The following is a 144,179-nucleotide window of genomic DNA, read 5'->3' as shown; positions in this document are numbered from 1 at the left end:
AAGGAGACAATTGTTCTCCCTTCTAAGATTTTCTATCTGCAAAGCTTCATTTCTTCTCTAAAATATCCAGACAAGAAGAAAATTAACCCCCTTAGGTTTTTACTTGAATGATCAGGCTTGTTTAAAATAAAACCTAATTAAACAATAGTTTGTTTTTTATACATAACCTTACATTTTCATTAATGTCGTTTTCCTATGTTTTGAAGAAGTTGAAAAGAGTCACCTCTTATTTTCCCCAATTTTGTTCCAGACAACACAGTTCAACAATTCAACATTAGAGAATATTTGTTCATGGGAGCAAGCTGTCGAGAATTTAATATGAAATTCTGGAATGAAAGCTGGGGTTGCTATCTAAAAGTTCTCCGTCTCTCTTCCAAATCTTTGCAGAGCTCTTCCTTCTCTGCAATTGGTTGAGAGATTTTTCTGTTGTGTTCCTGTCAGTTATGGAGAACAGAAAGCAATTAGACTCCATTTTTTAAAAAACTTGGAACACTTTCTTAAATTGCAAATATTAAATATAACTTCATGTATTTGTGTGTGTGGTCTATGTGTGTAGAAATCCAATTTTGCGATTTCTGCTATAACAACCAGCAGTTTCTCCTGTAGGAAGTTAGCACCCACCTCTCTCCTAAAAAATGAAATATTTTAGGAAATATTAAAGGGCAGAATATTTCCCCCTAAAAGGGAGGAAGAAACTCATCCCCCCCACCTTTGGCAATGAGCCATTAAGGCCTGGGCTAGTCTATTCTACATAACAAAGGTATCTCCCCTTCAGCTCCAGGTGGTCCTGTCCACCATTAAACCATCTTTCCAAGCGGCCTCCGTGTTTCCAGTGTCTTTTCCCCCACTTGGAACTGAACTCAAAAGAATATTTCTTCCAACACTCCTTATAAGAAACAATGTGCAAACATTTATCAGGTATATTAGAAATTCTCAGTGAAACCGACAATTAAGAAAATGTTCATGGACTTGAGTTACAGCTGAATATTTATACAGCCTCATTATTCTAGGTTTTCATTGTTATTTTCCCTCTAAAATGTTCCAGAGAGTTTTTCAACCGAATTGAATCACTTAGATGTTATATAAAAGGTGGAAAAAATTCTGAAGTGATTTATCTTGGTCTGAGGGTTGTTGTTTTTTTGGGGGGGGGGATCTCAGAAACATCTCAGCATTTTAATGGGGTCTGCAGACTTTCTATGTCCTCCCTGCAGGAGATCCTTGACTTGCAACCACAATGGAGCCCAAATTTTCTATTGCTAAGCGAGACCATTGTTAAGTGAATTTTGCCCCATTATACAACCTTTTTGCCACTGTTAAGTGAATCATCGCAGTTGTTAAGTCAGTCACAGGGGATGTGAAGTGAATCTGGCTTCCGCATTGACTCTGCTTGTCAGAAGGTCCCCAAAAGAGAATCACGTCACCCTCCCAGACCCTGCGACCGTCATAAAGGGTCTCCTCTCTGCTGCAGAATCTGAGCCCTTTTGCCCTGGAAGGGATTCTCCTCTGCTACAATCCCTCTGAATGCCATGGAGTTCTCCACACCCGACAACCAGATTGTGTTGTAAGAAATGTCAAACTCTCTGAAACTCCATTGCTGGTGTTTCATGTTAATTTATACGGCAAATCATTACAAAATACTTTGCAGAAGCCATTCTGGAGGGGGTCCCTTCAATGCTTCTGAGATCTGTACAACATGATTACATTTAGAATATTTGTGTCCTATAGTTCAATATACAATTATTTACTATCATCATATATTTTATTATAATTGGTGACATGGAGTATCCTCTACTCAGATATACAAATAGCAGTAAATTCAGACAGAATTAACATGAAGGGAATTTCTTCTTAATCTAACTTATTTCAGTATGAATTGGAGAAATTAGAGGCTTCTCCTAAAACACCTGGGATATTAAATAATTCAATTCGGTTTGGATTTGATCTAGTTATCAGGCCATAAGTGACAGCCCCAAGGGAAACTTTGCTACTTGATGGGTGGAAGGACACAAAAAGGAGGAAGTCTCAGCAATTGAAGGTGCATCTTTCCAAGAAGAAATTGCCCCACACAAAGGCACCTTCAACTATGCCAAGATTTAATTCTGCTCCAATGGCTTCCTTCAGTTCTTCTTCCAGCCATTCTATTTATGTCGCAAGTCTCTGGAGAAGTCGAAATACATTACAACGGAGGAACATATTTATAGATCAGCTCACTGATATAGAAAGGAATACACAGGAATAGATTTAATATTTTATCTGGAAAATCAGAATATAGGTTTTCAGAGAAAATATCCAAAGCAGCACGTAATATTCCAAAAGTATTTGGCTTTCAATTCCTCTAATATTCCTGTAATATATTAATGATACTTTAGGAGAATTATTGAAGAGCCAGGGGAAATTATAATTTAAAGTAACATAAAAAGATAAGCAAAAAAATAATATTCCTGTCCTAAAAGAACTAAAAGAACAGTCACAGTAATGGAAAATGTGATTGGTCAACTAAAATCCAAACAATATACAGCTTATTGCTTTTCCAGCATTTCCCCCCAAACTCTGGTCAGAAGAGAGGTCAAGCAACAGCTGAGGTCTGCTCAATGTTATCTGCCTCCATCCTACAATTCCTCTGCCTTTCAGGTGGGGATTGGCAACCGGAGTTTTACAAGCGTCCACCAAGGTCTTTGCCACCTGATTTGGGTGTAAAATATGGAAAGTGCAAATGTAACCCAGACTTGGGGGGCAGCAAAGCAGAGAGCCAGTCTCTGTGAGAGGTTATTTCCATGAAGGGTTCAATGGCTACAGGAGCATTTTTAGAAAATCCAAGGTGAGTGAGGACATATCAGGGCTTTCTCTGGAAGGCAGACTTCCTGCTGCCCTCCATCCTCTCCCCCCCTCCAGAAAAAGGGCAAAGGGCCAAAGGTGGAGGAGGAGACATTCTGGGCAAGGAAGGATGGGCTGGGATCTCTGCTGATGTTGAATTTAATTTTAAATGTTAGGTGTGTGTAGATGGCCTTTGACCCCTTCAGATCTGCTTCCTCACCAAGATCTTCCTCAGCCCCTCCAAAAAGGAGGGGGCCCCCAATGTGAGGCCTTCCTTCCCTTAAAGGGCTGGGCAGAGCCCCAGAGGGAGCCCCCTTGAAGGAGCCCCAGACAAAGTCAGCCCAGGAAAAGTTTCATAGCATTTTGTATTACGTCACAATCTTTGATCCAGCTGTGGGGAGAGGCTGGGGCTGCCCCCTCAGAGACCCCTCAGCAGCAGTGGACCTTTCAATATGAGGAAGGGTCCCAAGGGAAAAGGGAGATCCGGAGAGTCCCAGGCAAAGTCTGTGGAATAAGAGAAGGCAAAAGAAGAATCTCCAAGGCTCCCAGGACAACTGAGCACACAGGAGGCTCCTCAAAGTGCTAAATGACTTGGGGAGGGGGGAAGAGAGAGGGGGGTGTTGGAAGGAGGGAAGGAGGGAGGGAGGAAAGGATCAAAAGGAGAGAGAGAAGGAAGGCAAGAAAATGGAGAAAAGCAACGGAAGGGAAGGGATGCTTCACTGCTTTCCTATCCTCAATAATACACCGGCAAACAATGGATAGGAACTCAAGGTAAACCACTCCAAACCTGACTGCAGAAAGGAGACTTCAGCCACAGAGTGGTCAATGCCTGGAATGCTCTACCTGACTCCCTTGTTACATCCTCAAACCCCCACAGGTTCAACCTCAAACTGTCCACCCTGGACCTCACCCCATTCCTAAGAGGTCCCTAAAGGGGGCGTGCATAAGCGCACCAGCATGCCTTCTGTCCCCCTCTCCAACTGTCCCCATTTATTTGTATCCATTTCTTTCGTTCATATTTATACCTGCTATCTTGTACATGTTTGTCAGACTAAATAAATCAAATAAATAAATTGTAAAGACTCCAGTAGTTTGTTGAAGGCACTAAAGATGACCTTTGAATCTCTCTCTCTCTCTCCAAGGTTAAAGGGATCAAGTGGATCACTCAGCTTCCTCTCAATCCACCATCTCTCCTCCCTCTCTTCTCTATCCTGGATCCTCTGCTTCTATTTCCATTTCTTTTCTTTTTTAGAACTAATGTCAACTCACAAAGTCTGCTGGAGTTGTCATGGGCAGAAGGTGTGTCTGTGTGGGGGGGAGTAGATCCCACATGTACCTTCTTCCAGGGGTGGATCTCAGATGACTTGTGAGGTGTGGATTTTACAGCTTGATGAAGTACCTCATGGGTCAATGTGATTTATGACACAGACTGAGGGGAGGGGGGAAACAGGGGGAAAGTTCAGCCGTAACTTACGCGCAGTAGAGCTGACCTCACCCGAGTAGATGCCAGGCATGCTGCTCAGGAGTTCATTAGGCCATCTGTCAGAACCTTGAAACTAGGTCAGCTCTCCTTTCTGGCTTCACTTCATTTCCTTTGAGATTTCCTATTTTGTGAGGTGGGAGGTTGGAGGCAGCTGGGGCAGCTGGGAAGGAGAGAGTCTGTCTGCTCCAGAATTGGAGGAAAGATCAGATTCCAAAGTCCTTTTGGTCCAGAGGCAGAAAATCTCTTTCACTGAAAGGTCCAACTGATGGGGAGAAGGAACGAAGGTGGAGAGAGGGTTAAGAGTGGGGGGGGAGCATTCCTTGAGGGATCTGTGGCACCTGCAGAGCTCCCCATTCACCCCAATAGACCCCAACACCCTCTGTGGCCCTTTGGAACTTCACTTCCCCGTCCTCCAAACCCAGATTGACCACTGAAGTAACAATTGCGCAAGACCCTCCTTAGTTCAGGGAGTTTAATGACAGATTTCAATGTTTTCTGCACACTTAGAAGGTTCCAGAAGTTTAGAGCTCCTTCTGAGCTAACCTGCTTGTCTTTCGTTTCTACTTCAAGTGGGGGAGGGAGGGAGAAGAGGGAACCCTGAGATCCTGGACAGAAGCATCAGCTCCTCTCCGTAGTTTCCTAGGCATTTGGGAGGGGGCCACCACCAGGGTCCCCAGGCAGCCAGGCTGGGCTCCCCCAGTTGAGGTGCCCTGGAAACAGGCAGGAGGTCCTGAGCCCAGACTGGGATGGAAGCCCCAAAGTTCCCTTTGACCTTCTGGGAGCCTCTGGATGGAGCTTGGCGCTGCGTCCTCTGGAAATTGGCCGTCCTTTGGGACTCTCGGTTGTCATCCTTAAGCATATCCTGGCAGTTTACGGGAGATTGGGGGTCATCTTGTGCCTTGTTTTTTAACTTTAATTTTATGGGATATTTGTTGGGGTTTTAAACTATTTACTCAGCTGTACAGTTCTTTAAACCTTTTTTATCCTCCTTCGTATCTATTTATCTATTTAATAATTTAATTGTTTAATTTTATAGTTATTTATATGATGTATTTCTGATATGGACTGTACACCGCCCCGAGTCCCTTTCGGGAGAGGGGGCGCTCAGTAAATAAAATAAATCTTGCTTGAGTTGGATGCTTTTTAGGCTGTGCCTTTATGTTTTTGTTTCATTCACTTGAACTAATAGTAAAGCTTAAAATCTCTTTATTTCCCAGTGTGGTTATTATGTGGGAATCCCAGAGGACTCATAGCCTGTACTCCTGGTCCCTGCCCTGACCCTTGGCCATCCAGCCCTGCTCAAGTTGGAGACGCTAAAGGAATTCAGAGAAACGTTTCTCTAATCTCTACTTGAAAACCTCCCTCAATGGAGCAGCCACAACTTCCAGGATGCAAACTCTTCCATTGGTTAATAGATTTTCACTGTCAGGAAAATCTCTCCTGGCGTCTATGATTGGATCTCTCTTTGCTGGGCTTCTCTCCGTTGCTTCTATTACTGCCTTCAGGGGCTTCGGAGGATGAATGGAGCCCCTCTTCTCTGGGACAGTCACCCAGGTATTGGACGATGCTCTCACATCCCCTGCAGCCCTTCTCTTCCTTAGCCCGGACATTCTCGGTCCCTTCATCGATCATCCCCCGGTTCAGCCTCCGGACCCCCCACCCTCTTCCTTGCTCTTCTCTGCCCACTGAGGGAGTCGCCTTTAGCGATGGAGGCCGAGGGGGTTGGGGGAGCTGACAGCGGAGCCCCCAAAGCTGCTCTGACTTTAAAGCCTGTTTTCCAATGCAGAGCCCCACTTTGTTCTTTGGGGGGAGGGGGAAGCAAGACTTGCCAGGTGGAGTCCTGGGAGGGACGAAGGTTCCCTCCGAAGGATCGAGACACGGGCAGTTCTGGGACTGCCGCATCCCACCCTCGGGCAACGTCTCCTCTCCGAAGTGTTGGTCAGCCCAGCGTCCTTCCTCTCCGGCGCAGCGCAACCTGGAAGGCGAGGAATCCGGGCGGCTTTCGTTGAGCCCATTTCTGGAGCCCAGAGTAGCTGAGTGAGTCTCCCCCTCCGCGTAACGGTCCCGTGTGCCCTCAAACCCCCATTAGGCAGCCCGACCGCCTGGGACGCTTCTCCCCCTGGTAGATCCGGGCGGCCACGCTCGGCCGCCCGCCCGCCGTGGGTCCCCAGGCCTCCTTCTCTACGGGCCCCCCTCAGGCTCTGCAATGGGAGCCCCGACCTGGCGCTGGAGGGAAGAGGCGCAGACCCCCCCCCCCCCCACGCACTCCGATCCTGCATCCGCCTGGGAGGAATCCACTCTTCTCTCGCCCGCTGCGCTCCTTCTGACCGGCAGCTGCTCGCTGAGAAGCGAATGGAGGGAGGGGGCGAGGGGAGCTGCGCCCAAGGCCAGGAGCCCCCTTTCCCCCTTCTCCCCCCCTCCTTTGTGGGCGGCGGCTGGGCTGAGTCCCGGGGGCTCCCGAAGCCCTCTCCCTCATGTCCGATCTCGGGGTGGGGTTATTGGGAAGTTGCAGGTGTTGGGAGGGGTGATTGGGGGAACTGGGCCCTTCTTCACTCCCAAAACTGTAGGCAGCAACATCTGGAGAAGGAGGGGCTTCCTCTGCCTTGGGGGAGGAATGAAGAGGTGCCCAAATTAAGGGAGGGGGGGTGAAGTCTGTCTTTTGCTCCAGTTAAGGCGGACTTAGTTCCTCCCTTTCAGACCTTCCGACTCTGGGGATGTGCCCCTTCACGAGATCCCTTCAGTCCCCGGAGACCCTCCCTTCCTCGGTCAAACCTCTCCGACTGGCCGTCCCTCTGGATCCCTTCCCATTCAACTGCGGCAGGGACCTCGGTCTAGCCGGGGAATCATTGGTAGCTCCTGTGTAAGAGCTGCGTAAGGGAACGTCACAAATATGCTGCGGACACCTGGTGGAAGGTGAGGAGGGAGGAAAAGTCCATGGACAAGAAAGAGAGGAGGGAGGGGGAGAGGGGAAGAGGGGGAGGGAGGGAAATCGATTCCCAGAATCCCAGAGAGCTGCAGGGGGTCCCTTCTGAAGAGGGCAGCCTTCGGATTTCTTTGATCTCGGAAGTTTGAGCAGGTCAGGCTGAGTCTTCTTCAGTTATTTGTAGTTACAAAATCATCCAAAGACAAGGGAAGTTGACGGGGTTTCTTCCCCTCCCCCTCCCCTCCCCCTCCTCTTTCAATCCCCCTTTCCCTTCCTGTTACATCAACTCACACAGACTTCATGCTAATTCCTAATTCTCCAGCATCGCCTGGATGAGGCCCTTGGACAGGAGATTAAAGGGAAACGCCACGGAGAGAAATGGACACTCAACCTAGATTCAGACAAACAGGGATGGGTGGATGGATGGATGGATAGTAAATCGCCCCCCATGCTCCCCTCTTGCCTTGCCCAAACATACAGCCGTGGCGCAGCCCTTGCCTGTCCCGCGCACCAGGGTAACGTCGGAACAAGACACAGCAGCCCAGTGGTTTGATTCAAATAATTTAACAACCGTTTCTGTGCCCTAATGATGATTTTATGTACGTATAAAAAACCCGATATTAAGTCTTATTTTGGAGGGGATGCCTTACTTTAAAGCAGGCAGTGGAGTCTGCGCATAATTCAGCACCTGGCGCCCTCGCTTATGTTTCTGTACATTTGACTCATCCCATGGACAGCACAAATCTTATTATCTGTGTTAAGGTTGCAGAGAAGAGCAGAGTTCACAGTATCAGAATGAGGATGGGATATGTTTATATGGTTTGTCCTGAGAGCATCAACCAGGCAGGGCAACAGTGTCTGTTGAAAAATGAATAAAAGTAGTAAAAACAGTAAAAGTCTGGCTCTAAGAGACACATTATCATCTGGAGCATTAAAACCACCCTGTAACTGACTTAGTAACGGCCGAATCAGAAACATTCTAGCTGGCAGAACCCAACTTTCCTTCCCAATATAAACGGACCTTTTGTGCAGCACAAGATTCAAAGAGTCTTTCAAAGGAATGTCAAACTGGCCTTGAAATAACACACTCAACGCTCTTTTTCATGGCCAGGAAACCCACATTGAAGAGGAGCTTTTGTCAAGGGGCATAGAAAGCCCCAGGGAGGCTTCCATCCACAGACACCTCTGGAAAAGCCAGATGTTGGCTCCTCTCTGCCCCTCCAGCCAAAAGGACCTTGGAAGGAATGCCTGGCGGGGGGGGGGGGGGGGAGACTGCCAAACTTTATCCCGGGATCTTCATTCGGGGCTGCTTTGGAAGGAAAAGGAGGAGCCTGACCCACAGAAAGAAAGAGGGAGATTGCAGCGTCGCCAGCTGCATTAGGGTGGGCTCAATCATGGGATGACAAATGAGTCTGACCACACGGTTTACTCGGGATGATATGAGCCCCGAATGTGTTCTGGAGCCTGCTTTTATTAAGCCAGAAGGCATTCAAAAAAGTTTCCGTTATACAGCGTGTGATTACATAATTGGTTACCTGCTTGTGGCAGGGCAGAACTAAACGGGTTAGCATACAGCCATATAATTGGTTAAAGCTTTCTATAGGATGTGGTTTTTTTCTCTCCTGTCCGGAGTTCTCTGGACAGGCTCGGTGGTTAGCATTTCTTGCATAAACAGCAGGTGTTGAAGCATAGCAAAGGATGTGGTTTTCAATGTCGTAAGGCTACCTTGTCAGGTTGACTTTAATGTGAAGCAAAGTTATTTGACCATTGCAAAAGATCCCGACATCTCCTCCTTTCTTTTTTTATTTCAATGGAAAGGCTGTGGCGGTTGGAGCCGGAGTGTGGCCCAGGCCCCTCCGGGCCCGAGATTCACTATCACTCACTGACCACTGGACACAAGGTCAAGTCCTCCGACTCAGCCTGTATCGTTGACCTTACCCTGATGTTTTTCTGAGGAGATGTTTGTATGGTTTGCAAAGTGAGCTAAAGGATTGACTCATCCTCTTCACTCACGATGAAATTATTTGACACCTCATCCTGAGGTATGGGTTGGTAGGTCCCTCTGCTTTCGAGGTCCCAGAGGGTATTCTGGGATTGCAACAGCATGGTCTGCAATGAATCTATTCTAGATGTGATAAATGTAGAAGAGCAATTAAATAAGCATGGGCCAATTGTGCACGCTAATACAAGCAAAATTAATGGTCCTATAAGAGCACTTAACAAAGTGTTGAGCCAAGGGGAAAGGTTATACCAGTTTCCAAACCATCCTTGTTGATCTTCCCTCTCCTGTTTTCATTTATTCAGGCCTTCTCTGAGTTTTGTCATAGAGTCCTGCACTATGCCAGAGTGGTCTGCATAAAAACAACATTCTTCCCTTAAGGCCACACATAACCCCCCCTTCTTTTTTTAAAAAAAATAGATCGAGTCCTCTTCTGTTTTGCAAAACCACTTCTGAGAGGGAGGTTAAAGATTGTTATGTTAGGCAAAGTATTGTTAGGAATACAGTCATGTGGATGTAACTTGGGATGGAATTGGCAAACATGGCGATCCGGAATTCACAAAGTGTAGCCTGGGAGTATAAAGTCACACATCAATGGTTGCAGACTCAGGAGACGGGGAGGCTGGCAGCGGAGATGGGTGGGGTGCCGGTGCAAAGTAAGGCCGGATACAGCGACCAGGAACCCACAAGACTTTGTCAGGCAGTTGGACTGCTGCGTAGCCTCTTCCCCAGGTGATGAGATCAGCGGGCCCTCTCCAGGCAGGATCTGGGAGTTGGCGATACCAAACCTGAGGGCGGGGGAGAGAGAGGAAGGGGGAAGAAAAATGCCTTGTGGCAGCAGAGGAGGCAGGAGTGCCAGTCAAGTTTAAAAAATTCAAGGAAAATAAGCATAAGTTCAAAATGTTTTGCACCGTTGGGAGGTTAGGGAGGTTTTTCCCTTTTTTGTCAATGTGTCTGTCTAATGCATGTTTTAAGGTTTGGTTAGCCCTTTCAACCAAGGCTTGACCTTGGCTGTTATAGGGAATGCCAAACTTATGAGTGATTCCCCATTTCGAACAAAAGTCAGCAAAGGCACTGCTGGTATAAGCAGGGCCATTGTCAGTTTTGAGTTCATTTGGACGTCCCAGCGATGCAAAGGTACGAATACAATGATTAATAACATGCTTGGTGGATTCACCTCTTTGGGGCGAAGCCATGATGAACCCAGAAAAAGTATCAATAGATATGTGAATATACTTCCATGGGGAAAAGGAAGGATATTGGGTAACATCCATTTGCCAAATTTGACAACATTCAGTTCCTCTGGGATTGACACCCATAGGAATGGAATGAGACTGTTTACTACAAGTAGGACATTGTTGTAAAATTGCTGAGGCTTCGGCAGCAGTAATGCCAAATTGTCTAATGAGAGCCTTTTTGTTTTGATGAAAGTATGAATGACTTTCCCAAGGAGTGGGAGAGGTAAGAGGAAAGACAATTGTAGACGCAGAAGCAGCAGTGGCAGCTGCATCAGCACGGTCATTGCCTTCCTGGATGATGCCAGGAAAAGGTTGATGACTTCTAATGTGAGAAACATGAAATGGATTTGACCTAGTATTGATAAAAAATTGTAAAGCTAAAAATAATGACATCAAAGAAGATTCAATAGAGGGAGATAAATAAGACATGTAGACGGAAGAAATAACTTGGAAAACATACAAACTATCTACTATAAGATTAAAGGGTTGATGTTGAAAGGCCAATAAGGAAGCAGCTAATTCAGACCGTTGAGCAGAAGTTTGTTCAGATGTGGTTTTAATTATCCATTCACCATCCTGTTGCCAAGTGCATGCACCAAACTGCTTGCTTCCATCAGCAAAGACAGTGACTGCATTAGCAAGGGGAACAGGTGAGTAGGGGGAGGACCACTGAAAAGGTACAGTTTTTGGTTTGGAGCTTCTTTGTAGATTGTTCCTGTTTGCACCGCCCCCAAGGGCGTGGCACTAAGCCTTGAAATGACCAGGTTTCCCACAATTAAAACAATTTCCAGTAGGGCGGGAAGAAGCAGATGAAGAAGAAGCAGAGGAAGAAGAAGCAGGAAACGCGCCATATTGTTGCAACGCAGCAGCAAGAGCCCCCATCTTGTGGTCAGTTGTACCCACGATGCAACAAGCCTAAAGGAAATCAGCTAAAGTAACCCTGGGACGATTTGCTATAGGTTGAAGAACCTTTTGACAATCCCTATTAGTATTTTCATAAGCCAATTTCAGAGAAAGTTCCTCATTATCAATTTGTCTTTCTAGATTTCCTTGTAAACTGAGCTGGATTCAAACAAAAATGTTATTCACTCTCTCTGACTACATATTGTAATTTCCAAGTCATCTCTGTAAGAATTCCTAATAGGGCAGTAACTAGCGCTGCCGACAGACAAACAAACAAACAATCAACAGATCTATAAACAAATAAACAAACAAACGTGCCATCTGTTAAGTATGCAAAGTGCACGCAAACATAAAAACATAAAAGAGAAAAAAAACAGCTTCAAAAATAAAACAAACAATCTAAATAAAATAATTTGAGTCAATATTAAAATTTTCCAAAAAGCAAAGTTGAATTAAAACTTCAGATGCAGACATCAGATATCACCCTTAACCCCGCCTTTCTCGGCTGGCAGGAAGAGAAAAGAAAAAAAATGGTGAAAAGAACACAGCTCCCCTCCTCCTGCCTTCTCACCAGGGGCAAAGAGGGGGGTGAGAGGAAGGGAAAAAATTTGTTTTTAAAACGACAGGCTCCCTTTTCCTAGGAATACAGGGAGAAAAAAGCTTCTCGTCATTCATCCAAAACTCCTCTTTTAGCAAAACAACTCACTCTGCTTTTTAACCATACATTTCAAGCATCCAATACTGACTACATACACACTCATTCACACCTATAGTTACATTTCTTTTGCAATAAATCAGTCATTAAATTTATTTCAATGAACTAGCTTACCCCCAAAGCAGTGAAAACCCAGGCAGTAGTTTTAATCACAAAAGTGAAATAGGGCCCTTAACGACTACTGTCTGTGTCAGACTGCTTCAAGGCGAAAGCACATCCATTTTGCTGGCCAGCAATTAATTAATTAAATCACATTAATTTTACACACTATCATTATAGATGCAAAGAACAGTAAGTCAAAGGAAATTGAATGCACAGTGGGGGAGGATTGCAAAAGCAGAAGTCAGGAAAGGGGAAGCAAAAGTTGTATTTTAAAACTGATACAATTTACAATCCGTAGACACATAAATCATTTTTGTACTAGGGTTTTGATCCCTGATGAAAGAGAGGGCGAGATGTTACAGACATGCCCCTCCTTGGATTTTTACACTCTCTTTTAAAATAACGCTTTTCTTGAGGTTTGCTGTCTTGTAATAAAGCACAAGCCATTGCAGAATCGTACGGGGGAGGTACAGCACCATCTGGCATAAAAGGTGAATTAGGATCATATTTATGATGAACAACTAAACATTCCATAATTAAGCGCCACATAGTCAAAATTTAAATAGGTGCTCTAGGAAATTGATGAAAATATTCCCCCAATTGGTCCATGTAGAAATTTTTAAAGTCCCTCTTTCAGGGTACGATGGACACTTCTGCCAGATGTAAGTTAGCAAATTCACAATTTCCTTTTTTTTTTTTTTTTAGTTGTGGTAATTCTTTTACCACTTTGAGAGGTGATTTTACAAGTAGCATCGATTAATTCCCCCAATTCCTTCAAATGACCTATCTGAGGTTGGGAAAACTTTCCACCCATAACTCACGAGATCCTGTCGTCTTTCAGATGGACAATTTGCGCGGCTTTCCCCAGCGATGAGAATGGGCAGTTCAATGTAACGGCTTCTTCACAAAGAATCACGTCGGGGTCACCAAAATGCGGCTTCGCCGGGCCGCATTAGGGTGGGCACAATCATGGGATGACAAATGAGTCTGACCACACAGTTTACTCGGGATGATTGCACCCCGAATGTGTTCTGGAGCCTGCTTTTATTAAGTCAGAAGGCATTCAAAAAGTTTCCGTTATACAGCGTGTGATTACATGATTGGTTACCTGCTTGTGGCAGGGCAGAACTAAACAGGTTAGCATACAGCCATATAATTGGTTAAAGCTTTCTATAGGATGTGGTTTTTTCTCTCCTGTCCGGAGTTCTCTGGACAGGCTCTGTGGTTAGCATTTCTTGCATAAACAGCAGGTGTTCAAGCGCAACAAAGGATGTGGTATTCAATGTCGTAAGGCTACCTTGTCAGGTTGACTTTCATTTAATGTGAAGCAAAGTTATTTGACCATTGCAAAAGATCCCAACAAAATAACTTTTAATGTTTTTAATATTTCTCATAATACTGGGCAGATATGAATAATAACCTGTCCTGGGTGGTCCATTTTTCTATGCTGTCATTAATACAGAAGAGTTGATATATAATGTGTTAAGGATACAGAGAAGAGCAGACTTCACAGTATCAGACTGAGGATGGGATATGCTTTATATGGTTTGTCCTGATAGCATCAACCAGGCAGGGCAACAGTGTGGTGTTGAAAAATGAATAAAAGTAGTAAAAACAGAAAAAGTCTGGCTCTAAGAGACTCATTATCATCTGGAGCATTAAAAAACCCTGCAACTGACTTAGTAATGGCCGAATCAGAAACATTCTAGCTGGCAGAACCCAACTTTCCTTCCCAATATAAGTGGACCTTTTGTGCAGCACAAGATTCAAAGAGTCTTTCAAAGGAATGTCAAATTGGCCTTGAATTAACACACTCAAAGCTCTTTTTCATGGCCAGAAAACTTACATTGAAGAGGAGCTTTTGTCAAGGGGCATAGAAAGCCCCAGAGAGGCTTCCATCCACAGACGGCTCTGGAAAAGCCAGGCGTTGGCTCCTCTCTGCCACTCCAGCCAGAAGGACCTGGGAAGGAATGCATGGGGGGGGAGATCAGTTTGAGAAACTAACAGGGGCTGCCAGATTCCCCCCCCCCCATTGACTGCATCAACCACAACTGGCGGTGAAAGAAGGAATGAGACTTATCAGGAGAAGAGGGAAATCGTGGATATCGTAAGGAGTCCTTTATCGCAAAGGTATCAAAGTTCTCTGAAGAAGGGAGCGGAAAGCAGCAGAAACCTTCATCTCTGAAATGAAACGTGTGAATCGGTGGTTCTGAATTGTGTGTGTGTGTGGGGGGGGAAGCGTTAATCTCGGACTTTGGAGGTGGGAGGGGCCAGAACCAGCGGCAGCACCAATGGGAATTCTCCCTGCTTGAGTGTCGTCAATCTCCGGGCAGAGTCCTATGTGGCTTCACCTGAAGGAGGAGGGACTCAGAGAGAGAAGCGGAGAAATTGGGAGAGGGGATCCATTCGGTATTGGGGAAGGGTAGAGCTCAAAGGGGGGTCATGGCAGCCCTAGACGGGACCCTCCACTTTCTTTGCTCTCTTCACGAGTATCTGCCAGGGATTCCCGCTTCCCCCCTTCTTATCCCCCTCCCCATTGTCATCCACAGCGATTCTTGAGCCCCAAACCAAGCTCTTATTTGCGGTGGGTCAGAAAACCCCACAGCACTGCGGGTACAAGTGGCCCTCCGGCAGCCCCTTTGCCAGGAAGGGATCAAAGGCAGAAGCTTCTGGGAGGGAGGGGGAGGGCAGTGGCCCCACGGGGTTGGGGGAGGGGCACTCCCAAGGATGAAGTTTGTATGTGTGTGTGCGTGCGTGTGTAGGTTCCCAAACACCCCCCAACCAGCCTGTTCAGAGACCCCCAAGTTCACTGCAGCCCCACTCCATGCCGGATTGGGAGGAGGGCAAAAGGATGTTTCCCCTCCAGGACTGGCATGAACCCCCTTGAGCAGCGGGGCCCCCAAGACTGAAAAGATTCCCCCTCCCTCCCTTCTCTCTCTGCACCTAACACTCTCCTCCATAGGGTGAAGTCAAGGGAGACTCTGCCCGGAGATCGATGACGCTACAGAAAGGAGACTTCCTATTGGTCCGATGGAGCTTCTTCTATTCCTAGGAAAACGGGATTCCCTGGTTATAGCCCTCATTTCTCTGCACATCCCGCGTTTCTCAGGCATTGCGTCCTCTGAAGCCCCGTTCTGGGCTGGGCAGCCTTTCTGTGATCCCTTCGCTTTGCGGAGAGAGGGAAGCAGCGTGGAATTGGACTGCCTGAGCCAAAGGGGTCCACAGGATCTTGAGACTTGGTTTTTGGGCTGCACCATTCCACTCCACTCTTTCCTTTCCTTTTCTGTCCTTCTTCTATGTTCCTTTCCTTTTCCTTTCCCTTTCTTTCCCTTTCCCAGTTCTTTACTAACTTTATTTCTCTTTAATGCCTGGATAATCTTAATAAAATAATAATAAATTATATTCATTCTATTAATAAATTTGCTTCAGGAGCACTTCTTGTTCCACAGCTGAAATATGCAAATTCGGGGGGGGGGGGGACTCATAATTCCACTCTCCATCTGCACTTTTACACTGGCAAAATTTCTTCCTGGCCCAACGAAAGAGGGGTGGGGGTTCCTTTTCATTTGGGGTTGAGGGACGGAGAATCGGAGGATCGGGCTGGGCTAGGAGGGATCCCTGCAGATCCTCTCTGCCTCTTCCTGATTGTTTCCCTTCAGATTGGGAGGTGGCTCGCTGGCTGAAGGGCTTCCTTTATCCCCCCCTGTCATCCAGTGCATTAACTCTTCCTTCGGCAGAAACTTCATCTGTGAAAGAAAGCACGTGCCTGTGTCTGTGTGTCCAGCCAGATGCTTCCAGCTCCAGAGGAGGAATCTGCGGCTCTGCATTGGGGGGGGGGGGAGCGTTTATCTCGGACTTTTGAGATGGGAGGGGCCAGAACTAGTGGCAGCACCAATATGAATTCTCCCTTTGAGCGTCATCGGTCTCCGGGCAGAGTCCCTTGGGGCTTCAGCTGAAGGAGGAGAGCTAGTTATATGGGGAGAGAGAGAGAGAGAGAGGCGGAGAAAGTGGGAGGGGGATCTTGGCCTGAAGAACCAACTGGGACTTCTTCTCTGCTTGGAATGCTCTCCTGCACTGGGTGAAGTCAAGGGAGACTCTACCCGGAGACTGATGACGCTGAAGAAGGAAGAATTCCCATTGGTCCTCCTCCTTTCTGGGCCCTCCCAATCCCGAAGTTCCAGGACGCCCCATTCTGGGCTCCGCAGAGTTTCTGCGATTCTTTTGCTTGGTGAAGAGAGAATTAACCTCGTGGAATTCCGCTGCCTGAGCTAAAGAGATCCATGGGATCTTGAGACAGGTCGTTTTCAGGGGGGGGCACACCCTCAGGAGGGGGTTGGAGGGCAGGCCGAAGCAATTCAGCCGGTTCTCATAACTGCTCATGCAATTAACAAGAGGTTCTAGCAAACCCGTGAGAAGTGGCTGAATCCCACACCTGCCACGTTCCATGTTGGGGCAAGTGATACGTCCCTCCCCCTCCCCACTGCTTGTGGACAGACTAGAGGCATCTGGGGGATCAGCGTCGAGTTTAGATTGATCTTGGTCTGATCCATCAAACCTACTTAAAATGGAATTTGCAAAGGGATCCGAGTGGCAACCAGAAGCCACTCTGAAACCTCAGGCTGACTCCTGATCCATCCACAATCTCTATGGTTGGAATGCGGAAGACTTTCCATGGGTGCCTCTTGCTAGAAGCTTGGATGCCCCCTCCCCCTTTCTCCCCCTCCCCTCCCTTTTTGGATCTGGCTGAATAGGCAGCATTGAACTCTCATGCCCCAATCCAGAGCATTTGGTCAAAGATGAGGCTGCCTCTACACAGGATCCCCTCAACCTCCTGCTGGAGAGAGTCTCAAGAGCTTTTTTCCCTGGGCCTCTTCTCCAGCCTTTCACACACACAAGGCCACTTGGGATAGAAGCAGGGAAAGGCTCTATGGACAAATGAAAGAGTGGGAAATTAAAGGGACACATTAGATGTTGCTATTTTCATTATCTGGATGAGGAAGGAAAAAGTGGGAATTTCTAAAGAGTAGATACGGAAATAATAACAAACCCAAGTGAAACCCCAGACAGCTATTTTGATCAAAGCTTTCTGTGAAAGGGGTTTTATCAGGAAATCAAGAAAGAAGGACATAAGGTCCGTAACCAACAAGGCCCCCCTCATTAATGAGCTGATCTCTGAGGGGGAGCTGGACCTTGCAGGGATAACGGAGACCTGGTTGGGCCACGAGGGTGGTTTACCCCTCGTGGAAATGTGCCCACCAGGTTTCCGTGCATTCCATCAGCCTCGGGCCCTGGGTAAGGGTGGTGGGGTGGCGGTAGTTATACGGGAAGGTCTAGAGCCGAGGGAGTTCACTGTTCCTCAGATATCCGGGTGTGAGTCCCTTGGTGTGAAATGGGGCCCAGGGAGGCAGTTGGGTTTGGTGATTGTATACTTGGCTCCTCGCTATACATCAGCGGCCCTGCCCGAGCTCCTCGAGCTGATCTCGGAGACGGCGGTTGAGATCCCCAGGCTTGTGGTTATGGGGGATTTCAACCTGCCGTTGACGGGAGCAGCGTCTGAGGTGGCTCGGGAGTTCATGGCTTCCATGACAGCCATGGGCCTGACCCAGTTAATTCAGGGCCCCACACACGAAGGTGGCCACACATTGGACCTTGTTTTTGTATCTGAGCAGTGGACGAGTGATCTGGGTATAGGGGACTTTGTTGTTACACCCCTGTCATGGTCGGATCACTCATGTCTCCGGCTGGACTTCCCTGGCGCTACCCCCCACCGCGAGGAGGTGGGACCAGATGGTCCAAGCTGGTACCGCCCCAAGCACCTGATGGAGCCGGATAGGTTCCAGACGGAGCTTGGGCCATTACCTGTAGCCCTGACCCGCGCTCGGTCGGAGGACCTAGCGGCCACCTGGAATAGGGCGGCGGCTGGGGCCTTGGACCGGGTTGCGCCTTTGCGACCTTTTCTGCGGCAGCAACCCACCCGGGCTCCTTGGTATACCGAGGAGCTGAGGGTGATGAAGCGCCATAGGAGACGTCTAGAGAGCAGGTGGAGGTCCTCACGCTCCGAATCTGATCGAACACAGGTAAGAGCCTATTTACGGACCTACCTTGTGGCATTAAGGGCGGCCAAACGTAGATATTGCACTGCTCTTATTGCGTCTGCGGATAACCGCCCTGCCGCCCTGTTTAGGGTGACCCGCTCCCTCTTGTCACAGAGGACGCAAGGGGCACCCTTGCAGGGCAGAGCAGAGGAGTTTGGGGAATATCTGCAGGATAAAGTCGCTCAGATCCGGAGCGGATGGGCCCCCCTCAGTGGACCGGACGGGCCGCCAACAGCGAGTCTTGTGAGACCATCCTGGGAGGAGTTTGATTCTGTTGCCCCCGAGGATTTGGATAGGTTGCGTGGACGGCTGCGACCCACCACATGTTTAATGGACCCGTGTCCCTCCTGGTTGGTACTGGCATCTTGGGAGGTGACCCGAGGCTGGCTTCTGGGCCTGGTGAATGCCTCATTGGGTGAGGGATCCTTACCAGCCGCCTTGAAGGAGGCGGTGGTGAGACCCTTACTTAAGAGGCCTGCACTCGACCCAATGGAGCTAGCTAACTATCGTCCAGTCTCCAACCTTCTGTTTTTAGCGAAGGTTGTCGAGAATGTGGTGGCGCAGCAGTTTCCACAACACCTTGACGAATCCGAGTATCTAGACTCACGCCAGTCCGGCTTCCGACCCGGGCACAGCACAGAGACAGCCTTGGTCGCGTTGGTCGATGATCTCTGGAGGGCCAGAGATAGAGGTTGTTCCTCTATCCTGGTCCTATTAGACCTCTCGGCGGCTTTTGATACCATCGACCATGGTATCCTATTGCGCCGGTTGGAGGGGATAGGAGTCGGAGGTACCGTTTTGCGGTGGTTCGGCTCCTACCTCTCCGACCGGAGGCAATGTGTGTTGACAGGGGGATAGAGGTCGACCCCGAGGCCACTCACTTGTGGAGTGCCACAGGGGTCGGTCCTCTCGCCTCTCCTGTTCAACACATATGTGAAGCCGCTGGATGAGATCATCCGTGGTTTTGGGGTTGAGTATCACTGCTACGCTGATGATACTCAGCTGTATATTTCAACCCCAAACCACCCCAACGAGGCTGTTGAAGTGATGTCCCGGTGCTTGGAAACCGTCGGGGTCTGGATGGGGGACAACAGACTTAAACTCAACCCCTCCAAGACTGAGTGGCTGTGGCTACCGGCACCTCGGTTCAGCCAGCTGATTCCATCGCTGGCCATAGGGGGCGAACAATTGCCCCCTGTGGAACGGGCGCGCAATTTGGGCGTCCTCCTTGATGCCCGGCTGTCAATGGATGACCATGTGGCAGCCGTGGCGAGGGGGGCGTTCCACTAGGTTCGCCTGGTGCGCCAATTGCGCCCCCTACTGGACCGGGATGCCCTACGCACGGTCACTCATGCGCTGGTGACGTCCCGCCTGGATTACTGCAACGCTCTCTACATGGGGCTGCCCTTGGGACGCGCCCGGAGACTGCAGTTGGTTCAGAACGCAGCCGCGCGGGCTGTGATGGGGAGTACGAGGTACTCCCACGTAACACCTCTCCTGCGCGAGCTGCACTGGCTACCTGTGGTTTTTCGGGTGCGTTTCAAGGTGCTGATTACCATCTTTAAAGCGCTCCATGGCACGGGACCTAGTTACTTGCAGGATCGCATCCTCCCACATACATCCCTGCGGCCAATTCGCTCACACAGGGAGGGACTTCTCCTGGTGCCGTCCACTAGGCAATGCCAACGGGCGACACCAAGGAGTAGGGCCTTCTCTGTGATGGGCCCAACCCTCTGGAATGACCTCCCCCCCGACATTAGAACCACTTCTGACCTCCGCTCCTTCCGGCAAAAATTGAAGACTCACCTGTTCCGATTAGCAGGCCTGGCATAATTACAACTGTCCCTCCTGGCAAATGTATTATTATCTGGTTATCTTAGGGTTTTTTAATCTGTTGTGTCTGTATTAGGGATTTAAAAAAAAATTATATTTATTTAGCTTTGTACAGTTCTTTTAATTGCATTTTAACCTCCTCCAAACTGTACATATTTAATATTTTATTGTATTTTGTGATATTCTCTATGGACTGTACACCGCCCCGAGTCCCTTCTGGGAGAGGGGGCGGTCTAGAAGCACCAAATATAAATAAATAAATAAATAAATAATAGTGATGGAGAGCAGGTCAATCCCTGCATTCCAGGTCATTCTGCCATTCCATGGCTTCTCATGGAGATTATGCAACAACCCAATTGGAGCAAGGCTCCTACAGCTCCCATCTTACCTCTTATGATCTTACTCTCTCACACACATACAAACATTTTTTAAGGGTACTTCAGAAGACATTATATATATGAGGCTTTGCTATTAAGCTGGGAGAAGATTAAAAGGCATCATTATTTAAAAATTCCAGTCTGCTTATCAACAATTGAAGCTTTTTCATATCCAATAACATATAAAAAGGAACAGTTAGATATGGTGAAATATTGAATGCAGAGGCTGAACGTAAATCTATGCAAGAACTGGAAGAACAAAGTATAAGGATGAACTGGTTTTCATATGTGCAAATACATTCTAGATATGATAAAGATTTTAAAATAGAAGGTTTTTATGACAAATATACTGATTTAGATAAAGTCCTGACAGGTACCGATGGAAAGGTGATTAAAAAACTATATGGATACTTACTAGAGGTTAGGCTAGAGGAAGAACAAGTTAAAAAAACAATGATTACTTGTGGGGAAAATTTTGGACATTCTCTTGATTTAGAGAAATGGCAAAAATTTTGGTCTCAAAATTATAAAATGACAATGTCAACATCATATAAAGAAAATTTGTATATTTTACAGGTGGCACCTACCCCTGACGAGAATAGTAAGAATGTTTGATAATAAATCTGAAAAATGTTGGAAATGTCATTAGATACCGGGCTCATATTACCACATGTGGTGGACGTGTGCAGAAGCTAAAAGATACTGGACTAAAATTCACACATGGGTGGAAAAAATGATAGAAAAACATATAGACTTTAAACCAGAGATATTCTTATTAGGGATTTTATTGGAAATATATAGTAGAGAATTGAAATATTTGATTGTAAATGTGCTAACAATGGCTAGAATTGTATTTGCAAAAAATTAGAAAAATGAGAAAAAAAACCAACGCAGAGGAAGTTATTCAGAAAATAATGGAATGTGCCAAAATGAGCAAATTGACATTTCAAAGTAAAGAACAAGAAGATAAACAATTTTATAAGATATGGGATTTATTTCATCAATGGTTAGACAAAAAATATGGAAATGAAATATGCTAGAGAATTTACAATACAAGGGTAATGGAATGATACAGAATATAATATAAAGATGTACTACTACTGGATGGATTTAGGATGATGTAATGAAATGCCATAATATAAATTAATTCAAAATTTGGAATATCTCACATAAAATAAAGTAATAATAGTTATAGTCTAAACAATTAACAATAATAATAACGTATACATATATACTAGTTTGATAATATGAGATTTTATATAAATTGTAAGTGAAGACTATGGAGAGGATGCACAAAAGTTTTATAACTAACAGACACACTGTATGTAACTGGAAGATGGTTTTATGTTTTATGTTTTGTTTGTGTTTGTCTGTTTAAACATAAAAAATTCTTTTACAAAAAGCAAACACTTTTAGTTGCTGTCAGTAGGAACAAGTGCCTCAATTATTTTTCAGAAGATGTCTGATTCATTGGTACTTGCTGAATATTACATTCCTCTGAATGACTTTCACAGAGTTCTTTTTAGCTGGATTTATTGGGATGAATAGGGAGATAAAAGAAGTACAGTCATGGAGAATATCTCCTTTCAAATAAAATAAACTTTAACAAGTATTCCAATATCATAATGGTATTATATCTCATGCTTTTACATTTATTCTGGCTGTGAGATGCTCCTTTGTGTTCAGGTCTGGCCTCAGAAGGATAATGTAGCACTTGGGGATGAAGATGCAGCCCAGCAGACCAGCACTGGAGGCCAGGATGGAGAAGACCTGAACAGCCACCATGTATTTCCCTTTGGTGCTCAGGTAGGTGGGCACAAAAGTCACCCAGACGCTGCAGAAGACCAGCATGCTGAAGGTGATCAGCTTGGCTTCATTGAAGGCCCCAGGCAGATTCCTGGCCAGGAAAGCCACCGTGAAGCAGATGGCAGCCAGGAAGCCCATGTAGCTGAGGGTGACGTAGAACATGACAACAGCCCCTTCGTTGCATTGCAGGATGATCTCTCCAGGCTGGGAGTGGAGGTCAGAGTCAGGGAATGGGGGAGAAACTCCCAGCCAGATGGAGCAGATGATAATTTGGACTGTAGAACAAAAGAGGATGATGGAGTTGGCCAAGCTCTTCCCCAACCATCTCTTCACTCGGTTTCCTGGTTTTGTGGCCAGGAAAGCCAGCACCACCGTGATGGTTTTGGCCAAGAGAGAAGAAATGGCAACTGAGAAGGTGATGCTGAAAACCATTTGTCGGAGAAGGCAGGTGGCTTTCCTTGGTTGACCAATGAAGAGAGAAGAAGATAAGAAGCAAAGCAGGAGGGAGACCAGGAGGATATAGGAGAGATCCCGGTTGTTGGCTTTGACAATGGGAGTTTCTCGGTATTTAATGAAGATAACTAAAACAAGGTCTGTGGTGAGGAACAAGATTAGGGCAAAAGAGACCAAGATGATGGTCAGATATTCTTCATAAGATAGATAGGTTACAACTTTGGGGATGCATTGGATTCGGTCCTCATTTGGATATTTATCATCTGGACACTTGGTGCATTTTTCTGTATCTGAAAAAGTCAATTTCCCTTTAATATTCTATCATTTTATCTTTAAAGAAATATCTTCTTGGAATAACTTATATCAGGACTTTTTAAATTTGTGTGATGATGTAAAAAATCTGAATGTCTCTAACCCATATGATTTGATCTTGTCTGGCTTGAACTTCATTTTGCTTTTGAAACCATGTCTATTAATACACTTTGAAAATAAATATAATAGTTATATTTACTTGTAAGTGTGATGTTGAATTATATTTCTATAACTGTGTCATATGTCATTTAATGAAGAGTTTTGGCTGAACTGATTTTAGGGTTCACCAAAGAGGTATAATGTTATGCACATTTAAAGAAATATTAAGGAAGATTAATTCCTTAAGTTATAATCAGGGAGAATATCAGGCTTTGTTTTGACAAAATCTTTATATTCTAAGAATGATCAGATGAAGCAATTTGGTCCCATGCTGTCTAGATTTAGAAATTTGTTCAAGCACTGAACTAATTCCATATAAATCAACAATGTACAGTTTCTTATTTTTACTAATTCTCCATTTTGACATCCCTTTTTTTTTAGGTCTATGGAATAATAGGAAAACAGATTTGGAAGGGATCTTGGAGGTCTTCTAGTCCAACCCTCTGCTGAAGCAGGAAACCCTATAACATTTCAAACAAATGAACCATCTCTTTTTCAAAACCTCCAGTGATGGAGCACCCACAAGTTCTGTAGGTAAGTTGTTCCACTGGTCAATTGTTCTAACTGTCCGGAAAATTCTTCTTCGTTCCAGGTTGCTTCTCTCCTTGATTAGTTTCCACTCACTGCTTCTTGTCCTGCCCTAAGGTGCTTTGGAGAATAGCTTGACTCCCTCTTCTTTGTGGCAGCCCTGAGATATTGGAACACTGCTATCATGTCTCCCCTAGTCCTTCTTTTCTTTAAATCAGACATATCCAATTCCTTAAATTCAATCTGTTTCAACTGAATCACAATTTGTTCTGTAGAGAGAACGAGGCAGACAGGAACTGAGGCAAGGCAGGTTGAAGCTAACACAACCTTTATTTACACAAAGACAACAGCTCAGTATCAGGGCAAACTCAGTAAGGCAATCAGCGGGGCAAATGACAGCTGACAGCTCTTTTATACTCGAGCCGATAAATAGCAGTCCAATCGGATGGCTGGATTCTCCCGCCGGCTGGCTGGTGCGTCTTGGCCAACCAGGAGAGGCCAAGGCAAGTCTATGGCAGGAGGTTTCGCAAGCAAGTAGCAGGCAAGAGAAAGTTAGGAATGCTTCAATCCACAGTTAACAAGCTAGTGAAAGCGAAGAACGTTTCAATACACAACACAATTGTGTATGCAGGGATATTTTTTCTTTTTCAAACACAACTGATTTTGTTTTTTGTGGGGGTGCAGTTGTACATATTTCCTATTTAACAACAACAAAGGAGATAAAAAGAAATGGAAGACACAGTACCTATGATAACAAGGAATTTGAACTGGGTTCAAATAAATATTAGTGTTTTACCTTTTAGTCCATAACATGAACAATTAAAGGACTGGAGAAAAATGAACATATTTTGTCCCCAGTATTTTTACATTTAGTTTACCATTCTCATCTCACAGCTATAGCATTCTCCTTGGTTTTATGGTAATGCATTTCTTTTCTTTAATTCCCTTTTCTCTTTTCTTTTCTTTTCTTTTCCTTCCTTCCTTCCTTCCTTCCTTCCTTCCTTCCTTCCTTCCTTCCTTCCTTCCTTCCTTCCTTCCTTCCTTCCTTCTTGTTCTATTGAGCCCAAAATCTCTCCTCAATAGAAATTGATTGCTTGTTATATCTTTTTAGGCATCAGTTTGGGGGGATGAGAAACCATACATCTGCTTGAGATGAGCAAAAAGTATGGACCTAAGAGAGCTCCTAAAATGTCAAAGAACTAGAAGAGTAAACATGGAAGGAACACATTCAAACTAACAAGCAGAAGAATGAGTTTCCCTGGCAATGATAAAGGTTGCCCAATCTGCCATACCTTCCTTTCTCTTCCTATCCCTCCTTCAAGATTTTTTTGATTATTATTCTGTCCAGATAAGAATTTGTGCACTTTGAAACTAAACAAGAATACAGTTAACCTTTAATGTCCCTTTCAACATGCACTTCCATGAAAATGCTCTGGATCAGAGGTGGTATTCAGCAGGTTCTGACCAGTTCTGGAGAACTGGTAGTGGAAGTTTTGAGTAGTTAAGAGAATCGGTAAATACCACCTCTGGCTGGCCCCGCCCCCATCTATTCTCTGCCTCCTGAGTCCCAGCTGATCTGGAGGGAATGGGGATTTTGCAGTATCCTTCCCCTGCCACGCCCACCAAGCCAAACCACGTTCACTAAAGCCATGTCTACAGAACCGGTAGTAAAAAAAAATTGAATCCCACCACTGCTCTGGATTGATCCAGTTCCACAAAACCTCCCATTTTCCTCAGTGTGACCCACCTTCCTGAGTGGAGAAGGTCCCCTCCGGACAAGGAACACAGTCATAGCAGCAAACTGGCTCTCCTTCTCGAACCCTCTTGACAAATCCAGGATGACAATTTTCCCCACATTTGGACTGAGGCAGGGACTGAACAGAAAAACAAGGAATGCCAAAGAAATGATGCTAGGACGCCCCATCCATGGAAAATGGAAGTAGACATGAATATTAACCAAATAGTCTCTAGACTTCATTTAGGTGAATATGAAATTTCTGGCTCATTCAAAAGAGATGCAGGAAATATAACTACAGGCAAATACTTTGTTTAGTTCCCTCCTTTTGCTTCTGTCATACCACATTGGAAAAAAGTAGGATGGAATAGCAAAAAGATTTAAGCATTAAGTGACAGTCAGTGGATTCCTCCTGATGCCCTTACTCTGATGAGGAAGACAGGCAGCACATAAGTTTGGAGAAGTTCAATTCTAATTCCAAAGCTTATATTCCACTGGGGACCACAGGACCTCCATCCAGTCTTGAATAAACTTCATTGCATCCAAACCTGAACTCAGGCACCGATCAACAGATTTGCCTTCTTCTTCCCTTCTATTTGAGGACAAGGAACAAGGCGAACTTGAGGCTATCAGTACCATAAACTCCAGCCCTTGATGGCCTCTCTCACCAGGTTTCTGGAGATAATAAACACTGAGGGGACACAAAAGGACCCTCGTCTATGTCCTAAACAATTGTCATCCCAGATCCCAGATTGTCTGAATCAGCTTAGAATCAATTGGTCCATCATTCTAGCATCTGAAGGACACTTTTTCCATTACTACTGAAGCCTCCCAAGCAGTCTATGAAACTATCGCTCCCCACTTTCAATTCTCACTGAAGGACATTAACCATGGTGACTAGGCTTAGCCCACTGGAAATGGCTCCTAAGACTTTGGAAAACAGAGAAAAGATGCCAATAGTTCACCCACCTTTAGCCATGAATGCGCATCTTGGTTGATAATAAGTCTCTCTCTTTCAAAAGTCCCTGGGTGCTGAAAGCTGAAATACAGGTTTGGGAGCATCACCCAGGTCCTGATCTTCAGATCTGCTGCTACATCTCCATTTTGGTCCAGATACAAAATAAAGGTGGAAAGATTGCAAAACTCATTCTTTGCCAGAAAGGGATGAAACTACAATGGAAAATCCAGAAATATTAAAAGCTATTTTGCAAAGCACCTGAAGGCCAGGCAAGGAATAATGGATGGAAACTGACCAAGGAGAGATTCAATCTAGAAATAAGGAGAATTTTTCTGACAGTGAGAACAACCAACCAAAGGAAAAGAAGTTGCCTTCAGGAGTTGTGGGAGCTTCATCATTGGAAACTTTGAAGAAGAGACTGGATTGCCAACCTGCTTGGTTGGGTGGGGTTGGATTAGATGACCTACAAGGTGCCTTCTAACTGTTATTCTGTATTCTGTTAAGTTCTGTTAAGAAATTTTGGTTTCTTATCTCATGAGGTTTGAATCTTTCCTCTACAATTATGTGACTTGCAAATATTCTTAGTTGGGAGAACAAGAGTTAACTACTCTCTTCAAAAATGAAAAACAAAGATTTAGTAAAATTTGCCAATCATACCTTGAAAAAACAAAATTGACAAAATTTCAAAATTATATAGAACGTGGTAAAACAGTCATAACACATTGTACCTGAATTCCTTGAATTCCCTCTGTGGTGCCCCTTTTTTCTGCTTGCTTCTTTTGTGTTTCCCTAGCTTTCTATAACACTCTGTGCAGGACTCTCCACAGTTCCCTTAAGGTTTTCATCCACTCAGCCAATGATACCCAGGACAGTCATCCCTGAGGAACCTCTGATCATCAGCACAAACTCCACCACACTACCTATCCTCATAAGTGTAAATCCCATGCTACTATGCATGGAGTTATTATATGCCATTTCTGCAAAAGGCAGGAGTTCAGCTCAATTGGTCTGTTGGTAATTCATAAAACCTCAGGTACTGCTCTAACACTGAATTGGTTCATTCACAGGCTCCATTGGTACTGGGATGGTAGGCAGAGCTAAAGCCTTTTGAGGAGCCAATCAGCTTAAGGAATTCCCACCAATACCATGTTTCCCGGAAAATAAGACCGGGTCTTATTTTGTTTTGACCCCAGAAAAAATGGCTAGGGCTTCTTTTAGGGAGGGTCTTATTTTTTACCCCATGTACCCTTATGAGGCAGGGGGGCAAGGCAAGCAGCCCCTTGCACCTGCTTCCTGAAGGGTCGCACAGGCCATCCCACAATCCACGAAACATTTGCTACACAGGTGCCGCTCAGGCCGCCGCCTTCAGCAAGCATGGCTGCTTTTTCAGCCAACTGTGGCTTCAAAATCAGCAGGAGGCCAAGTGAAGCACCCCACACACCCCACACCCTCCTTACCAAACAGTGACGGTCGCAGCAGGTAATTCCATCCACGGAACATCTGCCTTATAGGTGCTGCTCCAGCCACCTCTTCAAGCAAACAAAAGATTACCGTAGCTGCAGAGGTCTCCTTTTGCAACACTCTGCCGCAGCTTCAGAGCAAACCTCTGCCTTCCCTGCACAGGATTGCAAGACTGGAGCCTCTGAAGCCCTGGAGGGAGCATTTTTGGATGTGCATATGTGCGGGGATCCTCTTTGAAAGGACGATGTGCAGGAAATCTCTCCCCCGCCCCTGCAGATAATCCTTTCACAATGATGAAAAGGTGGCTCGAGGCAGTGTTTGTGTTGGGTTGGGCTTTCTTCACAAGGGACGATCTGGGGAGCAAGAGATATCATATCCCACAATTGCAATGCTGAAGGCTCTGCAGGAAAATTGGGGGGGGGGGATTTTCCTGCATGTTCTCCTTTTCTCAGTCTGTGATGAACTTGAGAAAAAGGAGGATAGGCAGGAAAATCCCCCTCCCCATTTTTCTGCAGGTTGCCAAAAAGGTTCTACCCTAAGCCTTCAGCGTATCCCAGGATTGCAACACTGAAGGCTTTCGGGGTAGGTCGTATTTTGGGCAAAACATGGTATTTTGATGTGAACTGCACCCCATAGTCAGAGATGATGCACTTCGGGGCTCTATGCAGCCATTAGATATGTTGTATGAACAGCTTTGCCAGGGATCAGGTAGGGAAAATCTTTGGGCATGCCACAAAATGCTCCTTCTTGGAGAATAGCTGATGGTCCAAATTACAGTGCTCCCTCTGGCAGGTCCACGATAAAGTCCAAGAAGATTTCCTTCCAGGGTTCATCAGGTTGGTTGCTGGCTGCAGTAACCGGGGTGGTGGTGGTGTTGTTTCATTGAAGCATACACTGACTTTGCTTGTGCTGTGCCTAGATGGGACTTTCAATAAAGCTACACTCTTGGTCATCCTAAAAAGCTGGGGATTTCTTTTGTTGAATGGGCCAAATGGGATGGTTGCCATTAAGTCAGTTCTGGGATTTTCCAGTGGAAACCCACAGGGGTAAAACCCCTTTTCTCCTCCAGGCCACCAACTGATTTCAGTTCTTTTTTTTGGGGGGGGAACTTTCTGACAGGGGAGATATGAATAACAGTTATTTTTTATTCTTCAGTTAATTCATTAATGCAGGCAGTTAGAATCAATAAATGATAAATTACTAGCTTCCAGAAAAAAATATGATTTCTCAATAGAGAGAGTTGAATAAATAAGATCCAGTAGAAAAACATCTGATGTTTAGCTATTTGGTCTTGACAAACTATGGTATTTTGTTTAAGAACAGATGGATGGGAGCCCCAATGTAGCTCTATCATTAAAGTTTCTTTTGTATGTTTTTATATTGTTATATATGTATACTGGTCACTGTAATAAATTGGTTGGAATATCTGAATTATTAGATTAATAATCATATAATTAACCTCAGAATAATTTCATTAACAATGCAGTGGAAAAAATAAAATAAATTTATATAAAATATAAAGAAGGTACTTTTATCATATCCCATCAGCAATTTTTACCTGCCATGATTGCAGACTTGCAGCCCCCAAAATCTCTTTGGCCTCCTTATTTCTCCTCCTCGATCTGGAGGAATATGCAGCATTCAAAACGTGGGCCAGAGTGTTAATGAAACTGTATAAATAGGGGTAATTTTCAATCCGGATCCTGTTCTTTTTCCATTGGGTCTCCAGTGGGGCTTTCTGGGTGCATCTTCTCCATCCTTTGACAGAAAATACATTCTTTGAAAGAGAACAGTGAAAAGGCTGATCTTCGACCTGGGGTTCCAAAAATATATTGGGTTCAAAGGGATAATAGTTTTGCCTATATTTCTCCTGAAAAGCAAAGGCCCAAACACTATGGACATATTTGAAAAGTCTGTGCCTTTTAAGCATCAACTGACCCAAGACTGACATGATCCAGACTTTCCCTTCAATGGGTCCTGGCAAATTTCCAAGTGTTAAATGGAAAGGAAGAATTCTCTCCCAAATGGAATCATATTCCATGAAGTGAACAAAGACGTTGACTTGTCTCCACTTAGAGAGGGAATCCTTGAGGGCTGCTGTATGTCTAGTTGTTGAGAATTGTTGTGATATAGCAACACAAATTCCATTCCTAACAAGCAAAGGAGTGAAAATCCTCATGAAATTGTCTCCATTATCTGTGTCTGAAGCAAAGAGGCCAATCAGGGTCCATCTGAAGTGGAGGAGCAGTTGGACAATTCCTGGGTAATGGATCCCTTGTTTGGGGAGCATCGGGTGGAAAAAGGGGAATTGGTTCTTGTCAGTCAGAATCTCTGAAACAGGCTCAGCACTGATCTGAAAAAGCAACGAAGAAGACTGTGTTAGATTTGGGGTCAGATCAAGGCCCAAATACTAGATTTTAATAACTCCATATTTAATTTATTGTTGACTGGCATTAAGACATAACAAAATGCATAATGTAGTACCCAAAATATTAACAAGTCTGTGTAGAGAAGCAGAATGCAAGAATAAATTAAGTAAGAAAGAGAAAGAATAACGAATGTGAATCATTTCTGTATCATCCCTACAATTTACTGCAATGAGACCCACGTATTCAGATCTCTACTGAACTGTTTTATTCAAATAATGGATTGTATTAGATATACTTTTTAAAATTCTGACAGCTCAGTGTACTTGTTATTTTAATATATGGATCCCAATAGATCATTTGTGTAACATTTAGTCTAAGATTATCAGTCAGATCTTTCTTTCTTTAATGTTAACAATTGATATTCCAATATTAGATCTATTCTCCAGTTGTCCAAGAGAATGTGAGAAAAGCTCTCCTAGTATAATTTGTTAGTTGTTCAATCCAAGATGTCTTTAATTGAAATTTTACTGTGCTAAAAAAGGGAATAATTATACACTGTTTTTAAGCAAAGGACAAATTGTACATTTGAACTTGATATTTCTCTGTGCTATATAAGTGTGGAAATGTGGGTATACAGGGCTTTCAAGGTGCTGCAGAGAAACCCTTTGAGAGCTGAATGCAATGAAATTTCATTTTAAGATATGCTGATTAGTGTACATTTAAAGTGACAATAAAGTTTTCTTCTATTCCATTCTAATTGCTAGAATCCTTTTTATTCCAATTTATATAAAGGGACACTACTATTGCCAACTTGAATCCAGCTGGATATTGCAGATATTATGTCTGTGTGAAAATGAACATACCTTCTAGGGATATTTTTTGCATAGTTGAACATCCATTGGAAAATCCTCTCCAGGGACTTTATTGCTTTTCAGGCCTTTTATGGTGAATTTGAACATGAACATAATAGGGTAAAACATAGTTGTCATGTTCACTAGTGTGATGAAAAGCATCTCCTGAATTATACGGAGAAGATAGGATTGTATTTATTGCTCATGAACTTTTATTTCCATTATCAGGCAGAGAAAAACAGACACAAACCTGGGGGATTTTGTAGGTGGCTAATAATGTTGACATCTGGGTGGAGATGTCCCTGGCAGCTCCATCAAAAATCACGAAAAGGTTGTCCTTCCTTCCACAGCCGTAGTTGGGGACATTGGCTTCTCCAGTACAGAGAATATCCATCAAGGCTTCTGAAGTACGTAAAATGCTCATAGAGTTGTCATGGATGTTGTAGCCAAGTGTGAGGTTGTGCAGGAGCTGGTGATTCTTGTTGATAAGTTGAATGGCAAAAATGAGGCGTAGTCTTTGTGAAAAACCAAAAGAAAGGCTACTGTAAAAAAAAAGGAAAATTTTTCATATTATAATCAGCAACAGAAACAACAAATCCTTTTTTTTAAAAAAACAGTCCTCTTTGTCTCCAAAAGCCTACTGAGCCTTAAGCCAACAATGATCCAAAACTAAAGATCAGCGAGTTTAGTAGACAAGTGATGGACCTTGGATTGTACAGGAAGAGGAAAATAATGTCAGCTACTTTTAGGGTTTATTTTTTCAGTCTCATTTTTGGATTTGAGTCTTCCACAAATCAAGAGAAAAGAGGTCAACAATGGAATTCAAAATCATTCAGGAAATTAGAAAGATCTTATAATATAGAATCAAGTGAAATAATCTTAAAAAATACAGGAGAGTGTTAGAACTGCAAATGGAGGGAATGCAACTCCATTATCGGGAATGACTTACGAATGAGATGGACTAGAAGGAGGACTGTTGAAAGGGAACGTTATAGGCGATATTTCGGTCGCAGTGTTGATCATAGTAATGAGATGATCTCCTGGCCTGTAGTAGCTCCATGGTTGTTTTTCATCCTGGTGCTCCAAACTCAGTGGGCATTTCATTCTCAGCTTCCCAGAGACTGGATGGGACACCAGCAGCATCACAAGCAGAAGCAGAAGGTCCATAATTCATGGGGCTGTTTCAATCCCCTTCCCAAGTCTTAACAAAAAGAACAAGTTGAGTTAGATGAATTCAAAGCACTATCACAAGATGGGATATCCCGTGTCTTTCCTGATTCAGACAGAGACACTCCAAGCTTCACCTGGAAAAGAAAGAACGGTACACTCAAGAGCACAGACATCGCCTGTCTGAAAATCATGCCACTAAGAATGTGACCTAAGATATTTATCTTTTTTGATACAAAATCCCTTCCATGTTGCTTCAGTCAGATGTTTATATGGAAGGAAGTCACTGGAGAAGTAGCAGAAGAGATCTCAAAGGCCAAATTAAAGACTAGTACAGGGAAAAGCAACTTTTCCACTGGGGACCCTGACCCTGGGGGTCAATGCGAGAGGAGGGTTAGCTGGAAAAAAACCCTGTTAGTTAAAAAAAAGAGCCACAGAAATACGCTTGAGGCCCTGCTCTGTACTTTTGTGGCCTTTCCTGTCAGGACATGTCTGGAAAGTGAAGCTGGGTGAAGATAGGTCAATCCCAAGGGAATTAACTTCTGCTGTCCTTCAACATGGCATCTTGTCTCCAGAGACTGCTGGGGAGGGTCACTCAGAGCTATGGAGTTTGATGCCACTCCAGGTTGATATCCCATAATAACTCTTGTGCTGTCTGTCTTCTAATGCCAAGGAAGCCATCACCACCCTTGAACCCTGCCTAATGGTAAGAGCAGGGCCTCTTGGGGATTTCCTTCTGCATAAAAACTCTGTATATGAATCCTAAATTGGAGCTGATTTTTCAATTGCTTGTGTTTGAAGTGAAATTTCATTTATCATCATTTCTCCCAATAGAGATCTTTGAATGAGTGGCAGGAAAGTGGCATCCTTTGGACTATATCATTGGGTAAATAGTGACAAAGTTGTAGAGTGGATAGAATTTTTATTTTATTTTACCACTCTATCTGTTGTCCTTCCGTGTTCGTGTAGGGCACTCGGCTCCTTTGCATTTTTTAAAAAAATAGTTTTTATTGAACATTTTAATCTTTAAAAAAAGAAAAACACAACAAGAATAAACAAAACACAAAACATACATCATAATGTAAAGCAATTATACAGCCTTCTGTATTGGCTTTCATATTTAGCCTTTCTAGTTCTCCATTTTGCATTGCCTTCCTATTGTTTTTACTTTGTCCTATAGTATAACAACAGTAGTAGTAACAGTTGTAATAATATTAATTATTTATATCACCTATATATTTACATTCTCTATTTTCGGTTTGGGTTCTGTTTTCTAGCCCCTTATAAATTCTATTCCAAATTTTATAGAAATCCAATTTTTCTCTTTCTTTTAGTTCTGTTGTCATTTTGTCCATCTCTGCACATTCGAGTACTTTTCTAATTATTGTTAGAATACTCATCTGTGAGTGCATTGATTTTTTTCCAGTTTTGGGCGAAAGCAATCCTGGCTGCAGTGAGTATGTGTATTATTATGTATTGAAGGCTCCTTTCCATTTTGAAGTTCATTAGGTGTTCTGTGAGGTCAGCAGCTGAGATCATGGAGGTGCCCTCAGTGTGGTGGATGGTGCAAAGTTATTTTTTGCCACACACACCTAGAACATTGTTTGGGAGAAGTGGTGGCCCTTCCTCTGGTTGTGTGTATATAGTTGGTGGGGTGGGAAACCTTAGACATTCTCACCTATGAAGTTGTGGTGTGAGCCCCTTCCCCCAAAGACCTCCAAGTCCTTTGAGGGTGCTGGGGAGAGTCCTGTGTTCTTGGTTTACTGCAATCAATTGTTGAGGGATTGTGTTTCTTTTTCTTATCTGGACGAGGGACATAAATATGTCCACCTGGGCCTAGAAGGCAGAACTGGAGTTACGGGAGAGCTGAGGGGTTAGGCAGGTGTATCCTTACAGTAAGAAGAGAGTTTGGTCCATATCCCAGGTCCTTTACTTGAACGTTCTCAGCTTCTGAAGGGAGAGACCAAAAACCCAACTCGTTCAAGTTTCCAGTGCTTTGTGAGTCTGGAGTCTGGGTCAATCTGGCCTTTGGTGGTTCAAAAAAGGGAGAAAAATACTCTGAACAATGGGTGGCAGAGGTGGGGTTGACTGAGACTCCAGGAGACCCCTAAGTGCTCCCAGTGCAAAGGAAAAGAGCCTCAGCTGTCGGAGGGAGAGAATTTGGTTCAGGGAGATCTTATCCCCTCCCGGCAATGGCCTCGAAATGCCCAGAGCTCCTCCTGGACCATCTGAGATGGGAGAGGTCGAAGGGGGAGCATCTCCTGTGGATGTCAGGATCGGCCTCTGCTTGATGGAGAGTCCCAGGAAGGAGGGAAGACTCTGAAAAGGGCCCGAATCCTGATCCTTGGCCTCACAGGATCCCAGAAGCCTCAGGAAGAAGACAGAGCTCGCTTCATCAAGAAGGAGGAGGATTGGGGGGGGGGGGGTTGGAGGTAGGCGGAGTTCCCTTGGAAGTCTGAAGGGGTGAGATAATAGTTTTGGGGGTTGCTGGATCTCATCAAGGGGACACAGGCTCAGAAAGACGCCCCTTTCTCCTCCAGCAGCTACTGAGCTAGATAGGAAGGATGGGGGGTCCCAAAGAGTTTAAAATATGCCAACAGAGAAGGAAGACATTGAAGCATTTTTACCATAGGGAGTAAGGGAGGGAGTTTCTGCCTGCTGTAAATGCCCCTCCCCCATCCTCAGGACAACCACCTGGCAATCAAAGGGCAGTGATGGACAGGCTGGGTGGAGGGCCAAGATGGGAAGAAGAACACAGGGGCTTCTCACCTGCTTAGGCCTCCCAGAGGCCATGTAGCCAGTCCCACAAAAGATGAGTGAAGCAGGAAGTCCTTGTCAGAAATTGCCAGCATACTTAAACAGCTTCACCAGTTGAATTGTCGCCTGAGGCTTATCATGTGAGGCTTTAAAATGGAAATCAGATAAGATCACTCAACAAGGTTCCCACCATTAAATCCAGTGGAGCTTTGTCTGACTGAAAAACTTCCTATGAACCACACATAAAACCACAGTTAAAAAAGGATCCCAGAGGTCATCTAGTCTGACCCACACTCATACATGGCTTGGCTCCCAGTCCCAGAATCTGCAAGCTGCAGCAGGAGCATCCCTTGTCTATAACAACTCTCTGACATTTTCAGCAGAGAAATTGATCAAGGAACTACTTAATGGACCCAAAAAGACAAATTTCCCAATGCGATGCTTTTCAGAAATATCAGACTACAAGTCCCATCCTCCTGAGTTACAATGGCCAATGAATGCTGTAAGAGAAGGTGGAGATGTAAACCCAAAGGTTGTCATTTAATAAAAAGGTTTGTGATTTTCTCAAAGGTTTGACCTTTGAGTGACAAGCTAGGAATGGGACTCAGCCAAGTAGGCAGGGCCATGAGGAATAAATAGAGGGGCCAATTGAGCCCAATGACAGCCAATTAAAACTACACCAGATTCAATATTGGTGCACAGCCCAGGGAAATCTATTGATTATTTACCTTTGCCACTCCACTGCTGCATGAGATGGGAAAAATATATCATTGTTTCTTAGCGTTTACCTTTTTCCCTAGTCTTCCTCGTCTCTCTCTCGTTTTCTGAGTCTAACTGAACTCAGACCCACTTAGGGATAAAAACAAACCTCCGTCTTTTGTGGAAAACCAAGAATGGCCTAGCAAGGAGGGCTTAAATTGTCTCACACTGGACCCTCTTCTGGGTCCCCAGGGGGCTGGTGGGGAGGGAGAAACTGGGGGAGTCACGAAGGGAGATGTGGCCGAAGGAGACCCAATAGCTCTTTCCCAAAGACAGGGGTTCTCAGAACTGAAGGACCTCCAAGGAGGGGCAGGTTCAAATCCCAGGTCACCTTTTCCTTCATTGGATGGTGGCAGAAGTGGGATATTGAACACTAAAACATACCAGGGAATTAAGGAGTTTTCTGTCTTCTTTTATAGAAGACTATTTATTTTCATTGTCAGATAGCAGAACTTGTCCTTTTTCATAAATTGGGTATGCTTCAACTTATGACTGCAACAATTTATAATGGGAATTCCAGTCCCAATTGTGTCTGTACGTCGAGGAAGCCCAGTAAACAAAATTTGAAAGGGGTCCCCTTAATTTTGAACCAGGAAATACGTGAGCCTAGTGCCTTTTGGCCCTTTGCAGGTCAGCTGGGGAAGGTCTTCTCCCTCTGGGCCTCCAGGGCAGGGCTGCTGGGCTGCAGGTTCCTCCCCAAATGTTACAGGATTTCACTAAGACTGAGTGTGAACACAAAACAAAATCTGATAATAAAAGTAAGATAGAAAACCTAACTCTTCTGGATTTATTTTTCAGGAATGTAATTTAATGTGTTTAATTTAATGCATTGCAAGGAATTTAAAATGGGCTTGGGAGGGATAACATGTACAAAGCTATCTGCAAAGAAAATATGTTGTGCGTCTATTTTCCTTTTGTATATTATTTCACAGTCTATTGTGGAGTCATAATCAGCCTCTCACTGATTTCATCAGAGCAATGAGGTCTTCTAGTCCAACCCGCGGCAGGAAATCCTATACCATTCCAGAGAGATGACTGTCCATATCTCTTCTTGAAAACTCCATTATTGGAGCATCCACAATTTCTAAAGGCAAGCCATTCCACTGATTAATTGTTTTTATTGTAAAATTTTCTAGGTTTCTAGGTTAGTTTTCTCCTTGATTAGTTTCCATCCATTGCTTCTTGTTCTGCCTTCAGGTGCTTTGGAGAGTAGCTTGAGTCCCTCTTCTTTGTGGCATCCCTGAGATATTGGAAAACTGACATCATGTCACCCCTAGTCCTTATTTTCCTTAAGCTGGACATACCCAATTCCTGCAACTGTTCTTCATACACTATATTGCCAAAAGTATTCGCTCACCCATCCACATAATCAGAAGCAGTTGTGAGCAAATACTTTTGGCAATATAGTGTATGTTTTAGCCTCCATCCCCCTAAATATCTTTGTGGCTCTTCTTTGCACTCTTTCCAGAGTCTCAACATCTTTTTTTTTTTTAGATCGTGGCAATTAAAACTGGATGCAGTATTCCAAGTGTGGCCTAACCAAAGCGTTATAAAGTGGTACTAAGACCAAAAGAAATTGGAAGTCACTGTTTATTTGTTTCTCTTTTTTTCTTCACTGTATTCCTCTTTCCCCTATTTTGCATTGTCTTTATTTTCATTTGTATTTTATATTAAGAAAAAAATCTTTTAAATAGACATCAACTAAGGAGGGGAGGTTGGAAAAAACAACAGGTTATTATTGCCCCAAATTAATTCTACCTTTATCCATTTCTGTTTATTTGCTAGGCCATGGGCCAGAAATCTTTAATAATACTCAACTTTCTTTATTTTTTTTCTGCCATTCACAGGGAGTTTAATCCTGCTGCATTCCTTCCTCTGGATCTGAAAAGCTGCAAAACCCACAAAAGCCGATGCCTCCCATTAAAATTTCAGAGGCAGAATAGGTGGCTCCGGACTCCAAGAGACGAACATGGTTCTCCTCCACACAGTGAAAAACAAAGAGTGATTGGAATGAATACGAGAGATGCTATTCTTCTGTTTTTCAGATACAGTTCTGTCCCAGGTGTCCAGAAGTTTAGCATCCCTACAAGAGAAGAGGTCAATGTGTACCCCAAAATCACAACCTTTCTGCCCTAGGAGGAACATCTGGGGAACATCCTGGTTCTCAGGCCTGCAGCCATATTTCTTTTGGATCTTTGGCCTGCCACACTTTCTATTATTCTACTATGCCATTTCTATTATGGGAAAATGGGAGGGGGGATGGTATGGAGTTTAATGCTATGTAGCCAAAATGAAATTCCTTTTAGATTGCCAAGGTCATCCTTTGTCTCTACATCTCTGCAGTGACGTGCGGTGAGGTTTATGGCTGGTGAGGCTAGTGACGTCATCAGGAAGGCGGGGAATGGGACCACGTGTGCTGGAGGCTGAGGCTGCCTCAGCCTCCAGCACACGTGATCCCATTCCCCGCCTTCCTGAGCGCGCTCCGCCGGCTCGCGCTCCACAGTCCCCAACAGCAGCTGCTTTTCAGTGCTTTTCTGAGCGTCTGGCGTTTAGGACATCCAGCTATCTACCTAAATGCCAGACACACAGAAAAGCACTGAAAAGCACTTTGCCTCCAAGCCACTTCGTGGCTTCGTCATCAAGACGAAGTCCGGGAGCACCGACAATATTTCTGCCTCTGCTGGACTTCGTCTTGATGATGTCGCCGCAGCGGCTGGGTGCGGCCGGACCTCCAGAGTGGCGCCGAGGCGGTCCGGGCGGACGAAAGAGCGAGCGAGCGATGGAGGATCAGGCAGCCTGATCCTCGTTCGCTCGCCTGCCGGACTGCCTCGGCGCCACTCTGGCTACCACCGTCCGTCCCGGGAGTTGCAGCGACATCATCAAGACGAAGTCCAGCAGAGGCAGAAATATTGTTGGCGCTCCCGGACTTCGTCTTGATGATGAAGCCACGAAAGAGACTGGGGAATGACGAGAACCTTCCTGCCTCTGCTGGACTTTGTGCACTCCTTGCGACTGCAATATACGTCCAGAAGCGGCTTTTGTGGCTAATGGGGTTTGGGCTTCCAGCCCATCAGCCCCTGCCACTTCTGGACGTCTATTGCAGTTGCGAGGAGCGCGCAAAGTACAGCGGAGGCAGGAAGGTTATTGGCACTTCCGAGAACCCTCCTGCCTCCGCCGGTTGCCCAGCTGGCACCGCCCCGCACGCACACCTCCTCCTCCTCCCTCCTCTTCCTCTTCACTCCCCAAAAGCTCTTCTCCTTACCAGAGCTTAGCGGGAACCGTGTAAAAGGGATGGGAGGAAATATATATTATAATTTATTATTATATATTATATATTATTTCATGATGAGAGGTGAGGCTCTGCCCTCCCCTGCCTTGGACTCTGATTTAATGTTGGATGCTATTTGGAACCCTGAGATTAACCCGAATCTCCCTTAAAATACTTCACCAGCTACCCCAAAATTTGGGGTGCTGTTCGGGTTCTGAGTCCCAGCACTGATCCGAACTTGGGCAGTGCAAAAACTCAGTGAAGATGGAGGAGGAGGAGGAGAAAGCCATGGGGAAAGCAGCAGATGAAGGATCGCCTATCTATGTTGAGACCATCTACGTGCCTTCCAAAGCCGTGGTAGAGGCTACAGAGGCCGCAGAGAGGGAATGCCAGCTGGGAGCCAGGCACAAAGAGCCGACCCCTAGGCCTCCCTCGCAATCGGAACTAGCTCTGCAAGGTGAAGCCTCAGGATTTATTGCCTCTAGGGATCTGTTGGAGCCACAGTGGGGTGCGAGGGCAGCTTCGACACACAACTGGAGGAGACCAAAGCAAATGTTAAATGGCCACCGCGATCATTCGGGATCCCAGCCACCCTCACGCAGGCAGCCTCTGACCGGCCTCCCAGACCAATTTGGACAGCTGAATGTGAGTGAAATCAACCCTTGGCTTATCTCTGAACCACCCAAGGGGACCATGGCCCAGCCCATGTTCACCTTCCCTGGTAGTGACTCTGCAACGCACTGGAGTGGAGATTTATGCTCCTTCCATATAGCGACAAGCGGGTCAGGCCAACACTTTGCCGCTGGAGTAAGACCAGCTGCACCGCCCCTCCTCCCTGGGGAGCAGATAGGCCCTCAACCAGGATGGGGAAGTCAATCCAGCCAGCAGCAAGCGTGATGGGGGATTTCTCCCCCTAGCCAGCCACTGATGTTTGGGCTGCAGCCTGCAAATCAAGCACCACCGGGGTGGGCTTTCTTCCCGGGCCATGGATGGGGGCAATACCAATGGAAGCCTGCCCCTCCTCAGCAGATGGCACCATTTCAGATAACTGGCCTGGTGCAACCACAGGGACTGAACCCTCAATCAGCTGCAATTCCCCAACTGGGAGCACCAGAAGACCTGAGAACAGCAGCTGAAGATCTGGGAACAGCAGCTGAGCTGCCCTTTTCCTCACCCCCACCCACGCCGGCACAAAACCAGCATCAGGCATGGGGGCTCTGCCCCCCTTCACAAAGCAGCAGGGGGAAAAAGCTTGGGAAGCTCGAAGGGGAAAGGGCTCCCCCTTCCAAAGATGATTCCCTGCCAATAGCAAGACAGGGGAAAGTGCTGAAGGGACAGCTCCCCCAGGAACCTCAGCCAGCAAAGAGGCAAATGAAGCTGCCTGGGAAAAGACAAGCCGCTAAATTTGCCAGATAAGCCTCAGCCACACAACCTCTTCCCTAGGGATTAATGGAGGCCCAGCTGAAAGGCCCTTGTCAAGCCCAGATGAGGGAAGCGGTGAGGATGATGACCCAATGGTAAGCGCACCCATCCGCCCCTTTGCCATCAAAGCCAAGGTCATAGTGCCCGAGACGGGGGCAGAAGGGGAAGTTGAGGCAATTGTGGACAACGGCTGCACCCGATGCTTAATCAGCATGTCTATTGTGGAGTAGCTAGGCGTACGCACAAGACCCCTAGCCCATCCCATTCAGTTTGAGCAGGTGGATGGGACACTAATTGGAGGGGCCCCAGTCAGACTAATTACCGACTTGGTAAAGTTGCAGATAGGGCGCCACTATGAACTCCTCAGATTCATCGTAGCTCCAAAGATGCATGAATCAATTATCTTGGGGCTTGAATGGCTGGACAAGTGGAAACCTACCATAAAGTGGGAGGACGGCATTCAGAAATTGATCATAAGTTTTGGGCCGCTACCACCCAAGAAGCCAGAGGGCCACCCAGGGACTATCAAGCCCAATAAAGCAGACCTCCCAGACCCTGCAGCCCCTGCAGCAGACACAAAATCCCCAGGCATCCAGCAAGTGCCGAAAGAGTACTGGGACTCGCAGGGGTTTTCAGTGAGGAAGATTGCATCTATCTCCCTTCTCATTGGGCCACCTATTGCGCAATAGAGTTCATACCTGGGGCTACCCTACCAAAGCCGAAAATGTACTCCATGACTGCCAAAGAGAGGATAGAATTAAGGAAGTACATTGACATCGATTTGAAGCGGCGCTTTATTGAACCAGCTAAGTCAGAAATAGCGGCCCCAGTGCTCTTCAAAGAGAAGAAAGATGGCGGGGTTCGTCTCTGCATTGATCTGCGGGGGATAAAAGCCATATGCATAAAAAACACCTACCCCATCCCCCTCATGAAGGATATGTTGAACCACTTGGCTAAAGGCAAGGTGTTCACCAAACTAGACTTGAGAGAGGTGTATTACCACATACGTATCAGGGAGGGAGATGAATGGAAGACCACATTTAACTGCCCCCTTGGCAGTTTCCAATTCAAAGTTATGTCATTTGGGCTACAAGGGGCCCCTGCAGTCTTCATGTAGTACATAAATGAGGTGTTACATGAGCACCTATACCAAGGAGTGCTCGTTTATCTTGATGACATCTTAGTTTTTTCTGGGACCCTAGAAAAGCATACAAAGCTAAAAAAACACTCCTAGCCACCAAGCTATACGCAAAGTTGTTGAAGTGTGAGTTGTCAATCTTCTACAGGCAATTTATCCCAGCTTTTGCAGAAACTGCCCTGCCATTGACTGAACTGTTAAAGACTGGGCCTTCCCTGACAAAGCCAGAGGCAAACCAATCCCTTGGATGGACAATGGACTGTCGAAAAGCATTTGAGAAATTAAAACGGCTCTTTGCCCAAGGGCCCATACTGCAACACCCCGACCCAGAACAGCAATTCATAATCCAGACAGATGCCAGTGATGTGGCTGTAGTGGCAGTGCTGTTGCAAAAGAATAAAGAAGGACACATCTTGCCATGTGCTTATGTCTCAAAAAACCTCACCACTACTAAAGGGAGGTGGGCCATTTGGGAGAAAGAAGCGTATGCGGTCAGGTGGGCCCTGCTTACCTGGAGACATTTCCTGGCAGGGGGGAATGTGCCATTCGAGGTCTGGACCGACCATAAAAACCTTGAAGCCCTCAAAAGCCCTAGAAGACTGTCCCCAAAGCAAGTTTGCTGGCACAATACTTACAAAGGTTTATATTAGAACTGAAGCACATCTCTGCTGGGAAGAACTTGCTGGCAGATGCCTTATCAAGAAAACCACAGTACGACACTAAGAAGGAAAAAGTGGCTCACCCCATCCTTTCTCCTTCCCCCCAAAAGGTGGCCCAAGACACCACCCGAAGCCAGGATAAGTTGACGACAGTGATGAAATCAGCGCTTTCTGTGTGTGGGATAAATTTTCTTGTCTACCAAATATATAAGATTAAGAATGCCTAGTAAGAAATTCAGCCCAAAGTTTCTAGGTCCATCCCGCATAGTGAAGACAATTAACCCAGTTACGGTTCAACTCAATCTACCCAGAATTCTAGGGAACATTTACCAGTCTTTCATTGCAGCTTAATGAAGCCAGTAATTGGGTCCAACATAAGACCATCCATCCACCCAGCCTCCCCCTCCTCCTGTAGTGATAGAGGGAGAAACACACTATGAGGGGAATTTTTTTTTTTAGATTCCAGGTTGTATAGAGGTCATTTACAATACTTAGTGCATTGGAAGGGGTACCCTTCGTCCGAAGCTACTTGGGTAAAAAATTGGAATCTAAAAGCTGATAAGGTAGTAAAACAATTCCATGATAAGTTTCCCAATAAGCCAAAGGGCTCCACTGGGGGGGAGGGGAGAGGGGGTTAGTTCTGTTATGTTAACCCCTACTTTATTCTCTTTTCAGGAATTGATTTCCTTTTAAGGAGAGGCTGCCTGTCAGGCCTGCAGCCATATTCCTTTTGAATCTTTGGCCTGCCACACTTTTTATTATTATACTATGCTGTTTCTATGGTGGGGAATTGGAGGACCACACCCACAAGCCATTACATGGTCCAATCTTCCACTGCCATGATGGCAGTTCCACTCATCCAGTTCCAGTCAGGTGCAGAGGTGCAGAGACAAAGGATGACCTTGGCAATCTAAAAGGAATTTTATTTTGGCTACGTAGCATTTAACTCCGTACTATCCACTAGGACTCCAAGATCCTTCTCACAATCAGTATGGAAAGACAATAAAGAAAGTGTCAGGAGAAAAAATAAAAATAAAAACTACCATCCACTCTACGACTTTCTCCCTATTTACCCAACCATACAATCCGCAGCCTATCACATTCATGCCTCTTAGTCAGCTCTCATCCAAAAGCTGATATTTTGCTAGAAAAGAAAGGAAAGGAAATTTCACTTCAGGTAGAAGCAGTTTTAAAATCAGTTCCAATCTAGGATTGATATATAGAGATCTAACAGAAAAGAAAATTCTTTTCTACTTTAATTTTTGAATTTGAATTTATTAGATTTGTTAGCCGCTCCCTCTCCACAAAGGGACTTGGGGCGGCGTACAATAAATAAAAACACATATTATACAGTTAGAACATTTCACGGAGGAGGTGTCAAAATCGCATAGTACAATACATAGGAATAGTCATAATATAATTAAAATTAAAATACCCCAATATAAAATTACAAATTTAAAAGATTGCCAGGAGGATAAAGATGGAACTATAATTGAGCCAGGCCGGCTAGTTGAAAAAGGTGGGTCTTGAGTTTTGAACGGAAGGAGCGGAGGTCGGTAGTAATCCTAATGTCGGGGGGGGGGTCATTCCAGAGGGCTGGGCCCATCACAGAGAAGGCCCTGCTCCTGGGCGCCGCCCTCTGGCACTGCTTAGTGGACGGCACCCGGAGAAGTCCTTCTCTGTGAGAACGAATTGGTCGTAGGGATGTATGGGGCAGGATGCGATCCCGCAAGTAGCTAGGTCCTGTGCCATGGAGCGCTTTGAAGATGGTAATCAACACCTTGAAACGCACCCGATAGACCACAGGGAGCCAGTGCAGCTCGCGCAGGAGAGGTGTTATATGGGAGTATCTAGTACTCCCCATAATCACCCGCGCGGCCGCATTCTGGACCAACTGTAATCTTCGGGTGCATCTCAAGGGGAGCCCCATGTAGAGAGCATTGCAGTAGTCTAGGCGGGACGTCACCAGCGCGTGAGTGACTTTAAGGTAGAATGAATAACATTGACAGCTTCCTTGGCATTAGAAGACAGGCAGCAACAGAGTTAAGTGACCCCAACCTAGAGTGGCACCAAAGTCCATAGCTCTGGGTGACCTTCCCCAGCAGACTCTGGAGACAAGAGACCTTGTTGAGGGACAACATAATTTAATTTCCAGGTGTTGAGCTATCTTTCTCCAGCATCACTTTCTGGATATGTCCTGACAGGAAGGATCAACAGCACTACAGAACAGGGTCCCCAGGAGTGTCCTTGTGGTTTTTTTCCCTCACAGGATTTTCTCCTGAAGCCCCTCCTCACATGGAGCCCTGGAAGAACTTCAGAAGCCCCAGATGACAATTTGGCTTTCCCTGTGATTAACATCATCCTATTCTTTGACACCTCCTCTGCTACTCCTCCCGTGATTGCCTTGGAGGTAAACATCAGATTGAAGCAACATGGAAGAGATCTTTCATCAGAAAAGCTTCTGGTCACACTCTTTGTGATACAAGATTTGGGGCAGGCGCAGTGTGTGCTCTTGAATGTACATTTCTCTCCTTTTCTTCTCTCTTCTTCCAGATGAAGCTCAGTTTGTCTCTCTTTGAATCAGGAAATCCACTGGAAGGATATTCCATCTTGTGAGAGTACTTTGAATTCTAATTTTTTCTTTAGGAACAGGAAGGGGATTAATAAAGCCCCATGAATGATGGACCTCCTGTTTCTGCTTCTGATGCTGCTTTTGTCCCAGCCGGTCTCTGGGAAACTGAGAATGAAATGCCCGCTGAGTTTGGAGCACCAGTATAGAAAAACTCCAAGGAGCTATTATAGGTCAGGAGATCATCTCATTGGTATAGTCGTAACTGCAACAAAAATATTGCGTACAGAATTTTCTTTCAACACAGCTCCTTATAGTCAGCTTGACTTGTAAGTCCTTCACTGTGATAGTGTGGCATTTCCTCTTTTGGGAGTTCTAACACTTTCCCTGTTTTCTTCTTATTTCACTAACTCTTATATTGCAGGATCTAGATAATTTTCTGAATCAGTAGGATTTCCATGGCTTCTCTCTTTGACCTATTTTGTGGAAATAACTGAAATCCAAGGATAGGGCAGGATAAAACCTTTTAAAACTCCGGATTATTTTCCTTTCTTCATCCAAAACTTGAGTTCACCACTTGAATGCAAACTTTTGTTTAAGGTAGTGATTGAAACATGTGTAATTGTCTGTGCCCAGCTCAGTTCTATATTTTTATAACAGCTCATTGATGTTCATTTCCTGATCATTTCAGAAATAAATGACCATTTTTAGAATTTCTATGTTTTTGTCACTTGCTTAAAACCCTCTTTCTTTTATGATGCGCCTTCTCAACAGTCATTAAATCACAGTGATGGGTGACAATTGCTTGCCTCTGGTTTTGGATCAGTATTGGGTTATCCCTCAGTTGGCATGTGGATGAAGAGGATGAAATTAGAAACAAAAGTGTTTTCTTCATTCTGTTCATGATGATAATAACAACGTGAACATTCTTTTACAGGAGACTGTCTAACGGTCTTTTGCAAATGCTGGGCTATATTTTTGCCATTCAACTGGTCAACAAGAATCCACAGCTCTTGCACAATCACACCTTGGGCTATAACATCAAGGACAACTATTTGTACACACTTGGCACAACAGATGCCTTGCTGGACATGCTCTCTATTGGAGAAGGCAATGTCCCCAATTATGGATGTGGAAAGATGGACAACTTTTTGGCTTTTATTGATGGGGCTGACAGGGACATCTCCATCCATATGTCAACATTAGGAGGCATCTACAAAGTCCCCCAGGTTTGTGAGTGTGTTTCTTTGTTTGGTAGACTGAGAGGGGTGGTGATGGGTGAGCCATAGATCCAACCATATCTTCTCCATGGAATTCAAGAGCTGCTTTTCACCATGGCCATTATAGGAGTCATGGGTGGAGATGGGGATCCACGTGAAGAGGGGGAAGGATCAAAACATACATGTGCTATCATGACCTCATATCCATTGCTTTGGGGGCTTCTGCTGCTCACGTGAATTGGTAGGACAAGAGTGAATAGATGAACCATTGTTATGACGTACCAGGACTAATGAAGGATCATGAAGTAAACGTGCTAAAGAGCTAAATCCCCTTTTATGGTGGTGATATAATATTATATTTTGGATTGGATAGTTTGTTGATTCCTACTGTTGTAATAATTCTCTGCTTATTAATAGATCAAAGTCAAAATTTAAAGTCTTTGGAAAATGACATCATTGCCATTGATATCTATTTGATGGTGGGTCAATAGAGCAAATCAACATCTTTCCTTATTAGGGGTAGTTTTCTCTGTAACTGGATGTTAGCTCCCTCTTCATCAATGAAGCTCATTTTGAGCAATGTCCTAAGTGAATTTGCTGCTTTTTAAGAAAAACATAGCTATCCAAGCTTCCTTAGCCCTTAATATTAAAGTTTAATTGCCAATGTTACCCCAAAGCTCTTATGTGAAACTGAAGTTTGGTAGTTAAAATACGTCACTATTAGAACAAGCCCAATCATAGTTTCCAAGAAGTATCTTGGAAATGGATAAAAGGACTTTAGCTTTTGTCCTAAAAGCTGATTTCAGAATTTATACAATTGTTTTTCTCTAAAATCTGGTCTATGGAAACTGAAATTTGGTCTGTTAGAAGAAACAAAATTTCAGCTAAGGCCTTTTCGATTATCGATCTGACAAATGACATTAGGAGTTATGATCTATTGTATACTCAGGGAAGAAGCTCAAGATATGGCTGCCCAAAGAATCCGGGATATACAAGCAGAGAAAGATACCGCCATTCTGACTAAGATTGACACATTGGAATGGATGAGATGCTATAAACATGCCTTCCAAATTTCAAAGAAATTCAGTGGAAATAGGCATAGACATCTTTGGATGATATTTCATTCACCAAGTTTTGAGCAGCTGGAAATAATGGTGGAATATGAAAGATTTAACTGAATTCCTTATAATTAACTTTTATTTATGGAGCCCCAGAGATAGAACACATCTATTATGTCAATATCATTTTTGTAAGAAAGCGAGAGATCAGTCTCTTGAACCACTCATTAGCCAAATGCTCTACTGAGATCTTTATATGCAAAAAACCCACAACATACTTTCTGTGTGGTCAGAATTCAAAACTAGGATATAATTTGCTCCCTTACTTGAACAAAACAGTTCAGTTGAAATCTGCATACGTGGCTCTTGTAAGGTGATATATTTGCATTCTTCAGTCTTATTTTTTTTCTTAATTGTTCTTGCATTTTGCCTTTATACATAGACTTATTTATATTCTGTGTTCTACATCTTCTGGCTAATCTAGAATAAATTATTATAATATATTTATGAAAATAAAGATAATCTAGAATAAATTATTATATGTTTATGAAAACAAAGATGTATTTATTAAATGCTCATATTTTGGACTTCATCTGACCTCCAATATAACACAGCATTCTTCATTGCTTCCTCAGACTGCTTGTAGAGGTTCTTCAGATGCTCTGAGTGATAAGAGTCAGTTCCCTTTTTTCCACCGGATGCTCCTCAAAGCAGGATTCCAGTACCCAGGAATTATCCGACTGCTGCTCCATTTCAGATGGACTTTCATTGGCCTCTTTGCTTCAGACACAGAAAATGGAGAGAATTTCATGAGGACATTCACTCCTATGCTTGTGAGGAAAGGAATTTGTGTTGTTATATCACAACGATTCTCAACGACTGGTCATATAGCACCCCTCAGGGAGGCCCTCTCTAAGTGGAGACAAGTCAACGTCTTTGTTCACTTCATAGAAAATGTTCCCCTTGTGGACAGAATTCGTCCTTTCCATTTAATACTTACGGGTTTGCCAGGACCCATTGAAGGAAAAGTCTGGATCATGGCAATTTTGGCAATATTTGTAATGAAAAAGACTGAAGTTTTCAAATATGTCCATAGTGTTTGGAGCTTTCCTCCTCAGGTGAAAAAAAGGCCTAAAGATGATGCCTTTGAACCCATATTCCTTGTGGAATTCAGGTTTCAAGATAAGTATTTTCTCTGCTCTTTTTCCAAGCACATCAGTTCTGTCAAAGGCCGGAGAGTTTGCCTCCAGAAAGCGCCGCTGGTGACACACAGGATATATAACGGCTTTCAGATGAAGAATGATGAGACCATTTATACCGTCGTTAAGGCTCTGGCCAACATCATGAATGCCGCATATTCCTCCCGATCTAGGAGGAAAAAGAAGGAGGGCGAAGAGAGGTTGGGGGCTCCAAGGCTGCAGCCATGGCAGGTATGGGGTCCCGACACGGATCCATCAATCAAGTTTCTTTGGAGAAGGAATCCAAGGGAGAAGGAGGGGAACCCTCTCAACCTCCTTGTGCTACAAAATGTGAACAGGTTTGGCCAATCTCAATTGCTCGGGACACAACGATCCAAAGAAACTGCACCATGATGGGGAAAATTGAAAACTATGCATATATTATATTATAAATTGGTGTAGGTAGAGGTTTGGAATTAGCATCATACATCTTTACATTTATAATTTTGAAGGAGACTGTGAGACCATATAGTCTAACTCCTCCTCTCTGCAGGAATCCCAGTGAAAGCTATTCTAATTGATGCCTGCTTGGTGTTCCCATTAACACTGTAGGGATGTGCAGGCTGAGCCCAAGAGCGGGGGGCTTAAGCGCATCATCGGTTCAGAATCGTTACATCCCCACAAAGAATCCAAGTCCAGCTCCTCATGGATTCCATTGACTCTTATCTAGCACCAACTTGGCTTGATTGTTAGTAGGTCAAGCTAAGGGAGCAGTTTGTGTAGAGGTAGCATGATGTGATCAACCTTTAGTGCTTTGAACTCAACTCCCTTTACTGGTTACTTGCACCAGACAAAGACAAACAATGGAGGGAAGACTGAACTTCTCTGCTTTCCTGAATTTCCTCTCTTGCAACCGAGTTCATTTTTCCATGTCCGACACTCTGGAATACCAGTAAACGGATCTTCTGTGTAACATCTGTCAGTTATGGGCAGAAAGTTGCATCTTCCCTTCTCCAATGAGGAACTTTTCCTAGTATGTCTAGTCTGTGGAAAAGAAGGATTTGGGGGGGGGGGCATGTTAGCCGTCTTCAGTACTTGGCATTTGACTTATTCTGTCCAGCATCAGAGGGCAGGGCAGGAAGTAATAGGTGGAAGCTTGTTAAAGAGAGGTCCAGTCAAGAAGGAAGGAGAAATTGTCTGACAGTGAGAACAATTAATCAATGGAGTAGCTTGCCTCCTGGTGTGGTGGATGCGGCATCAATGAAGGTTTTCCAAAAGAGTCTGGACAACCTTTTGACTGGCTCCTGCCTTGAGCACAGGGTTGGACTAGAAGACTTTCTGTTGGGAAAGAATATACAGGAATCTCCCACGTGGGTCTTCCATCGTTTTATGGCCTCTGAGGGCTTTTGTGTTGAAAGAGAGGAACTGACCATACCGGTAGTACCTTATTTTCTCTATTTACTACGCAGAAGGGAAAGCTAAAATGGAACATTATTTTAGAAGCAATATTTCATATTCCACCATCTCGGGAACCAATCTCAAAGCGGCTTCTTTCTCCCTCCCATCTCCAAACGAGCCTCTAAGGACCAGGGGTCTCATCCTTGGTCGGCCACGAAGCCTCTGAAAATATTGACTGTGATTTTGAAATATGTTTACTCCTTTTCACACATTTGGGTGCCTGGGAACCTTCCCCCATCCTGTGTTAATGTGTGAAGCAGGTCATCAGGCTAACCTGGCATCTGATTCATGCATTCTGTCATGGTACATTATGCCAACATAGCCGTTGTCTTTCATGAACCTGGATTAAGGGTGTTGTATGAACTCCCCTAGATTTACCACCAACCAGCTATTTGATGATGGTCAATGCAGTCTGTTTGCACACAGGATAGGAAACTCTTTATTGGATCTGCTTTTGGCTTCAGAGTTTTCTGCAACCCACTGAAATACATTGTTTAGCACATTGTGTGAACCAATTCCAGGTTTGGCATTCAGGCAATAGAGCTGGGATAATGGGAGAGAGACAGAAATGAACCTTTGTGGATGGAGGAAGTCAGAGATTTCCTGCAATGTCTGGACAAAGCTTGATAGAGACTTGCAGAGATCTCTCCTTGTGTCTTCAGAGGATCAACTGGGGACTTTGAGGCGCTTTCTCCTGCTTGGAGCCTCACAGATGTTTTTGGATGCTGGTTTCCAGAATTCCCAGTTAGGCCAGGCCTCAGGATACTGGGGTTGCTCACCACAGCAGAAAAGCTGGGTGTTTATGGAGCCAAATTTAAAAGGGGAATGTGGTTATTACCCTCACTGGGTTGGCTTCAGCTCTCTCTCCTGCCAAGTGTTGGGAGAAATAATGGATGCTGCTGCTTTCAATAGTCTTTTTCCAAGTCCTGTTTATGGATCTCTGTCCTGCCTGAACAGCCACAAGCTGCCTTCCCATGTGCACCTTCCAAATGTGTGGACTCCAGCTCCCATCATCCTCAGCCACAGCTTTGCAGTTAGCAAAGACAATTAGCAAATGGTAAAGATGGAGCATTAGAGAAGGTTGTTCTCGCCCATCCACCCTGATGTCATTTTTTACCGTATGCGCATGCGTGAAATGCTCTGCATGTGTGTGGCGGTGCACACTCACATTTGCGAACTGGTAGCAAAGATAAGTGAATACCACCCCTGCAGGGGAACATGGGATATGGGCAGTGGTGGGATTCAATTTTTTTTGCTACCGATTATGTGGGTGTGGCTTGGTGGGCGTGGTGTGACTTGCTGGGTGTGGCAGGGGAAGGTTACTATAAGATCTCCATTCCCACCTCACTCCAGGGGAAGGATACTGCAAAATCCCCATTCCCTCCCGGTCAGCTGGGACTCGGGAGGAAGAGAATACATGGGGGTGGGGCCAGTGAGAGGTGGTATTTATTGGTTTTCCAAACTACTCAAAATTTCCGCTACCAGTTCTCCAGAAATGGTCAGAACCTGCTGAATCCCACCTCTGGATATGGGCTTCTGCATTCCCAGGTCTCTGAAGATGGAAGTTGGATTTTGCAGATCAGCTTTCCATCTGCAGCAAGAGGATCCTGAGCTCCCCTTCCCTCCTTCCCTCCTTCCCTTCCTCACATGGGGTGAGAGGCAGCCTTGGTTTCTCCATTTCTCTTCACTTGGTTTTTTTCTAACTTCTTTCTGTGTTTCTGTCAGTGTTTTTTTTTTTTAAACTTTGCAAAGTTCTGGTAACTAGTTTTTCAGTAAAGTTGATTTTGTTCTTAGAAACTGGCTGCACTATTGCATCAGCCCTTTTGTGTGGTACCTTGAGCATTAACTTTCAAAATGAAGTAAATTTTGTTTCCTATTGGTAATAGCTGGCAGCTATTTCACATCTGTGGCATGCTCGGGCATTAACTGCCCCCTGGAGTTTTGTCTTTAACCTCACATTTCTTTTTGTCTTCAGCCACAGGTGCTGTGTATTCCCTCTGGGCTCAGTTTCAAGCATTGAGATCCCAAACTTCTCAATTCTAGATGATGGATTTAATTCCATCTCTGCCCCTCTTATTATGAATCACATGGGGATTATTTTGCTTTCATTTCCCTCCAGAGAATTCCCCAACAACCTTTGAGTCCAAGAACTGGTTGAATTCTCCAGGGATCCCTCCTGAGAGGGAGAATTATGATAAAAGTTTCAGCTCTGCTCTTTGGCCGAATACTCCAAGGGAGACTTTGGGCAGAGAAATATGTAGTTTAGGGACAGGCAGAGTCTGTGCTCTTGAATGTCTGTCTCTCTCCTTTCCAGATGAAGCTGGGTGTTTCTGTGTTTCAATCAGGAAAGACACTGGATCATATTCCACCTAGTGAGAGTCCTTTGAATTCTTCTAATTCTTCTTTAGAAACAGAAAAGGGATTCATTGATTCACCCCATGAATGATGGACCTCCTGCTTCTGCTTCTGATGCTGCTGGTGTCCCATCCAGTCTCTGGGAAGAGGAGAATGAAATGCCCACACAGTTTGGAGCACCAGGATGGAAACAATCCACAGAGGTTTTACAGCCCAGGAGACCATCTCATTGGGATAATCATCAGTGGAAAGGAAACATTGCATACAAACTTGCTTTTCAACGTGGCTCCTTCTCTTCAGTTGGTTTTCCATGATCTGTAAGTCATTCAGGGTGATAGAGTTGCACTCCCTCCATTCTAACACTCTCCTTCTTTTCTGTTTTTATTTTTCATTTATTCCTATATTGGGGATTATGTCTAATTTCCTGAATGATTTTGATTTCCATGGCTTCTCTCTTTTGTCTGATTTTGTGAAAGAAACTCAAATCGAAAAATAGGCCTGAAAAAAAAGCTGAAAGGGCTGCAGATAATTTTCCTCTCTCAGTTCAATCCTTAATTTATCACTTGAATAATTAATTTTATTTAAAGTAATACTTGGATTTCTAAACCGCCCCCTCTCCCAAAAGTGGTGGAACCAGTTGTAGTTGCTGTACCTCAGCCCATTTCCATAGTTGTATAACTGATCATTGCTTTTGGATCAATGCTGGCTTAAGGCTCAGTAGGCTTTTGGAGGCTTATATATTTTTTGTATTTGTTGCTGCCCATGATAATCATTTTTTTTTACAATAGGGATGCTTATGGTTTTCTAGATGCCTTAAGATTCATTTTCAACATTCAAACGGTCAACAAGAATTCCCAGCTGCTGCACAATCTCACACTTGGCTACAACATCCATGACAACCATTTGAGCACTTTCCACACTTCAGATGCTTTGCTGGACATTCTCTCCACTGGAGTAGCCAATGTCCCCAACTACGGCTGTGGAAGGAAGGAGAACCTTCTCGCTCTTTTTGATGGAGCTACAAGGGACATCTCCATCCAGATGTCAACATTAGGAGGCACCTACAAAGTCCCACAGGTTTGTGTGTGTTTTTCTCTCTCTGGTAAAGTGCGGGGAGGGTGGTGGTGGGTGAGCAATAGATGCAATCATGTCTTCTCCATGGAATTCAAGAGCTGCTTTTCTCCATATTAGCAAAAATGACAATATTTTACCCCATTACGTTCATGTTGAGATTAATCATAAAAGGACTGAAATACAGGCAAAACATTCCTTGGAGAAGACATTCTACCAACTATTTAAATGATCAAAAAATATCCCTGTTTGTTGGGGCCTCTATTGGCATCTTCATTTCCACATATAAATAATATCCAGTTGGATTGAAGTTGGTCCTTGTTTGAGAGGGAGGTTGGAGCTCAATGGAGCAATGAGAAGAAGGATTGATACTTACCAAGGAGGAAGGGAAGGATGCATATTTGAACCCTTGTTATTCTCTCTTCATATTGACAATTTATTTCAACTAATGAAGGATCCAAAAACACATCATACATAAATGTTATTTCTTTCTTTGCCAAAAATTACTAAATTAGTGGACCAGTGAAATGCAGTGCACATAGTTTCCAGTACTTGGATTTTAGAAAGGCTTTGACAAAGTAAAACACCATCTACTTCTTGGTAAGCTAAAAATATGTGGGATAAACAGCATCACCCCCAGATGGACTCAGCCTGTGGTCCTCAATGGAACTACATCTGCATGGAGGGAAAGAAGCAGTGGGGGACCCCAAGGTTCCATTTTAGGCCCAGTACTCTTCAACATCTTCATCAATGGTTTGGATGAGGGATAGATGGGGAACTCATCAAATTTACAGATGACACTAAACTGACCGGAATACCCAACAGCCCAGAAGATAGGCTCAAGATCCAGATGGATCTAGATGGACTTGAACCCTGGGCCTATCTAACAAAAGGAAATTCAGTATAGAGAAAAGTAAAGTAATACAATAGTAGAGTTGGAAGGGACCTTGGAGGTCTTCTAGTCCAACACTCTGCCTAGGCAGGAAACCCTATACCGTTTCAGACAAATGGCTATCCAACATCTTCTTAAAGATTTCCACAATTTCTGGAGGCAAGCTGTTCCACTGATTAATTGTTCTAACTGTCAGGAAATTTCTCCTCAGTTTTAAGTTGCTTCTCTTCTTGATTAGTTTCCACCCATTTCTTCTTGTTCTACCCTCAGGTGGCTTGGAAAATAGTTTGACTCCTTATTCTTTGTGGCAACCCCTGAGTCTTATACTTAGGCTAGAAAAACCAAATGTACAGGTACAGATGAGGTGAAACCTGGCTCAATAGCAGGAACTGTGAGAGGGATCTTGGAATCTTAGAGGACAATCTCTCAAATGTGAGCCAACAATGTGTGGCAGCAGCCAAAAAAAGCCACTGCAATCCTAGGCTGCATCAACAGAAGGATAGAATCCAAATCACGTGAAGTATTGGTACCATTTTATAATGCCTTGATAAAACCACCCTTGGAATAGTGCACTGATGGCGAATCATTTTGGCACCAAGTGCTCTTGTCAGGGATGCAATCTGGAAGAGGAGTTGGCCAGTGTGCATGTTGGTCCACCTGCAAGTCTCCTGCTCCTCCCCTCCCCCCAACTACTTTTCACTTAGCTTCTTAATGAGGCTTCTTTGTCTCAAGGAAGAGCAAATGGGGCCAGACAGAGACAGGCAATCCAAGTGTGTTTGGCAGAGAAAGCATACTTCAGCCAGGGCACCCAAACTGCTGCTAATGGTGTGGGCTGGAAGTGAGTGTGAATGGCCTGGCTCTCCAGTGCTTCCTGGGTCGGTTGGAGGCTTCCTTCAGCCTTCAAACAGTTGCAGGGCTTGTTTGGGGTTTTTTGCTTCCAGGTTGGTGCAGGAGGCTTTCCAGGGCCAAAATGGGGGGGAAAAAACACCTGTGCTTTCTGCACCCCATTTTGGCCCTGGAAAGCCTCCTGCACCAACCTGGAAGCAAAAAATAAAAACCCTGCAACTGTTTGAAGGCTGAAGGAAGCCTCCAACTCAGCCAGGAAGCACTGGGGGGGGGGGGGGCAGGCCATCCACACTCACTTCCAGCCCACCAGAGTTTCCTGTGCAATGTGACCCCCCCCCCCCCACTGCATACTCACACGTCCCCCGCCCTGGCCCTCCACAAAGGCCCCAAAACCAGCTGGCCAGCAGGAGGTGAGCCTGCATGTGGATGCTAGTGGAGCTGGGCTGGGGTGGCTGGCGTGCCAGGAGAGAAGGCTCTGCATGCCACAGGTTCCCCATTACGGCTCTAATCCTTTCAATTGCTTTTTCAGATCAATGATGTAACAGCTTCAGAGGCTCTGAGTGATAAAAGTCGATTCCCCTTTTTCCACTGGACGCTCCCCAAAGAAGGAATCCAGAACCCAGCAATTGTCCAGCTGCTGCTCCACTTCAGATGGACCCTGATTGGCCTCTTTGCTTCAGGCACAGAAAAGGGAGAGAATTTCATGAGGATTTTCCCTCCTATGCTTGTCAGGAATGGAATTTGTGTGGTTATATCACAACTGTTCTCAACAACTGGACATACAGCAGCCCTCAGGGATTCCCTCTCTAAGTGGAGACAAGTCAACGTCTTTGTTCACTTCATGGAATTTGATTCCCTTTTGGACAGAATTCTTCCTTTCCATGAAACACTTATGTGTCTGCTAGGACCCATTGAGGGGAAAGTCTGGATCCTCACAAATTTTGCAGTATATCAAATAAACAAGCGCAGACTTCTCAAATACATCCATAGTATTTGGAACTTTGGTTATCTGACTAAAGGAAGGCCAAAAGATTCTGCCTTTGAACTCTTTTTCTTTGTGGAAGTAAAGTTTCAATATCATTATTTTCATTGTTCTCTTCCAAAGAATGTCTTTTCTGTCAAAGGCCGCAGAAGATGCACCCAGAAAGCCCCACTGGAGACCCAGAGGAAAAGGGACAGAGGAAGGGCCCAAAATCGCTACCACCTTTACAATCTCATAAAGACTCTGGCCCAGGCCCTGAATGCCGCATATTCCTCCAGATTGAGGAGGGAAAGGAAGGAGGGAGAAAAGATCTTGGGGTCTCCAAGGCTGCAGCCATGGCAGGTATGGGGGTCCCGATATGGATCCATTAATCTTAGATCCTTTGGAGAAGGAATCCAGAGGAGAAGGAGGGGAACCATCTCAACAGATCTGGCCAATTTAATTATTCAGGGAATTAATGGTTCCAAAGAGTAGATTCCATGGCATTTTTATATTAAGCACTGCTAATTGGAAAATGCTGTAATTTTAAAAAAATAAATTCCTGTATATGTGGGTTTGTGATTAGCCTGGTGGAATTCCACCTTCCTTCCGTCCCCATTGCAGGTGGGTCTGTGTGCAGCTGGAGAGGCAGCTAAGCCCCCCTACTCTCCTCCAATGAAAGGGAGCCTGGCGTGGATCTGGATGCTTTATTGGGAGAAGAGGGCAGGTGAAACTGAGGAGATGCAAAGAGTAGAAATCAAATAGAAAGACGAGATAGGCAGCATTCACTAACAGCCAGCAAAGAAGCAGCTGGAACCTCCCCAGCGATGCTCCGTGTGAGGGAGGGAGGCCGTCTCCGGATGACCAGGGTTCTCGGTCACAACGGCTGCTTTCGTCTTCTCCAAAGGCTGACAGAAAATGGAGTCTGGCTTCAGACCTTATAGTGAGGCTTATCTGCCCCCGGCCACTAGGTGGGGCTAGAGCAACAACAGCACAACAGTTACCGTATTTTTCAGAATATAAGACACACCTTTTTCCCTCAAAAAAGAGGCTGAAATCGTCTTATACATCAAATACAGCATTTTTTGCCTCCCGAAGCCCCTCCCCCTTCTCCAAAATGGCCGTGCATACCCTGATGGAGGCTTTCAGAGAGCTTCTGGGGGCTGGGGAGGGCAGTAATGAGCAAAAAATGGACCATTTTTGCCCCCCCAACCCCCAGCAGCACTCTATAAGCCTCCATAAGGCTATGCATGGAATTTTTTTGACAAAAAACAGGCTTGTTTTTTTGAAAAACGGGCCATTTCTTCTCATTTTTGCCTCCCCCCCGGAACACTCTGCAAGCCCCCCTAAGGCTATTCATGACTTTTTTTTTAAAAAAAGGGGGAGCGGTTTCATAAAAACGGGCTATTTTGGGGAGGTTTGCAGAGTGTAAACATTTTTTTCCCCTCTTGGAAAGCTCTTTAACTGGTTGATGAGAATTACATTGATCAAGTGCTTTGCCAGCAGAAACAAAGTCTTAGGTGCTGCAGATTGTCAGCAATTTCCTTCTCCAGCACATGGATAAATACACCTGGAAACATCTACCTACCTACCTACTCTCTCTTTCTTTCTCCCTCCCTCCCTACTGTATTTCTATCTCTATCTCTTTTTATTTCTCTCTCTCTAACCCTACCTACCTACTGTATTTCTCTATCTCTATATCCCTTTAACTACCTCCCTACCTAACTACTCTCTCTCTCTCCCTACCTACCTACTGTATTTCTCCCTCTTTCTCTCCCTCTACCTACCTACCTACTTACCTACTTTTAAAAAATGCCTCTTCAAAACCTTGGTGTGTCTTATACTCAGGTGCATCTTATATTCCGAAAAATACGGTACATGTTGTGGCATGACAACCTTTATAAATTTGGAGGAAACCCTGAGACCATCTAGCCCAACCCCTCCTCTCTGCAGGAATCCCGGTTCAAGCTTCTCTGACTGATGGCTGCTCAGTCTTCGTTCTCAGACAATCCATAAAGAGGAGACTGAACTTCTCTGCTTTATTGGCTCAGCTCTAAAACAGCTCATCCTTTTATCATATTTTTTCTCTCATTCAGTTAAAATCTCCTCTCTTGTAACTGAATTCACTTTTTCCATGTCTGACACTCTGGAATAAGAGTGAGCGGATCTTACACTCATGTGTAGCAGGAGTCAGTTATTGGAAGAGGGTTGTATCCAGCGGTGGGATTCAAATCTTTTTACTACTGGTTCTGTGGGCATGGCTTGGTGGTCTTGTGACTGGGTGGGTGTGGCTTGGTGGTCATGTGACTGGGTGGGCATGGCTTGGTGGTCATGTGACTGGGTGGGCATGGCTTGGTGGTCATGTGACCGGGTGGGCGTGGCTTGGTGGTCATGTGATTGGGTGGGCGTGGCCAACTTGACATCACTCACGTCAAGTGGTACCTTGCCTGGCCTCTCCTTGCCTCAACAAGATACAATTTCCCTGTCTATTTATTTACTACTAATGAACATCCAAAATACACAATTTAATCTTATGTATATATGCCATATGTGTACATACATATTACAAGGTATAATGTGTGTATAGGCACACAAAAAGATACATTACCTACTTTATACACTGTATGTGTATGTACACACATACACACACACACACACACACACACACACACACAGAGCTATTCTAAAACTTAACACATTCAACCTCACTTATTGTGTTTGGAAAAACACACCCAGAGTCCACTTTCTGCCACACATTTAACTATCACTTCTGCACATTAGAACATTACTCAGGCCTTCAGATGTTCTTCCCTAGCCTGCGCATGACTGTTAGAGCCAGGAGATGTCATGGATTGAGTAAAATGTGGCAAAGCTCACTTAACAACGCTCTTGCTTAGCAACCATAATGTTGGGTTCAATTGTCATAAGTCAAGGACTGTCTCTGCCTTCCTCTGCATGGCAGCCTTGTCCTAGTAAACTCCTTCCCTTTTCTGGCAATTTTCCTCTCTGTTAGAGGCACCAAAATAATCCAGAGGATATAAGGTCTCCAGCTGGAACAGGGGGTTGGACTAGATGGCTTCCAAGGTCCCTTCTGACCCTACTAGAGCAGGGCTTGGACTAGGAAATGACGTCCAAGATCCCTTCCAGCCCTTTCAAACATTGTTGTGCTGTTTGAAAGAGTCTCCTGAAGCCATGGTTTGTGTCCTTCCTTCCTCTCATTTTCTCTTTCCCTCCCTCCCTCCCTCCATGTATCTATTGACTCATCCATCCAACTATATCTCATTCACTTCCTCCTCCCTCCCTCTCTTTCTTTCTTTCCCTTCCTTCCATAACTCCCTCTTTCTTTCTTTCTCTCCCTCCTTTCCTTTCCTTTCCTTTCCTTTTCTTTCTTCTTACTTTTCTTTTGTCTCTCTCTTTCTCTCTCTTTCTATCCCTTCCTTTCCTCCTTCCAAAGCTAGGAGATCCACCTGAAACAAAAACTCCTTTAGATGAAACCACCCATTTTACACACACACACACATGCACACACTCTTCCAACCAGCTCTGCGCCTCACCTCATTGTTTGATTTTAGTGGTGGGCTGGTGGCCGAAGTCCTTTCCAAGCCCGGCAGCATCGCTCGCATCCCAGGAAAGCCCGGCTGATTAACTTATTGGGACGCACTTCGATCGGTGCCTCTTCTGCGCAGGCAAGCTTCTCTCTCTGGAGCAGGCAGAGAAGGGGGACTTTCAGGGATAAGAGTGTGTGTGTCTGTGTGTGTGTGTGAGAGAGAGAGGGGGGGGAAGTAAAAAGAAAAAATTAGAGTGAGGAATCAGAAGCTTTTCAATCTTGTGGGCCGCCTGGAAGGAGGCAGAAATGGAGCGAGGGCCTCTCCCTGTTTCCTCTGGATCTCCCTCCCTCTTCCCCAAGTTTTTCTTTCCTCCCATCCATTCTCTCCCACTCTCCTGAGAGCAAGGAGGCGCTGCTTTTCCTGGGAGTTTTCTGGGCTCTGGAAGGGGCAGAAGGGGGGGAGGGTTGGGTTCCCCAGAACTTCTTTGGGAGAAGCGTCATTCTGAGCTCCATGTTGGGGGGCGTGTGTGTGGGGTGTCCACTGAGGGGCTTTTAGTCGGAGGCGCCTCTGGCCAGGGGGGAAATTGGAGTGGCTCGGGTGAGCCAGGAGGGACGATTGAAATCTGTTGGCTGAGATGGTCAATCCCCCCCTCCTGGTTGGACCTGGCCGAACTTTCCTCACTCCCACTGGTCACCGCAGAGTTGCTGCAGCCTCTCCCACAACACGCTGCCTAGTTATGGGCCCAGCCTGCTCTTCCCTGCAGTATTCGGGGGGGGGGGGTGCTCTGTTTGGCGGTATAATTTGGCTGTAGAAACGCAAAGGGGTGGGCAGCTTTGGAGGGCCTGTTCACCCTTCCCCTTTTCCTCTCAGCCCTACAATACCAGAAATCTCCCCCCCTCCAAGCAGCAACTGAGACTGTGCAGGGGGGAGGAGGGGGGCAGGAGAAGAAGATCTGAAAGATCCCAATTCTGCAGCAAGAGGAGTTTCTGCAATGGGGAGGGGAAGGGGGTAGCCCCAGCTTCCAAAGGCCTTTTAGCCATAATTGCCCTCAGAGCAGATGTTGGGGAGGGGGTCAAGGAGGAAAGGGGTCCCCTGACTCTCCCTCAGACCCCAAGGAAGGAAGGAAGGAAGGAAGGAAGGAAGGAAGGAAGGAAGGAAGGAAGGAAGGAAGGAAGGAAGGAAGGAAGGAAGGAGGAAGGAAGGGAGGGGAGGGGAGGGGAGGGGGAGGGAAAGGAAAGGATGAAAAATGGAGGGAATGGGAACGGAAGGAAAAAGGGAAAGAGAAAGGAAAGGAAAGAGGGAAAAGGTGAAGAATGGCCGCTGCTGGAGTGGTTAGGAGCAGCCTGAGGAGGGCATTCGGAAGCAGACCAAGACGAGCAGGAGGCCACGGCAAAGACAGGCAAACAGGCTGGGCTGCGTGGCCACGTGGTCGAGGCAAGGGAGCAAAACAGCAACTGCAGCAATGACTCTAAGGCACCAGCCAAGTCCTGTGAGGCAAGGAGTGGTGGGGAGAGACGTGGCCAAGCAGAATTTTTACTATCCGTTCACTCGAACCGGGCCGGACCATCTGAATCCCATCACTGGCTGTATCCTCCCTTCTCCAACCGAGAGATTGTTTCAATTGGAAAAGGGGCTCCCAGACTCCTCTTGATCTTCAGCTCTTCTCCTTGTTGTCTTTCCTCAAGGCTAAGAACAACTCCTTTGATCTCTTCCTTGGCTTCATTGTCTTTCCCTGAAGTTCACGTAGATTTTGTGCAAATTCTCCTCCACGTGTGATGCCTGCAAGGAGACCTGGTCCTTGAGTTGGGGTCTCCCCAAACCAGAACATTCACTTCCTGAGATTCTTATGGCTGCATTTGCCTTCTTTCCATGGACATCTCCCTGCTGACTCAGATTCTGTTTCCAGTTAACTACGATTTTAAGATCATTTTCACAAACATACATATCCAATATGGTATCCTTCATGTTTCTTCCAGTCCATCATTAATGTTCTTATATGAGACTCTATTGTTAGTCAAGTCCTAGTAGATAAAAATCAGATACTTTTCTACTGCTTTTTACTTATGAATCCTTCTCTGTGTGCTAATCATAAATATTGTTTCTCGAAACTTGATATTCCTCTTATAAAATTTTATTTTATTCAAAAAGGTAAAATACAAGTTTTGGAAAATAAAACTATTACAAAACAAAAGAAAATTAGATAAAACATTAAAAACAGACAAAGACATGCATCTTGTCTCCCCAATTGAATACAATATAGCAATAATAGTTTCTCCCACTTGCAAAATAGGCCCACAATTATAAACTATATTACTGGACAATCCAACAATAAAGTTAAATTTCAAAACTTCAGAATTGTCTGTTATCTGCTATTGTATTTAACTCACAGAAAATTTCTACCACAGACCAACACAATCAATACCTCTGACCCGTCCATAATCTGTCCAGGGTTAAATATCTTTGTTTGATTCTTATAATAAAAATACATTTCCTTAAAATTTTAATTAGAATCTTTCCCAACAACTGCTTTCCATTCCCCAAAGTCATAGGACCTCCTGTAAATGGAAAAACAACGGCTCTTAAGACGTGTTTTCCAGTTAAATATGACAAGTCCATTCCCCAATCTCCCTCAATCTTCTTGAAAGAATCCATTTCATCAGTCATCCATTCGGTCCACTTTAAGTCTTCAGGGTCCAAGGCCTCTCCAGCCATCTCCAAGCAGCCTGCCTTCAAACCAGACTCCTCCTTCAGGGATGCCAGCAGCAAATTAAGTTCCAGTCCATCCATCCAATCCATCCGATTCAACAATTGTTGCTTGCTTCTGATTATCGCCTTTAAGTTGATTTAAAACCATTGTTATTTTATCAAACTTTTAAAATGAAGTTTCAAATAAGGCTTCTAAGTTGAAAGACTTTATATTCTTTAAATCACATCAAATTAGCTTACTCTAAGATCCTATTAATTACCGTATTAATGACAACATAGAATAATTGATGACCAAAGGCAAATTTGTATCCATCACCTTTAGGTGTCATAAGAAAGATTAAAAAGGGTAAAATATTATTTGAGTATCATTTTGAAGACAGTTTTCATCCACTTAGTTATCATACCATCCACCCCTCAGGTTTCTAATCCTATCGCAAAATTATTTCTGAGTCCTTTACTGAAATCCAGTTCTATCACCAGAGTCCCCATAATCTATTTAGGAAGTGTAATGATGTGTGAGAATGATTTTTGGGATGAGGGGAAGAGAGGCTGCCTAGGGAAGGATCAGATAAGAGGGGAGAATCCTGCAGCTGCATAATGGGAGAGAAAGAAACTCAGGATCCTCACTAACTTTTCAGACTGAGAAAAGAGCTGGTGGGAGATTTGTTCTTTCAGATCTGCAAAAAAATTTTTTAATATGGTATTTACAATCAAGTAGAATTAGCACATTTAGAGATGTTTTCCATCAGGATGACCAGGGAGAAGATTAGCCTGACAACTTTCTTCTTGATCAACCCATGCTTTCTGGGAATCTACCTGTTGTTTTCAAAGAGTTTATGGATCATCTTTTATTTCTCTGTTCATTTTATTTGCCATTTGCTCTAGAATGTTCCCTATAATTGACCAATTGTGTCGATCATATTTTCTTTATATTTTGTCACTGAATGATTGACAAATTTTTCTCAAACTTTTTCATTCACTTATGAAGATAATGGCAGTATTTGTATCCTATTTAACCATATTTGGAGATTAGACAATTGTAGAAGAAAGATTCAATGTGGGATAAGAAACAGAGTTTTCTGCTTTTCAAATTCCTGGATGTTCCCATTCTAGTTTCATCCCTTTCTGGAGAAGAATGAATTTTGGAATATTTCCCATTATAAACTATACTTTGACCAAAATGGAGAGATAAAAGCAGATCTGTACATTTCGGGCTACTTGGTTCTCCCCAAGAAGGATGTTGTGGAAAAGACTCTGGCATATTTTAAAAGACAGAGACTTTCTATCAAAGAAGATGTTCTTTCACGGCTAAAGTTGCTCAATAAGGTGAGATAAATTTTGGTGTCTTTTCTGTTTTCCAAAGTCTGAGGTCCCATTTCAAGTGGGCAAAGCCTAGAGTCTCCAGGGTGGTTGGCCTTCCATGCCAGTTGGTGTTATCTGATTGTAGTTCTTCAACAGACGGGACCTATAGTAAGTGGAGGAGCTTTGCCATGTTTTATGGAAATCTTTCAAGATCCTACTGATCAAGGGTTTCTTTCTTCATCACAGTTTTATTCTTTATTGAAAAATCTAATGGAATAGAAATTTCTGAAATCTTTTACAATGGATGTTATTCTCAGTTTTAATATGAATATATTATCATATGTAAATCTTTTTTCAATTCCATCTCTGCTGACTTTATTAAGTAGAAAAGTACTTTATTGTAATGTTAAATGCCAAAAGCAAAAGGGAGGAACTAAATGAAGAATCTGCCAGTAGTTAGTTATACCTCCTGCATCTTCTTAGTAGTAGTCAGGTATTTCATATTTACTTACATGAAGACCAGAGGCTATTTGGCTCATGTCAGTGTCTACCTCTATTTTCCATGAATGTTGACTACTAACACATTTTCTTTGGCATTCCTCATTTTTCTGCTCAGTCCCTGCCTCAGTCCAAATGTGTGGAAAGTTGTCATCCTGGATTTGTCAAGAGGGCTCGAGAAGGAGAGCCAGTTTGCTGCTATGACTGCGTTCCTTGTCCGGAGGGGACCTTCTCCACTCAGGAAGGTGGGTCACACTGAGGAAAATGGGAGGCTTTGTGGAACTGGATCCATCCAGAACATTTTCATGAAAGTGCAAGTTAAAAGACACAAGCTCGCCTTTTTTTAATTTTTAATATGAACAATTTCTTATTTAAAAGGAAGTAAATCAAAAAGTCTTTGAAGGAGGGGCTGGGAGGAGATGGGAGGAGGGGGTGGCCGACTTGGCAAGCTTTACTAATAGCAGAGGAAACATCTTTCCTGCTTTCTAGTCTGGATATGTGCTGCTAAATTCTCCTTTCTAGGAAGATCTGAATTCTTTGAAACTTGATGAATTGTTTTAGGTCCACCTTCTGAAAGACCTTGCAATTCACTGTATATTGGATCCTCCCCTTGAGGATCACTGAAAAGATGTCACTGGTCCAAAATGTGGTGCTTTGGATAGTTATGGGGGCAACTCATTGCACAAATATTCTGCCAATCATGTAGATCAATCAATCAATCAATCAATCAATCAGAGCAGAGCTGGAAAGGACCTTGGAGGTCTTTAGTGCTACCCCCTGCTCAAGCAGCAGACCTGATAGCATTTCAGACAAGTGACTGTCCAGTCTCTTCTTAAAAACATCCAATGTTGAAGCACCCACAACTTCTGGAGGCCAGCTGTTCCACTGTTGTCACTGTTAGGAAATTTCTCCTGAATTCCATATAGCTTCCAGCGGTTACAAGATACTGTAGGTATCCTCTAAGTCCAGTATATTAATTGCCATGTGGAAGGACTCTAAATATTTGTATAAAAAAGATTATATGATTCATTATTAACCCGTAATAATGTAGCTTCCTATGAATTACATTACACATTACACCAGAAATAATTAACGCCCTAGGACAGTGATGGCGAACCTTTTTTTAACAGCATGCCAGAATTGCACGCGTGTGCGCTATTGCACGCACCCGCGTGCCCACTCAATTTCCCACCCAACTGCGCATGTGCAGGTGACCCCCGCGCATGCGCATGCAACCACTCTCCAGGCTCCGGAGGCTTTCCTGAAGCCAGGGGAAGGCGCAAGCTGCCTCCCCTGCCCCCCTAGAGGCCCTCTGGAAGTCAGAAACGAATCGGTTCCGAACTTCCAGTTGGCCAGTTGGGGCTGTTTTTTGCCCTCTCCAGCCTTCGGAGGCTTTCCTGAAGCCATGTCCGAGTTCTGGTGGGCTGGAGGAGGCTGTTTCTGCTTCAGGAGATGGTGCTTGTGAGCCTCGGGGCTCCTGGGCGGCCCATGTGCGCAGGGCACTAGGCTGACTCCGGTTGCAAAATGTCAGAAAATTCCCCATTTTGCAAGGCGGCTCTCAAAGAGAATGAAGCGGGCGCGGGTGCTTCTTCCATTCTTACAATGAGTAGTAAGGGAAGTGAGTGCCGGCCAATATCCCTGCCTCCTTCCTCCGAGAGCTCGCATGGCAGCGGTCACACACGCACACAAACACACAGACGCACACTCACACAAACAATGCGCGAGGGAGAGGGAGAGGCTGGCAAAGAAGCCTTGGATTCCCCATTGCAGCGGTTCTCGGGGGAAGGAGGCAAGGGTAGTGGCCGGTGCTCGCTTCCAAAGGCTTCTTTGCTAGCTGCCCTTACACACACACAAACACACACACACAGAGACAAAAGGCTAGCAAAGAACCCTTGGGAAGCGAGTGCCCACCAGTAACCCTGCCTCCTTCCCCCGACAGCCGCTGCAATGGGGAATCCAAGGCTTCTTTGCCAGCATCTCCCTCTCCGCCACGGCTGATTCCTTCTCTTTGAGAGCCACCTTGCAAAACGGGGTGTTTTCTGACATTTTGCAAAGCAGCTCTCAAAGAGAAGGAACCGACCACCAGCGCTACTCAGGGAACTCGGCCTGGGGAGTCTGGAGTTCCAGGGGGAAGGAAACTCCGTCGCGGCCCACTCCCCACGTGAGGGGTTCCCCCCATCCACCCACGGCTTCTGCCTCTTGCTCCGCTTCCTTGCTAGCGGTAAGCGGCACCATGGCCGAGGAGCAGGCAGGTGGCTGGGTGGGAAGTCAGTGGGCTGCTTTGGAGCCTGAAGCCCCACGGAGCTGGCATGAGAGGCATGTGGGCCTGAGTGGAAGGAGGCATCTTCCTCCAGTGGGGGCGGGGGCTCTGCCTTTGCAGAAAGGGAGCGGGTGCATGTGCAGCAGCCCCAGGCCGCAGCATCGATGCTGCCGCCTCTCTCAGCCCCATCACAGCGTCTGCGTTTTCACCAAGGGCCGCCCACTGGCCTGGCTAGACGCTGATCTCAGAAGACTAGCGGGCATAGGGATCTGCTGGTAAGACCATGTGGAAGGCAGGGAAGCATGGCAGGGCCGTGGGGAAGGGGTAGCTAGCTAAGCCACGACTCACAGTCTTCCCTAGCATGGGCACAGCTCTTCAGGCAGGCAAGCTGCAGAGTACAGACTGGGTGGGGCAGGACAAGCGAGCTGTGACCCGGTAACCGGTTCGGGGGCGAAAAGGCCTCCCATGGCCCTCCAGAAATATGAAAAACCAGCTAGCTGGCACGCGCATACGAGTCAGAGCTGACGTCTGGTGTGCCACTCAATATGGCTCCACGTGCCACCTGTAGCACGGGTGCCATAGGTTCGCCATCACAGCCTTAGGACTTTCCTCAACTTTATATACCTAGCTACTTTTTTAAAAAGTACATCCTTCTTATGCTTTTTTTAATGAAAAATAAAAGGAACGAAATATTAAAGAAAATTGATTTTTGGCTTCTCAGTTGCAGAAAAATGTACCAAGTGTCCAGATGACAAATATCCAAATGAGGCCAGAGTCCAATGTATCCCCAAAGTTATAACCTTCCTGTCTTATGAAGAACATCTGGGCATCATCCTGGTCTCATTTGCCCTGCTCTTATTCCTAACTATAGTGCTTGTTTTAATTATCTTCATTAAATATGGAGAAACTCCCCTTGTCAAAGCCAACAACCGGGACCTCTCCTACATCCTCCTAGTCTCCCTCCTGCTTTGCTTCTTGTTTCCTTCTCTCTTCATTGGTCAACCAAGGACAACCACCTGCCTTCTCCGACAAACGGTCTTCAGCATCATCTTCTCAATTGCTGTTTCTTCTCTCTTGGCCAAAACCATCACGGTGGTGCTGGCTTTCCTGGCCACAAAACCAGGAAATCGGGTGAAGAGATGGTTGGGGAAGAGCTTGGCCAACTCCATCATCCTGTCTTCTTCTGCTGTCCAAATTATCATCTGCTCCATCTGGCTGGGAGTTTCTCCCCCCTTCCCTGACTCTGACCTCCACTCCCAGCCTGGAGAGATCATTCTGCAATGCAACGAAGGGGCCGTTGTCATGTTCTACGTCACCCTCAGCTACATGGGCTTCCTGGCTGCCATCTGATTCACGGTGGCTTTCCTGGCCAGGAATCTGCCTGGGGCCTTCAACGAAGCCAAGCTGATCACCTTCAGCATGCTGGTCTTCTGCAGTGTCTGGGTGACTTTTGTGCCCACCTACCTGAGCACCAAAGGGAAATACATGGTGGCTGTTCAGGTCTTCTCCATCCTGGCCTCCAGTGCTGGTCTGCTGGGCTGCATCTTCATCCCCAAGTGCTACATTATCCTTCTGAGGCCAGACCTGAACACAAAGGAGCATCTCACAACCAGAACAAATGTAAAAACATGAGATATAACACCATTATGATATTGGAAGAATTGTTAAAGTTTATCTTATTTGAAAGGAGATATTCTTTCCATTTAGATAGTATGCAGGAATCAAAGAAAATATTTATATGTTTCAAAATAGGAAATTATTGAGTTGTTCTAGCTCCCTTCCCTTTCAACTTAATAAACCTTGCTGAAAATCATTCAGAGGAATTTGCTGTTCAGCAACAGCTACTGAATTTGACACCTTTAAAAATAATTCAGGCACTTGTTCCTGCAGCTAAAAGTGTTTGTGTGTGTGTGTGTGTGTGTGTGTGTGTGTGTGTGTGGGTGAGAGAGAGAGAGAGAGAGAGAGAGAGAGAGAGAGAGAGAGAGAGAGAGAGAGAGAGAGAGAGAGCTATCAGAAATTCTTCATATATGCAAGATATAAAGTTTTATGCAGCAGTTTCAGTAAAGGACACCCAGAGAGAGAAAGCAGGAAAAGAGTTCAGGAGGAAGCTGTGGGAACCAAAAACCAGAGAATTAAAATAGCGGTTTTCACACCCTTTAATTTCCCACTCTACAATTTCTACCAAAAGCATTTTCTCTGCTCCTCTTCCAAGCTTGTCTTGTTTGTGAAGGGCTGGAGAAGATGCCCAGAGAAAGGGGACCTTGAGAGTCTCCCCAGAAGGAGGTTGGAGGGATCCTGTCTAAAGGCAGCTGCATCATTGACCAGGTCACAAACCTTCAATGCTGCATAATATCCATCCAGGTCCAAGAAGGGGCTGAATTAGGGAGTGGGGGACTTTGGGGTTTCTAGGACGAGGCACGCATGGAAGCTCTTCTGCTCCCCATCACACAGATTGCTGATCAGTTGGTAATCAATGTTTAGGTCTATGAATGGCTCCTAATTGGGAATAGGATCCCTTTGCAATTTCATTTTAAGGAGGTAAGAAAAGATCTGATGGACCAGAAGAAGGTCAGTCTAAGATTCACAGGGGCCACACAGAGGCCTCTGGTTCTCCCATAAGCAGAAGAAGGCAGAGACTTATGGCTTTGCTCAACATGGAACAGACATTTTTGCACAATTTCACTTTCTTCCATCACACACCACAATATTAGGCACTCGGACATCTCACACTCTAGGAATCCCCAATTCTGCTATCCCAAATTAATCTGAGAAAATATTTCCAACTTTCACAGCCCCATTCAATAAGAACTAAGGTGGGACTGGAACTCAGGAGTCTCCTGGTGATTGGCCCAAAGTCCCCCAGGAAGTTTTCATGCCTAAGGGAGGATTAGAACTCGAGTCCCCTGGTGATTGGCTCCAAGTCGCCCCTTTGGTTTTTATTTGAAGGTAAATAAATGTAAAAACATGAGATATTACACCATTATGATATTGGAAGAATTGTTAATGTTTCTTTTATTTGAAAGGAAATATTCTTTCCACTTAGATAGTAGGCAGGAGCCAAAGAAAATCAAATATACTTGTTTCAGAATGGGAAATGATTGAATAGCTGTACTTCTTGTATCTCCCTATTCAACCCAATAAATCTTGCTAAAGAGAACTCTGTGAAAGTCATTCAGAGGAATGTAATAGTCAGCAACTACCAATGAACCAGACATCTTATGAAAAATAATTGAGGCACTTGTTCCTACTGACAGAAACTAAAAGTTTGTGTATGTATGAGAGAGACTAAGATCCTAAGAGGTAAGATGGGAGTTGTAGGATCCCTGCTCTAACCGTGTTGTTGGATCATCTCCATGAGAAGCCTTGGAATGGCAGAATGACCTGGAATGCAGGGATTGACCTGCTCTCCATCACTATTATGTCCTTCTTTCTTGATTTCCTGATAAAACCCCTTTCACAGAAAGCATCGACCGGAACAGCTGTCTGAGGTTTCACTTTGGGTTTGTTATTATTTAAGTATCTACCTTTGAGAAATCCCCACTCTATTTTTTTCCTTCCTCATCCAGAGAATGAAAAGAGCAACAACTAACACTATTCCGGCCCTTTAATTTCCCACTCTATAATTTGTCCATAAAGCCTTTCCCTGCGTTCAATGCTGCCTATTCATCCAGGTCAAGAAGGGGAGGGGGAGTAATGGGGATGGGGGGGGGCACATCCAGGATTCTAGCAAGAGGCACCCATGGAGAGTCTTCTGCTTTCCAACCACAGAGATTGTGGGTGGATCAGGAGTCAGCCTGGGGTTTCAGAATGGCTTCTGATTGTCACTCAGATCACTTTGCAAATTCCATTTTAAGCCAGTAGAAAAGGTTTGATGGATTAGATTGAGGTCAGTCTAAAATCCACGCTGACCCCCAGATATCTCTGGTCTGCCCACAAGCGGGAGGGGGGAGGGACGTATCACTTGGCCCAACATGGAACCAGGTAGGGGTGGAATTCAGACAGTTCCCACGGGTTCCCTAAAGTGGGTTCTTAATTGTATGAGCTGTTCGGCCAACTGGCTGAATTGTCTTGGCCTGCCCCCCAACCCCCTCCTGAGGGGGTGTATCCCCCCCCCCCATGAGAAAGCGACCTGTCTGAAGATCCCATGGACCTCTTTGGCTCAGGCAGTCCAGTTCCCCGGTGGCTCTCTCTCTATGCAAAGGGAAGGAATCACAGAAACTCTGCAGAGCCCAGAAGGGGGCTTCCTTGAACTTCGGGTTTGGGAGGGTCCAGAAAGGAGGAGGACCAATGGGAATTCTCCCTTCTGCAGCAGCATCGGTCTCCAGGCAGAGTCTCCCTCTACTTCACCCAGTGCAGGAGAGCCTTCCAAGCAGAGAAGAAGCCCCAGTAGGTTCTTCAGGCCGAGATCCCCACTCCCACTTTTCCCGCCTCTCCCTCTCCGCAGAATTGGCTTGCCTCCTTCAGCTGAAGCCCCAACGGACTCTGCCCAGAGACCGATAACACTCAAGAAAGGAGAATTCTCATTGGTGCTGCCGCTAGTTCTGGCCCGGCCCTCCCACCTCCGAAATCGGAGACAAAAGCTCCACACACCTTCTAGATTCCTCCTCTGGAGCTGGAAGCATCAGGCCGGGGCATACACGAAAGCGCTGCCGAGCCCAGAACGGACCTTCACACGACACAATGCCTGAGAAACACGGGATGTGCAGAGAAATGCAGGCTATAACCAGCGAATAGTGTTTCCCAGAATCCGGTGAAGCCCCAGCGGACCAATACAAATTCTCCCTTCTGTAGCGTCATCAGTCTCCGGGCACAATCGGGGTTGAGGGGTGGGAAATCGGAAGGGGCTGCTTCGTCCGGACATTCTGAGCAGGAGAGATGCTGTTTGAAGGAAGGAAATGGCGTTTTTCTTCGGTGAAGTGAAGCGGCGCCTTTCCCAAGAGAGCCCAGCGGAGGTTTCCCCGGGAAGGGGTGGGTGGGTGGAAGCTGGGGAGAGGATCCAGCAGGATTACATCCCTGAGGATCCTCTCCGCCTCTTCCTGGTTTACCTGAGGGCTTTCCGTAGCTTGCTTTCAGATTGGGGGGTTTCTGTGACCCCCAGGTCTTCCCTGGCTATGGGGTCCGCCTCCCCTCTTCTAATCCAGCACAGCGCCTCTTCTATGCATTCTTTCCAGAGTCTCAATATCTTTTTATAGTGTGGTGACCAAAACTGGATGAAGTACTCTAGGTGTGGTCTTACTTGGGCTTTACAGAGTGGTATTACTACCTCTCTTGATCTTGATTGTATCCCTCTGTTAATGCAACTTAGGATTGCATTGGCTTTTTTGCCTGCTGCCGCACACTGTTGGCTTATATTTAATTGATTCTCCACTAAGACTCCAGGATTCCTCTCATAGTTACTACTATTAAGCCTGGTTTCACCCAGTCTATATGTGTACCTTTGGCTTTTCTTGCCTAAGTTTAAGACTTTACTTTTCTCTACTTTGAATTCCATTTTATTAGATCTCTCTTAGCTTGTTGAAGTCAGAACTCTCTTAAAGACTCCACTGTTAGCCTGCTTGAGCAGAGCTTGGACTAGAAGACCTCCAAGGTCCCTTCCAACTCTCTTAGACAGTTACAGTTGGTGAAGTTCCCTGTGCTTGATGAGGAATGCTTGGGGGGGGGGCTCCCCATAGGCTTAGAGCCAGAGGGGCTGAATGGGATGTTTGTTAGTGTCTTTATGGGGTGAGAGTCGGGTCTGGTGTGGTGTGGATGTGCTTGTCTGACCAGTGGGAGAGGCCATCTATGGGGTGGGATGGGGTAAATGCATGAAGGCAGGGGGAGGAAGCGAAAGTACAGGTAGATGTTAGGCATGGCCTCCTCCTTCTCTTGCTTCCCCCTGAGAGGCTCTGGAGCAGCAGGAGCTTCTGCCTGCCCCCGAGACCCTCCACCCAGCCCTGTCCTCCCGTTCTGTCCCCCTGCTCCCTCAGCCTTGCTGCCTCTGGGTTCTCTGCTCCTCCGAGGCCTCTCCTGGGGACCCCTGGGCTCCCCTTCAGCTTCTGGATGCTCTCTTCTCCCCTCCTCTCCTGCAGGCTGTTCAGCCCCCATCTGCTCAGCCCATTTGGCTGCTCGGTTCCGGCTCCCAGATCCAGCTGTGGTCAGACTCACCTGGCACACGAGGTAGCAAGTCAGTCCCCCACCTCCCTCCCTCCCTTCCCCCCCCCCCCCAATCCTCCCTCCTCTCCTGGATAGACAGTTGGACACAGACTCCTTTGATGCTCTTTCTATGGAGATATCAGAAAGAAACATCCTCCCAATAACTGATAGGCATCCTGGCCATTCTGACACTGCTTAGCTCCAGTGGCTGCTTAAGGCCGAACAGACTGTGGTTACAGCAAAGGTGGCTCGATTCTCTGCAGCAGCACTGGGGATCCATGGGAAACACGTGATTAATCCACCATGGCTATTTTGCACACCTGATGTAGGAAACCCTTTTGCATTTCTGCTCCTTTGCCTTTTTGTATTTAATGACTTTGGGCCTCCCAGTTTAAGGACTGATGTTATAGTTCGTTAGGCCATGTGTAACTGAGAGATTGGATGTCAAATTGTGATTTTAATATAGATTTCATCTGTGGTTTATTATTTCATTCTACAATTTTTAACTGGGTATTCCTTGAGTGTTTTTATTTGTTCTGGTCTTTGATTGTAATAAACTTGACTTGATTTGATGCAAATCCATTTACCAAGAGGGGTACTTAAAAAGGCATATGATAGACTTGACTGTTCCCCATGTAGTGAATACTTTCCTCAGATAAAGGAACAATTCATGTGTCTTCAAGGAATTCACCAACACACTGAGGTTGAAGCTATCACATTTTTTAAAAAATAGGACCAGTAATTAATTAATTAGTGGACAGGGGCCTTCTACCTATGGATTCATGGCTGTTGAGACTATCAGTTGTGGATAAGGAATGAGAACAGCCAGCCTCAATCTGGTGGCCTCCAGATGTTAATTCATGCATCCTTCATGATTCATGCGTGGCAACAAATAAGGCCACCTTCCTCCGAGAAGGGAGACCCAGGTGTGTTTGCCAACACTGGTGCGGCTGTCAGGGGAAAAAACACCCTGATGAAAAACGAGGTCTATGAACCGGGCTGATTTCCAACAGCATATCATTAAGATGTTAAGAAAAGAAAAAATAGACTTGAGAAGCATATTCTAATTAAACAAACAAACTTTAATACGAAAATAATAAAAGTAAATAAAACAGAACTAACTACATTTTGATAATAAAAGCTCCATCTGCCAGACTTGGCAGTCGGACAAAAGTTCAGCAGTAGCTTTCTCTTTCTCCTCCGTCTCTGGAATTTGTGAAGACATGCACAATAAATCACTTTCAGATAACTTTTATGACCTGCGCAATAATTCTTTCTCAGTTTAACTCTTCAGTGTCAGTTTCAGTCAGTTCATATCTAGCAAACTTTTTAACATCGTGACAGCGGCTCCATTTGTAGACCGGAGACCGAACCTTTGATGTTGTGTCTGTTGCTGCTGCAGCCCTGGAAACCTAAAATAAAAGGGGATCTCAACATTGTGACCAGATCCTTGGACTTTCACTTGGACCGGTAGCTCCCAGTCATTGCCCAGGCCCCTCTCCTCTTGTAGGTCACCTCAATTATCTGGATCCTGATTGAGAGAGCACAGAAATGGCCTCTCTGCCTTTTGGTCTCCAACCTTGGAAGGGGAACTTTGTGGGTCTGATTCCTCAAGGAAATCCTGCTGTTCCTTGCAGCTTCTGAACAGTTACTTAAAGATGTCAAACTGGGCTTTGGCTATTATAACTATGGGTGTCCTTTACGGAAACTGCTGCATAAAATGTTATATCTTCCATATATAAAGAATTTCTGAAGTGTGTGTGTGTGTGTGTGTGTGTGTGTGTGTGTGTGTGTCTGTGTCTTGTGGCACAATAGTCTTTTTTCTATACTTATCTTTGATTCTTCTTTCTATTCCAACTTAATTCAAGAAATTTAAAAAGAATAATTAATAAATTTCAGTTGCCAAAGATGACAGACCTTGGATGAAACAGTACATAAATCCCACAATTTGGTTCCTTTGGGTTTATGTCCTCATGGGTTTACATCCACATGTCTTGCCTGAATCCATGCTGCAAATCGTACAACAGTGGATGGCCTCCAGGAGCCCCCTTCTCCGTTCCATCATCTGGCAGGTGCATCAACTATAATTCCAAGAACTCCCAGGGCTGGATGGGCCATAGGTCAGAAGCATCCACGATGATGCAATCAAAGCTCTGCTGGGAATTCTGGGAGTTGTAGTTAAATGGCCAAGCTGAGGAAAGCCACCCCAGGGACAGATTAAGAGACCTCCTGAATCCCCTCCTGGAGATCAACTCCATGTTTGCACCCAGGAGCCCTTTCCCTTCTCCCACTTCCAGCCTCCTTCCTCAGTTCCAGGAAAGAGGAAGAATCCCCTGCAATGAGTCATCCTGATTTGCGGCCTCCCACTTGTGTGTCTTCTCCTGCCTTTGCTGCTCTGGAGAAGCCACTCAGAAGAAACCTCCAACCCTCCACAAAAGGCCAACAATGAAGATGGTGTCACCCTAAGATTTGCTTAACAACCACACTCATCTGCTTAACAACCGTGGCAAACAGGTTGTAAAATGAGGCAGAACTTACTTAAGAACTGCCTTGCTTAGCAACAGAAATTGTGGTCATAAGTGGAGGATTACCTTGATTGCCTGATAGTCCATTGGAATTTGTCTCCATGGATGTTCAGGAGCTCGTAATCAGAACTTTCCCTTTCTTTTCCCTTCTGCTCTGTTCCTGGGAGCCTGGAGCAAAGTCCTTCTGAAGGGCTTATTTCCGGGGCTTCTGGGGCTGGAAGCAGCCTGAGATGACTGAGGGGAACCCCCAAGATCAGGCCTTCAAGTGTTGCACTGCTGGGCTTCCCACCTTGAGAGAAAGAGAGAGACCCTCTTTCTTTCCTCTGATGGAGTTTGAGACATGCCCGATCTCCTGCTATTCACTTGGTGCAGCCACAAGGAGCCCAATCTCCTCAGGATGCAGTCTGACTCTCCTGTGGGGTTTCTCCACCCACATCTTCTGGGCTCCAGTCTCAACCTGGCCCATGCATTGGGGAAAAGAATCGGCTGTTTACAGTGTCCTTATCACCCAATAAGAGAATGGAGACAGGATGGTGGATCTTATGGAGAAGCTTCTTTAACAGGGCAGGAGTAACTATGGGAAAGGTGAGCTAACTAGGTCTCATTGGGTGGGAACATCTAAGCAAGAGGACTTGGAGGCCCCCACCTTCTCTGGCTTGGTGGGATGGTGAATGATTCTCATGGAGATTGTCAAACAACATAGTTGGAGCTTGGCTCCCATATCTTACTCATTTCCCTTCTCATTCTTTCAAACATACACTTTTAGCTGCTGTCAGTATGAATACTTGATCAAATGATTTCTTCAAAGGTGTCGAATTCATTAGCAGTTGCTGAACAACACATTTCTCTGAATGATTTTCACAGATTTCTCTTTAGCAAGATTTATTGAGAGGAAAGGGAAGAGAGTTACAAGAATTCCAGTCTTTCAACAATTTCCCATTTGGGAACATGTAGATATGATTTTCTTTGATTCCTGAATACTATCTAAGTGGAAATACTTAATGGGTTTTTTCAAATAAAAGGACATTTTACAATCCCTTTAAATATCATGGTCTTATGTCTCATGTTTTTACATTTGTTCTGGCCGTAAGCTGCTCCTTTGTGTTCAGGTCTGGCCTCAGAATGATAATGTAGCACTTGGGGATGAAGATGCAGACCAGCAGACCAGCACTGGACGCCAGGATGGAGAAGACCTGAACAGCCACCATGTATTTCCCTTTGGTGCTCAGGTAGGTGGGCACAAAAGTCACCCAGACGCTGCAGAAGACCAGCATGCTGAAGGTGATCAGCTTGGCTTCGTTGAAGGCCCCAGGCAGATTCCTGGCCAGGAAAGCCACCATGAAGCAGATGGCAGCCAGGAAGCCCATGTAGCTGAGGGTGACATAGAACATGACAACAGCCCCTTCGTTGCATTGCAGGATGATCTCTCCAGGCTGGGAGTGGAGGTCAGAGTCAGGGAATGGGGGAAAAACTCCCAGCCAGATGGAGCAGATGATAATTTGGACAGCAGAAGAAGAAAGGATGATGGAGTTGGCCAAGCTCTTCCCCAACCATCTCTTCACTTGGTTTCCTGGTTTTGTGGCCAGGAAGGCCAGCACCACTGTGATGGTTTTGGCCAAGAGAGAAGAAACAGCAACTGAGAAGATGATGCTGAAAAACGTTTGTCGGAGAAGGCAGGTGGTTTTCCTTGGTTGACCAATGAAGAGAGAAGAAGACAAGAAGCAAAGCAGGAGGGAGACCAGGAGGATGTAGGAGAGGTCCCGGTTGTTGGCTTTGACAAGGGGAGTTTCTTGGTATTTCATGAAGATGATTAAAACAAGGCCTGTGGTTAGAAATAAGAATAGGGCAAAAAAGACCAAGATGATGCCCAGATGTTCTTCAAAAGACAAGAAGGTTATAACTTTGGGGATACATTGGACTCTGGCCTCATTTGGATATTTATCATTTGAACACTTGGTGCATTTTTCTGTATCTGAGAAAAGGGAAAAAACAATATTTCATTAACATTCTGTCCTTTAAATATATAGAAATATCTAGCTAAATCTATGAAGTTGAAGTAGTATGATAGTTATTTCCTGTCTAAAGTGCAAAATCTTCATAGGAACCTATATTATAAGAGGTAAATAATGAATCAGATTATCCTTCTAGGCAAACATCCTGAGTCCTGCCTCTCACATGGCACTTTTAATATGATGGATTTTAGGATACCATCTTTGGAAATCTAGTTGGCTGGGAGAAAAAGACTTTCCTGCAAATAATCCAGAATGGGCACTAAAAAGGAAAGGTAAGATGGATGTAATGAGTGGCACCCATAGTAATCCACACCATCTCATTCTGGGCCAGCAACACCTTCTTGGTGATCCTCAAGGGATATCCATGTAGAACCCATTCCAAGGAGCCTTTGAGGAGGTGGACCTGAACCCCCCCTCCACACACACACGTATGTATGTATGTATGTATGTATGTATGTATGTACTGTGTGTGTGTGTGTGTGTGTATGTATGTATGTATGTATGTATGTATGTATGTATGTATGTATGTATTTCCACAAATCCTTTTTCTCAGTGTGACCCACCTTCCTGAGTGGAGAAGGTCCCCTCCGGACAAGGAACGCAGTCGTAGCAGCAAACTGGCTCTCCTTCTCGAGCCCTCTTGACAAATCCAGGATGACAACTTTCCGCACATTTGGACTCAGGCAGGGACTAAGCAGAAAAACAAGGAATACCAAAGAAAATGTGTTAAGATTCACCATCCATGGAAAATGGAGTAGTCCATGAACATTAACCAATAGTCTCTAGGCTTCACTGAGGTAAATATGAAATCTCTGACTCCTTCCAAACAGATATAGAAGATATAACTATTGGCAGATTCTTCATTTAGTTCCTCCCTTTTGCTTCTGATATGTAATATTGCAATAAAGGATTTTTGTAGTTACTGAAATCTGGAGGGATGGAACTGAGAGAAGATTTTAGAACTCAGGGACAACTAGTGGGTTCCTTCTCATATCCTTAGAAACAAACATACATCCCTCCACTCTTCATGGAGCCTTCAAGCAGTCTAAGAAAACAATCCGGTTACTATTTCCCAGATTCAATTCTCAGTGATGGTCAGCCACCCTGGGGACTAGGATGAGCCCACTTCAAATAGGACCTCTGGCTTTGGAAAACAGACAAAAGACACCAAAATTTCTCTCACCTTGTTGAGCAACTTTAGCCGTGAAAGAGCAGCTTGTCTGATAATAATTCTCTGTTGTTGAAAATATCCTAGAATCTCTTTCCTGGGATTCCCCTTGAGGAGAATTAATCGGCTGTCAATGCTCAGATCTGCTTTTATCTCTCCATTTTGGTCCAAATACATTTTTCTCTCAGAAATATTCCAAAATTCATTCTTCTCCAGAAAGGGATGAAACTGGGATTGAAATCCAAGAATTTGAAAAACACAAATTACAGTTATCTAACTTGCAAGTTCGCTTAATTAGGAGAAAAGGCGTTGCTGCTATGTTCATAAGTGAACAAAGAGATTTAAAAATTGTCAATCATATACTGTATATATTGAAAAAATGTAATAGACACAATTGGTCTATTATTTTTTTATTAAGAATTTAATAATTTTACAAATATTTCCCCTTCCCTCCCTCCACCCCAACCCTACCCCTCCTCCCACCCTCCCTCCCCACAACCTCCCAGAGCAAAATACAGGGTATAAACATTTAACAATCATACGCTAACATAAGCTAACTGACTATAGCATCCTCTTGTACTTTAACTCCCCTTTTATTAAACTAACTTTAGATAAATTGTAACATTCCTTGTTCATTCATAAGCTAATTGGAATTTCTTAGTCCAATATTTATTTTGAATATAGTCAGTCCATCTTTTCCATTCCAGCTTGTATTTCTCATCTGAATAATCCTTCAAATATGCTGAGATTTTGGCCATCTCTGCTAAGTTTACTACTTTTAATGTCCATTCTTGAATAGTAGGCAATTCTTCCTTCTTCCAGTACTGCGCCACCAACAATCTTGCTGCCGTTATAAAGTTCAAAATCAAATTAGTCTCTATCGCTGTACAATCTGTAATTATACCTAACAAGAACAGCTGGGGAGTGAACTTTATCCTCTTTTTAAGAATATTTTGAATAATCCACCATATTTTTATCGAAAATGCTTTACTTTTTTACAAGTCCACCATACATGATAATACGTAGCATCAACACAATCACATCTCCAACATTTAGATTGTAAATTCGGATACATACAAGCTTACTTTTTGGGATCTAAATGCCATCTATAGAGCATCTTATAAAAATTCTCTCTCAAATTTTGAGCTTGCGTAAATTTTACATTTTTTACCCAAATCTTTTCCCATGTTTCCATCAATATTGGTTCTTCAAAGTTTTTTGCCCATTTTATCATGCAATCTTTAGCTAACTCTGTTTCCGAGTCTATTTCTATCAGTGTATTATACAACCTTTTTATATGCATTTGACTCTGGTCCCTAATTTGTTTTACCAAATTATCCTCAATTGATCTATTATTGGTAACATTGTAGAGCAGGTGACAAACAAATTGAAAAAGAGAAGAAAGAAATTTTTAAAGTCCTTGCAAGCAACAATTTGATGACCAGAAAGGATAGATTTATCAAGAACAAAGTTGCCAGGCTCATCTTCTCCCTGGTAATCCAGATGGAAAACACAACCAGATGTGCTAATTCTACTTTATTGTAATCCTACAGTAACAGAATTTTGTAAGTCTTAAAGTGCAAATCTCAACTCTTTTCTTATTCTGAAAAGTGAGGGAGGGTCCTTTCTGAGTTTTATTTTCTGCCCTTTTATGCAGCTGCAGGATTCTCTCTCTTTTCTCTGACCCTTCCCCAGGAAGCATCTCTTCTCCCAAAAGTTTTCCTCACAAATCATTTCACTTCCTAAATAGAATATGAAAATACTGCTGATATAACTTGATCTCATAAAATAGTAAAAACAATTTTCTTTAGAAGCCTATTAAGTAAGTTATCAATTTTTCTATGTTGTCCTTAATACAGTAGAGTCAATAAAACTCTGTAATACAAGATTTAATAAAAGTTTTATAGCAATTCTCAGGCAAATGCAATTTGATCTGACTTAAACATTACAGAGTATCTAGATAAATTTGTATGATTTCCCATTATTTTAATGCTTTTATTTTTAATGCTGGTCTGTCTCTCTCATAAAAATTGATTGATTGAAGGAGGAAGAGATGTTCGATCCATTGACCACCTTGAGTTATTTGTAACTAAATAAATACATGTTTAAGAAAATGATCCTAAAATTGTACTTGACTGCAAATTGAAAGTGAGTCTTGGGAGAAGACAAGGAGAAGATTATGGGAGCAGCTTCTACAAAATCTCTCAGCTGGACAAGGGAGGATACAACACTCTTCCAACAACTGAAAGAGTTAAACAGAAACTTAAGATGTGCTCACTGTTATTCCGGAGTATAAGACAGGAGCAATTAGAGGGTCCAGATCTGATGACCTTTTGCAGCATAAGAAGGTTGAGATGGTTTTCCTGCTTCTCCTCTGGATACCTTCTCCAAAAGAACTACTGTAAGATAAATGGATCCATTTTGGGACCCCTTACCTGCCAAGGCTGCAGCCTTGGAGCCACCAGCATCTTTTCACCCTCCTTCCTTCTCCTCCTTGATTTGTGGGAATATGCGGCATTCATTGCATGGGCCAGAGTCTTTATGAGAGTGTAATCATGGTAGTAATTTGCAGTCCGTCTCCTGTTCCTTTTCCACTGGGTCTCCAGTGGGGCTTTCTGGGTGCATCTTCTGCGGCCTTTGACAGAAAATACGTTCTTTGAAAGAGAACAGCGAAAATAAGGATCTTGAAACTTTTCTTCCACAAATAAATAAGGTTTAAAGGCATCATCTTTTGGCCTCACTTTTAACAGATAACTAAAATTCCAAATACTGTGGATGTATTGGAAAATTCTGTGCTGGTATATATTATACCCTATAAAATTTGTGAGGATCCAGACTTTCCCTTCAATGGGTCCTGATAGACGCATAAGTGTTTCATGGAAAGGAAGAATTCTGTCCCAAATTGAATCATGTTCTATGAAGTGAACAAAGATGTTGACTTGTCTCCATTTAGAGAGGGCATCCTTGAGGGAGACTGTATGTTCAGATTGTGAAAATTGTTGTGATATAACCACACAAATTCCATTCCTGTCAAGCATAGGAGGGAAAATCCTCATGAAATTCTCTCCATTTTCTGTATCTGAAGCAAAGAGGCCAATAAAGGTCCATCTGAAATGGAGGAGCAGCTGGACAATTGCTGGGTACTGGATCCCTTCTTTGGGGAACATCTGGTGGAAAAAGGGGAATTTACTTTTATCACTCAGAGCCTCTGAAGCCTTTATAAGATTGATCTGAAAATGCAATGAAGAAAGCTGTGTTATATTTGGGGTCAGATCAAATCCAAAATATTAGATTTTAATAAATCCAATCTGGTTCTCATGAATGTATTAGAATAGTTTATTAATTAGACATTGTTAAAAATATTAAAAACAGAATATTATAGTAAAAGTAGAAAATAATAAACAAACTAAAAAACAATAAAATGTGTAACTCATGTTGCTGTATCAGCCCTACAATTTATCACATGGATTAACTTGTGCAAATGCCAACTGAAGGATTCTATTCCAATAAAGGACATATTATAATGTTTGATGATGGCTGCATCTGTTTCTGCTTCTATATCCCAGATTCTTTGTGGAGAAAAACAGGGAGACCTCAGTTCCTAATTTGATTTGTCAGTTGTACAATCCAAGAGGTCTTTAATTGAAATTTTGGTGTCTCTCAGTTTCCATAGGTTACATTTTATGCCAATATTTTCTGATTTTAGACAAAGCGGAAATTGTGTAAATTCGAAATCAGCTCTGAGGGGCAGCAGCTGGAGTCCTTTTACCCATCCCAAGATACTCCTCGGAGGCTGTGATTGGGTTGGTTCTGCTGGTGGTTTCTCTCTGAAGCCCCAAATATCAGATTGGTGTAAGAACATGGAGAAAACCTTGGCCTCATATACTTTAATAATTGGGGCTGAGGAAGCTGGAGAGCTATGAGGTTTTCTTTTAAGCACCACTTTCACTCATGTCTTTGATCTAACTGAGCTCCTTTGATGATGAGGGAGACAAGATTCAGCCTCAGAGAAAACAACCCCAGGTAAGGAAAAGTTTCACTTGCTCTATTGGCTGACCATCTATGGCTAGGATGTAATTTCCCAAACACCATAACTTTTGAACTTGATTTATTAATTATTGATAATTATTATGCCACAAGGATCCAACTCTTCCTCACAGGGTATACAATCCAATGTGTAAGTATGATACTATCACATTATCCGTGTAAATCAGTGTGTTCCAATAGGAATTTAGCATGCTAAACAAGTGTACCTATAACAGATCTTAAAACAAAATAAAAGGCTTGGAAGGGACCTTGGAGGTCTTCTAGTCCAACCCCCTGCTCAAGCAGGAGACCCTATACTATTCCAGAGAAGTGGCTGTCCAGTCTCTCCTTAAAGCCTCCAGTGATGGAGCACCCAACATTTCTGAAGGCGAAAAATTACATTCCTCACTGTTAGGATTTTTTCCCATAGTTCTAGGTTGTTTCTCTCCTTTATTAGTTTCCATACATTGTTTCTTGTCTTCTGGTGTTTTGGAAAATAGGTTGACCCACTCTTCTTTGTGGCAGTTCCTCAAATATTGGTACACTACTATTATGTTGCCCCTAGTCCTTTTCACTATATTAGACATCCTCAATTCCTGCAATTGTTCTTCATATGTTTTAGTCTCCAGGCCCTTAATCATCTTTTCTGCACTCTTTCTAGAGTCTTTACATCTTTTTTTATAATATGGTGACCAAAACTGGCTGCAGTATTCTAAGCGTGGTCTTGCCAAGGGATTATAAAGCGGTACTAATACTTCATGTGATTTTGATTCTATCCCTCTGTTGATGCAGCCTAGGACTGCAATGCCTTTTTTTGGCTGCTGCCACACATTGCAGGCTCACATTTGAGAGATTGTCCACTAAGAATCCAAGATCCCTTTCACAGTTCCTGCTATTGAGCCAGGTTTCACCTAATCTGTAGGTTTTCTTGCCTCAGGGTAAAACCTTACTTTTCTCTTTACTGAATTTCCTTTTGTTAGATAGGCCCAGTGTTCAAGTCTGTCTAGATCCATCTGGATCTTGAGCCTATCTTCTAGGGTGTTGGCTATTCCTGCCACTTTAGTTTTGTCTTCAAATTTGATGATTTCCCCATTTCTCCCTTCATTCAAATCATTCATGAATACGTTGAAGAGTACTGGGCCTTAAATGGAACCTTGGGGTCCCCCACTGCTTATTCCCCTACATGTAAATGTAGTTCCATTGAGGACCACAAATTGAGTCCATCTGGGGGTGATGCTGTCTATCCCACATATTTTAAGCTTACTGAGAAATAGGTTGTGGTTCACTTTGTCAAAGCCTTTCTGTAATCCAAGTATACTACATGCACTGCATTTCCTTTGTCCACTCATTTAGTAATTTTTGTCAAGAAATGAAATAATATTTATGATCTGTTTTTGGATGATTACTCCAAGTAAGTCATTCATATGTCTACTGAATAACAAGGGTTCAAATATGCTCTTTTCCCTATATTAAAACTAATAAAACTTGTTTAAAAAAACATGCACCCTTCCCTTCCCCCTTGGTAAGTATCTATCCTCCTGGATAGAGCCCTCCTGTTACTCCACTGAGCCAAACCACCCTCTCAAACAAGGGCTTGGAGAAAGAGCTTGGATCAGGGCCAAGTCTGAACTCCATTTTAAGGGCAATCGATTTCCTCCATATTGGATAGGGCAGGCATTATTTATATGTGAAAATGAAGATGCCAGTAGAGGCCCCAACAACTAGGGATATTTTTTGATTGGTTAAATAGTTCGTAGAATGTCTCCTACAGGAAATGAATTGCTTCATCTCAACATGAACATAATGGGGTAAAATATTGACATTTTTGCTAATATGGAGAAAAGCAGCTCTTGAATTCCATGGAGAAGACATGATTGCTTCTATTGCTCACCTACCAACACCCACCACTCACTTTGCCAGATGGAAAAAAACAGGTACAAACCTGTGGGACTTTGTAGGTGCCTACTAATGTTGATGCCTGGATGGAGATGTCCTTGGGAGCTACATCAAGAAAAGCCAAAGGGTTGTCCTTCCTTCCACAGCTGTAGTTGGGGACATTGGCTTCTCCAGTGGAGAGCATGTCCAGCAGGGCATCAGAAGTGCGGAAAGTGCTCCAATAGTTACTATGGATGTTGTAGCCAAGTGTGAGATTGTGCAGAAACTGGGAATTCTTGTTGACCATTTGAATAACATTAATTAATAGTAAGCCATATAAAAAATGAGAATAAGTCCTATTGTAAAAAAAAGTGTTATAAAAAACAGTAACAACAAATATTTTTTTTAATATACAGTATACACCTCCACACACCTACTGACCCTTAAGCCAACATTGATCCAAAACCATTGATCAGTTACACAGATGTGAAAATTGGCTGAGGTACAGCAACTACAACTGATTCAACCGCTACTTTAAATAAACTTCATTATTCAAGTGATAAATTAAGAATTGAACTAAGAGAGGAAAATAATCTGCAGCCCTTTCAGCATTTTTTCCGACCCCTTTTTGGATTTGAGTCTCTTTCATAAAATCAGACAAAAGAGAGAAGCCATGGAAATCAAAATCATTCAGGAAATTAGACATATCCCCCAATATAGGAATAAATGAAAAATAAAAGACAGAAAAGAAGGAGAGTGTTAGAATGGAGGGAATGCAACTCCATCACCCTGAATGACTTACGAATCGTGGAAAACAAACTGAACAGAAGGAGCCACGTTGAAAAGCAACTTTATATGCCATTTTTCAGTTCCGCCGATGACTATATTAATGAGATGGTCTCCAGAGCTGTAAAGGCTCTGTGGTCCTTTTCCATCTTGGTGTTCCAAGTTCAGTGGGCATTTCATTCTCAGCTTCCCAGAGACTGGATGGAACACCAGCAGCATCAGAAGCAGGAGGTCCATAATTCATGGAGTGAATAAATCAATCTCCTTCCCGTTTCTAAAGAAGAATTCAAGGGACTCTCACAAGGTGGAATATGATCCAGTTGCTTTCCTGATTGAAACACAGAGAAACATTCAGCTTCACCTGGAAAGGAGAGAGATGGACATTCAAAAGCACAGACCCTGCCTGTCCCCAAACTCCATATTTCTCTGCCCAAAGTCTCCCCTGGAGGATTCGGCCAAAGAGCAGAGCTGACACTTTGATCATAATTCTCCCTCTCAGGAGGGATCCCTGGATAATTCAACCAGTTCCTTGACTCAAAGGTTGTTGGGAAATTCTCTGGAGGGAAATGAAAGGGAAACAATGCCCATGTGACTCATAATAACAGGGGAAGAGATGGAATTAAATCCATCATCTAGAACAGTAGTTCCCAAACTTTTTCAGTCCACCGCCCCCTTGGTGCTACAAACTGATCCTCAGTGCCCCCCACCCAGTGGTGGAATTCAAATTTTTTTACAACCAGTTCTGTGGGCGTGGCTTGATGGGCGTGGCTGGGGGAGTCATGTGACTGGGTGGTTTGCATGAAGGAATAAAGATAGTAACAGTAAAATTCAAAACTGTAACAATTAATTGCACATTTATTCAAAATCCAATTTAAAAACCTTTGTAGTTAGTTAATTCAACAAAATTGTTGAACATGATCCAGTGATACCAGGTTTTCAAAGTCTGATAGTCATTTATCAAGAACCTTAATAACTAGTAACTTAGTAAACTCAGTAAAATTTAGTAACTACTTCACTGTTCAGTAAATTCTTAATGTGATGGATGGCTTGATGAAGTGATACCAGTTTCCCAATGTCTTGTTTTAAGTCACTTAGCAGGAGTCTTAAATCACCATGTTCAGTAATCTGGAGTCGATTTCTTTGCTTGGAGACCACACTGAAGCCATGTTCCACCAAATATGATGTTGGAAATGCAACAAGGAGCTTCTTAACCACTGTCCATAGTGCAGGATAGCGATCAGAAATTTCTTTCTGTAACTAAAACTCTTGGTAGAATTTCTTGAACTTTGGCTTCAGCTCAATGTCACCAACATTTGCTTGAATTATTTGATGAGATTATTGCATGATACCTAGGGATTCCCAATATGGAAAGTGAGAATGGGAACATTTTAACAGATCAATATGTCCTGGGGTTATAATTTTCATTAAAGAACCATGGGGATGGAAAGGGAAATATAGACAATGGAGTCCAATCCCTCTCCTCAACAGTTTGGAAGAATAATTCTAGCAAAATGTAGCCTTTTACTCTTTGGGGAATCTATTATTATTATTATTATTATTATTATTATTATTATTATTATTATTATTATTATTATTATTATTATTATTATTATTTATTTATTTTCCCAATACAACTCATGCAAAGGGTCATCCACAACTACATTACATTTTCCATACTCATATTTGTGATTCCTTATAACTTCTTTAAACTAAACATTTTTAGTACAAATCAACGCATTGACATATATATCACTAATGCAGTTTCCTATCTCTTTCATTGACATAATTAACACCTTATGTATTGAATACAAGTATATCAAGTATAGGTTAAACATGAATTGAATAACATCTAATTCAAATGTATAAACTGTGAATTTATTATATAATCACAGGCAAACATTGCACTTATGCCTAAGTCCTCTACCCATGCACATTATAAGACAGATAAAACTATCTTAGCTGGTTGTTGTAAATATTACTCTGCTAATTCAACAAGAAATGCCATTGCATGAATTCTTAATGCAGAACACAGCTAAAAGTGATTTTAGCAATTTTCTTTCCAAGTTAATTCAAAATGTATATCCAAATGTTCCTCTTATTTTCCCCCCCAAAACTAGGGAGGATTAGATTCAAAACCAGACACTTTTGCTGTGTGTGTGTGTGTGTGTGTGTGTGTGTGTTTGCTTGCTTGCTTGCTTCTGGTCTCCAGAGTCAGAAGGGCCGGTTGGGACCCCCAGAGGTCATCTAGCCCCACCCCAGACAGCGCCTCCCCGCCCCACATTCCCCAGCCCCACCTCCTCTGGGAAGGCTCTGGTGGGGGGGAATGCAGAGCCCCTGCAGAGAGCCCCTGCTGCTCTCCCTCACCCTTCACTCTCCCTCACCCTTCACTCTTTAGGTTGAAAATTGAGGAGTACCTGAAGACCACTTGGGATACAATGTGGGGCTTCTTGTCTTTCATGTGATGACACGCACGGACGACACACACACAGAGAGAAGGAGAGGGAGGGAGGGAGGGAGAGAGAGAGAGACCTTAGTGTTTCAAAAGAAAGTTACCTTCATTGATGAATCGGTCATCATCTTCAGGCAGCTGAATTCCCACCGGAAAGTGCGGGAACGCCTGCTGGCCTTCACTGACCTCTAAGAGACAGAAAGAAGCCCATCGTCCTGTGGCCAAAGTGTCCGGCAGAGCCATTACCTGTCTTCCCTTGGGCCCATTCATACAGGAATCAGCACCAAGACATCCCGTCCAGGGATTCCCTAGTCCACCATCAGGGGGAACGCAAGGAAAAAGGACCCCTGCCTCCCTGTCCTTTCCTCCCAAGGGAGAGGTCTAATGAGGAGGGGGTCCCAAACACAGTGGGGGACCCAAAGTTTACACGCTGATTCTCAGTTGGCTACATACGTTGATGGTGCTTTGATGGGCTGCGCAGGAGAGAAGCTGCTTCCATGCATAGGAGAAGCATGGCCAGCCGTGTTCTTCAAAGTGCTGTGGAATTGGAGCAAAAAAGATCCTTTTGATTGGAACATCAGGGTGAAAACACACACGTGCAATTTAGGCTCCATTCTTTAGGCCTTTAAAGCCGCCCTCTCCAGTGGTGGGATTCAAAATAATCCACTACCGGTTCTGTGGGGGTGGCAGGGGAAGGATACTGCAAAATCCCCATTCCCTCCCCACTCTCAAAATTTCCGGTTCTCCAAAACCTGCCGGAACCGGCTGAATGCCACCTCTGGCCCTCTCCCACTATGGCTACTCCCAGCTTCTTCAATCCCAGGCCCTTTGGATTTGGCTGGGCACTTCAAGGAAAAGGCCCTGGAAACACTTTGGGTCTCTCCTCTGCAATTCTGGCCCTGGAGCATTGCAGGTAAAGCTCTTTGTGAAGAGGTCCCTGCATGAAGAGGTCCCTGTCTCTTGGGACAAGCCCAATTCCCTGGGTCCTTGATGCCTGTCCTCAAGAACAACCCTCCCTCCCCACTTAGACTATGCCCAAATATTGGAACCTTTCCCTGGAGTTCTTCTGACGCCTGATTCTGTGGATGTCTGCACTGGGCCAGTTTTCACAGGCTCACAACCTTCCTTTCCCCCACCGCTTCCAGGATCCCCACCAGTCCCAGTTTGGCTTCAGGGAGGCTGCTAGGCCTAAAATTGAGCAGGGGCGGGGCATTTTGGCTCCCAACAGGCTTCAGAGAGGCCTGCAAGGCCCAAAATAGAGGGGGGGGAGGTTGGCTCCCAGCAGGCTTCAGGGAGGCCTGCAAGGCCCAAAATAGAGGGGGGGCATTTTGAGTCCCAGCAGGCTTCAGAGAGGCCTACTTGGCCCAAAATAGAGCGTGGAAAGTGGGGGGGAGGCATTTTGGCTCCCAGCAGGCTTCAGGGATGCCTACTAGGCCCCAAATATAGTGTTAGATATTTGCATAAACTGCTGTAGTCTCCACTCAGGTCCGCCACTAGGGGGTGTTCTGATTGGACGGGAGGTCTGCCAGCTCCCTATAAAAGGGGAGCTGCTCGACCCTGGAGTTAGCTGGATCACTACTACTTCCTAATAAAGAGCTGTTATGTCACTATCATCTGGAGTCTGTTCTCTCGTTGCCCGAATCTAACACTGGCGACGAAGGTGGGATCGAGAGGCAGATAGGACGAAGATCTACAAGCAAGAATCCACGGATCCGATCCAGCCCCGGAGTTCGGCGGAAATTCCAGCAGCCATCTCAGCGCGGCAAATTCAAACGCAAAGACAAGATGGCGATGCACGCTCCACCAACCCCGTACAACCCAGTAGCCGAGCATTGGGAATCCTACATGCTGAGATTCGAATGTTTCCTTGAAGCGAACGATCTCATGGGAGTACCGGACTCCCGGAAAAAGAACATGTTCCTGAGCTACTGCGGTCGAGAGGTCTTCGAGACGGCCAGGGATCTATCGGAGCCAACCCCCATTCAGGCAGTAACATGGACGGCGCTGCAGCAGACGCTACAAACGCACTTCGCGCCAAAACCTTCCCACCACGTTCGCCGCCACAAGTTCAACATGAGAAACCAGAGGGCGGACGAATCCATAAATCAGTACGTTGCAGCGCTCAGAAAAGCAGCAACACATTGCGAATTCAGGGACCTGGATGAGCACATTCTAGCACGCCTCATATGCGGGTTACGGGACATTTCTTTGCAGAAACGGTTGTTGGCCAAATCCAACTTAAACCTGCAAATCGCACTGGATGAGGCAAGAGCTTCGGAATCAGCAGACAAGTCTACAGAAACGCTGCAACGTGGGTATAGCGCACCCCAATCCGAACACAGACAGACCCGTGTACATCACGAGGCCACCGATCAGGAGACCGAGGACAGCGAGTGCGAAGACAGCCATCGCATGCGCAGTAGCCACACGAAACCGGCGCAAAGATTCGAATCCCGTTTGCCACCCTGCGCAAGTTGCGGAGGGAGTCATCCCCGGTCTACCTGCCGTTCTAGAGACGTTGTTTGCCAGCGTTGCGACAAGATCGGGCACATTGCAAAAGTGTGTCGGAGCGAAGTCCCTGCTACAACATGGCAACCGCCATCGTATCGCCGACAGAAGCCCACCCCAGGGGCTTGGCGGAAAAACAAAGGGCGCCCAGAGAGAGAACAAAGGGAGTCAGCCGAGAGAGAGCATTCCCAGAGAGCTGAGAGAGAGTATTCCCAGAGAGAACCACTAAGAACCTATCTCACAACGATAGGACAGGTCCGCACAAAGCGACCTAAAAAGCTGAAACTCACTGTCCTCCTGGAGGACTCCCCTTGTGAGCTGGAAGTCGACACGGGATCATCACTGACGATCATCTCGTGGTCAGCGATGAAAAAGGCGATCCCGAGCTTAAAGAAGCGTCAACTACGAACACCAGACATCCTGCTTCGAGACTACCAGGGGAACAGGGTCCCCATCGTGGGTCAAGGCACGTTCCGAGTCCAGTTCAAAGACATCACAGCCCAACTGCCCGTGACCGTAGCCAGCGTGCCACTGCAAAGCCTCCTGGGACTGGATTGGTTCGAAGCCCTGGGGCTGGAAGTTACCGGAATCAACGCCGTGGGTAACAGCAGCGCTGAAGGGATCTTTAAGGAGTTCAAGGATGTGTTCAGTCCCGGCCTTGGTAAGTATGTGGGCAAACCAATCTCATTTAATTTGGACCCAAATGTGGCGCCTATCAGACTCAAACCAAGGAGAGTGCCTTTTGCGCTCCGTCCAAAAATTGACGAGGAAATTGACAAGCTGGTAGAGCAAGGAATCCTCGAACCAGTAGATCACGCTCGCTGGGAAACCCCAATTGTGACCCCCGTTAAGTCAGACAGGTCAGTCCGCATCTGCGCAGACTATAAATGCACAATTAATGTCGCCCTACAACAAAGCGCATACCCAGTGCCCGTTGCACAGCACCTATTGCACTCGTTGGGGCCGGGAAATTTTTTTGCTAAACTGGACATGGCACAGGCTTATCAGCAACTGCCAGTAGATAGCGCCACGGCGGAGGCCCAAACCATAGTGACGCACAGGGGTGCTTTTAAATGAAACCGTTTACAATTCGGTGTAAGCATCGCTCCAGGATGGTTCCAAAGCGTCATGGAATGGCTTTTGCAGGGCATACCAGGAGTCGTCCCTTATTTCGACGACATCTTGGTATTGGCTGCAAATGAGGAGCAGTTATTAAAGCGTGTTAGGACTGTTCTGACCAGAATTCGAGAAAAGGGTCTCCGCCTTAAAAAGGAAAAATGCCAAATCAACGTACCCAGCGTAGAATTCCTGGCTTACAGGATCGATGGACTGGGGATACACCCGACATCGAAAAAAATTAAGGCAATCCAGGATGCCCCCACACCACGAAACCAGACCGAGTTGCAGGCTTTCCTCGGACTTCTTAACTTCTACAGTGTCTTTCTCAGACAGAAGGCCACCGTCACAGAACCGTTGCACCGACTCCTAGCTAAGAACGCAAAATGGACCTGGGGACGTTCCGAGGCGGCCGCCTTCGCTGCAGTCAAGCGCCTGCTAACGGCCGACTCTCTGCTGATCCAGTACAGCCAAACTCTACCGCTGGTGTTGACCTGCGATGCCTCACCTTTTGGCGTCGGCGCAGTGCTCAGCCACAGAATGCCTAACGGAAACGAAGCTCCCATCGCCTTCTACTCTAGGACATTGTCTTCTGCGGAACGCAACTACAGCCAACTTGACAGGGAAGGACTTGCCGCTGTTGCTGGAGTCAAGCGTTTTCACGAATACCTCTACGGCTGCGATTTTGAACTTATAACGGACCACAAACCATTGCTGGGCCTACTAGTGGGAAACCGCCCCACTCCGGTCTCCCTCTCCCCACGCATGACTAGGTGGACTGTTTTCCTGGCTGCGTATTCCTACAAACTGATACACCGACTGGGTTCTACATTGGGACATGCAGACGCACTCAGCCGCTGCCCATTACCGGATCTATTGGCCGATCCCACTTCAGAAATTCCGGTCCTTTTGATTGACTGTTTGGACACAGGGCCGGTATCTTCTGTGGACGTTGCCAGGTTTTCTGCCAAGGACAATTTAATCCGGCAAGTGCAAACTTGGGTATGGAGGGGGTGGCCAAATGGGACTGTGAGACCCGAATTCAAACTGTTTTGGTCTAAGCGGGACGAACTGTCGGTTTTGAAAGGTTGTTTATTGTGGGGGTATCGAGTTGTTGTACCGCACAAACTGGGGAGAAATGTATTAGAAGCGTTGCATGTAGGGCATCCAGGGATCGTGAGAATGAAAGCATTGGCTAGGAGCTACGTTTGGTGGCCTAACATGGACAAGGAAATTGAGGAATGGGTAGGGACAAACGTTTCTAATAGTTGTGGACGCATACTCCAAATGGTTAGAAGTAGTCCTGATGGCCTCAACCACGGCAGAGGCGGTCATCAAGGTACTACGGTGACTTTTCGCCATGCACGGCCTGCCCGACCTCCTAGTCTCCGACAACGGGCCTCAGTTCATGGCCATGCAATTCGAATCCTATTTAGCCAGTCAGGGAATTCGGCATGCCCTCGTCGCACCATTCCATCCGGCGTCCAATGGTCAGGCGGAGAGAATGGTGCGCGCAGCAAAAGAGGCCCTCGCTAGGATGGGCCCAGGTGATTGGCAAACACGGGTTGACCATTACCTTCTAATCCAACATATCACCCCTAGCGCCACGACAGGAAGGAGCCCCGCTGAACTCCTCATGGGTTGCCGGCTAAGGTCTCACCTAGACCGACTACACCCAAATAACTCTGCCACATCGCCCCCAGACTCGACAAGCAAAATTCAGCATTTTAGCATAGGGGATTCAGTATACGCCCACAACTATGCAGGGGGAACACTGTGGATTCCGGCAAGGGTTATAGGCATCACCGGACCTCGTTCCTACTTGTTAGAATTGGAAGATGGTAGGAATTGGAAAAGACACATCGACCAACTCCGAGGTCGTTTAACACACTCCAACCTTCGAGCATCAAACGAAGATCTCATACCATCGGAAAGTTTGCCGACACAACAACCCGAATTGCCCATCGCAGACAACTACGGCACAGCAGAACCTGGGGTGGAACCTGAGACCGACGAAAGAACAGAGCAGTCCCCGAGCAAAGGGAATCTACAATCCCCAGCCAGGACAGCGGACCAAAAAAGACAAGCCAATCCGACGCCTGTTCCGGCACAACCAGAACTGCGCAGGTGCACCCGAACGAGGCAGAAACCCGCATACTTACAGGACTTTGTCACTAACCAGAACACTCCATCTAAGAGGGGAGGGGTGTTAGATATTTGCATAAACTGCTGTAGTCTCCACTCAGGTCCGCCACTAGGGTGGGAACAAGGGGGTGTTCTGATTGAACGGGAGGTCTGCCAGCTCCCTATAAAAGGGGAGCTGCTCGACCCTGGAGTTAGCTGGATCACTACTACTTCCTAATAAAGAGCTGTTACGTCACTATCGTCTGGAGTCTGTTCTTTCGTTGCCCGAATCTAACATATAGCATGGAATGTGCGGGGGGCCAGGCCCATTTTGGTTCCCAGCAGGCTTCTGGGAGGGCTACTAGGCCCAAAATAGAGCGTGGGAGTGTGTGACATTTTGGCTCCCAGCAGGCTTCAGGCAGGCCTGCTAGGCCCAAAATAGAGGGTGGAGGGAGGCTAGCAAGCTTCCCTGCAAGTCCCTGGGAATAAAGGGGGGGGGGGGCTTCAAGAGAGGAAGAAAGAAAGAAATCCTCACCGTTTGGGGATCCCCAGGTGCATGGAGCAGAGAGGTCTGCAAACTTGGCAACTTTAAGACTTGTGGACTTCAATTCCCAAAATTCAGCTCTGTTGGCTGGAGAATTCTGGGAGTAGAAGTCCACAAGTCTTAAAGTGGCCAAGTTTGCAGACCTCTGGCATGGAGTTGAGAGCTTATTGAAAGTGTGGCTAGCTATCCTTGCTCAAGCTAAGCTAATAATAGTGGAAGGAAGGAAGGAAGGAAGGGAGGGAGGGAAGGGAGAAAAAGGGAAGGGAAAGTGAATGTGATATGGATGGATGGATAGAAGGAGGGAGGGAGGGAGAGAGAGAAAAAGGAAAGGAAGAAAGGACCACAAACCTGGCACTTGAGGTCTGCTTCAGAGGAGGATGCTTTGAAACAGCACAGCAATCCAGGGCTGGAAGGGTCCTCAGAGGGCATCTAGTCCAACCCCCCGCTGCAGCAGGAGACCTTATATCATCTTGGTTATTTTAGTGCCTCTAACACAGAGGAGAAATTCCCAGAAATAATCAGGCATTGCCAATCTCTTCCCCCTAGTAAAAAAAGAACTAGAGCCATGATGGCGAATCTATGGCACGCATGGCACAGGTGGCACACAGAGCCTTGTCGCCTGGCACCCCACCCCACCGGGAGGCTGATTGGCAACTGCGCATGTGTGCAGAAACCGAAAGTTAATTCAGCTCCTCTTACCTCGTGTGAGAAGCTGAACTTTTGGCTGCTCTCTGGATCTCCACTTGTTGCTCCTGCTCCTTGCTGGCTTTATTGTAAGTTGCCCTGGGCTAGTGTGAAGGAGAGTGGGGGGAGCCTTGCTAGCTGCTTCCCAAAGCCCTCACCTCCGAAGCCAGCCCAAATGAGATGGGCTGGCAGGAGGGGGGGTGCCTTTCAAGGGGCCACTGGGGGCGGTGGGGGGGCTGAGATCTGCCGGTTCTAACCGGTTCAGTAGAAGAGCTTCCATAAATCTACCATACTGGTTAGAAGAGGTTCCTCACAGAGCGCCTGCCCCGCCCCCCTCGCCTGCTTGCCCTGCCCGTTCCGTCACCGCTCGCAGGTGGTAGCTTGTGTGGTGTGGCTGGCCTCCTAGGACCTCCCTGAACTTGCCTAGGAGGCGTGACTGTCAGCAAAGCATGGTTCCAGGGCATCCCTGCCCCCCACTGGTTCCCCGCCTCCTTTCCCGGTGAAGTTTTCCAAGGTGTGGTTTTCCTCACATCCTCCTTGTGCCCGGCTCCCGAAGAGCTCCAGTAAGGAGGAAAAAAGCCTTTGGGGAGTGAAGAGGAGGAGGAGGGAGGAGGAGGAGGCATGCGCACAGGGCTGTGCCAGCTGGTCAACCAGCAACCGGCAGAGGCAGGAAGGTTCTTGGGAGCCAGAAGCGGCTTTTGGGGCTAATGGGGTTTGGGCTTCCAGCCTGACAGCTCCCGCCGCTTCTGGACATCTCCTTGCAGTCCAGTGGAGGCAGAAAGGTTCTCGGTGCTCCCCAATTGCTTTTGTGGCTTCCCAGAGCGCCGGAACCTTCCTGCCTCTGCTGGACTTCGCACTCTTCTCAGAGGATCACTATTATCTGCCAGAGAATTACTAGAGTTTGTGAACAGAGATAACCTAAGTGAAAAGTGGACAGATCTCAGGCAAATGGGTGACTAAAGCCTTTGTTGTAGGCATAGCCCACCAAGGGTCAAGTCTATTTGCCTCACAAAAGGAGAATAGTTAGCTAGTAGAGGTGAGAGGGAAAAAGAAGTTAGGGGAATCCACCGATTACTGCCTTAAACTGCCACAGTAAAGCTATGAGGATAGGCCTACTCAAAAGCCTCATTACTGAGGTAGATTAGAGTTTGGCCATGGGTAAGGTGACCAGATGTCACTTTTGGCAGGACAGTTCCGATTTCTAACAATTTGTCCCGTGTCCCGCAGTGTTTTTAAAAAGTCCCGATTTTTGGTAAGGTGTGCGGCCACGCATGTGGCAAGAAAACACCGTGCAGCAGTTTGCAACTGCCGTGCACTGATTTCTACTCTCACAGGCTCCGGAAGCAGGGGAGGTCCTTTGCAGGCGGCTAGAACTGGCCGCCCGCAAAGGACCTCCCCGGACTTGCTTTGATGAGCACGAGGCGACTGACGGTAGTTTGCGCTGGCTGTGCCCACTCAAACTATTGTAAGTCACCCCGTGTTCAGCAAAGCAAGCCTGGGGAGGTCCTTTGTGGGCAGCCAGTCTTAGCTGCTTGCGCCTAGCACTGCGGCTGAAGTGAACTCCCAAAGCCCTTGCCGCCACTAGAATAACTGCTGCTGCCTCCTCCTCCTCCTCCTCCTCCAACAGCACCACCACATTTGCTGCCTGACGCTGCAGCTGAGATGAAGCTGCCAAAGCTCCCGCTGGTGCCCCTGCCCAAGGCAGTGGCACCTCTCCCTCCACTCGGAGAACCTGAGCTGGGCCCCGCGTTACCCCTGCCCCCTCCTCCTCCACAGTGCTTTGAGGAGCCATGAGACCACCGGAGCCAGTAGGAAGGCGGCGGGAAGTGCGGGAGCAGGAAAAAAATGCCCCATGGCTTCTCAAAAGCACGGTGGAGGAGGAGGAGGCAGCAGGGGTAACGCGGGGCCCAGCTCAGGTGCTCTGAGCAGAGGGGGTGACGCCGCAGCCACTGCACGGGCGGAGGCGCCAGCGGGAGCTTTGGCAGCTTCACCTCAGCCGCAGCGCCGGGCAGCAAATGTAGTGGTCCTGTTGGAGGAGGAGGAGGAGGCGGCAGCAGTTATTCTGGCGGCGGCGGGGGCTCGTCGGCATCTTTAAAACAAGGCCTGTAGTTAGGAACAAAAGCAGGGCAAAAGAGACCAGGATGATGCCCAGATGTTCTTCATAAGACAGGAAAGTTATAACTTTGGGGATACATTGGATTCTGTCCTCATTTGGATATTTGTCATCCGGACACTTGATGCATTTTCCTGCATCTGAGAAAAAAAACCATATTCCCTTACTATTCTCTCATTTTACCTTTCAGGAAATACCTTATTTGGACAACAAATGATACCAGGAGATATTGTGTAGAACACATTTATTAGTACGTCTAGTGAGAGACGGTAAGAAGTATAAGACTTTTTTTAAAAAATCAATTTTTGTTTAATCGTCTATGAAAGTGAGAGAAGAATTGCACCTGAGGCTCGAGCGAAGGGTCTCCTGCCGAAAGGCGGCTTGCTGGGACCCCCTGCAGTGACGGCAGCCAGTGGGGGTGTTTTTCCCAGCTTCGGCTAGGCGCCAGGGAGCAGTGGGGGGGGGGGGGCAGTGACGTTGCCTCTTCGCCGGACAACCCTGGGAGTCTTAAACAATTAGAATGAAGCAGCTGAAGAGCGGCGAGCCTAGGGGCCTCTCCAGGTATTTTACTATTTTTACACTTCTGATGGTTTTGCAGTTTTCCTGCCTTGCTTGTTTCAACCTCTGGAGGAGCTTAGATTGGAGGGAGGGGGGAAAATTCCACCCCCCTCGGAAAAGCGGCGTTTGAAAAATCCCTCCCCTTCATGGGGGAGAGAGAAAGTTTAAAAACTACTTTCACTTCCCTTAAATAATGGGGGGGGGAATCTTCTTCTTTGGCTACAATTGCGAGAGAAAGGATGGCTGAACTGATTCTTTTTTAAACTACTTATGGAAATTTTGACTATTGTTTTCCTGATCACCTATACCGGCTGACCCATGATGGCCAACTTCCTCCTTCTTCTTTGTCTTTATGAATGAGACTCCTCCCTTGGAAAACTTTATGGCTTTCAACTAATTTCCACCCCAGAGACCTCCAGGAGCCTCTTCAAATACGTTATTCCCCTGGACTTGGAATATTTTGACCCACCTATTTGTTTTAACTTCTCTGCTAGAGGACCTGTTCTCCTTTGGACCTGCCTGTTTGGTGATCCCTGCCGGCTGTGCTCTCTCACAGACGCCATCTCTTTGTACAGAATAACAATTAACTCTGAGCCTCATTATGGGTCCTAAGAAATTGCCACCTGGTAAGGCCTCGTCGGCCCCAACATCTTCAACGTCCAGCCCTGCACACCAGTCACAAATGGGATCTTTCCTACAACCTAAAGCCTCTGAAGAGAGTGCAAAAGACCTGTCTACTCAGCAGATGCTTCAAAACATCTTAAAGGGACAGGACAAAATTAAAAAACAATTGCAGGACTTAAAGGAAGAGCTCAGAGAGACGAACCAGCAAACCACACAGAATGAACAGAGGATTGGTGTGCTGGAGGAGGGGGTGGTTGGGATTAGAGATGAGATGAAGACAATCTAGAGTGGGAATACAGAATTTGGGAATCAGATGTTAAAAATGGAATTTGAAAGGATGTCTTTCTTTCTTAGGTTCCAAAATTTGCCACAAGCTGAGAATGAAGATCTCAAGGAGACTATGACCACAATACTAGCAGAGTATATTAATAGAGATAAACAACAGCTCTGGTGGGACATTGACCTGATTTATAGGGTTAATTCGGCCTATGCAAGAACACACAACGTTCCAAGGGAAGTTCATATTAAATTTCTTAGAAAAGCTACAAGAGATGAGGTTCTAGGAGCTCAAAGGGGAGGACTACTAAAATATAAGGATAAAAAGATAACCATTCTTAAACAGATCCCCCCAAAAGTAAGAAATAATAGAAGGAAATATTCCTTCTTAGCAAAGAAATTATATAATAATGGGGTCTGGTTTAGATGGCTATTTCCAGAAGGCATGCTGATTTTTTGGGAGGGCAGCAGAATGAGAATTCACACACCAGCGGAAGCAGAGGCTTTCACTAAAAAACACAGTGCTCTTTTAGGTGAAATGGGGGATGTTACACAAGAAACAAGGGAGGGAGGGGCTGAGGCTCAGCCGGTGGATGGGAGAGATGATGCAACAGCTAGAAGACTCAGATCACAAAAGTGACTTGGAACACTATTGCAATTGTTGCTACAATGTATTTTTATGGAAGTGATACAAAACAAATGATTGAAACATACTGATGATTTTGTGTCAAATTTTAAACTGCTAATACTTAGGTAAATGCTGATATTTTTCTATCATTGTTTGTAAAAGTTGCAAGACCTGGGGGGGCTTCTCCCCCCCCCCCGCACGATGTAGCTGTCAAAATGTTTTATAACCCTATAACCCTTTTGCCCAGAATTTTTTAAAAAAAAAACCAATAAAAATTTGAATAGCAAACTACTCAGAATTTCCACTACTGGTTCTCTAGAACTGGTCCGAATCTGCTGAATCCCACCTCTGGATATGGGCTTCTGCTGTCTTGGGTTTCTGAAGATGGAAATTGGATTTTGCAGATCAGCTTTCCATCTGCAGCAAGAGGGACCCTCCCTTCCCTTTCCTCCCTCCCCTTCCTTCTTCACATGGGGTGAGAGGCAGCCTTGGTTTCTCCATCTCTTTTCACTTGGGTTTTTTCTAACTTCTCTCTGTGTTTCTGTCTGTGTTTTTTTTAAACTTTGCAAAGTTCTGGTAACTAGTTTTTCAGTAAAGTTGATTTTGTTCTTAGAAACTGGCTGCACTATTGCATCAGCCCTTTTGTGTGGTGCCTTTGAGCATTAACTTTCAAAATAAAGTAAATTTTGGTTCCTATTGGTAATAGCTGGCAGCTATTTCAGATCTGTAACATACTCTGGTATTAACTGGCCTCTGGGAATTTTCTCTTTAAACACAATGCCAACAAATGTCACATTGCTTTTATCTTCAGCCACAGGTGCCATGTATTCCCTCAGTTTCAAGCATGCAGACCCCAAGCCTCTCAAGTCTAGATGACGGATTTAATTCGATCACTGCCCCTGTTATTATGAATCACATGGGGATTATTTCCCTTTCATTTCCCTTCAGAGAATTTCCCAACAACATTTGAGTCCAAGAATGAGTTGAATTATCCAGGGATCCCTCTTGAGAGGAAGAATTATGCTAAAAGTTTCAGCTCTGCTCTTTGGCCAAATCCTCCAGGGGAGTCTTTGGGCAGAGAAATATGGAGTTTCGAGACAGGCAGGGTCTGTGCTCTTGAATGGCTGTCTCTCTCCTTTCCAGGTGAAGCTGAATGTTTCTCTGTGTTGAGAAAAAGCAACTGGATCATATTCCACCTTGTGAGAATCCTTTGATTTTTCTAATTCTTCTTTAGAAAAAGAAAAGGGATTGATTGATTCACCCCATGAATTATGGACCTCCTGCTTCTGCTCCTGATGCTGCTTTTGTCCCATCCAGTCTCTGGGAAGCTGAGAATGAAATGCCCGCAGAGTTTGGAGCATCAGGATGAAAAACGACCACAGAGCTTTTACAGCCCAGGAGACCATCTCATCAGTATAGTCACCACTGGAAAGGAAAGATTGCATTCAAAGTTGCTTTTCAATGTGGCTCCTTCTCGTCAGTTGGTTTTCCATGATCCGTAAGTCATTCAGGTTGATGGAGTTGCACTCCCTCCATTCTAACACTCTCCTTCTTTTCTGCTTTTATTTTTTATTTATTCCTATACTGGGGGATATGTCTAATTTCCTGAATGATTTTGATTTCCATGGCTTCTCTCTTTTGTCTGGTTTTGTGAAAGAGACTCAAAAAGGGGTCTGAAAAAAAGCTGAAAGAGCTGCAGATTATTTTCATCTCTCACTTCAATCCTTAATTTATCACTTGGATAATGAATTTTATTTAAAGTAGTGGTGGAATTAGTTGTAGTTGCCGTACCTCAGCCCATTTCCATAGTTGTGTAACTGATCATTGGTTTTGAATCAATGCTGGTTTAAGGCTCAGTAGGCTTCTGGGGGATTATATATTTTTTAAAAAGTATTTGTTGGTGCTGTTGATTATAATAACTTTTTTTACCAATAGGGAAGTTTATGGTCTTGCACATGGCCTAGTATTCATTTTCAACATTCAAGTGGTCAACAAGAATTCCCAGCTCCTGCACAATCTCACACTGGGCTACAACCTCCATGACAACTATTTGAGCGCTTTCTGCACTTCAGATGCCTTGCTGGACATTCTCTCCACTGGAGAAGCCAATGTCCCCAACTACGGCTGTGGAAGGAAAGAGAACCTTCTGGCTCTTATTGATGCAGCTAGAAGGGCCATCTCCATCCAGTTGTCAACATTAGGAGGCACCTCCAAAGTCCCACAGGTCTGTATGTGTTTTTCTCCATCTGGTAAAGTGGGTGGTGGATGATAGTGGGTGAGCAATAGATGCAATCATATCTTCTCCATGGAATCCAAGAGCTGCTTTTCTCCATATTAGCAAAAATGTCAATATTTTACCCCTTTATATTCATGTTGAGATTAATCATGAAAGGCCTGAAATGCAGGCAATACATTCCCTGGAGAAGACATTCTACCAACTATTTGACTGATCAAAAAATATCCCTGGTTGTTGGGGCCTCTATTGGCATCTTCATTTTCACATATAAATAATATCCAGTCGGATTGAAGTTGGCAATAGTAGCATTTTATCTATCTAAAAAGAGGAATAGCAAGAGCAATTATAGGCCAAATAGATTAGCAGATATTGTGGGTAAAATATATGTCATGATCCTTTTAGTTAAACTTGAGAAAAATGCATTCCTTGCAGAAGAAACAGAAGGTTTTAGGTAGTGAATAGCTATATAGATTTTATAATAAATATTGCATGTCAATAATCTAATATTGCTAATAAATTTGTATTGAAATCTCTCATCTATATCAGCAAACTAAAACATGGTTTGCTGACTTTCTAGATGTTAGTGCATTTGTCATAATTAACAGAGAAATATTTTATAGGAAATTGATTGCCCACAAAATGGAACTCAGCCTGTTGGTCCTGATCCAGGCTCTTTCTCCAGGTCCATGTTTGAGAGGGAGGTTTGGGATCAATGGAGCAATGAGAAGAAGGATTGATACTTACCAAGGAGGAAGGAAAGGATGCATATTTGAACCCTTGTTAATACCAGTCTAGGTATTGACAACTTACTTCAACGAATGAAGGATCCAAACACAGATCATAAATAAATGTGATTTCATTATTTAACAAAAATTACTAAATTAGTGGACCAGCGAAATGCAGTGCACATAGTATACAGTACTTGGATTTTAGAAAGGCTTTGACAAAGTAAACCACCATCTACTTCTTCGAAAGCTAAAAATATGTGGGATAGACAGCATCACCCCCAGATGGACTCAGCCTGTGATCCTCAATGGAACTACATCTGCATGGAGGGAAACAAGCAGTGGGGGACCCCAAGGTTCCATTTTAGGCCAAGTACTCTTCAACATCTTCATGAAGGATTTGGATGAGGGATAGATGGGGAACTCATAACATTTACAGATGACACTAAACTGGCAGGAATAGCCAGCACCCCAGAAGATAGGCTCAAGGTCCAGATGGATTTAGATAGACTTGAACCCTGGGCCTATCTAACACAAGGAAATTCAGTGTAGACAAAAGTAAAGTCTTACACTGAGGCTACGAAAACCAAATGTACAGGTACAGATTAGGTGAAACCTGGCTCAATAGCAGGAACTGTGAGAGAGATCTTGGAATCTTAGAGGACAATCTCTCAAATGTGAGCCAGCAATGTGTGGCAGCAGCCAAAAAAGGCCATTGCAATCCTAGGCTGCATCAACAGAAGGATAGAATCCAAATCACGTGAAGTATTGGTACCGTTTTATAATGTAATGGAAAAAGCACCCTTGGTATAGTGCATGGATGGAGAACCTTTTCAGCACCAAGTGCTGTTGTCAGGGACGCAATCTGGAGAGAAGTTGCACAGTGTACATGCCAGTGCGTACATGTGCACCAGGCAGCTCCTCTTCCGGTTTCTGGCACGCACCCACATGACAATCAGCTGGCTGGTGCGCATGTGCTCGCAGAAACCGGAAGACCAACTTTTCCAGTTCCTGGCACTACTGTACACACAGAGGCCAGCTGATTGTTGCACACACATGCGCACCAGAAACCCGGAAGGGCAACGGACAAGGCCATGCGTGCCAGGTGACATGGCTCTGCATTCCACTCAGCCCGAGCTAAGAAGCTGAGGCAGAGGGCACCATTTTCCCCTCCTGGGGCCTCTGTGCATCCCGTTTTTGGCTTCCCCAGTCCCCAGAAGTACTGTGCCGGCCAAAAACTTTGGTCTTCCTTTGCAGCTTCAGTCCATGGGGCTTGCGAAGGCAAGGCCTGCTCTCAGCTGGTGGGTGGAGGCTGGAGGGAGGGCGGGGTGATTCAGGCGGGGCAGCCTCGTGGTCCCACATGGGCTGGATTAATGGCTTCAGTGGACTATATCTGGCCTGTGGGCCGTAGTTTGAGGACCCCTGGCGTAGAGTCTCCTTGTTGGACTAGAAGACCTCAAAGGTCATTTCCAACCCTTTTATTTTGTGATAAGTCCTGTTACGGGTACATACGTTTAGCATGCTAAATATCTATTGGAACATGCTGATTTACACTGTGATATTATCATACTTACACATTGGATTATATACCCTGTGAGGAAGACTTGGGTTCTTTTCTCATAATAATTATCCGATAATTAATAAATCAAGTTCAAAAGTTATGGTCTTCGGGAAATGACATCATAGCCATAGATGGTTAGCCAATAGAGCAAGTAGGACCTTTCCTTCCCTGGGGTTGTTTTCTCTGAGACTGAATCTTGGCTCCCTCATCAAAGGAGCTCAGTTAGATCAAAGACATGAGTGAAAGTGGTGCTTAAAAGAAAACCTCGTAGCTCTCCAGCTTCCTGAGCCCCAATCTTTGAAGTAAGGTTTCCCCCTGTTCTTACATCAATCTGATGTTTGGGGCTTCAGAGAGAAACCACCAGCAGAACCAACCCAATCACAGCCTCCGAGGAGTATCTTGGGGTGGACAAAAGGACTCCAGCTGCTGCCCCTCAGAGCTGATTTGGGAATTTATACAATTTCTGATTTGTCTAAAATCAGAAAATATGGATATTGGCGTTAAATTTAATCTATGGAAACTGACAGAGTCCAAAAATTGTGGCTGTTAGAACAGACAAAATTTCAATTAAAGGCCAATCTTGGATTGTACTACAGACAAACTGTATTAGAAACTGAGGTCTCCCTGTTTCTTGTACAATTGGAGAAGAAGCTAAAAAGATTCCTCCACAAAGAATCTGGGCCTTAGAAGCATTAAAATATGCAGCAATCCTCAAAAATTATAGTAGGCCCTTTATTAGAATAGAATACTTCAGTTGGCATTTGCACATGTTAATCTAATTGAAATAAATTGTAGGGGTGAGATACAGTAATATGACTTACATTGTTTATAGTTTTTTAATTTTTTATTATTTTCCACTTTTATAATACAATCGTGCTAATATTCTGTCTTTAATATTTTAAACAATGTCTAATTAACAAATTATTCTAATGCCTTCATGAAAACAAGATTTGATTTATTAAAATATAATAGTTTGGACTTGATTTGACCCCAAATATAACACAGCATTCTTCATTGTGTAAGGTTTTTGAATGCAGCTCAGAATCTGATAAGTCCAGTGAAACTCTGAAGACGAAGCTATGGATTATCAGCTTTTATTTCTGCAGAAAGCAAAAGAATGGATGACCTTTTTGTCTCCCACCTTAACAGAGCAGGCAGAGAGAGAAAAACAGGCATGTGCCAAAAACCTTTCCAAACATCTTATAGCTTGTACAGAAAGTCATTGCTATAGAAACATAATTTGATATCACACAAATTTCATGATTTTTGTCAGCGCTCTGAAAACCATAGACTGTAGAAGGGAAAAGAAATCCATTTTTGGGAGTATAACTCATAGCTTTGTTAGGGAATGCTGAACACACATTTTAAGGTACAAGCAAGGCTACTTGGCAGATTCCACATTTTACTTTTCACAAGACCTTACTTTGCTAGGCTAAGCTTGGCAATTCGCCTAGAAGTTTTATCTATGTAGTTGGCACCTTAGGTTACAATGGAGCTTCTCTCAACAGCAATTTAACAAAAGCTGAATTAGGTTACACTCTGTGTATGCTCTAATGCAGTGATGGCAAACCTTTTAGAGACCGAATGCCCAAACCGCAACCTAAAAGCCACTTATTTATCTCGGAGTGCCAACACGGCAATTTAACCTGAATAATGAGGTTTTCGTTTAGAAAAACAACTCATACATGATTAACGTCTTTTCTCTGAAAAAAACCCCACAATAACAGCGCTTTCAATGATACAAACACCTTTTTATTGAAAGGTAAACGTTTGCATTTGGAATGCTTTTGATTAATGTGACTTTTGCTGTTGAATGCAAGCTGATAATTTTTCTAACCTTGACTCATACTTTGTAAGTTTGAGAGCAACACATGCAGCACTCAGGTCATCTGTTAGTCCAGGGGTGTCAAACTCAATTTCAATGAGGGCCCCATTGTGGCTGACTTCGGAGGCCATGGTGGGCAGGGCCAGCTCCCACTGCTTGGTTGCCCATGGCAGTGGTCGGCAAGCCGCGGCTCGTGAGCCACATACGGCTCTTTACACATTTTAATGCGGCTCTTCTGTGTGCCGGGCGCCCGCCCCCCTCCCTCCTCTCGGGCGGCAATTACAGCCCGGAGCAGGAGCAAAGCCCCTTTACCAACTGGCCCTTCCTCCCTCAGAACGCTTCGGAGGGAAGCTTCTGCAAAAGCCTGGGCGAGTGACAAGAAGTTCCTGCCCTTACGAAGTCTACAAGGCTGTAATTTTCTGAGCTGTGCGCGCGCGCCTGTTTTCCACGGCGTGGAGCAGCGGCGAGATTCTGCGCGGCAAGCGATGATTCCGGGGGCCATCAGTGGGGGGGCAGGGTCCCCCCTCACGTTCCTCATCTTCCCAGATGGCCCCCGGAATCATCGCTCGCCGCGCAGAATCTCGCCGCTGCTCCACACCGTGGGAAACAGGCGCACGCACACAGCTCAGAAAATTACAGCCTCGTAGACTTCGTAAGGGCGGGAACTTCTTGTCACTCGCCCGGGCTTTTGCAGAAGCTTCCCTCCGAAGCGTTCCAAGGGAGGAAGGGCCAGTTGGGAAAGGGGCTTTGCTCCTGCTCCCGGCTGTAAGCTTTCCTCCGAAGTCTTGGGATGTTCTGAGGAGCCCCCCAAGGCAAAACGCCACTGCCAGGTAGTTAAAAGTACCTCTCTGATTCTGTCAGACTCTGTCAGTCTCTCTCTGATTCCCTCTCTCACTCCCTCTCTCTGTTCCTCTCTCTGTCTGTCCGTCTGTCTCACACACACACACACACACACACACACACACACACACACTGTGGTCACCTTGTTGAGTGTTCCAATCACATTTGAAACACTCAACAACTGGCCTGCATTTATGGTATTTTGCAGCATTCTGCAGTCCATAAATGCAGGCCAGTTGTTGAGTGTTTCAAATGTGATTGGAACACTCAACAAGGTGACCACAGTGTGTGTGTGTGTGTGTGTGAGTGAGACAGACAGAGAGAGAGAGAGGGGAACAGAGAGAGGGAGTGAGGGAGGGAATCAGAGAAAGACTGACAGACAGACACACACACACACAGACAGAGAGAGACAGAGAGGGGGAGGGAGGGAGAGAAAGATAGACAGACAGAGAGAGACACACACACAGAGTGAGTGATTAAGTGAATGAGTGAGAGACAGACACACCCACATACACAGAGTGACAGAGAGAGGAAGGGAGGGGAGAGAGACAGAGGGAGAGACAGAGACAGACAGACACACACAGAGTGAGTGAGAGACAGACAGACACACACACACACAGAGTGACAGAGATGGGGGAAGGAGGAGAGAGAGACAGAGATACAGAGAGAGAGACAGACAGATAGACACCCAGAGAAAGTGACAGAGGGAGACAGAGAGGGAGGGAGGGAGAGAGAGACAAAGAGCCAGAGAGAGAGAGAAAAAGAAAAAGAAAAAAAAGAAAGAAAGTGGGAGAGGGAGATGAAATTAAAAACAACATACAAACCTGACTTACTCAAACTATCCAAGGAAATGCAAGGCCAATGTTCACATTAGTGGTTGTGACTTTGTCAGTCATTGTCAGGATGTAATTTTCTCTACATTGTAAGGCAAATTTTACGGAATTTAACGTTATCGATAAATAATATCGTTCTAAAGTTTTTGTTTTATTAGTTGTGTTATTTGTATCCTCCCGACCTATGTGGATACTTGCATGCAGAATATTCTCAATAAAAACTTATTGAAACTAAAAACAGTGTACCATCCTATGTATTTTCGGTTTTAAAAATGTGGCTCTCAAAATAAATTTCAATCGTGGTTTTGGCGAGATTTGGCTCAGTTGAAAAAAAAGGTTGCCCACCACTGGCCCATGGTATGTGCAGGAGGGCAAAGTATGTGGGTCAGAGGGAGGCCCACTCCCTCTCCTTATGAGACCTGCTTTGTAACCAGAGCATCCTCAATGATAGGATGGGAGACCACCAGGAGAGGTCAGGAGGATGGATCAAGGAGATGGTAAAAGGCAATAGGGCTGTTGGTGATCAAGCGCTAAGGCAGGATTTACCTTACACCCTCACCCTCTCTCATTATAATCTCCTTCCTTCCCTTCTTTTTCCTTCCCTCTTCATTCTTTCTTCCCCTCTTTCCTTCTTTTTGCTTCCTTGCTCTCTTCTCCTCCTTCCGTCTTTTTCTCTGTCTTTCCTCTCCCTTCTTGGATGCTCCAATGCAAAAGGGGAAACATTCCTTGCCTTGTGATCAAATGCCACTTTTGCTAGTAGTTTGTGGCCACTGAAAAGACTGAGAACAAACCAGGCTCAGTTTATTCCATGCTTGCATTTCATGGGGACAGACTACAGGACAGCAAAACTGTCAAAATAATGGCTCTGGTAGTTGATCAGAGCGCCTCTGTTTTTTATGTACAACAGCTTTAGCATTTAAGAGCAGAGCTAAGTTAGTTGCTTTTCTATGAATACATAATGATCCTTGAAAGATCTCTTCTGTAGGGACCCTGCCATGGTCTAATTCAGACTGGAAATATAGCAAAGGAAATTGCTTTGTCCTTTTTCCCCCCACTGGAAACAGCTGTTTGCAACCCACAAGGAGGGGATACTTTCATAAGAGCTCAGAATTCAAGGATACCAATGTGCCCATGACCAACACCAGATGGATTCGTAACTGGCTGACCAACCGCACTCAACGTGTAGTCCTCAATGGAACTGCATCTACATGGAGGGAGGTATGCAGTGGAGTACCCCAAGGCTCTGTTTTGGGCCCAGTACTCTTCAACATCTTCATCAATGATTTGGATGAGGGAATAAATGGGGAACTGTTAGATACTCCCCCCCCCCCCATCTAGTTGTTGACAAGGACAATCACAGTCTCCACTCAGGTCCTCTCCTTTCAGGCAGAGCAGGGGGACCCTGATTGGCTGGATAGCTGGGCAGCTTCCCCTTAAAAGGGGGAGCTGCCAGACCCTAGTCAGAGCTTGCCTGAACTTGACCTAATAAAGAGCTGTTGTCACCACTTGCCTTTTGTGCCTTCATTACCCTATCTAACACTGGTGACGAAGGTGGGATTGAAGGCAATTAGGCTGACAAAAGAGCGAAACTCACTACAAAGAGCTTGAGCGAAACTCACTACAAAGAGCTTGGTCACGAGACAGGGATTCCGCCTGGAGCACAGGGAGGCATACTAGCCATTTGTGAACCCAGAGAGAGAGTCAGAATGGCCACCTATGCCCAACCACCTCTGTTCAACCCAGCCACAGATGACTGGGACGCCTATATGCTGCGGTTCGACGTTTTCTTTGGGGCAAACGATCTCGGGGGCACCTCGGATCTCCGGAAGAAGAATCTGTTCCTGGGATACTGCGGCCCCGCAGTTCTTGACACCGCCAAGAACCTCTCGGAACCGACGCCGCTACCGGCCGTCTCCTGTTCCCCCTTACAGCAGGCATTGAAGACTCACTACGCCCCGACACCGTCCAAGTACGTACGGTGCTATCACTTTCACCAGAGGAACCAGTTGGAGGGCGAGTCCATAAACGAGTACATCGCCGAACTCCGGAAAGCCGCAACTCATTGTGAATTCCGGGATCTGGACAATGCGCTTTTGGACCGGATCATAATGGGGGTCTGAGACCGGGGCCTGCAGGCAAGACTGCTGGCAAGGAGCAACCTCTCCCTCCAGATCGCCCTCGACGAAGCACGGGCGACCGAGTCTGCACAGAAGTCCGTTGAAACTCTCCAACGCCTCTCCGCACCCTCCGAGGCCCCCAGGAGCACCCGCGTCCACCGCAAAACCATAGAACAAGAGAGCTCCGAGAGCGACGAGGAGGTCAGCCACCGCATGCGCAGCAACCGAGCAGTGCCGGCGCGGAAACTCAAACCGCCGGGCCTGCCCTGTGCCAGCTGTGGTGGTGATCATGCGTGAGCAACCTGCCGGTTCCGAGACATGACATGCCAGCGATGCGAACGGAGGGGGCATATAGCCAGGGTATGCCGCAGCGAACTCCCTGCAACCAGCGGTCGGCCCGAGAGAACAGAAAGAGGACCGAATCGGAGGCAGCGACCCAGCCAGAGGCAGCTCCGCAGGGCAGAGGTGGACGACCACGTAGCCAACCTCACCGCATCCGACCAGGAACACCAGGAGCATCACGCGATTCCAAGCGTCACGGTCCCTGTTCGGCACATGCGGATCAGCCGCCCTAGGAAGCTCAAGGTCACTGTTTTCATCGAAAGCGCCCCCTGCGAGATGGAGATCGACACCGGGTCAGCTCTCACAATCATTTCATGGGCAGTACTAAAACGAACGGTCCCCGCGATGTGGAAGAAGGACCTCAGGAGCCCCGACGTCCGTCTCCGCGACTATCAAGGAAACCTGGTTCCCCTCTTTGGTCAAGGCATGTTCACGGTACGCTACAAATGGACCACGAAGAAACTGCAGGCGATCGTGGTGTGGGACAACCTCCAGAGCCTCTTCGGACTGGACTGGTTCCAAGCTTTGGGAATGGTCGTGGCCGAAGTCAACACCCTAGAAGAAGCAGACCCAGCAACCGCTGCCGCCACAGGGAGCACTGCGGAAACCATATTTAAGGAGTTCCAGGACGTGTTTGCTTCTGGCCTGGGTGAGTACAAGGGGGCCCCCATATCATTTAGCCTACTTACTTTACTTTACTTTATTTGCACTTATAGACCGCCCCCTCTCCCAGAAGGGACTCGGGGCGGTGTACAGTTCATACATAAAATACATAACATGAATAATTAAATAATTAAATAGTTAAATAGTTAAATAGTTATGGAGGAGGTTAAAAGAAGAACTGTACGTCTAAGTAAAGTATCTAAAATATAGTTTTAAAAAACCCTTAAAAATACCCCATAAGTTAAATGTAAAAACAATTCCCCTAAAATACCAGTTGAAATATATCCGCCAGGAGGTAGAAGTTATGAATGTGCCAGGCCAGCTAATCGGAACAGGTGGGTCTTCAGTTTTTGTCAGAAGGAGCGGAAGCCTAGACCCGAACGTAGCCCCAATTCGGCTCAAACCCAGGAGAGTGCCCTTTGCGCTCCGACCTAAAATCGATAAAGAGATAGACAAACTGGTGAGCCAGGGGATTCTCGAACCCATCGATCACGCCCGGTGGGAAACACCAATAGTGACTCCGGTTAAGTCTGAAGGGTCAATCAGATTGTGCGCCGATTACAACAAGGGGTTGCAACAGAGTGCGTATCCCGTACCTGTAGTCCAACACTTACTGCATTCGCTCGGCCCAGGGAAAGTTTTCGCAAAATTGGATTTGGCACAGGCGTACCAGCAGCTGCCAGTAGATAGCGCTACTGCAGAGGCCCAGACTATAGTAACACACAGGGGGGCGTTCAAGTGCAACTGCCTGCAATTCGGCGTTAGTATTGCCCCTGGGTTATTCCAAAGCATTATGGAACGCCTCTTGCAAGGGATACCGGGAGTCGTCCCATATTTCGATGACATCCTGGTCTCCGCTGCAAACGAAGCGCAACTCATAGAAAGAGTTCGCGCTGTGTTAGGCAGGATCCGGGAAAAGGGACTCCGTCTCAGGAAAGAGAAGTGTAAAATTAATGTACCCAGGGTAGAGTTTCTAGGCTACATGATTGACGGCTCCGGGATTCACCCGACAAACCAGAAAATCAGGGCCATTAGGGAAGCCCCCACTCCCCGGAATCAGGCTGAACTCCAGGCGTTCCTTGGACTCCTTAACTTTTATAGCGTGTTCCTTAAGCAGAAAGCGACGGTTGCTGAACCGCTATACCACATGCTATCGAAGAACGCGGAATGGTCATGGGGGAAAGCCGAAGCTAAGTTGTTCGCCGCCGTGAAGGGACTTTTATCAGCAGACTCTTTCCTGGTCCAGTACAGTCAAACCCTGCCGTTGGTATTCACCTGCGACGCCTCCCCGTTCGGAGTTGGTGCTGTCCTGAGCCACCGGATGCCGAACGGCATGGAAGCCCTAATTGCATTCTATTCAAGGATGCTGTCCACCGCCAAACGGAACTACAGCCAGCTGGACCGGGAAGCCCTGGCTGCCATGGCGGGGGTCAAGCGATTCCACGAATATCTGTTCGACTTGGTGACTGACCACAAGCCGCTGCTGGGACTGCTAGCTGGAGATCGCCCAACACCGGTGTCCCTCTCACCCCGCATGACCTGGTGGTCGATTTTCCTGGCCGCGTACTCTTACCAACTCATCCACCGTCCGGGCGTCACACTTGGGCACGCAGACGCACTGAGCCGATGCCTCCTACCGGAGCTGCTCGCCGATCCTACACCCGAGACCATCGTTCTCCTCATCGACTGTCTAGACTCGGGCCCCATCTCCTCCAGGGACGTCGCACACCACTCCGAGAAAGACCCAACCATTAAACAAATTTTAAACTGGGTGTGGAGGGGGTGGCCCAAGGGGGCGTTTGGGGCAGAGCTCAACCCATTCGCCACAAAACGAGACGAACTGTCTGCTATCCGGGGTTGTTTGTTGTGGGGGGACCGAGTGGTCATTCCGAAACAGCTACGAGTGGCCGTGCTAGAGGCCCTCCACAAGGGTCACCCGGGGATAGTGAGGATGAAGGCGTTGGCCTGGAGCTATGTGTGGTGGCCCAACATGGACAAGGACATTCAAGAGTGGGTGGCCACATGCACACCGTGCCAAGAGATCAGACCGACTCCCCCAGAGGCACCCCCGAAAGAATGGGAGCAACCCCAGGCACCATGGTCCAGGATCCACATAGACTTCGCAGGGCCAATGCACGGGCAGACTTTCCTCATCGTGGTGGATGCATTCCCGAAGTGGCTGGAGGTAGTCCTGATGACATCCACCTCCACAGACGCTGTTATCAGGATGCTCCGAGGACTATTCGCGACCCACGGATTCCCGGATGTGCTAGTATCAGATAACGGGTCACAGTTCATGGCCAAGTCTTTCGAAGAATTCTTAGCAACACAGGGAATTCGGCATGCCCTTGTGGCCCCATTCCACCTGGCGTCCAATGGCCAGGCAGAACAGATGGTGAGATCTACTAAGGAGGCACTAAGTAGAATGGGCCCAGGTGACTGGAGAACCCGCATAGACCACTACCTCCTAATCCAGCACATCACGCCTAGCGCCACCACCGGCAGGAGTCCAGCGGAGCTGCTCATGGGGCGCCGACTCAGATCCCATTTAGACCGCCTGCACCCCAACTACTCCTCCGACACACTGCCTGACTCAACGGGAAAGATCCGGGCATTCACCATCGGAGACCCAGTCTATGCCCACAATTACACAGGGGGAAACCTGTGGATGCCCGCGACCGTCGTCGGAATATCGGGGCCGAGATCATACTCCGTCAGGCTCGAGGACGGGCGTCACTGGAGGCGGCACATCGACCAGCTCCGGGGATGAGTAGAAAGCTCCCAGAACCGGCAATCGCTACCGACACCAGCGCAGGTCGAGCCGCACCCCCCACAGACCGGGGCGGAAGGACTTGGGGACTTAGCAGACTCTAACGGGGCACGGGCAAGGCCTCGAACAACGATGCCAGCCAAGACATCCGAAGGGTTCCAGGAATCCCCGTCCGACGAGTCCAGAGAAGGAACGGGGCCGACCGTCCAGCGTGAGGACACCCAACCATCGGAACCACGCAGGTCCAGCAGGTCGACCCAGAGGCCCGTCTACCTGCGTGACTACGTCACTTACTAGAATGCTCCATCCTAGGGGGGAGGGGTGTTAGATACTCCCCCTCCATCTAGTTGTTGACAAGGACAATCACAGTCTCCACTCAGGTCCTCTCCTTTCAGGCAGATCAGGTGGACCCTGATTGGCTGGAGAGCTGGGCAGCTTCCCCTTAAAAGGGGGAGCTGCCAGACCCTAGTCAGAGCTTGCCTGAACTTGACCTAATAAAGAGCTGTTGTCACCACTTGCCTTTTGTGCCTTCATTACCCTATCTAACAGGAACTCATCAAATTTGCAGATGACACCAAGCTGGCAGGAATAGCCAACACTCCAGAAGATAGGCTAAAGATACAGAAGGATCTTGACAAACTTGAACATTGGGCACTATCTAATAAAATGAAATTCAATGGTGAAAAGAGTAAGGTTCTACATTTAGGCAACAAAAACGAAATGCACAGGTACAGTATAGGTGGTACCTTGCTCAACAGTAGTAACTGTGAAAGGGATCTTGGAGTCCTAGTGGACAACCATTTAAATATGAGCCAGCAGTGTGCAGCAGCTGCCAAAAAAGTCAACACAGTTCTAGGCTGCATCAACAGAGGGATAGAATCAAGATCACGTGAAGTGTTAATACCACTTTATAATGCCTTGGTAAGGCCACACTTGGAATACTGCACTCAGTTTTGGTCACCACGATGTAAAAAAGATGTGGAGACTCTAGATAGAGTGCAGAGAAGAGCAACAAAGATGATTAGGGGACTGGAGACTAAAACATATGAAGAACGGTTGCAGGAACTGGGTATGTCTAGTTTAATAGAAAGAAGGACTAGGGGAGACATGATAGCAGTGTTCCAATATCTCAGGAGTTGCCACAAAGAAGAGGGAGTCAAACTATTTTCCAAGGCACCTGAGGGTAGAACATGAAGCAATGGGTGGAAACTAAACAAGGAGAGAAGCAACTTAGAACTGAGAAGAAACTTCCTGACAGTTGGAACAATTAATCAGTGGAATAATAATAATAATATATTTATTTCTTAGCCGCACCCTCTCCCGAAGGACTCGGGGCGGCGTACAACGAAACATACGAAATAAATATGTAAACAAAACAAACATATAACAAAGACATACACTGAAACATACACAAGGAGGAGGTCGATTGATAAAACAATTAAAATACAGTATTTAAAACCCCTAGAAATTAAGTATAATTAAAATACCCAGTTAAAAACAGCTTGCCTCCAGAAGTTGTGAATGTCCCAACACTGGAAATCTTTAAGAAGATGTTGGATAGCCATTTGTCTGAAACGGTATAGGGTTTCCTGCCTGGGCAGGGGGTTGGACTAGAAGACCTCCAAGGTCACTTCCAACTCTGCTATTGTATTGTATCTAAGGGTGGGGAAGGCCATGGGGGTCCTAATGATAGAAGAGACCCTCAAGACCTCCCCAACCCACTAAGATACCTCCTGCTTCTCCCTCCCTTCTTGCAACAAGGACTCACTTACTTTCCAAACCTCTGTCTCCTATCTTGTTTCTCGGCTTCTTTGCCTTTGAAGAAGGGAGAGGAGAGTTGGCTGGGAAATGCTTTTTGTGCCAAGAATGGACGCTCCTGGGTGCTATAATATTGTGCAGATTCAGGCACCCATCTTCTTTTGCAGAGTCAGGGATCCAGAAACTTTCATTCTCAGGGGTGGATGGGTGGGGAAAGTGGTTACCTGCAGGTCTCCTGCTCCTCCCCTCCCCCCAACTACTTTCCACTTAGCTACTTAATGAGGCTTCTTTGTCTCAAGGAGCAGCAAATGGGGCAGGACAGAGACTGGCAATCCAAGTGTGTTTGGCAGAGAAAGCATACTTCAGCCAAGGCACCCAAACTGCTGCCAATGGTGTGGGCGACAGTTGAGCATGCAAATGGGGCCAGACAGAGACAGGGAGAGTAAGAGAGTAATCTAAATGTGTGTGTGTGTGTGTGTGTGTGAGAAAAAGCGTGCTTCAGCCAGGGCACCCAAACTGGTGTGGCTGACACCTGAGCAGGGAGGCAGTGTGTGTGTGTGTCCTTTCATCCCCATTCAAGCAGGGCCTCTTATTTCCTCCCCAGCACAGTTGGGGCATGCAGGCTGCTGCCACCTAAGCACCATGATTGCCCCCTCCCCAGCCAGCCAGCCAGCCCCACCTGACCTGCTCCCTGCTGGCTCCTGCAAAGCCTCGCCATTCTTCTCCTCCTCTTTTTCTTCGTGTGATCGTCCTCCTCCGCCCAAGTGGCAGTGGGCTCCACAGGACAGGTTTTCATTTCTGCCCTGGGGCAGAAAACTCTGGTGGGCTGGAAGTGAGTGTGATTGGCCTGGCTCTCCAGTGCTTCCTGGGTCAGTTGGAGGCTTCCTTCAGCCTTCAAACAGTTGCAGGGCTTGTTTGGGGTTTTTTGCTTCCAGGTTGGTGCAGGAGGCTTTCTAGGGCCAAAATTGGGGGGGGGGTGCTTTCTGCACCCTATTTTGGCCCTGGAAAGCCTCCTGCACCAACCTGGAAGCAAAAAAAACCTCCCAAAACCCTGCAGTTGTTTGAAGGCTGAAGGAAGCCTCCAACTGAGCCAAGAAGCACTGGAGGGGGTGGGGGTTCAAGCTCGCTGGAGTTTCCTGCGCAATGTGAGTGCCCCTGCATACTCATGTGTTCCCCCCCCCCCCATGGCCCTCCACAAAGGCCCCAAAACCAGCTGGCCGGCAGGAGGTGCGCCTGCATGTGGATGCTAGTGGAGCTGGGCTGGAGCGGCTGGCGTGCCAGGAGAGGACGCTCCGCATGCCACAGGTTCCCCATCACGGCTCTAATGCTTTCAATTCCTTTTCCAGGTCAGTTTTGCAAGAGCTTCAGAGGCTCTGAGTGATAAAAGTCGATTCCCCTTTTTCCACCGGATGGTCCCCAAAGAAGGATTCCAGTACCCAGCAATTGTCCAGCTGCTCCTCCACTTCAGATGGACCCTGATTGGCCTCTTTGCTTCAGACAGAGAAAAGGGAGCAAATTTCATGAGGACTTTTACTCCTGTGCTTGTCAAGAATGGAATTTGTGTGGTTATATCACAACTGTTCTCAACAACTGGATATACTGTATACCTCAGGAATTCCCTCTCTAAGTGGAGACAAGTTAAAGTCCTTGTTCACTTCATAGAATTTGATTTCATTTGGGAGAGAATTCTTCCTTTCCATTTAACATTTATGCGTCTCCCAGGACCCATTGAGGGGAAAGTCTGGATCCTCACAAGTTTTGCAGAATATCAAATAAAGAAGCACAGACTTCTCAAATACAGCCATAGTATTTGGAACTTTGCTTATCTGAAAAAAAAAAGGCCAAAAGATTCTGCCTTTAAACCCCATTTCTTTGTGGAAGTAAAGTTTCAAGATCATTATTTTCATTGTTCTCTTTCAAAGAATGTCTTTTCTGTCAAAGGCCGCAGAAGATGCACCCAGAAAGCCCCACTGGAGACCCAGTGGAAAAGGGACAGAGGAGGGATCCAAAATGTCTACCAACCTTATAGTCTCATGAAGACTTTGGCCCAGGCCCTGAATGCTGCATATTCCTCCAGATTGAGGAGGAGAAGGAAGGAGGGAGAAAAGATCTTGGGGTCTCCAAGGCTGCAGCCATGGCAGGTATGGGGGTCCCAATATGGATCCATTAATCTTAGATCCTTTGGAGGAGGAATCCAGAGGAGAAGGAGGGGAACCATCTCAACAGATCTGGCCAATTTAATTATTCAGGGAATTAATGGTTCCAAAGTGTAGATACCATGGAATTTTTATATTTAGCACTGCTAATTGGAAAATGCTGTATTCTTTTTACAATAAATTCCTGTATTTGTGGGTTTGTAATGAGCCTGGTGGAATTCCACCTTTCTTCCGTCCCCATTGCAAGTGGGTCTGTGTGCAGCTGGACAGGCAGCTAAGCCCCCCCTATTCTCCTCCAATGAAAGGGAGCCTGGCGTGGATCTGGCTGCTTTATTGGGAGAAGAGGGCAGGTGAAACTGAGGAGATGCAAAGAGTGGAAATCAAATAGAAAGACGAGATAGGCAGCATTAACTAACAGCCAGCAAAGAAGCATCTGGAACCTCTCCAGCGATGCTCCGTGTGAGGGATGGAGGCCGTCTCCGGATGACCAGGGGTCTCGGTCACAACGGCTGCTTCCATCTTCTCCAAAGGCTGACAGAAAATGGAGTCTGGCTTCAGACCTTATAGTGAGGCTTATCTGCCCCCGGCCACTAGGTGGGGCTAGAGCAACAACAGCACAACAGTTACCGTATTTTTCAGAATATAAGACGCATCTTTTTCCCTCAAAAAAGAGGCTGAAAATCTGGGTGCATCTTATACATCGAATACAGCATTTTCTGCCTCCCAAAGTCCCGTCCCCTTCACCAAAATGGCCATGCATACCCTTATGGAGGCTTTCAGAGAGCTCCTGGGGGCTGGGGAGGGCAGTAATGAGGAAGAAATGGACCACTTTTGCCCCCCCCCCAACCCCCAGCAGCACTCTATAAGGCTCCATAAGGCATGCATGCAATTTTTTTGACAAAAAACGGGCCATTTTTTGCTCATTTCGTGCCCCCCCCCAGGAGCACTCTGCAAGCCCCCCCAAGGCTATTCATGACTTTTTTTTAAAAAAATGGGGGGTGTTTTCACAAAAACAGGCTGTTTTGGGGGTGTTTGCAGAGTGTAAAAACATTTTTCCCCTCTTGGAAAGCTCTTTAACTGGTTTATGAGAATTACATTGATCAAGTGCTTTGCCAGCAGAAACAAAGTCTTAGGTGCTGCAGATTGTCAGCAATTTCCTTCTCCAGCACATGGATAAATACACCTGGAAACATCTACCTACCTACCCTCTCTCTCTCTATCCCTACCTACCTACTGCATTTCTCTATCTCTCTATTTCTATTTCTCTCTCTCTCTCTCTATCCCTTTATCTACCTCCATAACTCCCTACCTAACTACTCTCTCTCTCTCCCTACCTACCTACTGTATTTTTGTCTCTTTCTCTCCATCTACCTACATACCTACTTTTTTTTTTTAAAAAGCCTCTTCAAAACCTTGGTGCATCTTATACTCCGGTGCATCTTATACTCCAAAGATACAGTACATGTCGTGGCATGACAACCTTTATAAATTAGGAGGAGACCCTGAGACCATCTAACCCAGGCATGTCCAAAGTCCGGTCCGCGGGCTATTTGCGGCCCGGGGGGGCGGTTTAATACGGCCCTTTAACAGCCCTCCCTGCTCTATGTAAATGCGGCCCGCCCACCACCCTCCCTTCTGATTGAGGGCGGCAAGCAGAAGACCTTTCAAATTTCTCTCCCACCACTCTTTTTCTCGTGCGCGTGAGAAAGAGCCGCAAAGGAAAGAGCCCGCCTCAAGTCTCTCTGCTGGTTGAGCGGCGAGACCGAGCGCGATGCCCGCCTGTTCTGCGGAGACGGGGCACATGCACCGCTCAGTCCGCTCGCTCGGCAAGGGACAGCTCCGGAAGTCAACAAAGCTTTTTCAAGGACCGGCTTATTTCCCCGCGCCTCCCGCCGCCCTCTTGCTGCGCCGGACCCAAAATGTCCGTGTGGATGCGTACGCGGACCCGCTTTGACGACTTTCTTTTGAGGTAGCTCTGCTCTGGGGTTGCCTGTTCGGTCCCCGCCAGCATTTTTCCTCTCTTCCGGGAGTGTGTGCGTGTATTTTCCCCTCTGTGTTTTGTCTCCCCCACCCACCCACCACCCCAATTCCTTCAAAGCAAAGAGGGAGGCAAGGCTATCATTGAGGAAGGGAAAAGAGATGCCGGATTGACTAAACTCCTCTTCTGAAGGGAAAAGGATTTACTCCCACCCCCACCCCCCAAAAAAACCCCGGAGCTCTTCTCCGGAATGAGAGAGAAGCTGCTCTTCCCGGGTGTTTGAATGGGGTGAGTGGGGTAAAGGGGGGGGAGAGCTTCCTGTAAGTTTCAAAGAATCGTAAATTGTCAAGACTTGCTCAGCTGTCAAGACAGTTTCACCCTTCACATTAGTGCAGGTAAGTTTTTTTAAAATTTATTTAAAATACATTGTGAAAACTCAGCTGTCAGTTGATCTTAATGTTATGAAATGAAAAATATGCCATTTGCAATTAACTTGGCATAAAATAATTCATTTGCATTTAATTGTAATTGTTCAAAGAATGTTCGGAAAAATGTTCGGCCCTCCAGCATGTTCACTTCATCCAATCTGGCCCTCTTTGAAAAAAGTTTGGACACCCCTGATCTAGCCCAACCCCTCCTCTCTGCAGGAATCCCAGTTCAAGCTTCTCTGACTGATGGCTGCTCAGTCTTTGCTCTCAGACGATCCATGAAGAGGAGACTGAACTTCTCTGCTTTACTGGCGCAGCTCTAAAACAGCTCATCCTTTTATCATATTTTTTCCTCTCGTTCAGTTAAAATCTCCTCTCTTGTAACTGAATTCACTTTTTCCATGTCTGACACTCTGGAATAAGAGTGAGCGGATCTTACACTTGTGTGTAACAGGAGTCAGTTATTGGAAGAGGGTTGTATCCAGTGGTGGGATTCAAATCTTTTTACTATTGCTTCTGTGGGCATGGCTTGGTGGTCTTGTGACTGAGTGGGTGTGGCTTGGTAGTCATGTGACTGGGTGGGCATGGCTTGGTGGTCATGTGATTGGGTGGGTGTGGCTTGGTGGTCATGTAACTGGGTGGGCGTGGCTTGGTGGTCATGTGATTGGGTGGGTGTAGCCAACTTTACATCACTCACGTCAAAGGGGTAACTTGCCTGGCCTCTCCTTGCGTCAACAAGATACAATTTCCCTGTCTATTTATTTACTACTAATGAACATCCAAAATACACAATTTAATCCTATGTATATATGCCATATGTGTACATACATATTACAAGGTATAGTGTGTGTATAGCAGTGCTTCTCAATTATTTTCTGTCATGCCCCCCCTAGGAAGAAGAAAACATTTCGCGCCCCCCGCGCGACTGTAAATAGTATCATTTGTCTATAAAATTGTTATAAGTACACCCCTGCATAACACTGTATCCTTATTAACGTATAAGAGAATAAAAAAAGAAAGAAATGTGGATCATTTTCTAACAAGAAGCTTGTTAGAAAAGCAAAATGATAAATTGCTTGACACCTGAAGGCAGCTGACAATGTACCAAATTGTAAAAATCCTGTTACTAGCTTTGATTTTGATTGTGCTTCATTCCACAATTTGAATTTGCGCGTGTGCGTGAAGACAGACAGACACACACACACACACACAAAGAGAGAGAGAGAGAGAGAGAGAGAGAGAGAGAGAGAGAGAGATTATATCTCTCTGAATAAATATTCAGAAGAATCTATCCACTATAGATTGCTCTTTGCAGAATTACTATAGCTTTGTGTCCAAGCGTAGTTAGTTTAGCACTGTTTTGATAAGGCCTAAAAAGTGGAACTTGAATACGCTTAGGATTGTAGATATAAAACAAAGGGAAAAGAATGAACTTTCAGTTTTGTTCAAATAGTTACATATGCTCTGATAGAAAGACATTACCACTTTCAAGGACAAAGTTAGCCTATGCCATTGTTCTCTGGCTTCCAAAATCCAAAACTCGGCTGCTGAGTCTTCCAGCAGCGGTGGCTCTAGGAGAGTGCTTTATGGTTGTGGGCTGGCTGCTGGAAGACTCTCTGTCTAGAAGACTCTATATCCAAAAGACTCTCTGTCCAGCAGCCAGCCCACAACCATAGAGCGCATTCCTAGAGCAGCCACTGCTGAAAGACTCGGCAGCCGAGTTTTGAAGTTTGGAAGGCGGAGAAGAAGTTATGCTCAGAGCGTGGTGGCAGTCAAACGAGGTCGAACGAGCCCCCCTTTACGGAGCCTCGCGCCCCCCCTGGGGGGCGCGCCCCACTATGTGAGAAGCACTGGTGTATAGGCACACAAAAATATACATTATCTACTTTATACACTGTATGTGTATGTACACACACACACACACACACACACACACACACACAGAGCTCTTCTAAAACTATACACATTCAACCTCACTTATTGCGTTTGGAAAAACACACCCAGAGTCCAATTTCTGCCACACATTTAACTATCACTTCTGCACATTAGAACATTACACAGGCCTTCAGATGTTCTTCCCTAGCCTGCACATGACTGTTAGAGCCAGGAGATGCCATGGATTGAGTAAAATGTGGCAAAGCTCACTTAACAACACTCTTGCTTAGCAAACAAAACGTTGGGCTCAATTGTCATAAGTCAAGGACTGTCTCTGCCTTCCTCTGCATGGCAGCCTTGTCCTAGTAAACTCCTTCCCTTTTCTGGCAATTTTCCTCTCTGTTAGAGGCACCAAAATAATCCAGAGGATATAAGGTCTCCAGCTGGAGCTGGGGGTTGGACTAGATGGCTTCCAAGTTCCCTTCTGACCCTATTAGAGCAGGGGTTGGACTAGAAAATGACCTCCAAGATCCCTTCCAGCCCTTTCAAACATTGTTGTGCTGTTTGAAAGAGTCTTCTGAAGCCATGGTTTGTGTCCTTCCTTCCTCTCATTTTCTCTCTTTCCCTCCCTCCCTCCCTCCCTCCCTCCCTCCCTCCCTCCATGTATCTATTGACCCATCCATCCAACTATATCTCATTCACTTCCTCCTCCCTCCCTCCCTCCCTCTCTTTCTTTCTTTCCCTTCCTTCCATAACTCCCTCTTTCTTTCTCTCTCTCTCTCCTTTCCTTTCTTTTCCTTTCCTTTCTTTTTCCTTTTCTTTCGCCTCTCTCTTTCTCTCTCTGTCTACCCTCCCTTTCCTCCTTCCAAAGCTAGGAGATCCACCTGAAACAAAAACTCCTTTGGATGAAACTGCTCATTTTACACACACACACACACACACACACACACACACACACACACACACTTCCAACCAGCTCTGTGCCTCGCCTCATTGTTTGATTTTAGTTGTGGGCTGGTGGCGGAAGTCTTTTCCAAGCGCCCGGCAGCATCGCTCGCATCCCAGGAAAGCCCGGGTGATTAACTTACTGGGATGCGTTTTGATCAGTGCCGCTTCTGCGCAGGCAAGCTTCTCTCTCTGGAGCAGGCAGAGAAGGGGGACTTGAAGGGATAAGAGTGTGAGTGTGCGTGTGAGAGAGGGGGGGGGGGAGAAAAAAGAAACAGAGAGTGAGAGTGAGGAATCAGAAGCTTTTCAACCTTGTGGGCCATCTGGAAGGAGGTGGAAATGAGGCGAGGGCCTCTCCCCATTTCCTCTGAATCTCCTTCCCTGTTCCTCAAGTTTTTCTTTCCTCCCATCCATTCTCTCCCCCACTCCTGAGAGCAAGGCGGCTCTGCTTTGCCTGGGAGTTTTCTGGGCTCTGGAAGGGGCAGCAGGGGGGCGGGGTTGGGTTCCCCAGAACTTCTTTGGGAGAAGCGTCATTCTGAAATCCGCGTTGGGATGTGTGTGCTTGGGGTGTCCACTGAGGGGCTTTTAGCCGGAGGAGCCTCTGGCCAGGGGGGAAATTGGAGTGGCTCGGGTGAGCCAGGAGGGACGATTGAAATCTGTTGGCTGAGCTGGTCAATATACCCCCCCCCCCCCGGTTGGACCTGGCCAAACCTTCCTCCCTCCCTCCGGTCACTGCAGAGCTGCTGCAGCCTCTTCCCCAACATGCTGCCCAGTTATGGGCCCAGCCTACTCTTCCCTGTAGTATTGTGGGGGGGGGGGAGGTTCCTCTGTTTGGGGGTAGAATTTGGCTGCAGAAACGCAAAGGGGTGGGCAGCCTTGGAGGGCCTGTTCACCCTTCCCCTTTTCCTCTCAGCCCTGCAAAACCAGAAATCTCCCCCCTCCAAGCAGCAACTGAGACTGTGCAGGGGGGAGGAGGGGGGGCAGGAGAAGAAGAGATGAAAGATCCCAATTCTGCAGCAAGAGGAGTTTCTGCAATGGGGAGGGGGAGGGGGAAGCCCCAGCTTCCAAAGGCCTTATAGCCATAATTGCCATCAGAGCAGATGTTGGGGAGGGGGTCAAGGAGGAAAGGGGTCCCCTGACTCTCCCTCAGACCCCCAGGAAGGAAGGGAGGGAGGGAGGGAGGGAGGTGGAGGGAAAGGAAATGGGAAAGAAGGAAAGGATGAAAAACGGAGGGAATGGGAAGGAAAGGAAAAAGGAAAAGAGAAAGGAAAGGAAAGAGGGAAAAGGTAAAGAATGGCCGCTGCTGGAGTGGTCGGGAGCAGCCTGAGGAGGCCATTCAGGAGCAGACCAAGACGAGCAGGAGGCTACGGCAAAGACAGGCAAACAGGCTGAGCTGCATGGCAACATGTTCAAGGCAAGGGAGCCAAAGAGCAGCTGCAGCAATGACTCTGAGGCCCCAGCCAAGGCCTGCGAGGCAAGTAGTGGTGGGGAGAGACGTGGCCAGGCAGAATTTTTACTATCGGTTCACTCGAACCGGGCCGGACCATCTGAATCCCACCACTGGCTGTATCCTCCCTTCCCCAACCGAGAGACTGTTTCAATTGGAAAGGAGGCTCCCAGACTCCTCTTGATCTTCAGCTCTTCTCCTTGTCTTCCCTGAAGGCTTAGAGCAACTCCTTTAATCTCTTCCTTGGCTTCATTGTCCTTCCCTGAAGTTCATGTAGATTTTGTGCAAATTCTCCTCCACATGTGATGCCTGCAAGGGGACCTGGTCCTTGAGTTGGGGTCTCCCCAAACCAGAACATTCACTTTCTGAGATTCTTACAGCTGCATTTGCCTTCTTTCCATGAACATCTCCCGGCTGACTCAGATTCTGTTTCCAGTTAACTACAATTTTGAGATCATTTTCACAAACATACATATCAAATTTGGTATCCTTCATGTTTCTTCCAGTCCATCATTAATGTTCTTATATGAGACTCTATTGTTAGTCAAGTCCTAGTAGATAAAAATCAAATACTTTTCTACTGCTTTTTACTTATGAACCCTTCTCTGTGTGCTAATCATAAATATCATTCTCGAAACTTGATATTCCTCTTATAAAATTTTATTTTAATTCAAAAGGTAAAATACAAGTTTTGGAAAATAAAACTATTACAAAGACAAAACAAAACTAGATAAAACATTAAAAACAGAGAAACACATGCATATTGTCTCCCCAACTGAATACAATACAGCAATAATAGTTTCTCCCACTTGCAAAATAGGCCCACAATTATAAACTATATATCTACTGGACTTGTCATCTATCTACTGTATATAAAAAACATAGTTAACAGGCAATCCAACAATAAAGTTAAATTTCAAAACTTCAAAATTGTCTGTTATCTGCTATTGTATTTAACTCACAGAAAATTTCTACCACAGACCAACACAATCATTACCTCTAATCCATCCATAATCTCTCCAGGTTAAACATCTTTGTTTGATTCTTATAATAAAAATACATTTTCTTAAAATTTTAATTAGAATCTTTCCCAACAACTGCTTTCCATTCCCCAATGTTATAGGACAGTGATGGCGAACCTATGGCACACGTGCCACAGGTGGCACGCAGAGCCATTTGTCAGGGCACGCGAGACGCTGAGTTCACCTTTTTAAAAGCCATTTTTCGCCCTCCCCAGACTCCAGAGGCTTTATAGGAGACTGGTGAGAGCGAAAGGAGTCTCCCCCGCCCCCCTGGAGGCCCTCCGGAAGCCTTCGGAACGCTTAAAACAACCCTTCAAGCAAACCGGAAGTGACTTCTGGTTATGGGGGATTTCAACCTGCCGTCGATGGGTGAAGCATCCGAGGTGGCTCGGGAGTTCATGGCTTCCATGACAGCCATGGACCTGACCCAAATAATTCAGGGCCCCACACACGAGGGAGGCCGCACGCTGGACCTTGTTTTTGTCTCTGGACAGTGGACGAGTGATCTGGGAATAGGGGATTTGGTTATTACACCCCTGTCATGGTCAGATCACTCATCTCTCCGGATTGACTTCCCTGGCGCTACCCCCCACCGTGGGGAGGCGGAACCTGACTGTCCTAGATGGGTCCTCCCCAGGCGCCTGATGGAACTGGATAAGTTCCAGATGGAGCTTGGGCTACTTCCTGTAGCCCTGACCCGCTCCCGGATGGAGGACCTGGTGGCCGCATGGAAGAGTGTGGCTGCCGGGGCCTTGGACCTGGTTGCACCTTTGCGGCCTCTCCTGCGGCAACGAACCACCCTGGCCCCCTGGTTTACCGAGGAGCTAAGGGTGATGAAACGCCACAAGAGACGCCTAGAGAGCAGATGGAGATCCTCATGCTCCGAATTTGATCGAACATAGGTAAGAGCCTATTTACGGTCCTACCTTGTGGCACTAAGAGCGGCCAAATGTTGACATTGTGCCGCTCTTATTGCGTCTGCAGACGACCGCCCTGCTGCCCTGTTTCGGGTGACCCGCTCCCTCCTGTTCCAGAGGCCGCGGGAAGCCCCCTTGCAGGGCAGAGCAAAGGAATTTGGGGAATATCTGCAGGACAAAATCGCTCAAATCCGGAGGGAATGGGTCCCCCTCAGTGGCCCAGGGGAGACGTCGGAGGCGAGTCTTGAGGGACCACTCTGGGAGGAGTTTGACTCTGTCGCTTCCGATGATATGGACAGGTTGCGGGGGCGACTGCGAGCCACTACATGCTTATTGGACCCGGGACCCCGGCTTATACTGGCATCCTGGGAGGTCACATGAGGCTGGCTCCTGGGACTAGTGAACGCTTCACCGAGTGAGGGGTCTTACCCGGCCGCCTTGAAAGAGGCGGTGGTGAGGCCCTTACTCAAGAAGCCTTCTCTAGACCCAGCGGAGTTAGCTAATTATCATCCTGTCTCCAACCTTCCGTTTTTAACGAAGGTTGTAGAGAGTGTGGTGGCACAACAGTTCCCACATCACCTGGAGGAAATTGACTATCTAGATCCGCGCCAGTCCGGTTTCCGGCCTGGTCACAGCACGGAGACGGCCTTGGTTGCATTGGTGGATGATCTCTGGAGGGCCAGGGATGGGGGTTGTTCCTCCCTCCTGGTCCTATTAGACCTCTCAGCTGCTTTTGATACCATTGACCATGGTATCCTATTGCGCCGTCTGGAGGGGTTGGGGGTGAGGGGCACCGTTTTATGGTGGTTCTGCTCCTACCTCTCCGGCCGTATGCAATGCGTGTTGGCAGGGGAGCAGAAGTCGACCCTGAGGCCGCTCACTTGTGGGGTGCCGCAGGGATCGGTCCTCTCGCCTCTCCTGTTCAACACATATATGAAGCCGCTGGGTGAGATCATTCGTGGCTTCGGGGTCGAATACCATCTGTACGCTGATGATACGCAGTTGTACATCTCCACCCTGAACCACCCCAACGAGGCCGTCGAAGTGATGTCCCGGTGCTTGGAAGCTGTACGGGTCTGGATGGGAAGCAACAGACTCAGACTCAACCCCTCCAAGACGGAGTGGCTGTGGCTACCGGCACCTCGATTCAACCAGTGGGTCCCATCGCTGGCCATTGGGGCAAGCAACTGGCCCCCGTGGAGCGGGCGCGCAATTTGGGCGTCCTCCTAGATGCCCGGCTGTCGATGGATGACCATGTGGCAGCCGTGGCGAGGGGGACGTTCCACCAGGTTCGCCTGGTGCACCAATTGCGCCCCCTATTGGACCGGGACACTCTTTGCACAGTCACTCATGTGCTGGTGACGTCTCGTCTGGACTACTGCAACGCTCTCTACATGGGGCTCCCCTTGAGATGCACCCGAAGACTGCAGCTGGTCCAGAATGCGGCCGCGCGGGCTATCATGGGGAGTACTAGATACTCCCACATAACACCTCTCCTGCGCGAGCTGCACTGGCTGCCTGTGGTTTTTCGGGTGCGTTTCAAGGTGTTGATTACCATCTTTAAAGCGCTCCATGGCACAGGACCTAGTTACCTGTGGGATCGCATCCTACCCCATACATCCCTGCAACCAATTTGCTCTCACAGGGAGGGACTCCTCCGGGTGCCGTCCACCAAGCAATGCCAGCGGGCGGCGCCCAGGAGTAGAGCCTTCTCTGTGATGGGCCCAACCCTCTGGAATGACCTCCCCCCCGATATTAGAACCATCACTGATCTCCGCTCCTTCCGCAAGAAACTCAAGACCCACCTGTTCCAATTAGCTAGCCTGGCCCATTCATAGTAATATTCTTTAATCCTCCTGGCACTTATTTTTTAATGATGGGGTAGTTTTTTGGGGTAGATTTTAATGTTGTCTCTAATTTTATTATTACTCTAATTTTATTATTACTGTACAGTTTGTATATCGCCTCCTCTATGTATATGTATGTATATGGTGTTTTAACCTTGACTGTACACCGCCCCGAGTCCCTTCGGGGAGAGGGAGCGGTTTATAAATTTAAATAAAGTAAAGTAAAGACTTCCGGTTTGCTCGGAGGGTCGTTTTAAGCGTTCCGAAGGCTTCAGGGACTGTCCAGAGGCTGGAAGCGCAAGGGGGTCGTGTGCGTGCATGCGCACTGGGGGGGTGGGTCGCGCATTGCATTATGGGTGCGACACACCCGCACACGACCCCCTTGCGCTCCCCCCTTGTGGCACGCGAGCCAAAAAAGGTTCGCCATCGCTGTTATAGGATGTCCTGTAAATGGAAAAACAATGGCTCTTAAGACTTGTTTTCCAGTTAAATATGGCAAGTCCATTCCCCAATCTCCCTCAATCTTCTTGAAAGAATCCATTTCATCAGTCATCCGTTCTGCCCACTTTGAGTCTTCAGAGTCCATGGCTTCTCCAGCCATCTCCAAGCAGCCTGCCTTCAAACCAGACTCCTCCTTCAGGGATGCCAGCAGCAAATTAAGTTCCAGTCCATCCATCCAATCCATCCGATTCAACAATTGTTGCTTGCTTCTGATTATTGCCTTTAAATTGATTTAAAACCATTGTTATTTTATCAAACATTTAAAATGAAGTTTCATATAAGGCTTCTAAGTTGAAAGACTTTATATTCTTTAAATTACATCAAATTAGCTTACTCTAAGATCCTATTAATTACCATATTAATGACAACATAGAATAATTGATGACCAAAGGCAAATTTTTATCCATCACTTTTAGGTTTCATAAGAAAGATTAAAAAGGGTTAAAATTATTTGAGTATCATTTTGAAGACAGTTTTTATCCACTTAGTTATCATACCATCCACCCCTCAGGTTTCTAATCCTCTCCCAAAACTATTTCTGAGTCCTTCACTGAAATCCAGTTCTATCACCAGAGTCCCCATAATCCATTTAGGAAGTGCGATGATGTGTGAGAATGACTTTTGGGATGAGGGGAAGAGAGGCTGCCTAGGGAAGGATCAGAGAAGAGGGGAGAATCCTGCAGCTGCATAATGGGAGAGAAAGAAACTCAGAAAGGATCCTCCCTAACTTTTCAGGCTCAGAAAAGTGTTGGTGGGAGATTTGTTCTTTCAGATTTTAAAATTTTTGTTAAAGTCACATTACAATAAAGCAGAATTAGCACATCTGGAGGTGTTTTCCATCAGGATTACAAGGGAGACGATTAGCCTGAAAGATTTATTCTTGATCAACCCATGCTTTCAGGGAATCAACCTGTTGTTTTCAAAGAGTTTGTGGATCATCTTTTTTTTCTCTGTTCATTTTATTGAATGTTCCCTATAATTGACCAACTGTGTGGATTATATTTTCTTTATATTTTGTCAGTATGTGATTGACAAATTTTTCTCAAACTTTTTCATTCACTTATGAAGATAATGGCAGTATTTTTATCCTATTTAACCATATTTGGAGATTAGACAATTGTAGAAGAAAGATTCAATGTGGGATAAGAAACAACGTTTTCTGCTTTTCAAATTCCTGGATGTTCCCATTCTAGTTTCATCCTTTTCTGGAGAAGAATGAATTTTGGAATACTTCCCAATTTGAACTATACTTGGACCAAAATGGAGAGATAAGAGCAGATCTGGGCATTTGGGGCTTCTTGGTTCTCCCCAAGGAGGATCCCAGGAAAAAAATTCTGGCGTATTTTCAAAAAGAGAGACTTATTATCAATCAAGGTGCTCTTTCACAGATAAAGTTGCTCAATAAGGTGGGATAAATTTTGGTGTCTTTTCTGTTTTCCAAAGCCTGTGGTCCCATTTCAAGTGGGCAAAGCCTAGAGTCTCCAGGGTGGTTGGCATCCCATGCCAGTTGGTGTCATCTGATTGTAGTTCTTCAACAGACGGGACCTACAGTAATTGGAGGGTCTTTCCCATGTTTTATGGAAATCTTTCAAGATCTTACTGGTCAGAGGTTTCTTTCTTCATCACAGTTTTATTCTTTATTGAAAAATCTAATGGAATAGAAATTTCCTAAATCTTTTACAATGAATTTTATTCTCAGTATTAATATGAATATATCATCATATGTAAATCTTTTTTCAAATCCATCTCTGCTGACTTTATTAAGTAGAAAAGTCCTTTATTGTAATGTTAAATGCCAAAAGCAAAAGGGAGGAACTAAATGAAGAATCTGCCAGTAGTTAGTTATACCTCCTGCAGCTTCTTAGAAGTAGTCAGGTATTTCATATTTACTTACACGAAGACCAGAGGCTATTTGGCTAATGTCCGTGTCTAACTCTATTTTCCATGAATGTTGACTACTAACACATTTTCTTTGGCATTCTTCATTTTTCTGCTCAGTCCCTGCCTCAGTCCAACTGTGCGGAAAATTGTCATCCTGGATTTGTCAAGAGGGCTCGAGAAGGAGAGCCAGTTTGCTGCTATGACTGCGTTCCTTGTCCGGAGGGGACCTTCTCCACTCAGGAAGGTGGGTCACACTGAGGAAAATGGGAGGCTTTGTGGAACTGGATTCACCCAGAACATTTTCATGAAAGTGCAGGTTAAAAGACACAAGCTCACCTTTCTTAATTTTTAACATGCACAATTTCTTATCTAAAAGGAAGCAAATCAAAAAGTCTTTGAAGGAGGGGCTGGAAGGAGATGGGAAGAAGGGGTGGCAGACTGGGCAAGCTTTACTAATAGCAGAGGAAACATCTCTCCTGCTTTCTAGTCTGGACATGTGCTACTAAATTCACCTTTCTAGGAAGATCTGAGTTCTTTGAAACTTGATGAATTGTTTTAGATCCACCTTCTCAAAGACCTTGCAATTCACTGTATATTTGATCCTCCCCTTGAGGATCACTGAAAAGGTGTCACTGGTCCATAATGTGGTGCTGTGGATAGTTATGGAGGCAACTCATTGCACAAATATTCTGCCAATCATGTAGATCAATCAATCAATCAATCAGAGTAGACCTGGAAAGGACCTTGGAGGTCTTCTAGTGCTACCCCCTGCTCAAGCAGGAGACCTGATACCATTTCAGACAAGTGACTGTCCAGTCTCTTCTTAAAAACATCCAATGTTGAAGCACCCACAACTTCTGGAGGCCAGCTGTTCCACTGGTTAATTGTTGTCACTGTTAGGAAATTTCTCCTGAATTCCAGGTTGCTTCCAGATGTTACAAGATACTGTAGGTATCCTCTAAGTCCAGTATATTAATTGCCATGTGGCAGGACTCTAAATATTTGTATAAAAAGATTATATGATTCATTATTAATCTGTAATAATGTAGCTTCCTATGAATTACATTACACATTACACCAGAAATAATTAACGCCCTAGGACAGTGATGGCGAACCTTTTTGTAACAGCATGCCAGAATTGCACGCGTGTGCGCTATTGCACGCACCCGCGTGCCCACTCAATTTCCCAGCCAACTGCGCATGTGCACATGACCCCCGCGCATGCGCATGCAACCACTCCCCAGGCTCCAGAGGCTTTCCTGAAGCCTGGGGAAGATGCAAGCTGCCTCCCCTGCCCCCCCCTAGAGACCCTCTGGAAGTCAGAAACGAATCGGTTCTGAACTTCCAGTTGGCCAGTTGGGGCTGTTTTTTGCCCTCTCCAGCCTTCGGAGGCTTTCCTGAAGCCATGTCCGAGTTCTGGTGGGCTGGAGGAGGCTGTTTCTGCTTCAGGAGATGGTGCTTGTGAGCCTCGGGGCTCCTGGGCGGCCCATGTGCGCAGGGCACTAGGCTGACTCCGGTTGCAAAATGTCAGAAAATTCCCCATTTTGCAAGGCGGCTCTCAAAGAGAATGAAGCGGGCGCAGGTGCTTCTTCCATTCTTACAATGAATAGTAAGGGAAGTGAGCGCCGGCCAATATCCCTGCCTCCTACCTCCGAGAGCTCACGGGGCAGCATGCGGTGTGTGTGTGGGTGTAAGGGAGGCTGGCAAAGAAGCCTTGGTTTTCCCACTGCCGGGGCTCTCAGGGGAAGGAGGCAAGGGTAGTGGCCGACGCTCGCTTCCCAAGGCTTCTTTGCTAGCTTCCCTTACACACACACACACAAACACACAAACACACACACACACACACACACACACACGCTGCCCCAAGAGGGAGAGGCTGGCAAAGAAGCCTTGGGTTCCCCACTGCCATGGCTCTCGGGGTAAGGAGGCAGGGACATTGGCAGGCGCTCGCCACGCGTGGCAGCAAATGATTTGTGTGTGTGTGTGTGTGTGTGTAAGGGAGCTAGCAAAGAAGCCTTGGGAAGCGAGCACCCACCAGTAACCCTGCCTCCTTCCCCCGACAGCCGCTGCAATTTATTATTTATTTATTTTATTTAATTAAATTTGTTAGCCGCTCCCTCTCCACAAAGGGACTCGGGGCGGCGTACAATAAATAAAAACACATATTATAAAATTACACATTGTACGGAGGAGGTATAAAACACAATACAATCATTATAATAACATATAAATATTAAAATAAGTTAAATTAAAACCCCAATGGAAATTACAAGTTTAAAAATTGCCAGGAGGAATAAAATGGAGCTATGGTTGAGCCAGGCCTGCTAGTTGAAAAAGGTGGGTCTTGGCAATGGGGAAGCCAAGGCTTCTTTGCCAACATCTCCCTCTCCCTCTCCCCCACGGCTGCTTCCTTCTCTTTGAGAGCCACCTTGCAAAATGGGGTGTTTTCTGACATTTTGCAAGGCAGCTCTCAGAGAGAAGGAACTGACCACCAGGGCTACTCAGGGAACTCGGCCTGTGGAGTCTGGAGTTCCAGGGGGAAGGAAATTCCGCCGCGGCCCACTCCCCATGTGAGGGGTTCCCCCCATCCATCCACAGCTTCTGCCTCTTGCTCTGCTTCCTTGCCAGAGGTAAGCGGCGCCACGGCCGAGGAGCAGGCAGGTGGCTGGGTGGGAAGCCAGTGGGCTACTTTGGAGCCTGAAGCCCCACGGAGCTGGCATGAGAGGCATGTGGGCCTGAGTGGAAGGCAGCATCTTCCTCCAGTGGGGGCGGGGGCTCTGCCTTTGCAGAAAGGGAGCGGGTGCATGTGCAGCAGCCCCGGGCCGCAGCATCATCGCTGCCGCCCCTCTCAGCCCCATCACAGCGTCTGCATTTTCACCAAGGGCCGCCTACTGGCCTGGCTAGAGGCTGATCTCAGAAGACTAGCAGGCATAGGGATCCGCCAGTAAGACCACGTGGAAGCAGGGAAGCATGGCAGGGCCATGGGGAAGGGGTAGCTAGCTAAGCCACGACACGCAGTCTTAACTAACATGGGCACAGCTCTTCAGGCAGGCAAGCTGCAGAGTACAGACTGGGTGAGGCGGAACAAGCGAGCTGTGACCCGATAACCGGTTTGGGTGCAAAAAGGCCTCCCCTGGCTCTCCGGAAATATGAAAAACCAGCTAGCCGGCATGCGCATGCGAGTCAGAGCTGACGTCTGGTGTGTCACTCAATATGGCTCCGCGTGCCACCTGTGGCACAGGTGCCATAGGTTCGCCATCACGGCCTTAGGACATTCCTCAACTTCATATACCTAGCTACTTTAAAAAACGTACATCCTTCTTATGCTTTTTTAAACGAAAAATAAAAGGAACGAAATATTAAAGAAAATTGATTTTTGGCTTCTCAGATGCAGAAAAATGCACCAAGTGTCCAGATGACAAATATCCAAATGAGGCCAGAATCCAATGTATCCCCAAAGTTATAACCTTCCTGTCTTATGAAGAACATCTGGGCATCATCCTGGTCTCTTTTGCCCTGCTCTTATTCCTAACTACAGTCCTTGTTTTAATTATCTTCATTAAATATGGAGAAACTCCCATTGTCAAAGCCAACAACCGGGACCTCTCCTACATCCTCCTGGTCTCCTTCCTGCTTTGCTTCTTGTCTCCTTCTCTCTTCATTGGTCAACCAAGGAAAGCCACCTGCCTTCTCCGACAAACAGTTTTCAGCATCATCTTCTCAGTTGCCGTTTCTTCTCTCTTGGCCAAAACCATCACGGTGGTGCTGGCTTTCCTGGCCACAAAACCAGGAAACCGAGTGAAGAGATGGTTGGGGAAGAGCTTGGCCAACTCCATCATCCTTTCTTCTTCTGCAGTCCAAATTATCATCTGCTCCATCTGGCTGGGAGTTTCTCCCCCCTTCCCTGATTCTGACCTCCACTCCCAGCCTGGAGAGATCATCCTGCAATGCAACGAAGGGGCTGTTGTCATGTTCTACGTCACCCTCAGCTACATGGGCTTCCTGGCTGCCATCTGCTTCACGGTGGCTTTCCTGGCCAGGAATCTGCCTGGAGCCTTCAACGAAGCCAAGCTGATCACCTTCAGCATGCTGGTCTTCTGCAGTGTCTGGGTGACTTTTGTGCCCACCTACCTGAGCACCAAAGGGAAATACATGGTGGTTGTTCAGGTCTTCTCCATCCTGGCCTCCAGTGCTGGTCTGCTGGTCTGCATTTTCATCCCCAAGTGCTACATTATCCTCCTGAGGCCAGACCTGAACACAAAGGAGCAGCTTACAGCCAGAACAAATGTAAAAGCATGAGATATAATACCATTATGATATTGGAAGAATTGTTAAAGTTTATTTGAATTGAAAGGAGATATTCTTTCCATTTAGATAGTATGCAAGAGTCAAAGAAAATATTTATATGTTTCAAAATAGGAAATTATTGAATTGTTCTAGCTCCCTTCCCTTTCAACTTAATAAACCTTGCTGAAAGTCATTCATAGGAATTCGCTGTTCAGCAACAGCTACTGAATTTGACACATTTAAAAATAATTCAGACACTTGTTCCATACAGCTAAAAGTGTGTGTGTGCGTGTGTGTGTGTGTGTGTGTGTGTGTGTGTGTGAGAGAGAGAGAGAGAGAGAGAGAGAGAGAGAGAGAGAGAGAGAGAAGGAAAAGAGTTCAGGAGGAAGCTGTGGGAACCAAGAACCAGCATGGTTGGCTGATCCTCTCCCTGAGAATGCCAGAATGATGTGAAATGCCATGTTTGACTGGCTGTCAGCTGGGGAGGGAAATCGAATATATAATTCGTTCTTGATTTCCTGATAAAACCTCCTTTGCAGAAAGTGTTCAGCAGAACAGCTGGCTGGGATTTCAGTTTGGGATTGTTTTTATTTTGGTAGGAACTTCACACCAAAATAATAAAAACAAAGTAAATAAAAAAATGTGTAAAATTTCCACTGTATTTTTTTTCTTTGATCAACCAGAGAATTAAAACAGCGGTTTTCACACCCTTTAATTTCCCACTCTACAATTTCTACCTAAAGCATTTTCTCTGCTCCTCTTCCAAGCTTGTCTTCTTTGTGAAGGGCTGGAGAAGACGTCCAGAGAAAGGGGACCTTGAGACTCTCCCCAGAAGGAGGTTGGAGGGATCCTGTCTAAAGACAGCCGCATCATTGACCAGGTCACAAACCTTCAATGCTGCATAATATCCACCCAGGTCCAAGAAGGGGCTGAATTAGGGGGTGGTGGACTTTGAGGTTTCTAGGACGAGGCACCCATAGAAGCTCTTCTGCTCCCCATCACACAGATTGCTGATCAGTTGGTAATCAGTGTTTAGGTCTATGAATGGCTCCTAATTGGGAATAGGATCTGTTCTGAAGGGTGAACGAGGCAGATAGGAACTGAGGCAAGGCAGGTTGAAGCTAACACAACCTTTATTTACACAAAGACAACAGCTCAAAATCACGGCAAACTCAGTAAGGCAAACAGCGAAGCAAATGACAGCTGACAGCTCTTTTATACTCGAGCTGTCAGGCAGCAGTCCAATCGGGTGGCTGGATTCTCCCGCTGGCTGGCTGATGTGTCTTGGCCAATCAGGAGAGGCCAAGGCAAGTCTATGGCAGGAGGCTTCGCAAACAAATAGCAAGCAGGAGAAGGTTAGGAACGCTTCAGTAATCAGTTAACAAGGCAGTGAAAGTGAATAACGATTCAATACACAACAGGATCCCTTTGCAATTTCATTTTAAGGAGGTAAGAAAAGATCTGATGGACCAGAAGAAGGTCAGTCTAAGATTCACAGGGACCACACAGAGGCCTCTGGTTCTCCCACAAGCAGAAGAAGGCAGAGACTTATGGCTTTGCTCAACATGGAACGGACATTTTTGCACAATTTCACTTTCTTCCATCACACATCACAATATTAGACACTCAGACATCTCACACTCTAGGAATCCCCAATTCTGGTATCCCAAATTAATCTGAGAAAATATTTCCAACTTTCACAGCCCCATTCAATAAGAACTAAGGTGGGACTGGAACTCAGGAGTCTCCTGGTGATTGGCCCAAAGTCCCCCAGGAAGTTTTTATGCCTAAGGGAGGATTAGAACTCGAGTCCCCTGGTGATGGGCTCCAAGTCGCCCCTTTGGCTTTTATTTGAAGGTAAATAAATGTAAAAACATGAGATATAACACCATTATGATATTGGAAGAATTGTTAATGTTTCTTTTATTTGAAAGGGGATATTTTTTCCACTTAGATAGTAGGCAGGAGCCAAAGAAAATCAAATTTACTTGTTTCAGAATTTGGAAATGATTGAATGGCTGTACTTCTTGTATCTCCCTATTCAACCCAATAAATCTTGCTAAAGAGAACTCTGCGAAAGTCATTCAGAGGACTGTAATAATCAGCAACTACCAATGAACCAGACACCTTATGAAAAATAATTGAGGCACTTGTTCCTACTGACAGAAACTAAAAGTTAGTGTATGTGAGAGAGAGAGTAAGATCCTAAGAGGTAAGATGAGAGCTGTAGGATCCCTGTTCTAACCGTGTTGTTGGTTCATCTCCATGAGAAGCCTTGGAATGGCAGAATAACCTGGAATGCAGGGATTGACCTGCTCTCCATCACTATTATGTCCTTCTTTCTTGATTTCCTGATAAAACCCCTTTCACAGAAAGCATCGACTGGAACAGCTGTCTGAGGTTTCACTTTGGGGTTGCTATTATTTAAGTATCTACCTTTTAGAAATCCCCACTCTATTTTTTCCTTCCTCATCCAGAGAATGAAAATAGCAACAACTAACACTATTCCAGCCCTTTAATTTCCCACTCTATAATTTGTCCACAAAGCCTTTCCCTGCGTTCAATGCTGCCTCATCCGGACTATGCAATCAAGTAGATGAAATTGAAATAGAACCAAATGAGTGGGCTGATCATAACCCAATAAAATTAAGATGGAAAGGTCAAAGAAGAAGAAAAAGATGGATGATGAGTTCAAGCATCATAAATGAAATAGAATACTCCCAAATGCTGGAGAAAGAACTAAAACAATTTTTTAGAATAAATAAAAGAGAAGATACCTCAATTCAAAATATCTGGGACACGATGAAAGCATACATAAGAGGCCTTACGATTGCCTATATGGCAAGGAAAGCTAGAAATCAAAAAAAGCAACAAGAAACTATGCAAAGGGATCTCATGGAAGCCGAAGATGAACTCCAGAAAGACCCAAAGAATAAAAAGAAAAAAGAAAAAAGAGAGATAATCAAACATAAGCTCAACCTAATGAATCAAAAGGAATTGGCGCAGAAAATTAAAGCAGCCAAACAAAACTATTTTGAACAAGCCAATAAACCGGGACGATGGCTGGCATACAGACTGAAGAATGAAAGAGAAAAAAGGATGATATACCAATTGAAAGACGAGAAGGGAACGATTCAATACAAAGCAGAAGAAAAGAAGAAAATTATACATAAATACTTCACAAAATTATACGCACAAGACAGTATGGAGGAAAATAAAATAAGGCATTACTTAAACAAAGCAAAGATAAACCCAATCTCAAAAGAGCAAAGGGAGCTGATAAACAGGCCAATAACATTAGCCGAAGTGGAATCAGCTCTGAAAAACCAGAAAAGTAATAAAACACCAGGACCAGATGGAATACCGGTGGAGCTATACAAAAATAATAAAATAATACTAGAAGAATTAGGGGTAGACATGTTTAATGAAATCTTAGGAAAAGCCAAGATACCGGAAACATGGACAGAAGCAATAATCTCGTTAATCCCAAAAGAAGAACCCAGCCAACAAGAAATTCAAAATTACAGACCAATTTCATTATTAAATTCTGACTATAAATTATTTGCAGCAATTATGGCAGGAAGAATCAAACAAGTTTTAAATGAACGAATGCACCCAGACCAAAACGGATTCCTACCTCACAGACACATCAGAAATAATACGAGAATCATCCTAGACATAATAGAGTATTATGAGGCGCACCCAGAAAAACAAATGGTACTGGTTTTCCTTGATGCACAAAAAGCATTTGACAATGTAGTTTGGAAATTTATGATAACAGTATTGGATGAGATGAAATTCGGTGAAAATTTTATAAAAATGATAGAAGGATTTTATAATAACCAGACAGCCAAAGTTCTGATGAATGGAGAACTAACAGAGAAGATCGAAATAAAAAAGGGAGTCAGACAGGGATGCCCCCTCTCTCCTTTGCTGTTCATACTGACTTTGGAAATCTTACTAAATGAAATCCGGAAAGATCAGGGAATAAAAGGTCTAAGACTCAAAAATGAAGAATACAAGGCACAAGCCTATGCCGATGACTTAGTATTTGTATTAGAGGACCCTTTAGATTCTAGTCGAAAATTAATTCAAAAATTAGAAGAATACGGCGAAGTGGCAGGATTAAAGATCAATAAAAACAAAACAAAAATGATAACCAAAAACATGACCAAAAAGCAAAAAGAGGAACTGGAAATAATAACCAATATGCAAATAGCTAAGAAAGTAAAATACCTGGGGATCTGGGTGTCGGCAAAATGTTCCACAATTAAAGATGATAACTATAACAAATTAGTGATACAAATAAAGAAAGACTTAGAAAATTGGAAAAATATTCAACTATCGCTCATGGGACGCATAGCGACAATCAAAATGAATATATTACCAAGAATCCTATTCCTGTTACAAGCCGCACCTATTAACCCAGGTAAAAAATTCTTTCAAGAATTAAAGAACATAACTACTAGGTTTATTTGGCAGGGACAAAAAGCAAGGATCAAACTAAAGTCATTGCAGGACAGCAAAGAGAGAGGAGGTCTAGCACTACCAAATTGGGATTTATACGCATTGGCAGTATCAATAACATGGGTGAAGGATTGGATAGAGCTAAAAAATAAAATAATTTTGACCCTGGAAGGCCATGATTTGCAAGCAGGCTGGCACACTTTCCTATGGGATGATAAAAATAAAACACACAAATACTTTCAAAAACATTTAATTAGAAGAGCGTTATTGCAAAAATGGCTCAGAATAAAAAAAAAATCCATTACGTGAAAATCCCGAATTGGCTATCACCAACAGAAAGGACGACTCATCCAAATTTTATAGATTGGAACAAAATACTAAGATATAGAGACTTAATTGATAGACAGGGAAATTTAAAAACAGTTGAAGAATTGGCAGAACGGAACATGAAAGTGGACTGGTTAACCTACTTTCAAATCAAAACTAAATACAATAATGATACCAAATTATATGACATTGAAACAGAATCACACGAATTGGATAAAATCATCCAAAGCCCAGATAGAAAATTGATAGGGAGAATTTACAAATTTCTCCTGAAATACAAAATGGAAGAGGAAATTGTGAAAGAACAAATGATAAAATGGGCGCAGAACTTTGGACACAATATTGAATTAGACAAATGGGAAAAATTTTGGGGAACAAACTTAAAAATGACACTCTCGGTTGCATATAAGGAAAACCAGTATAAAATGTTTTACAGATGGCACCTAGCACCAACAAGGTTAGCCAAAATATCGGCAAATACATCCCCAAAATGTTGGAAATGCGAATCAATACATGGAACATACTATCATCTATGGTGGACCTGTGAGGAGGCTAAAAAGTTTTGGAAAAAAGATCCAAAAGTGGCTGGAGGCAATAACGGGATTTAAAATAGATTGGAAACCGGAAATTTTCTTATTAGGATTACTGCCTACAAAATACAAAAAAGAAATCCAGTACTTAATATTGCATATAATAACGACGGCAAGGATTGCCTATGCCCAGAAATGGAAAAACAAGCTAACTCCAAGCGAAGAGGAAATAATAAGAAAGGTGATGGACTGTGCCGAAATGGACAAATTAACTAAAGAAATCCAGGGAAAAGAAGAATCAGAATTCTATCAGATATGGGATAAATGGTATAGATGGAGGAAAGAAATAGGAATCCTAGGCGATAAATAAACAGAATGTGGTAGCTCTCATAGATGGTTGTTGGTGTTAAAATGTTTATCCATTGAATAATATAAATACGAATGTCTCTTGATAAAAGTACTCTCAAAACAAATGTAGCTAAAGGAGAATGTGGGTATCGTTTTTGATTTAAAATGCACAATTTAATGTGAATGAAGTATAATGATTGTAGTAATGCACAGAACTCAAATGTAACCAATTGACATGCTAGCTGGCAGTTGTATTGAAGAGTGTTTTGTGTGTGTGTTATTTGTCTAATTAAAACAATTTTAAAAAAAAGAAAGAGAAGGGAACAAAACATGAAATAAATATCTCAGATGTCACATTAAATTAGGGGGAGGGGAAATGAAATATTAAAATATAAATATACAAGCGGAAAATTGACATGTCAAACTAATATTAGAAATAAAATGTAAACAGAGAAAATTATTTGTATGAAAATATAAAGTTGGGATTACTGAAACGCCACCCTGAGAACCCATCAGAGAACATAAATAAGGGCAACAATGGGAAGGAGGGGGGATGAGGAGGGAAAAGAAGAAAGGGTAAAGCAGAGAAAGTAAGGGTGGGGAATTAGGAGTAGGAGAGAGGGAAAGAAAGAGGAGAAGGGAGGGGGAGAGGGGAAAGAGAGGGGAAGACGAAAGAATGAAGGAGAGGTGGAAAGAAGAAGGTAGAAAAGGGAGGTTGAGAAGATGGAAGAAGTAAGGTTGGTGCAAAATAAGATGGAGGCATGGGGTGGCAAGAAAGTGACCCAAACTGTATTATATATGTGTGTGTAAAAATGAGTATAGAGAATAATGATGAATAGATTTTTAATAGCAATTATAAGGATGTATATCTAGGAATGAATTTGAAAGGGAAAAAGCTGATTGAGGAAAAGGTCCCAAGGAGGTCTTCTCAGCCAATCCTCTGGAAATGACCATCAACTATTGAAGTTGGTCACAATGTCCTACTCGGGATATTAAATTCACCAACATTTTAATTAATGGATTTGATGAAAGGAGAGAAGGAATCTATCTTAGAACTTGGGATGGAGTTCTAATATTATGAAGACTGAAAGGTCCTTCACGACCTTGTGATTTCTAGCTGTCCATGAGGCTGCCTGAATCAAGATGGATTAAAATAAGGATGTTTTAAATGTCTGTCTAGAAAGGGGCTGAAATGAATTGTGAAAGATTGATTTATCACAGTTTGAAATGCACATCTGAAGTGGGAAAGGAGCAGGAGAGCAGGAAGGCCAGAGTATGCAAAACCTAAATCTTATGCCAAGCCAGTTATTGTTTACATTGAGGGCAGCAGTTTAACATTGCATTGTATTTCCTGTGAGTGAGTGTGTGGCTGGCTGCCACGCGGCGACCTCGTCTTCTTTGGGTGTGGACCTTTGCAAAGGTGAGCCGGAGCTAGGCATCGAGACCCCTGCAGAGGTGAGCCTGACTGAGCTCGGCTATGGGACCCCCGCTGGGGTGCGCCTAGGTTAGGCGGGTCTGGAACTGCCAAGGAAGAACGGACTCCATGGTGTGTTGCAACGCACCAACCAGCTCAGCGAGATCAAAAGACCCCGGCTGGCCGATTGAGACGGTATTTATTGAAAACATGCAAAAGGTTTTAATTTTAATTTTAATTTAATTTAATTTAATGCTTCTAGACCGCCCCCTCTCCCGAAAGGGACTCGGGGCGGTGTACAGTTCATACAAAATATAACAAGGTACAATAAAATCAGATATGTACAGTTGACAGTTGACATGGAGGAGGTTAAAATGCCGTTAAAAGAACTGTACAAAGCAGATATAAAATAAATTCAAACCCCTAAAAACAAATACAGTAAATTAAAAAACCCCTAAAATAACCAGATATAGTACGTTTGCCAGGAGGGACAGTTGAATTATGCCAGGCCTGCTAATCAGAACAGGTGAGTCTTCAGTTTTTGCCGGAAGGAGCGGAGGTCAGAAGTAGTTCTAATGTCGGGGGGGAGGTCATTCCAGAGGGTTGGGCCCATCACAGAGAAGGCCCTACTCCTCGGTGTCGCCCGCCGGCATTGTCCAGTGGATGGCACCAGGAGAAGTCCCTCCCTGTGTGAGCGTATTGGCCGCAGGGATGTATGTGGGAGGATGCGATCCCGCAAGTAACTAGGTCCCGTGCCATGGAGCGCTTTAAAGATGGTAATCAGCACCTTGAAACGCACCCGGAAAACCACAGGTAGCCAATGCAGCTCGCGCAGGAGAGGTGTTACGTGGGAGTACCTCGTACTCCCCATCACAGCCCGCGCGGCTGCATTCTGAACTAACTGCAGTCTCCGGGCGCGTCCCAAGGGCAGCCCCATGTAGAGAGCGTTGCAGTAATCCAGGCGGGACGTCACCAGCGCATGAGTGACCGTGCGTAGGGCATCCCGGTCCAGTAGGGGGCGCAATTGGCGCACCAGGCGAACCTGGTGGAACGCCCCCCTTGCCACGGCCGCCACATGGTCATCCATTGACAGCCGGGCATCAAGGAGGACGCCCAAATTGCGCGCCCGTTCCACAGGGGGCAATTGCTCGCCCCCTATGGCCAGCGATGGAATCAGCTGGCTGAATCGAGGTGCCGGTAGCCACAGCCACTCAGTCTTGGAGGGGTTGAGTTTAAGTCTGTTGTCCCCCATCCAGACCCCGACGGCCTCCAAACACCGGGACATCACTTCGACAGCCTCGTTGGGGTGGTTTGGAGTTGAAATATACAGCTGAGTATCATCAGCGTAGAGGTGATACTCAACCCCAAAACCACGGATGATCTCACCCAGCGGCTTCACATATGTGTTGAACAGGAGAGGCGAGAGGACCGACCCCTGTGGCACCCCACAAGTGAGTGGCCTCGAGGTCGACCTCTGTCCCCCTGTCAACACACATTGCCTCCGGTCGGAGAGGTAGGAGCCGAACCACCGCAAAACGGTACCTCCGACTCCCATCCCCTCCAACCGGCGCAATAGGATACCATGGTCGATGGTATCAAAAGCCGCCGAGAGGTCTAATAGGACCAGGATAGAGGAACAACCTCTATCTCTGGCCCTCCAGAGATCATCAACCAACGCGACCAAGGCTGTCTCTGTGCTGTGCCCAGGTCGGAAGCCGGACTGGCGTGAGTCTAGATACTCGGATTCGTCAAGGTGTCGTGGAAACTGCTGGGCCACCACATTCTCAACAACCTTCGCTAGAAACGGAAGGTTGGAGACTGGACGATAGTTAGCTAGCTCCATTGGGTCGAGTGAGGGCCTCTTAAGTAAGGGCCTCACCACCGCCTCTTTCAAGGCGGTTGGTAAGGATCCCTCACCCAATGAGGCATTCACCAGGCCCAGAAGCCAGCCTCGTGTCACCTCCCAAGATGCCAGTACCAACCAGGAGGGACACGGGTCCATTAAACATGTGGTGGGTCGCAGCCGTCCACGCAACCTATCTAAATCCTCGGGGGCAACAGAATCAAACTCCTCCCAGGATGGTCTCACAAGACTCGCTGTTGGCGGCTCGTCTGGTCCACTGAGTGGGGCCCATCCGCTCCAGATCTGAGCAACTTTGTCCTGCAGATATTCCCCAAATTCCTCTGCTCTGCCCTGTAAGGGTGCCCCCTGCGTCCTCTGTGACAAGAGGGAGCGGGTCACCCTAAACAGGGCGGCAGGGCGGTTATCCGCGGACGCAATAAGGGTGGCACAATATCTACGTTTGGCCGCCCTTAATGCCACCAGGTAGGTCCGCAAGTAGGATCTTACCTGTGTTCGATCAGATTCGGAGCGTGAGGACCTCCACCTGCTCTCTAGACGTCTCATGTGGCGCTTCATCACCCTCAGCTCCTCGGTATACCAAGGAGCCCGGGTGGGTCGCTGCCGCAGGAGAGGTCGCAAAGGCGCAACCCGGTCCAAGGCCCCAGCCGCCGCCCTATTCCAGGTGGCCGCTAGGTCCTCCGACCGAGCGCGGGTCAGGGCTACAGGTAATGGCCCAAGCTCCGTCTGGAACCTATCCGGCTCCATCAGGCGCTTGGGGCGGTACCAGCGTGGACCATCTGGTCCCGCCTCCTCGCGGTGGGGGGTAGCGCCAGGGAAGTCAAGCCGGAGACATGAGTGATCTGACCATGACAGGGGTGTAACAGTAAAATCCCCTCTACCCAGATCACTCGTCCACTGCTCAGATACAAAGACAAGGTCCAATGTGTGGCCTCCTTCATGTGTGGGGCCCTGAATTAACTGGGTCAGGCCCATGGCTGTCATGGAAGCCATGAACTCCCGAGCTACCTCAGATGCTGCTCCCGTCGACGGCAGGTTGAAATCCCCCATGACCATAAGCCTGGGGATCTCAACCGCCGTCTCCGAGATCAGCTCGAGGAGCTCGGGCAGGGCTGCTGATGTATAGCGAGGAGCCAAGTATACAATCAGCAAACCCAACTGCCTCCGTGGGCCCCATTTCACACCAAGGGACTCACACCTGGATATCTGAGGAACAGTGAACTCCCTCGGCTCTAGACCTTCCCGTATAACTACCGCCACCCCACCACCCTTACCCAGGGCCCGAGGCTGATGGAATGCACGGAAACCTGGTGGGCACATTTCCACGAGGGGTAAACCACCCTCGTGGCCCAACCAGGTTTCCATTATCCCTGCAAGGTCTAGCTCCCCCTCAGAGATCAACTCATTAATGAGGGGGGCCTTGTTGGTTATGGACCTTGCATTGCAAAGCATCAGCCGTAGGCCCGGGCTCTGTAGTTCCTGGCCACCTAGGTTGCGGGGGTTGGTGCAAACGACCAGGCATAGCCAACAACCACGGTCTCCCAACCGACCTTGTGATCTTCTCTTGTCCTCGCATCCCCCCCTCCCCGCGACCGTTGTGATCAAACAACCCTCTATTGGAATCACTTGTTCCCTCTCCCCCCCCCCGCTCCGCTCACTTCCTTCCCGGACTCACCTGTCCGTCTAGCACTGGCACTAGCGCCTCTCCCGGCCTGGTTATCACACCCCCCCTCCCTGGAACCCCTTAATAACAATAAAAACTTCTGGATAAAAAGCCCCTCAGCCTCCGTTTCTTCCACCTCTCGGGGTTCACAAACCCGTCATCAAGGCAGGCCCTTGAGAGAGCCAAGGGCCATACCTGCGAGAGCGGGGCCTCCCGCAGGCGGAGCAGGTCTAGCCTTGAGTAGATTGATAAAATATTAAA

At 45.7% G+C, this 144,179-nt stretch overlaps 1 protein-coding gene across 1 annotated transcript; it reads right to left on the bottom strand.

Moving 5' to 3' along the window:
- Positions 1-29,498: 29,498 nt before the first annotated feature.
- Positions 29,499-93,525, bottom strand: LOC309393738 (gamma-aminobutyric acid type B receptor subunit 2-like; the record flags this gene model as incomplete). The annotated part of the gene is made up of 5 exons (XM_081956233.1): positions 93,463-93,525; positions 87,633-87,716; positions 87,284-87,365; positions 30,050-30,247; positions 29,499-29,516 (listed from the first exon to the last, which is right to left on the bottom strand). Exons 1-5 carry the CDS (start codon positions 93,483-93,485, stop codon positions 29,499-29,501), a joined length of 405 nt encoding a protein of 134 aa, XP_081812359.1. The 5' UTR covers positions 93,486-93,525.
- Positions 93,526-144,179: the final 50,654 nt, after the last annotated feature.

This window comes from Natrix helvetica (genome assembly GCF_964273705.1).
Source record: "Natrix helvetica genome assembly, chromosome: 5".
Classification (NCBI taxonomy): domain Eukaryota; kingdom Metazoa; phylum Chordata; class Lepidosauria; order Squamata; family Natricidae; genus Natrix; species Natrix helvetica.
The sequence above is the reverse complement of the archived record's forward strand: the minus strand, read 5'-3'. Positions and strand labels throughout refer to the sequence as shown.